The sequence below is a fragment of the Falco rusticolus genome, chromosome 14 (assembly GCF_015220075.1).
Source record: "Falco rusticolus isolate bFalRus1 chromosome 14, bFalRus1.pri, whole genome shotgun sequence".
Classification (NCBI taxonomy): Eukaryota; Metazoa; Chordata; class Aves; order Falconiformes; family Falconidae; genus Falco; species Falco rusticolus.
In genome coordinates this window covers 9,445,391-9,567,286 of record NC_051200.1, presented here as the reverse complement: position 1 = coordinate 9,567,286, position 121,896 = coordinate 9,445,391, and the positions used below count along the sequence as shown (strand labels likewise).

Below are 121,896 nucleotides of genomic sequence, written 5' to 3'. Positions count from 1 at the left end.
CTGGATCCGTGGTATCTGGTTTGTGTCTGAGAACTAGTCAGTAGGTTGCAGTGGTTTTGCTATTAATGTTAGAAGTATTAAACCAAACTTGCCAGTCAGGCCCTCGTTAGGGGAAGGCAATAACTGCTCCAGATACATACTGCTTTCAAGCTTTCTGGTTCACCTGCTAGACAGCAGCTTAGCTCAGCTCACAGAAACTGGAGAGCTCTGCTAAATACGATCAACAATTCTCAGTGTGACCAGCTGTTCTTTGGGGCGGGGGCTATCACTTAAATGAATCAGGATATCTTTCAGATAGAGGGAGTAATCCCTACCCCACAACAGCTCCCACTAAAACACCACAGGGACCACTGCCGAGGTTAGAGACGTCTTCCAGCACATATCAGAAAACCTAAAAAGAGGTCTTCATACTTGTACAGTATCAGCATGATGGGACTTCTTTTTTGGATAAAGTTTTGAGGTATCACTGCAATTTCAGTGACATTCATCTAAGTTGTGATCCTGTTTCTAAGGCAAAGCCCCAAGGGATTCTGAAGAGATTAAAACAAGAGGGGAAGACAAGTAACTTTCCAACTATGTCACATCGTGGATCAGTGTAATTGTTCCTAGCAAGTTCACCTTTCATGTGCAGGACACACCTGGAAAGCCAATTCCTTCCTCCAAAGAGGTACCTCGAGACTGGCAGTGGAAGCGCAGATGCCTACACCTGCCTTCATGGAAACACAGAGTTATCTGTTGTGCCATCAGGTTTTAAGCAGAATTCCCTATTGAAGTCAATATGCCATAAGCACAAAATTGACTCTAGGGCAAATTATAAAATTACAAACTAGACAGCTGTCCTACCACTGCCCATAAAAGGAAGCCATTTCTATAAAACTGTGATTTATTATTAATAATATAAAATATTTATAATGATACCAGATGTATGACAATTGTCACAGAGAGAGTTTCCCCTCTTTGCTTTCTCATTGGCAATAAGCCCATTTTCACAAGCTATAAACAATAACAAAAATAACTCTATGGAGATAAGGCAATAACAGGACTAAAGCTGGGCTTCCTGTGCAAGCCCACCACCACGTAGCTACGACCTCTTCTGTTAGTCCAAGACAGTGGACTGTATCAGCAGATGGGAGAGTTTCAGGGAAGAGAGGAAGAAATCTCCAAAGTTCCAACCCTTTAAAGTCAACTGCAATGGGCCGACAGATCTCACCTGGAGGTGGAACAACCTGTTCACCCCAAAACATTTTTTTAGTTGCCTGTTAATGTTGTACAACTTATCTGTTGTACAACTTCCAATTAGACTATAGATCCATAATGGTAAAAACTACACTCTGCAAAAATTAATCTTCAGAAGAACACAGGATAAAGTAACATCCCAGTGTGAATATTATTAATGCTTTTTCAGTCATTGTCCAGGTTGACCAGTATGATGCTGAAGTGGCAGCGTGTACGTGGTCTTTTGTATCTGACAAAAAAGCCACTGTTTTAGGATCTTGAGATTGCTCAATTTGGAAAGTGATAGTATCATATCCCCCTAGTTTTATTACTCATTAAACTGCTGTTTGTGATATGACCTCACCTCACCCAGCTCCCAGCCGGTGCTCATCACCTTCTGGAATCAGGCCAGACTACACACTTTACCCCTTGCAACAACATACTAAAGCACATCCCCTAGTTGCTCTGCTACCTCCATACAACTACCACACTCCTTGCAAAGCCGCTTGAAAAAATTAGATACGTTACTAGGAAAGGGAATGGTAATTGCATTGCTTTCATCTGGCTTCACATAGGTGCTAAGTTCTGCAAGGCTGGAGCTGTGTCTTAGGTCATATGTTCCTTCCTGTTCTGGCAGTCCTCTAACTTCTTGGTGAGCTAAATCAAGAGAAGGGCAGGAGGGCAGGAGGGGAAGGGGAAGGAAAAAAAAAAAAAAAAAAAAGTATTTTTTGTTGCATTATCAAGCCGAACCAGCTCCCAGGGAATCAGACACAGACCAACAGAAGGGCGAGGGCAGAGCCAGCCAGCTGTGAACAGCAGCAGGGCGATGTGACCATCCCTGCTACTGGCAGTCAGCTCAGCCACAGCACGAAACCTTCCCCCTGTGACGGTTTGCAGTGTCTAGCCCTGAGAATGGGAGATTTGAAACACTGAACATTTTCTAGGAAAAAAACCCCAAAACAAACCCTATGGCACTGCTCAAACTAGAGCCTACCTTTGTCATTGAGTGAAACAATGCAAATCTGCTAATCTTAGTGCCTTTCATGCAGTCACACCAGCAGGGAACTTTATTTACTTCATGAAAGAGGTTAAAAACCCCAGAATTACCACTACATCTCATTTCCCCTATTCATTCAATGATGAAACTCATGAAAGTCCCCACTTCTACCTCACAAGCTTGGGTTTCCATTTTAAAACAGATTGAATGACAGGGGATAACAGATGACGACGGCCTGTCACCATTCACTTCTGAAGCTGGCAGGCTGGAGTGCAGCGCTTTGCCAATGTACAAGCTCAAGAAACAGAGATGCCAGACCCTAAGGGATGACTGCACTGGGCTTTTAAAAGCAGTTATACTGTTCAACCTTCAATCAATGTCTGTTGTCTGTGAAGCTCTTTTTGCCTTGCTAGTGCTAAAGAGGGAGGTGCTGGTATCACACCAAGTGGGCCACAGTTACTAATCGCGAAACTTGCAAGTTGGCCACAGGAGCTGAGCTGCTGTGTAGCCTGAAGGCTGCCTGGAGAAGGGAGCTGAAGAAAAGGACACCACTTTTCAGCCTGATGCAGTTCCAAATGTAACTATCGTCAATAATATCCTTACAAAACTAAACACCAGCCCTCAAACTCACATCCATTGTCCTGCCCATAACATTTCCAAGGCATAATCATTTCTTAAAACCAGCCACTTTTAGACTAATGCACTTTGCTGCTCCAACACAAGAGGTCTGTGTTTGCAGCTCACAACAGGAGCCCCACTGACCTGGTTTCATATCTTTTAAGTTTTCAGTTCAAATTACACTGAGAGTTTCTTAATGCAGACATGACTTTATATTCCCTCTATACAACAGGTTTCCTGTGAACTTGTCTACACAGACAATAACCAACGTGCACTGAGAACATGTCTCAAGACTTTGTTGTATTCTTTCTTATGCTGCTTCTGAATTTAAGGGGGGGTGGACTTCTTTTAAGAACAAGGATTTTCTTTTAAGAAAAAAGGCAGCAGAAAATTAGCTCTTTGGCTCAGTTTTGAATCAAGCTTATGAGAAACCTATATTAGATAGCATAGCTACCCTTACCCTCTTATTTTAGTAACATATTTTTGGGGTGCAATGAGCTTGGTGGAATCCTGGGGGTCTGGACTGATGGCAAGCCTGTCACTCTTGATTGCCATTACCTTGACAAAGGCCTGCATCTCATCTTTATTTTATTCATTAGAACTACACCACTCATAATTGTTGTTAATATTTTACATTTTAGAAATACTAGATCTGGCTCCACCCCTACTAATTCTGGCATAAATCACAATGTAGCTTGCAAACATAAAACTGGTGAAGGAAGGAAACAGGACTTGTGCAAGAAGACTGTAGAAATGCCTTGGCCGAGGTTTCATTGTGTGTGTGGGAAGAATCAGCTTAGCTGAGACAAGAATGCTGGGAAACAGCAATTTCTCCTTCATAAAGAATTAGAGCGCAGCTCTTAGGAGTGCAGCATTCAAATAAGAATCAGCATTTTAGCTGGAGACAAATGCACTAATCATGGCCATGAACACAGCTGAACTAAATGTCTCAGCAAAACCACTCAGTAATGGCATTAGTCATGATAAAGGAAATCAGTATTTTCAGGATAGGACACACTCAAAGAATATAAACAGAATCCTTTGTGCCTGCTTCTATGGAGGAATGATTCAGACTATGTATTTGAACAACTTGCTACTAAAATAACAGCACAGTTCAAGACATCCTTTAAAGAAATGTGTCTGGAACAGAAAGAGCTGCTCCATAATTTTTTTTTTAATTGTCCAGATGACCAATTCCTCTATCACCAAGCAAGAACAGTTTAGTAGAAGAAAAAAGAATGGAATTATTAAGGAACAATAAGTGTTCTTTTTAAAGTAAATTGAAACACAAAAAAAAACCCCACTCTATTTTACCTTTAAGCATTCCTAAACTTTCCCTTTATTAAAAAGTAACTGATCTATTCCATACTCTATGAGTTGTGAGGATGTGATAAATAGGACTTTGAGACTATTTGTAAAGTAATCTACTTCTAAACACCTCTGCTTCACACACCAACCTTTTCTTCCAAGCTAGCACATGAGCTAGCGCTGTGTGAAGAAAATGCCAATGCAACAGATTATATCAAAATTCAGCAGTAAAAATTCCTAGAAATCACATTTTTTCTAAACTACATATCACATGGAAATGTGCAACTTACTATGTAAAACCAAATTATATTAAAAGGGTGATACATTTTCTTACGGTTGAAAATCTGGAAGCACTACTTCCAACATGCTTCTGATATGAAAAAGCAGACAATAGAAGCATTCCACTACTGCGGTCACATATCTCGGTGACTTATAGCTGATGGTGATTAACCATATCACAAGTATTCATTTCAAATGCCAGATACGGGGTCTGCGGTAGCCGGTACCCCGCGTGTGCCGGTCTGTCTCCGTTCCTCGATGTGTTACTGACCTCTAGTCGAGGAGCTCCGGAATTACAGGGCAGAGCCGCTCCCACATGCAGATGGCATCTGAAGAACTATTATAAAATCCTAACAAAGAAGCTAAAAGCTGAAGGGCTTTTGCCTCCTTTCAGCTGCGGTCACGACGAAGAGGCGATGCAAAGTGTAGACAAGCACTGCCTGTAAAGCAGGTGGAAGGCTTACACGCGGTCAGTGCGCGAGATTCCATGTATGCACGTCATGTTGGCACTTCCTAGTTTTTAGTTTTAGTGCCTTGTGACTCATTTAAACCTTTTAAGGAAAGTGAAGTGTTATTGATCTGCAATCAAGGATAGGAGAAACTGAGAAAATCCAGACCAGGCTGCTGTTTCAAACCAATAAATGTGAGAGAAAAAGGAGAGATGCAAGAGAAACGCGAGAGCCTTATGAAGTCTAACAAGCATAGAAATTCCATCCTGTGCTACCAAAACCTTGCCACATAAACCCAATACATTCCTGAAAAGTGAACAGCTGACCTTAAAACACTGATATTAAACACAGATATTAAGACACCAAGATATTTTTTTCTAGCTGAAAAGAAAGCTTACTAATACTCAGTTACCCACTGAGGCAGGTCTCTTCAGCCCACTGGCTCCCTTCCATGGCACTAGCACTGGGATGCGTGTGCCACCGTCTTCTGGCACTGGTTCAGCAAAGCATTTTAAACACATACTTAGCTAATACACTTAAGTGTCTCACTGAATAGGAATGTACTTAAGTGAATGGCTTAGTGCTTTGCTAGTTCAGGGCCTATCTGTATTTAATAAAGGTAAATGAAGGTTAGCACTTAATTATTTCACAACATGAATATTGAAAGAATCCTTAGACAAACCACCACTTACAAAGGCAGTGAAAAATACTGATCTCATTTGCATGGCTTTATATCAGAAAGAATATCACTGCTTTAATATAGAGCAACATAAAACAAATACAGAAGGTAATACTTGCTGGAAACACCTCGAGTTTCCTGGAAAAGAGTAATTGCAGGCAAGAGTAACAGTTACAGAAACAAATAACCCTCAAAAGAAATGAGAGTTTGCAAATTCTTCAAAAATGAAGATCCATTTAAAGCAAAACCATCGCAGCTTCCCTGTCCAGAATGCTATACCTCCAAAATAAATAGTTTTAATCTGTGCTAATCTTATTTCAACAAAGAAAAGCTAAAGCTGGTGACAAAAAAATGATTATACTATCAAGTTCAATAAGCCAATCTATTTGTTTAAAACATCCCTGACCTTGATTTTGTTTAGTAAAACAAGGTATCCAAGTTTTCCAGCAGAGCAGATAAAGGAAAAAGATGAGTATCCCCACAGCTGCATGTAATGAGGGCTCCCTAAAGTAATGGATCACATCCTTCTTGCTGTGAAATATTCAAGAGGGCTCAAGTAAAGAGAATCATTTCCTTCAGCACAAGATCAAACTCACTTTGAAAACAGGAACACGTGGGAAGTTATTAGGCTAGGCTGTAGGTTCAATCAAGGATAGATATTATACACTTCATACCTGCCAAGATTTGTCTTCTAGGAATTATATCCTAATTCTATTACCAGGGGGGAAAAAAATATCAGAAAAGGCTCCTTTTTTTAAAGCTGCAATAGCAGACACTGAGATCAAACCAAACTTTTTCCAGACGTGATTAATACTTAACCTTTTATTAGGCAATTTGTTGGGAGAAAAAGCCCTTCTTTAAATTCACTGCAGCTCTCTGGCCAGGGGAAGCGTTTCTTTGGCTCCGCAGGGGCTGGGTAGCCTGGCTTTCCAGGAAGGAGTAGCGGGAGCCCGAATGTCCTTCCAACAGCAGCGCTGGGGTGAGCCTGCAAGGCAATACAGCAGTGCTTGACGGTGGCGGGGTAAGAAGGGAAATGGAAGAAAAAGCTGCTGTTCCATTTTTCAGAGAATTACTACAAGCCTTTTCCAGTTGCGCACTTGTCCTTTATGTTAGCGTCTCCTTGACTACTTTGTGTCATCTGTAGACCACATTGGGAAAACTTTGGAAAAGCCAAAACAGCTGTGGGTTAAAAGCACCAGGTAAGAAATCAATGTCATTTTAGATCCGTGTCTGCTCACAATTCTTGCCTGAAATTAAGTAAAAATTTCAGCTCACTAGACTGGAGTCCCCCTTACCTGTAAAAGGTAAATCTTAATCTTCCCCAGCTGCCCCCTCTCTCCTTTCGTCTTGAGCCCTGGGGCACCGACACCACTCTCTTCCCACAGCACTGCCAACAGAAACGACATAAACCCAACTCCAGCCTTCAGCGCTGTGCTAACATGAATAATTATTTGTGGAGCTAGATTAGAATTGTCATTTTTAATACCATGAAAAGATGCATGAATTAGGATTTTTTCCATCACTTTCTTTTGCCAATATTTTGAAGTTTTCTTGCAAGATAAAAATGACAAAAATATTCTGCTTTAAAAACTTGAATTAACACTTGTGAAATGAGCCATTTCCTTTTGACAAAGGTGAACACTTTCATTCTGAGGTCAAAATTTTTTGGTTTGACTTTATTATTTTCACAAAGTAATTGCATTCTCATTCATTATAATACCCTTTTATATTGTGTCAAAATTACACAATATAATAGAAATTGAAATAAAATTGAAGCAAAGGTCCCTGATCTTATCAAAGCAAAACTTTTCAATAAAACTGTCACCAAGGCAATATCTCAACATAAGACAGTTTGATTTAATCAAACAAACATTTTCCTGACAAAAAAATGACGGCAGTCAGATGATATTCAGCCAGCTCTTAAAACCTCCAGAAAAGATGCATAACCAAGACTTTGTTCATACCTCTTGCAGCCCAACACAGCCCTGAAGCATGACCACACTCTGCTGTCATTTGTATCTAACTTTACCAAGCAGCTTCAGAGGGCTGTCTGAGAGGAATCCAGTCCAGATATCTGCTAAACATTTAGTGCAGGCTGGCCACGGAGCACGTTCAAACAGTTCGGAATATGTAACCTACAGGTAACTGCTCTTCAGTTACACAGAAAGGCGTAAACTGGGAATTTTCAGCACAGGTGTATAACATCCTGGAAATTAAAGGCTTTGATTCTACTGTGGCATCGGGACCAAACAAAAAGAGCAAGGGTTTTGAATACATGGATAATGCCAAATTGAGTACACTCAGGACAAAAACCACAACACAGTTCAGAGGTAGATTTTCAAAAATGTTTCAGAGAGAAATTCAAAGAAATTTTGCAGTCAACCACAATGTGTACAAAGCTTACAGATTTTATACCTAAAACACAGAAATAAATTAGAGCAGAAACAGGAAGATGTGAGTACCCCTAGATGTCTGCAGTGCCTAAAACCAGATATAAAATATTTCCCTTTCCAGTCTTTCTCTCTAGATTTCTGTTCTTTATCTTCTTGCTGGATCCTAATCTTTCAGCTCATGACTTTATATCCGATTTCACTGTTCATTACATATTACTGTTCCTTTCCTCTCTGCTGCTTCAATCTATTATCCCAGCTCCACGTCCGAGTGCACCTACAGAAATATCACAAACTTTGCCATTTCCTCTTGCTTACTCAAAGCTCCATTATAGTTGGGCCCTTCACACACTGTGTGATAAAAATGTTGTTCTACTATTCAGCATTGAGCCAAGTGTTAAACAGAGGGCAATAGGCTCTTTCTGCTGCTTCATATGGTGGATCTTGACATTGGTAGGCTATCTTCTTTCATAAGCAGAACGCCCACAGACTTTAAAAGGTCTGTATGTGTAGGCAGAGTCGTCAAGATCCACCCGTGCAGATCTGAAGATAATTTTCATTAGCTAGGAAGTCAAATACAGAGGCATACAAAGTTTTGACACCGAGTCATCTTAACTTGGCTGGCAGTTTCTGATGCGAAGAGCAAGAAGGTCTACAGCCTACAAAATTGTAAAGTGCTGGAAAACCTAGTTACCAAGAGGGTAATTTAATTCTTTATGTAGCATTTCACATTTGAATGCTAAGTATCCACTGGGGGGGGGGGGGGGGGGGGGGGGGAGGGGGGAAGGGAAAAAAAAAAACCAACCCAAAATCATTCCACCTTCAAAGAAGGGTCTCAGCTGCAACCACCACACACTTCCCAAATACAGTCAGTGATTCTCTCTATCCTAAAGGTCTGAAACATAAGCTGAGCACAGTGCCCTGCAAAACCTGCGTGTTGACCACGGCACTATGGCCATTTTGCCAATGGTGATATTGCTGCCTATCAGAGCAAGCACACACTAGCACAGGGAATCCCATCCTTCATGCTGTGGAACACTCGTTCCAGCAGGGGACTCCACTTGACCAATACAACACAGCAGCAAGTCACTAATACATAGTCAACATGCAGCAGTGATTAATTAGGTAACATCTGACCAACAGCCGGGACGCTCAGCTGCCTTTGCCTCTCACCACACAAAAACATTTGCAACTCACACAGCCAGCTATTAATTCAAAATGTACCCCATTTCCCCCAGCAAGCACAGAGCACAGGCCAAAGGGGGGATTCCAATCTGTTGCACAGCACAGTATGGAGCTACAGCATTTCCATATACTCCAGCATGCACAGCATGCCTGAAATTAGACCCAAATCTTTCCTTTGCAAACAGCATGCCGTAAACAGTCAAGTGCTACAAAGTACACCCAAATACACAGCAGTCTCAATTTTTTAAAAGATTCCCATTGTTTCTGCTTTGTACATAGCATATTTTTTACCTTGCTTTAAAAACTTTGATTTTGGGCTGTTGTACATCTACACACTAGAAACACTGTCATGAGTTATGATTGACTGATGTACAGCTGTTTAGGGACCAAAAATTTAATTCCATTGCTTAATCACTCCTGTACATTAGCTTATTAACAAAGGCCTGTTTATTGAGTCTGCTTTGTGCCAAGTGCTTACAACGGCTACTCTGGGGTCCCCAGTGTAACCTCTCCATCCATGTACCACAGGTAACAATTCCTGCTGATGCAGCATCATGCTGTTCTTCCAGCTGTTCAGGTGCCATCCTGAGAAATAGGGTCAGCACTGGCATCTCATTTATTTCCTGATGCTTGGCTTGCATCCTCTTCCCTCTAGAGAGAGCGCTGTTCACAAGAGCACTTTACTTTTATTGCTCCTGTTAAGCTCTTTTGCTCTTCGGTGGAGTTTGCTCAACCTAGCAAAGCCCACAGCTCAGGCTCTCCAGAAGCAGCAGCATTTTGGCTGGTTTGAAAAAAAATGGGCCTTCTCCCTTTGCCTCTGCTGGTTTTGCACTTTGCTCAGCCAATTCCCTAACAAAACTCACTCACATAGCACTTGCAAGAGCAAAGCTTTTTTTACTGCTATGACTCACTCGTCCTCAAAACCATTAAGCCTCATCGCAGCAGTAGCAGAAGGAAACGGCTCAGTAAGTGGACAGCAGTCCTGCTCAGCGACTTGTGCAATTATTCAAGAATGTCCTTGCCTTGAGCACGTGGATACCAGTCTTGATTCACTAGTTGTCAGAGACAATTCTGTTTCATGTCTCCCCAAAAGATTACTGGATTTTGATTAAGAAAGGTCAAGGACAGCTTTTCTCTTCCAATATAAAGAGAATGACTTGAGAGAAAAAATACTCATCACCTAGCATGAGGACTTTTATCTCCACTTGAAAAATTAAATCGCCTGAAGTGATGGGAGGCTTAGGGCGGGCTATGTACAGGAATTTTTTCGTGCAAATAAATCCCTAAATAATTTACCTACGTGCCATAATTTTAAGTACCCCTGAAAAAAGTCTGTTTTACAGTTGTTTTAGCAGAGGACAACACGCAAAGCTCAGGTAGCCAAGTCTAAGATAATAGCCATTTGCCTGATCAATTTTAGATGTACATTGTGTTACTGACCTAGCATACCAGAGATTTAGATTAATCCTTAACACTTGAATACATTCCCCAAAATAACTTTCCCCAATAGCTGATTTTCCTTTAAAGGAAAGCGTGTCAGAGATACAATTAGCTCCAGCTGCAGACTTCCAATCTCTGCCTGGCACCAGCCTCAATAAAACACACCTTCAACCAGTGTGAAATTGGTGTAGCTACGTTGAATCTGCTACATGCAACCGCAGTATTTCACACTAGCTGAAGATCTAAGTATACATGCCTAAGTGTGGTAAAAATATGTTTTCATCAGGAATAATAATGCTGCAGAACACACAGCATCTTGGGCTGACTAAAACAAATGACAAGTTCCTAAGAAATATATTCTTCTAATTGAGTTTAAGGCACTAAATAACCACTGTCTTCTAACAGAGACTCAGATTCATGGCGGGTATCTCTACATTAATTAGGAATAAGACTGTCACATGGATTTTAATGAAATAAAGTTATGTCTCTGGTTTCTCTAGGATATTAAAGTCAATTCATCCGAGGAAGACAAGTAACGGCTGGATTTTTCTTTTTGTAGGAACTGAAGCAGTTCATTGAGGAAGGTAGCAAGAGTTAGCACTGTCTGAGCAAGCTCTTAGAAGGTACAAATTCTGAGCGCCTCAATTACCAAGATGGAATTGCAGAAATCCAGAGGGGTAATAGAACACAAAAAAAAAAACAAAAAAAAAAAAAAAACAACCCACAACCAAAACTACTGCCATCACACTAAAGTGTACCTCATGAGTGTGAGCTTAAGGTACAGATAGCACTTAAACAAAATACTCAGCAAAAACATTTCTCTCTGATCCAAGCTCCCCGACGTGTTTACTTTAATGTATTTGGCCACATGGGAACTACTTAGCAGCATAGCTTGGGATAACTAATGGTCCACACCCTGTGGTGCTAAACACCACACTAAAAACAAGATGGGAGGCTTTCAGCTATCCTAGTCCAAAACCATGACTGCCAAGCCCCACTTAGTGCATCTAAGTGCAAACATCCAAGTTTGCGTCTCTGGATGTGCACTGAGCAGTTCAGCAACTACAGCAACCAGCAAGCTACAACAGCTAAAGGTTTCCATCTCTTTTCACCTGTGTGGTCTCACTGGGCCAATCCTCATGAAAAACCACAGAAGAGCATACTGGTGTTACCTTAACCCTTCAGTCTTACTTAGTGTTTCAGTGATGAAAGCAGTTTTTTCATACACATTAATTAAAACTGCAGATCCCCTCCTGAATGGTAAGAAGCATGAATCTCCAAATCAAAGCTTTTTATTTAAAATAATTAAATTTTGAATGAAACACATGAAATTTCTCTCAGCTTTAGTTAGAGGTAAGGCTGATGACAGCAGACATCTCAGTCCTTCACCACTACCGACTGTCTCCTTGGCCACTCCAGCCCCAAGTCTCCCAGGTAAAGTGGACAGGACCCATTTACTGATGACAGACATTCTCTGTACAGCCTTTCAACACAGAGAAGTTTCTTTTTTTCCATCTTTTATACCACTAGTTTCAGCACAGATAATGAATTGTAATGATTTTTAATTCTTTAGCCACTACGGAAGACCAGAAATGTTTCACATATGGGCCTGCATACCCTGTGTGGCCTTTTCAGAAGCGTTGTGAGCTTGTGTTTGAAAATACAACTGCAGAAGTTCTGACTACTTCAGCGTAATAAGGCCTGTAACAAGACAAAGGCAATAGCTAGTGTTTTGATACAAACAGGATTTTAATTTGATCCAAGTGTCCTCTGTACAACAGAAAAGTTTTTTATAAAAAAGCAAGTGTTACTTCAGTTGCAAGAGCATGCACAAAGAGGTTTCTGAACCCTAGTGCTTCAGGAAGCCAAGAATTTTTTTGAGCAAACCACCATGTGAAGTATTGTTATAGATGTTATAGTCCTGGTTTGGATCAGTCTCCACCATGTACAACTCTCCTGCATGGATATCCTCAAAGTTAGCACTGAAGTTGTTAGGATAAAACTGAACCCATACAGTATACCTGTAGTCCACTGTACGCATGGAGTAGCCCATGATTCTGATGTCTTTCAGCTTTGGCTTGTCAGAGTTCCACTGAGGAGTGTCTGCAGGCCTGGGATACTGGCTGAAAGCAACAGGTTCTTCATTAACACACCTGTAAGCGTCATCATACCCATCCTTCTCTTCCTCCACATTCTGTTCAGAGGCATTAAAATACCGGACAATGCTTGCCCCCTCAGTGCACAGCGCAACATGAAATGAAGTCTCTGGGCACACAGGAGGAACCTGCAGGCCAGCAAGTTCAGCGAGCGTTGAAAACAGAGACACAAGCTCAACCACTTTTTTGCTTTGCCCTACAGGAAACATCAAAATACAAGTTACAGAACATGATGGTTTGACAGACACTGGCAGAACATTTTAGAAACTTTTTAGATAACTTTAGTTGGTGTTCTATTGAAAGTGCTTTGTACTAGATTTGTGAAAATCAAGACAATTAAGGTGTGGCAATTAGCTCTGAAGATGCTAGTCTATGCATTTATGATGTATTTTTAACAAGAAGATTTTTGCTACCATTTTCTTTTCTAAAATGTGCAGCCTTCAAGATGATAATGCTCATTACTTTGAAAAAATCTCTTCACAATGGCAAACTATTGACACTGGGATTTGCTTTAACACAAGAGTGCCTCCATCAAAACAGTTTCCAGCACCACCATTTTAAGTATAGATACTACACAGAGAACGTTTACTAATCACTGTTGGAAAGACAGCCTCCACGACTACAAAAGGTAGTATAAGTATCCTTTTAGACATCTACACCACACAAAAATAAATCACTGTGTTAACGCAGACATCTAGCTGTTTCCACTAAAGCAAACCTAAGCAAAGTGAAAGTTTGTGTCCAAGGATTCCCTTCACCATCTTTTCCCTCATCAGTACAAGAAGCACAGCCAATGACACTGACTCAAGCTGCCTGTAGGCAAAGAGTATTATTACATCACCTTTCCTTTACATATTGCCACTGCAAACAAAAAATAAATGCTGGAAATTTACCTTGAGGTACCAAGCCTAAAATATGGCTAAAAGGGTCAAGGTAGGGGAAGACCCTCTCTCCTCGACTAATAGAGGAAGTTGTCATTCCTGGTACGTAAAACATCAGCGGCACACGGGTGGCAACATCAAAATTGCTGTATTTTGCCCATTCACCATGTTCTCCCAAGGACCATCCTAGATGACAAAGAATACAATTCAGAGCAGATACTGGGTTAGTAGTAAATTTTTTTCACTGTAAATTGACTCTGGCTGTTAAGGCCACTGGTCTGTTATAAAGGTTATATTAAAAGGCAAATAACAATCTGTATTTAATTACAAAAAGATTTTTCTCTGATGGGACAGCTATTTCAACAACCACCTAAACCTTGCAACTTGATACTTTTATTAAGGAAATAATTACACCTTTCCTTATTTCCCCTACTCTAGATTAGAATTAGGAAATCGGCATTAAAGCAGTAGCAAAGAGGAACTGGGTTGTGTGTCAGTGCCTGCAAGTCTCCAGATCAATTCCAGAAAGCACTCATTTAAATTCTGGGCAGTTGCCAGCTCTCCATTACTCCTGTTAACACTGTAACTGAACATCCCTTGGAGCTAAGGCTGCTATCTATGCCAGATTGCCATATCAGGATGTTACCCCTGAGGAGGCAATAGAGATGAAAACTCTTTAGCTCTCCTCTTCCTCTTGGAAGAGATGCCAACATGACTTCCTTCCAGGCAGATTTATTGCCAACTTCACTTTGGGGGAAGACAAAGGAGCTCCATGACAGCTACGTTAACACATGGGGTTTTTGGATCACTTTGCTAGCCATGGTGCTGGAAACACCAACTGTTTACAGACAACCACACCAAGGAAAAGCGGATTTCAGTTTACAACAGAAAGTCCAAGTCAAAGTGGCAAGTCAGAAGGAACATCTAGAGTCACTTTATTACCAGAGTATTAATTCTATTGCTCTGCAACACATAAGGGCTTGTTTATACACACACACTCACAGAAGTCAACCCAAATTAACTCAAAATGTGACCTGAAATGTAGTTAAGCCATATCTTGGTTTAAGTCAGCTAATTCATCCCCCAATTAAAGGGACCGGGGGAGGGGGCAATATTTAATGAATATTAGAATATTGAAACAAATATTAAATGCTTGAGGTATTTGTCCCATGATTTAAACTCAGTTTTTTACCACTAGGATCCAGGCTGTGCAAGACCTCAATTATGAGCCATATTGCTGTTAGTTTAGATGCTCTGCAAGGAGCAATGACAAGTGCAAGAAAACACACTTCAGCAGTTAACGACAAAGCCTGTCACCCACTATACCAGATGGCTCTCCACAAATTGTAAAGGGGGAGGAGCAGTCGCTGTCCTCTCACAGCACTGCTCCCAGCAGCTGTCGCTCCTTGGGTAGGCAGTGGGAATACAGCAAACTCAGCCCAGTGTCCTGGCAGTCTCATCACTCACTAGCAAACCCTCAACCTAATTAAAGAGAGGTGCCTGCAGGGGGACAGAACCATACAGCCACAGAAGCCTCCGTCAGTCCTTTTAATTAGAGCAGCCAGACCAGCCGGATATACAAGGTATGGCAGCTCTCCTGTACATTATATAAACACACACTTGATCAAAATGCCAGCACCGAGTCGCACAATTAAGTTATTAGCAGAGAGCTGGAGAAAAATTTAAATGCTTACCATGATCAGCAGTGAAAACTACTATTGTGCTATTGGAGAGCCCTACATCATCCAAAGCATTCAAGAGCAGGCCAACTTGCATATCCAGGTAAGAAACTGCTGCATAATAGCTCTGACGAATCTGACGCTACAAGTTAAGAAAACAGGGGAGGGGAGAAAAGTTAGCTTTTCCCCAGACTCACACACAGGAGAACCAGTGAATGGCTGTGTAAGCAAATGAACTAAAGGACTTTACTTGTAAAACTTTATCTTTTTTAAGTGGCTGTAGCCTGATTAACATCCCAGAAAAGGTAAACAGGGAGGGGGAAGTTAGAAAATTCTATCTCCCAGAAGTTTTTTCAAGCAAGATGTTGTAAACCAATCAGCCCTGCTTCTCTCAGCATCCAGCCAGTGCACCTTATTTTGGCATAAGCACTGGAAAGTAAAAGTCTTGCAAAAGAAGATATACCAAGTGATGGCTTGAAGCAGATAAACAGATTCAGATAATGAAACAAACACAACATTGGTATCTGCTACAAACATTCCCTTGTATACAAACCAGGAGCACATACTACTATCACTAGCTGATGGCTGATCTCTTCCTCCCCACACAGGCTAGCCTGACTGCAGTTACAGCGAAGGTTTGCATACAAGGGTAGAGGAGACAGTGTGCAAGGCAGGGAATTCATAGTATTTGCAAACTGTCAGTTGCTGAGTACTGGGGAACATCTAAGAGCAGCTGACTGGTCCCTTGCATTTGAACAAGTTAAGGCAGTTTGACTTCAGTGCACTGTACTGGCAGCTTACCTGGAAGTCATCTGGAAGTGGTCCATAGGGGAAACTAACATTTAATGCTTGCACATCATCCCTCTGCCTGATATCCGTCCAGGGGTTGTACGCCACAGAAGGTAGTTTCTCAGGCACCCAGGGATCTGGGGCTAATGTGATATTTTCCAAGGGGTACAACTTGAGAAATTCCTTTACAATACAAACACACATAAAGACTGCCCTCAGCTCTAAGGTCTATTGCAAACTTACTGTTGTAAAGCAGCAACCATTTCCCCTTGCATGACCCTTTAATATTCTTACAGTTTGCAAGGTTTCACTCCCCTTCTCCCAGAGGGTAAAAGCAATGCTATGCTAGTCAGTCCCAAGCAATTCCTGAAAAATACTGAGTTAGTAAGTGCCTAAAAACAGCCTCCTGTATCTCAAAGCAACACAAAAATAGGAGGTTCAACATCACTTCCTCTGAAATAAGTAGGAGTTTTGCCACCAACTCAAATAGGGAATGGAGTACAAGATCTTGTAAGGCCTCATTATGTCATAGTCCATCAAGCTGAACACTATCTCCATACAACAGCAGTCACTCTTAAAGAGGTAGAAGCCTGGCTTTTGGCTGAGCAGTCACAACTCATCCTCATTAAGCATTCTAAAACGCACCATAGGTGACTGCTAAAGTTACACCAAATCAAGGCTGGTTTTCAGCTTGCTTTCCAGAAACAATAGCAATAATGCATTTGTGGGAACACCTTTGAAAAGCAAAAGTAACACTTGTCTAAGTTCCTTTCCTTGCAGGCTCCAGTTCCCTCACCTGAGGGTACCTCAGTGGGATATGTGGTTTGTGGTAACCGACAGCCAGGAAGAATTTTTGCTTGTTGGTTTTCATAACATTCAGTAAGCGTATGGCCTCTTCAGTGCTCTGAATATCAGGCAGAGTACCACTGGGCATTTCTGTCACATCTACTGGGCACACCAAGTTAGCATAAAGTTTTCCATCTTTTCCCCTACAAGTCTTAAAAAAAAAAAAAAAAAAAAAAAAAAAGAGTTAATTATGGAAGTTGTAAAAACAAAGAAGAAATCCTCTGTTCCGTAACTTTCAAACTAATTTGTTTCTCAATCTTTCTACCGACAAAAGACTGCAGATTGGATATGAAAAGAAATTTCATAATTTATACAAACACTAGAGGTGCCAAGTACATTGATGAGTGAGCAGACAGCTTCAGAAGTTGAAGAATGCAACTTCCATGTCTATGGAAAAGCAGAATCATCTCTAAAGCTGGGCAGAAGATTAAATGTAGTCAAATGGGAAAACACACAGCTTCTATGATGAATAGTATGTCTGACCTACTGGCAAGAAGGCAGAATTTGGTTATGCTACACACATGCATTTTTACTCCTTTTGATCCCAAGAGCTCATAGAAAGCTGCCTGGAAGCTAATGACTTCATTTCTGAGCCAACGCCAGCGATGGCTGTTGTATAATCAGTGAAGAAAGATAAGTTAGACTAAACAGTTGCCAGGAAAAGGTGGCCTCAGCAGGGTATTAGGGAGAGTTGCTAAATGAACATAAAGAAAAGTATGTCATGGATACAAATACTGTTGCTGTTAAAACCAGCCTTTTTCAGCAGTAAATGCAAGAACAAGGCATCTCCAAGGCTGTCTGTAGCCTCATGGCTGGAGCTTCTAGCTTTGTAGCATATAGATACCAGCACATGATGCTATCGCAACATTGGCATAAACATAAAACACATTCTTTTGGGCCACGCTTGAGAGTAACAAACGTTCCAGAAAACTGAATCAGATAATATAGTAACAGATACTCCAGGATTCCTCCCCCTCCACCCCTTCAGCCCTGAGCTCTTTATTGAATTAAGTTCACCAAGCCTATTGACAATGTTTTGTCACTTACTAAGCAGAGCAAGATTAGCATGGAAGTTGACAACTGCACTTTTCAGATAAAGGAATTAACGATCTAGACACAAATTAAGATTACTCTTTCTTGCAAGCACTTTTATATCTCAGTAACTTAAGTTTCCAAATACTAATTTAGAAATACTGAACACATCAGCAGGATGGGCACATGGATTAGCATGACACACAACTGGAGACAGGCCTTCTGTTGAAAGACTAAAACAATATCAAAGCAGCTGCTTCCCTGCACAAGGTTGTAGTCTCACAAACCACAGAATATAGCCTGTGCTTGACACAGGGAACTTGATTACATCCTGACAATTCTGACCTGTTAAGGTCCCACAAATCACCCTTACCTTATCATTTTCATACTTTTCAGCTGAAGGATGAAAGGGTGGAATGGACCAACTGTATGGGTAGTCATCACTGTAATTGGATGAAATCCCTGAAAAGGGGAAATCATTAGAGATGCTTTAATAGTTCACTTAACCAGGAAGAGCTCAAACACAAGTTTATCTTGTTTCCAGTTGTTCGTCTGGTATGGGGGTTTGGCTTTTTTTTAGGGGGGGGTGGGGGGATGGGTTATTAAATATGCTAAATGAAGAAACATTTCAAATTATTTTTGACCATTAAGAAAAAGAAAATCAAGAAATCAAAGTCAAAAAGTTTCAGACAGACATTTTTTCCTGAAATACACTCCGGACAGGTAAGGGAGACTCAAGCCTCTTGAAGAGCCTAACTTCAGGGAATGACAACAAAAAAAACCCCACCAAAAAAGCATCATTAATCACAGTTTTCATGTACATCCTTAATTAGCTTTACTATCAACTGGAAGCCCATATATCCACACAAGTTTAGTTCTGGGATAAAGAACTACCAAAAAGAGGGTCAGTTTTGCATTATTGTTCAACTCGGTAGTGTCATTGCTTTTTAACTAGTGAACTAACTTCATATTTATTTGGTAGTATTAGCCACACGTTCTATATCTCCTATCCAGACAGCCAGCCTATTACGAAACATGACACGTGTATATGCAGAGCTAAGACAATGAGCCTGTCCAGTAATTTCATCTTCGGTGGATACCTCACTTCCAGACATATTTTTAGAATGTTAAGACATTTGTTCCCACAATCCCTAGACAAGATGTGCAAATGTTCATTAGATAAGTCATCTAATATATTCATCTCTAATACCTTAAGATTTAAAACCAAGGCTTAAAGACAACCTACAATCTTTGTACAATCTGGCTCATTATTACGATTTCAGTTGTCAACATAGGAAAGAATCAGTTGATACTTATATGTTTGTGAGAATATACACATTAAGCACATGTTATGTTAAGGAGATGACAATTCAAACCATACCAGGATGAAAAACTTTCCCCACAGATAGGGTCACGTAGCCATTTTCCTTGAAATACTGGGGCATTGTGGAATAGTTTCCTGCGTGTACTCTCCAGTAGGAGTAGAAATCATACAGTCGGGTAGTATCAGGTCTGCGTCCAGTAAGAAACGACACTCTACTGGGAGCACACACGGCTTGCTGAGGAGAGAGCCAGACAAAAAGGCCATCAGTTCAGAACAAAAAACAAAACACATACAAACTGGCTTAGGTGTAGCTGGGCAAAACATCAGAAGGCTCAGGAACTGCAGTGAAAGTGTTTCATATCACTTCAAGCTAGAATGAACAGCATCCTCGTGAAGAATACCAATTCCCTATTGCAAACTTTTAGCAAGATATAAATTTACATCTCTATAATTCTTCTTCAAATAACCAATTCATAAGCACTAAAAGCTTTCCTTATGAAGGTAGTAGCACAAAAAGATAAAGGTCAGGTTGTGTTAAAGACAGTGCTTTTGAAATCTAGCAGCTCACACAGAATTAAGCAGAAGCAGCAGACGGATTGTGCTGACAAAAGCCCAAAATCTAGTTCATCTGGACTGCCTTAAGAGTAATGACAAGAATAAACATATAGAAGGTTCAGGTTATGGTGCAAAGGCCTCACCAAATCCATTTCAGATTGGCAAGGGCCAAGAGTTATTGCTTTAAATTCCTCATAACTGGCCAGAATTAGGCTCAAACTTCTAGTTTCTCAGCAGAGAGAAAGTTGGGAACATATGCATCCTATGCAAAGTATTCAAGTAAAGAACAATTAGTGAGATTTTGACTCCTGTATGTGATGCTTGCCACACAGTCTGTCCTTTCATAAAAGTCTATAGGATAGATTACCTCAAAAGAAAGAAAAAAAAAAAAGTAAAATATGATCTATTACAAACAGTAGAAAAAAAGAATTCTTATTTAGTAAAACAGCATTTTTAAGTATCTCTTCGCTGCTAACAGTGAAAATGCTTGAGTCACCTTACACTACTCCAAGGACTACACAAACACCATAATTCAAATGTTCCGTTTTCATAGTTTTCTCACCTTAGTGAAGAAGAAGGTCCATACAGCACAGCTCAGCCTGACCATTTACTTTCTATTGGAAATACTTATGGTTAATAAATACTTGCTTTTCCCAGCGGCCTGCCCAGCACCTCCGGTGACAAAACCAGCAACTACTTTGCATGGAGAAAACCTTCACATTAAGTGATTTACCTCACCTGTGCATACGCATTGCTGAACACAACGCTTTGAGAAGCGAGTTGATCGATGTTTGGAGATTTCACAAGCTTATCCCCGTAACAGCCCAACGCAGGGCGCAGATCATCCACGACTATCAACAGGACATTCAGGCCATCTGCAAAGAAACAGAATTAGGAACGTATTAACTGCAGCTCCAGTAAGCTGAGGCTACTTTGTGCAGATTTATCAGTTTCTAACCCTTAAGTATACTTAAAAATTCAAAAAATAAAAACAACAAACCAGCAAGAACATCTAACATCTGTGTAAGGGAACGTAAATAGTGGGATTAATTCCTTCACACATGGAGCCCGCGTTCGGCCCGGCCAGGCCCCGGTGCGTTTCCCGTCCCCGCAGCACACCCCGCCCCGGGACCCCGCTCAGGAGGGGGCCGGACACCGGGAGGCGCGTTACGGTCCCACCGGCTGCCGCAGCTTCGCGAGGGGCGTTAAGGCACAGGCATGCCTCCGGCGGCGTTTGATTAAACATTCATTAAACACGGATTTTTCTCGGAGGCGGCCGGCTGGGCTGCGGCCCGCAGAGGCACGGCCCGCCGCGGCCGCCCGGAGGCACGGCCCGAGCCCCGCCACAGGCGCCCCGCCCGCGGCCCCGCCGCACCTCCGGGCCCCGCCGCCGGCTGCGGGGCGAACGCCGGGGCGCGGCGGGGAAGCCCCAACAAGCAGAGACAGAGCCAAGCGGCCGCACGGCTGCGGGCAGCCGCCGCCATCTCCCGGAGGACCGGCGGGGGCGGGCGGGGCCGGCTTCAGGCTTCCCGGCCCCGCCCGCCGGTGCGGCCCCGCCGCCGGGCCCAACCCGCCCCCGTCCCAGCGGCTTCCAGGCCGCCGCCGGCAGGGCGCCGTTCCGCCGCGCGACCACACGGTGGCGCCGTGGCCCCGCGCACCAGCTCCGGCAGCGGCGGGGCGGGGCGCTCGGGCGGGCCGCGGGGGCGGACACGGGCAGAGCAGCCCGGCGGGCACCGGCAGAGCGGCACCGGAGGGCAGCCGCGGCGGGCACCGGAGGGCAGCCGCGGCGGATCAGAGCGCGGTGCTGAAGCCGCAGCCGTTGCAGGGGCAGCGCTGCCGGGGCGGGAGCTCGCTCCGGCCCTTCCCACGCTCGTTCCTTCCCGGAGCCCGCGGGCACCGGCCGCAGCAGCTCCCCGGGGAGGGGTGTACTCCGCGGCGTTCTGGCCGTTCTTCCTTCCTCATGCAAATGGCTGTGGGGAACGGGGAAACCGAGGTTCAGCATTCAAAGACGCCGTCTCGGAGCCGTGTGTTAATCCGGTTTGCTAACGCTCCACGGCCGGTCACTCGGGGCGGAGCAGCGCCCACGGCCCCGGGACGGGACACCCACCCCAGCCGCTGTCCCCTCCCCGTGGCGGCAAACGTGACAGCGGGAACTAGTTTTATCAAAAGCCCTGGGATTTTTCATGGTTTCCATCCACAACTGTGGAAGATTTATCGCCACTGTTTCTCTGAGGAACAAAGTCACTGTTTACTCTACAGATGCTTCCCACTCTGCAACTGGTGGGTTACCAGAGACCAACCAATAAAGCTGCTCACAAGAAGCTTATAAAAGGATGAAAAGTCCATAACTATGTAGCCTTAAACGTTTAACAAGCAGGGAAAGTGGCAAGAACCATGCCAGCATTGAAAATACACATACAGCTGCCTTCTCACTCACTCACATGTGAAAACCGCTGTGACAACAGCACCTATGTGGCATGTGGGTTTGTCTTTGCTAGCAAGTGTTAGGTGCTCCTCTGACTACAAATGGCACATCAACAGTGAAATGTACCGGCAAATATCAGTGTCTTTAGCATCAGACTATCAAAAAAAAAAAAAAAACAAAACCACGAAACCCAACAACTAAAGGGAAAAGCCTCCATTTACAGAAAAAGCCATGCATCTCAAGTGGAATCTATAATTTTATTCTTTCTGTGCTTCAGGACTGTGTTGGTTGCTCTTTCTTATCAAAATTAAAATGTTGGCAGCATGAGTTCTGAGACAGGAATGCCCTAATTGATCACTGTTTTTAAGCTGAAGACTATCATATGGAAAGAAAATCGATAGCCGAGTGTGGAAAGTTCAGATAGCGAAGCCTGCCTCGTCAGGGGCAGGCAGGCAGGTGGATTAGACCTTTTGTGCTGCTAGGATTGTGCAAACTGGTATTTCTGCAACTTTGAAGTTATCTGCACTAAGAGAAATTGCCATGAAAATAGTCTTATATCTGGACTTTCCTATATGCTCCTCCTTTTTTTTGTTGGTTTTCGTTTGGGTTTGGGGTTTTGGTTTCCCCACACACACACCTAGAAATGTTAATTCAAAGGGAAAATAAAGACTTTGAAGGCTTGTCTGGGATCTCCACATGCCGTATCACTTACATCCACTGCTCTGCTTCTGGGTATCAGATGCAATTAATCCACAGCATGTCCAATGCATAAATAGCACAAAGCCCACGCATGCTTTCTCAAGATGCTGGACATATTGCACACATGCACATCAAGAGGAGAACACGTCTGATAAGCCAAGCTCTTCTTGGGTGGGCTGGATCTCCTGCACATTTGCTGTGTTGGTGGCTCATACAGTACCCCCAATACATACAAGGCACAGCACATTTAGTGCAAGTTCTCTATACATGTAGATGATAGAACAGAGATAAGCCAACCATATATATTAAACTACATGTGCAATGGAGATTATGAAGCAGAAATACAGGAAACTGTGTCTGGAGAATCTGAAGCAGTAATATAGGAACTTCACCCTAACACCACCAAGAAATTCCTAAAAATATTCCCCAAGTTAATGGCTTTTTTCACTGGAGAGTGGGCGTCAAAGCTTAAAGCACCTCAGAAACAGACGCCACCTTTTACTCATTTCCGAGGAAGCTGACAGATCTATGAAACTGAATAAAATTAAATCTTTTTGTAATGCAAGGTAACCATTTTGTTAAAATACCTATAGGAATACTTCAGAAGAGAGCAGATTTATCAGAAAAACTATAAAAACCAGCAAGTGTAAGCTAATTAAGAATATACAATTCATCAGTTAAGCATCTTCAGGTGTTTGCAAACAGTACTGAATGCCTTAGTTGCCTATAACTGGTTTGCTTTGCTAACTTTTTAAGAGAATGGGATAGAAAATAGCCTGTTTCTCTGCTCTATAATGAAGCCTACCTGAGGCTTGAACTATGCTGTTTATGCACTCACACCATAAGCTTACCAGGAGCATCAGCTAAAACAGTCTGTCACAATCCTATTGTTCAGTGGGATGTGTGGTTTAGAAGTCCAACACATTATGTATTATACAGTGTGTGCATACACATCCAAGCACTTACACTTTCTTTAAACTATTACAGTGACGTTTATTTTTATGTGGATCTTACAGTTCCTTTCTTCACAGACTGGAAATGCTGGAATCAAACCAGGAACACTGTTACTACACATACAGTTACTACAGTGTACATGACATGCAACCAGCTCATGAATATTATTCAGTGTATTTGATGATTGCATATTTTGAAATTAATTTTGTGTATAAGCAGTGTATCTCACAGATATCAGCAGCTCTCCTAGCACAGATCAGTTGCTGGAAATATATGGAACACTGCATCCCCAAGTGACTCTTCATTTGGAGAATTTTTATGGAAAAAGCAAAGGAATTCTTTTGCTATTGCACATGCATTTAATTACCATAATGCCTGCCTCTCTCAAATGCATAATACATTAAGTGGTACTTGATATGGTGTCATGGTTTAACCCCAGCCAGCAACTAAGTGCCATACAGCTGCTTGCCCACCTCTCCCCACCCCCCTCAGTGGGATGGGGAGGAGAATCAGAGAGAAGGTAAAATCCATGGGCTGAAATAAGATGAGCTTAATAATCGAAATAAAATAGTATTGTAATAATAATGATAACAACAACATTAATAATTACATAATCGTGACAAAAAAGGAGACAACAAAAAGAGAAAACCAAAACCCAGTAAAAGCAAGTGATGCAAGTGAAGCCTGAAATCTTTTCACATATCCCACAGCGCACTCCGGGATAGGGATCACATACCTCTTGTTCTGCCTCTTCCTTCTGTTCTTGTGGTGACCCTGCTTCGTCCTCCTTCACTAAACAAGCTGCCTTTCCTGTCCATTTCTTCTTGTGTGTAGGGGCGACTGACCCTGGCCTGGGTGGTCCCCTGGCTCAGCCACAGTGCTTGTCACAGGGGTTGGAGTAGCCGCACTGTCTGTCATTCTGTTCTAGATCCAAAGACCTTCTTTGCCCCTCCAGGGTGCTGAATGGTGCTGAACAGGGCTCGGTACACATGGGCCAAGCCCCGGCACATTGCAGTGATTTGTGTCTCTCTGGAATTGCCAGCATGACAGCATACTTTTCCCAAATATGTTACTAGGTTGTTTGGGTTCTGCACTTGTTCAGGGGTGAAGTTCCAAAACAGTGGAGGTACCCACTGTCCTAGGCACTGGCCCATACTATCCCACACACTCTGACACTTATAACTATCCACTCCTGGGACAGATCTCTGCATGGTATTCTTAAATAGTTACTTAATATTAAACAAGATCTGGAACACATTTAGCAACATGCTGGTTCCTAGCAATACGATCATGCTGGTTCCAACATCCCAAAGATACTCAAGATTTTCAAAATTCTCAAATGCTACTGTAATTAGCCTGGTGGGGAAGGAGATGTGAGAAGATGCCTCCTCTAAATGTTAGCTCTCCAAGGAGAAAAGGTTAAAGGTGTAATTGTTAATAATTTCTGATAGATGGCTCCCCAAGTACAGAGATGACAGCAATGTTGAGTACAAATATCTGATAAGTCTCATGACTAGGAAGTCTATAATATCATAAGCCAGTGTTACAAAGTACAACAACATGATAGCCTTAGCCCAGTTCACACAGGTGATAAACAGCACAACGGGGAGCATATACTGCAAGTGAAGTATTACATTATGCAACTTTAAGAAGCAGCATACCAATGCTGAGAGCAAATAAATCAACATCTTGACCAGCGACTATTAAACTAATATAATGAATGCTTATAACAAAGTTGTTCTAATGTGTTCTAGTCAGATCTGTTGTTATCTCAGCCCATGGTGCCCCACATTAGGCATCAAAAAGGACTGTCGTGGTTTAACCCCAGCTGACAACTAAGTACCATGCAGCCACTCACCCACATCCCCCTGCCCCACCCTGTGGGATGGGGAAGAGAATCAGAAAGAAGCTAAACTCCATGGGTTGAGATAAGAACAGCTTAATAATCAAAATAAAATACAATAATAATATAAGAATAAAAATTGTAATGAAAAAGAAAACAACAGAGAGAAAAACAAAACCCAAGGAAAACAAGTGATGCACAATACAGTTGCTCACCACTTGCTGACCCATGCCCAGCCAGTCCCCGAGAAGCACACAGTGGCTCCCAGCCAGCTCCCCCCAGTTTATATACCGAACATGACGTTTTATGGTATGGAATATCCCTTTGGCTAGTTGGGGTCAGCTGTCCTGGCTCTGCTCCCTCCCGGCTTCTTGTGCACCTCCTACCTGGCAGAGCCCGAGAGACTGAAGAGCCCTTGACTCAGGGCCAGCACTGCTTAGCATCAACTCAAACATCAGCGTGTTATCGGCATTGTTCTCATACTAAATCCAAAACACAGTTTATTTTCTTCCTAGTAGCTGGTGCAGTGCTATCTCAGCTGAAACAAGGACATATGATTTCCTTGTTTGCCTACCATGAGTATTGAGCAATCATCGTAAGTTCAGCCAACTAGAGAACAAATTTCACAAGGGGTGGGGGGGTGGGAATCTTTCTCAAACAGCACACAAGTTCTGATGCTAAAAAGCAAATGGGGGTGATGCCAGATGAATGACTGCAGAGATTAAAATCACAGCCCTAATAGTATGTCTTTGACAAACTGGTCTCACAGCTCAGATGTCCACTCCACCCAGGATGTACGGGCATTTGAGCTGCCTGTCTTTCAGCTTCTGAGCTAAACGATTGCTGTATTGCATATGATGAGTCAGGACTGTAATAGGAAAGGTTAAACCTAAACCTTGCCTGAACTGGAGACCGCTCGTACAACACTCATCAGCCATTTCGCGAGAAGTCCCAGAAGCCCTTCTGAATGTCAGCCTCTGCCACCTGCCACCACCACTGATCATCAGATCTGACAATCTGATAGTTTAGCAATATGCTGAAGCATATACTGAAGGTTTGGGTGTCTACAATAGTGCTTGCACAAGTGTTAGTAACGTAGATGAGGACACCAGCATAATAGCTGAATATCTTAAAATTGCCTATTTTCTATGACAGGCCCACATTAAGACATGGTAAAAATCCAGCACAGCAATATTTTTAGTGGGAAAAATCCTATTAATACAACTCTGTAAGAAATAGTTGTACTGTCAGACCCCTAGTATGAAGTAGCATTTTCATTCCTGAGGATGCCTTCCAAGAAAGTTTCCACATGTATACTTTCTGTTTAAGGGAGGATTTAAGCAGTTTCATTTGGAAACTGTACTCTTCAGTGTTGAAACTTGAGCCAAACCCCAAGAAACTAATAGGTAACAGTCTCTCAAGTCAGCATGTAAGAAATAGGTTATAAAGAAGTTAATGCAAGTATCAGAGAAATAGTTTTATTTTTCTTTACAAAGTATATGAACAACTTGGCTTTCTCTGCTGTTTCCCTATGCTGCAAAAGGGCTTTGATCCTCCTCTGCTGGATGGAGGACAACAACGTGCCAAGGAATAGCCTCCAAGATAGGAAACAAAACTAACACTAAGACTTGCTGGTGTTCTTTGTTTCCTCTGGCAAGCAGAATAAAGTGTCTTTTTAAGACTAAGTGAATACGGTCAGGCAATATAACATAACCCAAGTGCTGAGCTCCGCCTTGGAAGGATGTCTCAGCTCTTCACATATGCATCCTGTCCTTGCACATGTCCCCCAGTGATTTCACCAGAACTTAGCTCAAAACAGTAACTGCAAATACCACGGTAGATTCATGATTAAGTCTAAGGGATTTTTCTGCACCACTCAGTAATTCTAAGAAAGCAGGTTTTCACAAACAAATGGCTGGGCACTGTGATCTGTTCACTCAAACTGGCAGAGGTGCTGTTTTCAATGAATTAATATAACTGCACAAATATATTATTATTTATTTCTCATGCATTATAAAATGTATTTGACTAATCACTACAGGAAGCTTCTGATTAGGGATAAATAAGTTTGCCAGACTTTTTTTTTTTTTAAAAAGCACTGTTTTCCTTTTTGATGAAAATTATTTCTGTACAGACTGCTATGACAAAAATGAGAGGCCTGTTAAACATATTAACACCTGCATTACTATCTGTAGCTTTCTCTGGCAGATATGGTGAGGGAGTGAAATAGCTATAGCAAACATGGAGCTGCCTGAGCCACTGAGACATAGCATTGATAAATTAATTTTTGAAAGATTCCATAGGTCTGCTTTCAGAAGCAAAGGAAACATACTTTTAAGTCATCTGTGAACATCAGCACTCAAGTGTAAGCTAAAAACATCTCATCAGAGGCACATGCATAGACTTTTTTTAACATTCCTATAATAAATAATAGGATAGCATTGTAGCCTATCCTTGCAGCCCGATCTGCAGAGCTATGCACTAGAAAACACATTGTAGGCCTTAGATAATACATTCCTAATCCAAAAATACTCATTATAAGCTTTCATTTCATATACAGTTACTTCTCCACAGCTGAAGTGTGTCATGCAGATCTGCTCACCTGCAGCACATTCTCTTGTCACAGCACTCTCCAAACTATCAAGCTGCAATAAGGTCTTTTATCACCACATACCAGCATACTCTTCATAGTCAGCCCCTCTGCTGCCTTCTCCCAGTCTCACCTCACCCAGGGCCCACTCGCTCTTCTTCCTCCTCTGCTCTCTCTTCACTGGCTCTCAACCACTTAACTTAACCAGCCGCAGCTGCACCTTATCTTCATCGGCCAACCGTCGCCCCTGAAGCCAGCCCACAGCTGTATATTATCAATGTTAATTAACCCAGCTTCATTCCTCTACCCTCCTTCTCTCCCAAGTCCTAGTTTAGCAATCTCACACGATGAGTTTTCCCAAGCAGTATCGGAATGTATGTATGTAAATGTATGTACATATGTAAAGTATGTAGTATCAGAGCTGTTTCTAAGATACCATTTAGATTGACTTCAGAGCACTGGGCAATAGGTAAGGCAGGTGCTGTTACCCCCCCCCACAAGCAGTGAATCAAAGGCACACCTCAGTCAGGGTTTCTCCCGTTACCTGTTTGGCCTGTAAATGTGGCAAATTAGATGCTACCAGCTCCGTCTCTGATGCGCTGGCCAGAGAAGAGATGGGTGGATTAAGGAACTGGAGTTCTTCCTGACCTCCCTGCCCCTGTTGCAGGAAATGTGCCTGCAGTTCAGGCAGCACTCAAAGCCCTCACGCTGTGCCCAGCTCAGCGAGGGCAGGCGAGCACGCTGCAGCATAGCCCCGAAGAAATAACTTTCACGCACATAAGCGTTGACATAGGCAATTTCTCAAGTTACATGGAGAGTACAATAAAAAGATAAAGCCTGCAAACAGGAAAGCCTGTGTAAACAAGATGTCATGTAATACCACTGAATTCTTTAATGTGGGTAGCTGGCAAGGACTGGTCTATTATTTAAACATCTACAAACGCTGTTTTATTTGCTATTCTGGATTAATAATTGCTGTGGATTTTAGCTAGTGTCCTGCTTTCACCAGGGATAGGGTTAATTTTCTTCTCACTAGCTGGCACAATGCTAAGTTTTGGGTTTATTATGAGAATAAGGTTGATAACAGACTCATGGTTTTAGTTGTTGCTAAGTAATGATTATGATGTGTCAAGGACTTTTCAGCTTCTCAGGCCCTGCCAGCGAGAGGGCTGGAGGGGCACAACAAATTGGGAGGGGACACAGCCAGGGCAGCTGTCCTGGACTAGCCAAAGGGATATTCCATACCATAGAGCATCATGCTGAGTATATAAACTGAGGGGAGGGTGTTGGCTGGGGCTGGCCAATTGCTGCTCAGGGGCTGCTGGGCATTGGTCAGCGGGTGATGAGCAACCGTATTGTGCATCACTTGTTTTCTTTTTTTTCCTCTTGGGTTTTATTCCTCTCTCCCTCTGTCTCCTTTTCATTACTATAGTAGTAATAGTAGTAGTAGTATATTTCATTTTATGTCAATTATTACATTTTTCTTACCTCAACCCATGAGTTTTATCTTTTTCCTGATTCTCCTCCCCGTGCCACTGAGGAGGGGAGAAGTGAGAGAGTGGCTGCATGGTACTTGGCTGCTGGCTGGGGTTAAAACACAACAGGCAGTATTTTGGATGGCATCCTCAGTGTAGTTACAAAATACAGTTGTTAAACCAGAAATAATCTGACCCCCGTTTACTGTTAATAGTGAAAACTAACCAATCCTTTATTCCCCTTGCTACAACTGTCTTACAGGGGAAGTGAATAAGCTCATCAGTATTCAGGTATAGCTAACAGGGAGATCACCTTCTGTTAAGCAACTCTCCATCTCAAACACTAAAACCTTGCAATTAGTAATTTGACAAGGACACCAAAGTACACAACCACGTTGCTCTGACTAAGGTGATGTTTTCTGTAGTGTCATTCTATCTACAAAGCACGAGAGGAGTGATTCCTGCAAAGGCACAGATCCTGACTCCCATATACATGCAAAGTGAGGGATGCAAAGCAAGAGCCATGAAGGTGGAAGCACAGTGAAGGATAAGCAGGGATCTGTAATTAGGCAAAGCAAGGCAGAATTAAAAATTGCTCAAGGTATGACAAAGTGACACTTTTTGTCATGCTTGACTAAGAACAGTAGTAAGACCAAGAGACGTAGAACTAGCAGTTGTAATAGTGAATAACAAGGACTTTTGACAAGATCAAATTCTTCCTTTCTCTGCTATCTCCTTTCTTCACTGTTCACCTTAGGGAACAGATCTGTGATTCAGAACTAAAAAAACCTTTTTCTCACAGCCACTGTAGATGTTTCTTGTACTGCTCCGAGTTTACCATGTACACAGTAGGAGGCTGGTTCCATTACTGTCCCAGTAGCATCCAAATTCTAATTTGCAACACCATAGAAGCTGATCTACAGCTACCCATGAGTGACACTGTTTCTTGTGCTGAAAATGGCCTATACCCCCGAAGCATCCCATCAAAGTGCCAGATATGACCCCAGTACAGAACAAGATCCGCAGCAGACTTTCTGGTCCACCAAATGAAAAACTCTTGAGAACCACATCTGCACAACAGTCACTTTCCCAATTCAATACAGAACAGTTTGAGATACAACGCATCAAGTATTCAGAAATCGGTACTATCCTTAGTATGACTGCAGGATGGAATAGCTTGTGTCTGGTTACTAAAATAATGATTCTACCTTTCATTCTTTTGTCAGTGTAAAAGAAAACAAAAGTCAAAGATTATTCCTGCCTTACCTGCACCCTCAACCTCCTGCCATAATAGCTGTTGGTGTACTGGATGCCAAAGGCCCTATGCTGAATTTACTCAGCGTTTTTAAGCATGCCACTTCAACAAGGTAACTAGTCCTTTCTGAATGCCATCATTTTCCTTTGAGTCAATGAGACTCAAAGGTGTTTTGCAGAAGCTGTTTGATGAACAGCTCAAGCTAGTCTGCCCTTTCCAACACCTTTTTTCCCATAATTTGTCAATAGTATTCTATGATCCAAAAGGTTCAGGTGAAAACAACAAAGGGACAAATGTGTTGTAGCATGTATTTGTTTAAGTGAGATAATATCTCTGATCACTTTTTATGTAAGGGATTTCACATGTACCATTTTAAGTCATGAAACGAATCTCATGAGCCACCTTTGCTTTGAAATGGTCTAGCAGCAATAAGCTTTGCACAACAGATTTGCTGGGAAAAGGTAGCCATAGCGATAGTGGTGAGCAGCAAAATATGAAAACCCCAAATCCATCAGAAATGAGCTGGAAAACCAGGGGAGTAAAATAAAGACAAAGCCCCTGCAGGTCTTAAAAGGTGAAGCTGAACATAAATTGCAACTTTATAAGCATCAGCAACCAAAAATAAGTATTGATCTAGCTGTCAACTTTCATGAACATGATAATGTTATATGCCTTCTTTTAAAAATAAATAAATAGAAACCCCTTTACACATGTTCAGCAGAAACTCCAGCCTCAGCTGAGCAAAATTTTCTGTTGCTCTGGGCAATCACCAGGGAGGCACCCAACCAAGCTGCTAAGGAGGGGAACAGTTGTAACCTGGCTACCCCCTCTGCGGTGCTGCCTCATGGGCAATGCTCCCATCTGCCTTTGGAAACCAGCAGGCCAGGGAGCGTGGAGGCAACTGGAGGCTAAGCGCTTATGCTATTTCAATACTTTGAGCACAGAAGTGTTTGTTTCTTCACTAAGAAGATTTCGTTCCCTTGATAAAAGGATTGAATTAAGAAACAGGGAGAAATGGGAGACAAATAGATTCTGGTCCAAATTGTGGTCACTTATTTTGTCCATCTAGAACCTGATTTTCCAAACTTTTCTTGTTAGATATCCCTATAGTACAGGTTTGAATGAGCATAGCTCCTCATCACTACTACGGCAGGTGTGAGTGGACTAGGATCTCACACACAGGTACCCAGTGGGTAAGGAATACAAAGTGGGGAAAGAGGTACAAGCCAGTCAAGCCTGGTTTGTATCCCACAGACACAGGGTAAGATTCAATTGCCTTAAAGAAGAACATTCTTTCTCTTCCTGAAATTCCTTGACTCCTTCACAAGACACCTTTCACCTTCAGCAACAAAAGTATACACAAAGTGATGCTTCACTAGACAACCCCAACTTACTGCAGGAATCCTGCAGGGAAAAACCAGCATCTGATCATGCCATTGAAGATTGCTTTGCAACAGCTTGGCTGTGTGAGAATACCAATGCTTTTTTTTTTCTTGTAAGATATACACATGTTCACTACCATCCCAGTTAAAAACCAAATGCCTGATAGACTTATGTAAAACTGAAAGCCCAGGGAAGATAAATTACCTCATGCTGTCCTCTTAGACATTCTTTGTGAGCTTGGACTTGATAATCCAACAGTCTTCTTTGGACTGTTGAGCTAGAGCTTTCTGATTTTAATGTAGTATTTAATTTGGACAGCTCCTAGATGGTTCTGAAATGTGCAGTGGGTTGACCCTGGCTGGATGCCAGGTGCCCACCAAAGCTGCTCTATCACTCCCCTCCTCAACCGGGCAGGGGAGAGAACATAACAAAAGGCTCATGGGTCAAGGTAAGGACCAGGAGATCAGTCACCAATTATCATCACAGGAAAACAGACTTGACTTGGGGAAATTAATTTATTACCATTCAAATCAGAGTAGGATAATGAGATCTAAAATAAAACTTAAAAGCACCATCCCCTCACCCCTCCCTTCTTCCCAGGCTTAACTTAATTCCCAATTTCTCTCTGTCCTCCCCCTGAGTGGCACAGGGGGATGGGGAACGGGGGTTGTGGTCAGTTCATCACACATCGTGTGCTGCTCCTTCCTCCTCACACTCTTCCCCTGCTCCAGCGTGGGGTCCCTCCCACGGGAGACAGCTCTCCACGAGCTTCTCCAACGTGGGTCCTGCCCATGGGCTGCAGTTCCTCATGCTCTGCCCTGGGCTGGGGCCTGCAGGGATGTTGTTCTCACACAGTCTCACTCTCTTCTGCTTGTGCAGATTTGTTTTTTCTTTTCCCTTCTCAATATATTATCCCAGAGGCGCTACCGCTGTCGCTGATGGGTTTGGTGGTGGCCAGCGACAGGTCCCTCTGGCTGGCACTGGCTCTGTCCGACATGGGGGAAGCTTCTGGCACCTTCTCACAGAAGCTGCCCCTGTAGTCCCCTGCTACCAAAGCCTTGCCATGCAAACCAACTAAAAAATGCCATGTTGCTAGATCTCAGACCTGAAACCAAGGTAAAAAAATAAAAAGCTCATCTCATTGATCTTCTTCACTTTCATTCCCTGTCTCCCATCCAATTTTGTTAACAATTGGTTTCTTGCTTCAAGGCTGAAACATCATAGACTTAAGTGAGTTGTATGATTTTTAGATATCTTTGTGTGTCTTTTCAATTTGGCAAGATATTAGTAGGTCTTTGTCAAAGAATAAAATGCAGCAAGCAGCTGGTTGGTGTTTTATCTCTGCAAAAGCCATGTAAATTTGCCAGAATCACACTGACATTTAATCTGATCCTTTTCCTTGAATACAGTGCAGAAGGAGCGGTGTTATATCCAATTACTGATAAGATAAAGCCTGGTGTATCATTGTCCTGCATCACTGGCTAAAGTATATGTTGCACAGCGTTACAACATCAGAGTGCCAGTATTTTAACCCATATACTATACTGTTGCAAATAATTGCATGGCTGCAAGGCATGTTGAACTGAACTCGCCTCTTGTACACAAAATCCACAAACTGTTCTTCGATTTGGTGGCATTTAAGCACTTATATTGTGCTATCTGGCTTGACTTCTGAAAGAAATCCCGAGGAGTCATGGACAGAAATCTTGTTTGAAGTCAGTGGTATCTCGACACACAGATCCTTGAGATTCTTGGAACACCTGACTTGTGTCAGCACTAATGTTCTTAATCTGAATAATGCTTTAGGTAAAGTTACTAGGTGTCTTTACTTAAAGAAGGAGGAACGTAAATAGTTGGAAGCTCCGTGTTGCATGCAGAGCTCCCATCAATTTCCCTAGGCATAATATGATAGGCACAATCAGTTCCTCTAACTCACAGACTCTGTCCTTCTTGGTGAAAAGTTCCATTCCCAGTGCAATTTCCTTAGTTAAAATACAAATGTTTAGTGAAGACAAGAGCTTCTAATTTTCATTAGAGTCCACAAGTCAGTCTCTTCACATGAATTATCAGGTCAAGATAAAGCTCAAATTGCTTTCCCTTCATAACATGCAGGACTGATCAAGTAGAGGTGGAGTGGAAGTTTACAAAAATCGTAGCAAATTTAGAGAAAACACAAGCAGAATTGTACTACAATTTTTAAATTACTTAGAAACTTCATGTTAAACACCTCTATATTCTTCAATTATAAGAACAAAAATTATAGAATTAAATTACTTTGTGTTGGAGTAAGGTGATGGTATTAGTCAACCACGTAATGAATTTTATAGCAAAACCACAGGAATTTTATATCAAATATTGTACCTGTACAACCAGTCTTAGTTTACTGTATTAAAATTAAATGCAACATTTAAAGGTAAACCAAAGACATGCTGCATTTCTATTTTATAAACTACTTATGCATTTTTCCCCCAACTGTAAACTTAAACATTATCTTATTAAAAAATACTTCAGATTAAATGTTATCTCTTCTATTAATATAAGGACATTTCTGCTGCAGATACATCTTTTGGTAATGATAAACATGAAAAAAATTTATAATAGCAAAGAAATGTGATGCTTTGCTGTTTAAAAAAACCCTATTTGGTAAATTCTAAAGCCAGAATAAACTACTGCAGGGCGAAAAATCTGCGTTTTGGTTAGGTGTGTTTAGAATTTGATGGATATTACTTTTGGCAATTAAACAAGAACAAAGTGTGAGCTGAAAGAAAATATGAAAATCAGCACTATGGTGACTTGAACAGACAAAGTTCAATAGCAATTAAAACCCCAAAACTCTCCAAGGGATGTGACAGGAATATCAATGAAGAAGTCACATAGTGACAGTATTTGAAAAAGCCATTAAAAGAAGCAAAAATCAAGTCTCAATAGTTCCTGGATCTGTTTACTTTTAATTAATGAAGAAAATGTTACCTGAAATACTTGATGAATACAGCACATTGGTCAAACGACAGAAATCTAAACCTGTGTCAGGTTGATGTGTGTCCTCCAGTTAATACATAAAGACCTTACTTTGACTTCATTTGAGTCAATAAGGATACCGCCACCACTGATTTTTGTAAAAGCCATATTGGGCTCCCAGTTCAATCACAACAAAGCCCAAAGCCACTGTGGAGCTGGTTTGTTGGTGACTATGTACTGAAATCTCCATTGATGTAGAGACCTGACAAATTTTTGGTGCAGGACTTATGCCAAAAGTCAGAAACACAAGAAAAGAAAACCATGCTGCTTCAATGACAATCAAGAAGTCGCTGAAATCATCCATAATTCTAAACACTCTTGACACTGGGAGATAGATCAGCTATGGCACCCACAGCACTGATCTGGCAGGAGAGGAAGGCCTAGGAGACTTGCAGGCTGTTCTTACCATTTTAAGGTTGATAGCATCTCTAACATCTCCCTGTGCATATGACAGCAAAAATAAAATTTACTCACTTTTCTCTTTGGTTGGAGTTCTCTTAAACAGCCTTTGTCTCTTGTAGCTCAGTATCCCTCAGCTGGTGTCTTCCTGAAGTGGTCACTTCCTTCTTTTCTCAGAATTATATCTCCACTGAGAAAGTTATGGGACTTACTTAAATGGTTATGAGTTCAGCTGCTCCAAGTAGCCTGATAGCACAACAGACTTGCAAGTTAAACAACTGCAAATAAAAGTCATGTTTTGTGCTGGATATTATTCTTGGGTTTTAAGAATAGAACAGTATAATAATTTTGCCAGGACAACATGTGTGATCTGATCCACCATCAAGGCCTAACGAAATGAAGAAGGCCTTGAAGGAAAGCATCAACCCTGACAAATCACCTTTATTAGGAAATAGATGGGATTTATTTATATAGCAGTAGTCCAATGCCTTCTTTTCCAGCTTTATTTCAACAGGTCCTAAACACAGTGGAAGGGAAAGGAGTGGCAGAAAGCTCAGGCAATATATTATCATAAAAAATGGATAACTTTGAAGCTGTGGCGAGGCAGGGAAAATATTACATAAGAAAGGGGCATGGAACATGACATTTTTAAATGAGCTTCCGCTCAACAGGAAGACAAGTAATGAGTAAAACTAGCTGAACAGTTTAAGATGGAAAAGTAAAGCATACATAATTAAACCAGACACATCTTTTGCAGGTGATGTCAAAACATTGTGTTAAATCCTGCTCTGGTCAAACAGCCGCACAACAATGCATTTTCTAGCATCCCACTGGCAGGACAGCTTATGAAATTCATAGTATTTTAGTAGGATAATTTGTTTCACATTACAGTCCTAGCTGACATTAATATAAACAGCAACTTGCTGAACTCCTCCTCCTCCTCTACAAATGGTTTTCAGGCTGGAGAATACTAATTTAGGGGCACAACATCCAACAGGGAGATGCATATATAATGATTTAAAGCCTTTGTCCTTAAACTAACTTCCCAAAGAGGACACGATACAATATTCTTGCAGAAATTATTGAAATCTTGATTGAAACTGAAGATCCTAATTTCAAAACTAAGCATCTGTGTGTAATGCCAATGACAGTAACATCTGTGTAGATACTAGATCATTTCTGCTTTTGACTGTGCAAAATTACAGGCTGGTCTAAAGATTTTATATTTATTGGCCAATCTCTTCTTTGTGAATTACCGGTCAAACTTTGTTTATTCAGTGAATAAATGTTAAGGGTAAGGCCTACAGTAAAATCAACAGAAATTTACATGGGGATTTTCAAACCTGGAGATTTGTTTTTGTAAGCAATTTGATGTTTTGTCATAGACCATGAAAGATGATCTTAGAAACAGTTCATGGCTATGCTGTCAGACACACAAGTCAATTATCACCAAACTGCTGTCCTCCCTTTAAATGTTACCATTTTCCAGTCATCTAACAGTGACACTTTGAGAAGTCTGTAAAGCAAACAGGACATATGAATTATAAGGTATGTTAGGAGTCAAGGCTGACTGTCAACAGAAAAGCAAGCTTGACAAATTAGAAGGATGATTCAAGTTTTGTTTCCTTCACTTAACTCTGGCCAGTCAAGGACAGGGAACCTCCTGGTTTATGTTTTTCAAGCAGAATAAGAATACAAGTAGATGGTCTATGAAAGCAGTAATGGCAGTGACTATAAAATAGACACTCTATATGACTTTGAACTAATTTGAGGAACGAGATATATGGAATGAAAACGAAATGTCTGTTTGGCCTCCAACATAAACTATCTCAGGGGATTCAGTTCAGTCCCTAGTGTTCAAGCCTCAGCCAGCAGAAGACAGGAAGTCTTAACAGAAAGCAGATGACTTGTTCCTTCTTTCATCCCCTCCCCATATTCCTCCTCCCACTCTTAAATCACCATAAAATGTAAATGGAGAAATATTATAAATCTTTAAGTTCAGACAACACCTTGGTTTTTCTTTACTGCCCAGCTCTCCTCAACATCACCCTCACAAGTGTAGTATCTAGCCATAGCAATCAAGAAACCTGAGACCACCAAAAGGTCTAAGAAAGCTCCTAAATATCCCCATTGCCAGTTACTTGACTTCAAGCCAAAAATTTAGCCCTAGCTTTCCTGAGGTAACAGTACAAAAGTATGTCACCTGAGCTTAACCACAAATTTAATTGGAATTTAGTCATGGCTAATGACATAGTAACGGTTTCAGGTTACATGAAAGTCACAGCTTCAGCATCCAATTTAAGGGGTAAAAAATTAGGATATAACAATTACGACAAAAATCTCTCTCTTTTAATATCGTATCTCCTATGAGACAGAAAAAGGGCAAGCATATGATCCTAAATCTCAAAGGAATTGTTAGAATCAAAAGGCAGGTTGTTTAACTTATCTAGGGGTCAAAGGTGTTGCTGTTATTTTCTCATTACTGACTCTAATATAGAGCTTTTACTATAAAATATCAGCTGTTTTCTTGCAGCACTATAAACTTTTGGATCGCATTGTGAAGGAACATGTGGATTAACTGCTGAGATGAGGAAAATAAATAATTTTCATTTCTATGCTGTGAGATTTACCTGAAGGTGAACTGCTGGATGGAGGTGACATCAGAGCCTTCTGTCTGCATACCACATCATTTTGGTTTTCATTTTACGAGGCAGAACCAAAAAAAGCATGTATCCTGCACTAGCCACATCTCAAATTGCTTTGTACTGTCTCTCCTGGGTCTGAAATCCCACAGCAGTCCTGCAAACAAAAGTTAGCACACTGTATAAAACTTCCCAGATGCAAATAAAATGTCTTTAAAAAAAAAAAAACAACAAAAAAAAACAAAACCAAAAATGACCATCTGAGCAAGCTAAAAGCCACTTAAAGAAACTCCCCAGTCAGGCAGAAGGAAACAAAACTCATTTGGCTCTGAGTAGAAACACCACTTACTACGGGTTACCAGCTGCAAATGCAGGCAGCGTGAGACAGCGATTTCCCTGGGGGTGTGCACACACCTGCACACAAACACACACACCCTGGCACCCAGTACCTGTCCGCTCTGGGCTGGGCACTGGCTCCAGCCTCCCAGCACCGCTCGCCTGCACCCACAGTTGTTGTTGTCTCTATCCCTACAAATGGAACAGAGGATCACATGAAGGATGAGCAGGATGGTGAAAAGGAGGAGTGCAAGGAAGACAGCCTTTGTCATCAGGGACACCACGGGCCGTACGTCCCTGGGTGAGGGTGGGAAGCTGGGACGCAGCAGGAGGCACTCCTGTACATGTGGATGTGTGCCACACACACGCATGGTCGCACCCCAGGGAGACCTCTGGGGCTCCTGTTCAATCCCAGCCCTGCCTGCCAAGTCCTTCCTTCCACCATCTTTCCTGCACCTGCTGCGTGCCCCCTGCACAGCTTTGTTGCTTGCAGAGAGAACAAGTTATTTTACAGGCAGAAAAATGTCACCCACTGTGTTTGTCAGATCTAACAGCAGCCAGGTCTTAACTTTTCCTCCAGAGAAGAGAAGGGGGAAAAGTCTACTATCTTTTAGGGGGCTAAATTTGCTATATGTTTCTTTAGGGGAAAAAGTAGATTAAATGAGTGGAAGTTTTCTCAGCTGTGGCATCTGCATGCTGGCTCCATCAGCAAAGAGCTGTTTACTTTCTGTCTAGTTACCTCCTTGGTTTTTTAGCTTCATCTCTATCATGTTTTCTGGAACTAGCGATTTCTTTCCTAGTTCTTTGTCCCTTGCAGAAACTATTTTGCTGCCTGGGCAGTCAGCCAAACATTGTAACTGCAGAAGAAATCTTTCTTGATTTACTCCTACAGACCTTCATGCATCTTCTCAGAAATGGCATGCTGCTTTATTAGCCTTCTGAATTATTAATAGGTTTCAAGTTAAGATAATTCCTTTTTAGTATTATTATTTTTTTTTTTTATGATTGCATCTGGCTGAGGATAATGCTTACAGGTACTGTCTTGTCTAGTAGCTTCTTTATGCATTGCAATAGATATATTTTATCTTGGATAGCTACATAGAATCATAGGATCATTGAGGTTGGAAAAAACTTTTAAGATCATTGATTCCAGCTGTTAACCTGGCACTGCCAAGTCTACCACTAAACCATGTCCCTAATTATGTGTTATCTACATGTCTTTCAAATACCTCCAGGGATGGTGACCCAACCCCCTGGGCAGCCTGTTCCAGTGCTTAACCACCCTTTCAGTGTAGCCATTTTTCCTAATACCCAATGTAAACCTCCCTTGGTGCAACTTGAGGCCATTTCCTCTTGTCCTATCGCTTGTTACCTGGGAGAAGAGACCACTATGCATAGTTGTTGTCTTTTCCAAACCATCAATGCTCAACTTTTGAAAAAGCAGAATGAAAAACAAGGTTCCAGTTTCCAATTTTTTAAGCCTGGTAAATCTTTCATTCCTTAGAAGCTTTGCCACAGGTCCTATCACATGAGCACTTTTCATCTAATCGGTCTCTGGAGGCTCCCTAGCCCTCATCCTTTCCTTTCCTTCTCTTTTCTTTCATTATGTTCTCATGCTTCTCTGTCATCCTGATTTCTTACCAATCTCCTCACACACCCTCCCCACTGCCATTACTCGTGCTGGCATGTCCGTTCATGTAGCCTTTGACATACCCTTGCCTGACCAGTTGAATATATTGGGCAGAAAGCTCCTGGCGTGGAAGTCTGTCAGCTGCTTGTGCTGTTGCCAACAGAGCTAAAATTGTATCTACTGTTTTCCAGTGAATATCTCCAAATGAATCATATCTTTGAGTAGCTATGCATTAGCAAATGAATACTCGTAAGGTCTACAAGTAGCTATGGCATTTAATAAATCACATTGGGTGTAATCCTAGATTCTTAGCTTGTGTAAATTACCAGTCCCATTAGCACTAGATGAAGACTTAGACCATTTGTCAGTCCTTTTTTCATCTTTCTGCAGAAGCTAGACCTTAAGATATGATTGATTTTCTTCTTTTATTAGCATTGCACTTGCAATGTAATCTTGATTAGTGAGGAGCTATGGGGATTTTCTGTTCAGAAAGAGTCATCAGATAATCTATCCTGATGTAGAGTCATCACATAATCTGCTATATAATTTCATAACCTTTGTTACAGTCAAGCTCATTGACTTGAGTTTGATTACAGAATCACAGATTGGTTAGGGTTGGAAGGAATCCCTGGAGATCATCTAGTCCAACCCCCTGCTCTACAGCAGGTTGCAGAGAGTCATGTCCAGGTAGGTTTTAAATGTCTACAGAGATAGAGATTCCATAACCTCTCTGGGAAGCCTGTCCCAGGGCTCTGTCACCCTCCAAGTAAAGAAGTCCTTCCTCGTATCCAGATGGAACTTCTCTTGTTGCAGTTTGTGCCCACTGCCCCTTGTCCTGTTGCTTGGCACTACTGAAAACTGCCCGGCCTCATCCTCTTGACACTTGCCCTTAAGATATTTGTAGACATTGATGAGATCCTTGTTAAGAAAAAAAAGAAAAGAGTTCAGGGACAAGTTGGACTGTATGAAAATTTTATTTGTGAAAAAGTTGTGATAATTGTTAAATACATAAGGTATGAAATAAGAAGGAAAAGAAAAAAGAAAAAAAAGAAAAAAGAAAAAAGAAAAAAAGATGAATTAGAGGAATTGTAGAGCAACAAAGCTGGGTTAATTAACATTGATAATGTACAGCTGTGGGCTTGCTTCAGGGGCTGACGTGGATAAGGTGCAGCTGTGGCTGGTTTCTGCTAAGTAGTTAAATACCTCTAAGGGGAGGAAGAGAAACCTGGAAAAAGCAGAGGGAGGGGAGCAAGCATCCTGGATGGGGCAAGAAATAGGGTGGATCTGGCCTGAAGAGGATGAAGAAACAGCAAGGGCAGTAGATGAACTTTTGAAACCTTGTGGGGGACTGGTGGCTGTGCTGGGGCAAAGGTGTGGGAATTACTCATTGAAGTTAACCTGGCATGGGGTGGTAAAAGCCTTGTTGCAGCCGGCTAGTTTTTATAGTGCTGTGACAGATCGCCTCCTGGCCTTCCCTTCTCCAGGGTACCCAGGCCCAGCTCCCTCAGCCTCCCCTCACAAGGAAGATGCTCCAGCCCCCTCATTGTCTTTGCAGCCCTCCACTGGACCCTCTCCAGCAGTTCCCTGGCCCTCTTGAACTGGGGAGCCCAGAACTGGACCCAGCACTCCGGATGTGGCCTCACCAGGGCAGAGCAGAGGGGCAGGACCACCTCCCTGGATCTGCTGGCCATGCACCTCCCAATGTTCCACAGGGTCCCATGGGCCTTTGTGGCCACACAGGCACACTGCTGGCCCATGGGCAACTTGCGGACCACCAGGACTCCCAGGTCCTTCTCAGCAGAGCTGCCTCCCAGCAGGTCAACACCTGGCCTTACTGGTACATGGGGCTGTCCCTCCCCAGGTGCAGGACTTTACACTGGCCTTTGTGGAACTTCATGAGGTTCCTGTCCAGGCCTTGCTGAATGGCAGCGCAGCCTCTGGGGTATGAGCCGCTCCTCCCGGCTGTGTGCCATTGCCCACGGGCCTGTCCCCCCCCAGCCAGGCTCTGACAGCCGGAACACAAAGCAAGTCAACGCAAATTCAACTCCACTGAAGGAACTGGATGGAAACACCATTCTTCACCGTGCACTCTGACAAACTGTATGGGTTAAGGTTTTGGGGGTTTTTTTGTTTGTTTTTGTTTTTTTTCTCCAGTAACAGCTGTGGAATTGTGCTAGTCCATAAAAAAACTTTTTTAGGTGTAAGCTGAAACAGGCCATGCTGATTTCCCAAAATGAAGCCAACTTGCTTTTTATTTTTTAATATATACTTTAAAAGTTTCTTAGCGAGTGCTGGATTGTGACAACTTTCCGCAGAGCTGTTCCCTAAGCACCATACGCACACCGCGACATGCCCCCACGGCCACGGCGCCCCCGACCCCTCCCTTCTCCCGGTGGGGAACGGCCTGCCGGGCCCGGGCAGGGTCCCAGACAGGGGACGGGCGCCCCCCGCCTCCCCCCGGCCCGGCCCGGCCGCTGCCGGCGCTTCCGCCCTGCGACGCGCGCACGCGCGGCGTGTCAGCGCGCGCCCGTGGGCCCGGTGCGGCGGCCCGCTGCCCGGCGGGGGAACGGCGCCTCGCGGCCTGGCGGGCGGCGCGCATGCGCGGGGCTGCCCGGTTCCGGCGGGGGCGGAGCGGTGGCGAGGCCAGGCCCGGCTCCGGTGGCGGCGGCCGCGCTATGCGCGCCTGGTAGAGTGCGGCGGGGGCGGAGGGTCGCGCCGCGATGAACCTGCGCGGCCTGTTCCAAGATTTCAACCCCAGGTGAGGGCGCTGAACGGGCGGCCCCGGGCCGCGCCGCTTGCGCGGGGTCCGCTCGGTGGCCGTTGTTGGGCTGTGCGCGGTGGCGGAGCGGCACCTGGCCCGGCCGCGGCGGAGCGCTACGCTCGGCGGGCGGAGCGCGTCCGGAAGCGGCGGCGCGGAGCGGCCCGGGCTGAGGCCGGTGGGGAAGCAGCGCCAGGCCCGGCACAGCCGCTCGCTGCGGGGCCGCGGCGCGGTGGGTCGGCCGGGGCGGGGACCGGCCTCGGCAGCGCGGTCCCGGCGGAGGGCGCCGGTGCGTGTGGCCCGGAGCGGCGGGGCGGGCGGTCGGTCCCTGCTCCCTGCCGTGCCCGGGGCGGCTGCAAGCGCGGGCGGCCCTCACCGGGGCGGCAGGCCACGTCCCGCTCCTTTGCTCTTCCGTTTTACTATGTAACTTTCCTACGTTCCTCCAAAGTCTCCGTCAGATTTTTGAACGTTTCAACCGGATGACCCGGGGTATGAAGCTTTCTGCTAGAAAGCTGAGCAACCTCGTGCTCTAGAACCGGCGTCTGACATACGGTAACGGCTCAGGTTTTGCAGGTGCGAAGGCACCGTGCTTAAAGATACTGATGGGCCGCCTTTGTTCAGAGCGAGCTCTGGGCTCTCCTAAAATGAACAAGGCAACAGTCACTCCAACGTGGGCTTCTGCCGTCTTGCCGAGCAAGTACGGATACTGGAGCTTTTAAGGAAGCTGAGCAAATGAGTTCGATTCCACCGGCTTTGCAGTTACCAGGCTTTTTAAGACCACCAAATAAAGGCCTGCAAGTAACTTGTGCGGGGTGACATGAAGTACTGAGAGTCCTGGAAAAGTCTTGCTCTTGAAAGAAGCCTTACATGACTGCAATTACAAAAAGCTGTGTTCAATCGGTTGTTTAGACAAACAGAAGGGCAAGCAGTGCTTCAGGAAATGCATTGTTGCAGAGAGGCTGAAATAAACAGTTTCCATGTGCGTGGTTGGAAGTCATGGAAAAGTAGCAACAGAAGTTCCAGAAGCTTATAAAGTTTTGTTATTGCTAAGCGATGCTTGCAGCTGATTTGGATGGTCTCTACGTGATGAATGAGCAAGCTGAATGCTGCACTTGTGCAGATAGCTTAATCTTGAATGTTTTGATGTTTACTGGAATGCTCAGGGAGCAGTGGTATTTTACTATGTGGCATTTTACCCCTGTGTTTATGGAAGAGCCAGGGAAACTACAAATTAAACAAATATTGAATGTTGGCAAAAGTATGAATACCTTAGGAAGCTTAGGGATATCTGTTGCTACGAAGAGAGATTGTTTTGTATCATCCCATCCTGAGGTAGTTTCATCAAACATGCAAGGAGATGCTGACACAATAAACTGCACTTTCATTTTAAAGGAGCAGCTAGACACTTGTTCAGGATAGAGACAAAGCAGCTTGATATCTAAACAAGGCAGTGCTGATCCAATTAATGTTTTGCATTTGATGAGAGTGAAAGTGAGTAGTTTGTTGTGCTGTTGGAGAAAGGGTGTAGTATTCCTGACTATTGCTGCTTTACTCTGTTCCTTAGGTTATCAGTGTTTTAAAATACATGTAATTACTTCACTGAAGTGGTATTGAAGCCTAATTACGTGTTTTATAAAGCAGTCTGTGAGCCTCCAGTGAATGGGTGGGGGGCTTTTTCCATTCCTGTAATGTGGGGAGATGATAATAGAAATGTAAAATGGTTTGGGTTGGAAAGGATTTTAAAGACCATCTAGTTCCAGCCCCCTGCCATGGGCAGGGACCCCTCCCCCCAGCCCAGGTTGCCCAAAGCCCCATCCAGCCTGGCCTTGGACACTGCCAGGGATGGGGCACCCACAGCTGCTCTGGGCAACCCGTGCCAGTGTCTCACCACCCTGTCAGTGAAGAATTTCTTCCTAATAGCTCATCTAAATCTACCCTCTTTTAGTCTAAAACAATTACCCATTTCCTGTTGCTGCAGGCCCTTCTAAAATGTCTGTCCCCTTTCTTATAAGCCCTCTATAAGCATTGAGAAGCTTCTATAAGGTCTCCGCGGAGCCTTCTCTAGGTTGAACAACCCCAACTCTCTCAGCCTGTGTTCACAGGAGAGGAAATGAAGTACTATGTAATTATTGTGTCTGATTTGTGGTGGTACAGTTGCTGTGCCACTGCTCTCAAGTGTTGCAGATACATTTACTCATACTTAGGTTGACTAGATGATAAAATGTATCAACATAACTATATTAAACTTGTAAGCACCATCCTCCCTATTCCAGTTAAAAACTTCACTCCCTAATCAGTAACTTAAAAGTTTAACCTTTTTTTCCCATATAGTGTTGCTTTTTAAAATAGAATATAAAAATAATCTTAAAAAAAATCTCTGGAGTCTGCCTTATTACAGTATGCTATATTTTTTAATCTTTAGTTAAAATTAGTGTGGATAAAATTACATGAATTATGTAACTTAGGTTTTGACATTCAAAACTATCTCATTTGATTTGTATGAAAGAACACATCTAAAAACATGTACAACTGGTATATTTCTGAGCCTCTAATAATACAGCTCCTGACTGGATCCTTGTGGGAGGGAACTATTTATAGATGTCCATTCATTAAGTTTGTCATACAAGAATGCTTTTGAAGTGTTCCCTTGAAGCAATGGTTTTATAAGTGAAAGAGATGACTTATGCTATATTTATGATGAAATATTTGACTCTTCAGAACTGATTTGATTCTTTGCGAAGAAGTTTGACAGACGTTTTCTGATTAAATTTCAGCTATGACTGATTTTCTTGTTCTTTACAGAGTTTGTATTGCCTGCTTCAATTTCTGACTTTTCTTTTGTTTTGTTTAATAGTAAATTCCTTATTTATGCCTGCCTGCTGCTTTTTTCTGTGTTGCTCTCTCTACGGCTGGATGACAAAATTCAATGGAGTTACTGGGCTGTATTTGCTCCAATATGGCTGTGGAAGTTAATGGTGATTATTGGTGCCTCGGTGGGAACAGGAGTGTGGGCCCGAAACCCACAGTATCGGTAAGTTGAGGTTAATTATTTTGCAAAACGGAGGGAACATAATATGTTTCCCATACTGTATCAAATTCATAAATATTTTTTTAACAACATAAGATAGAGTATCCAGAAGGTTTGTTTTCAGTGTATTTTAAATAATTACCATAACCTACGGTGTATGCAAACAGCTTTATTCAGCTAGGGAGGTCTTACTCCTAGTTTATCGCAAGCTTCAACACTGCTGTCTGTGGGAAGCTAAAACTTCCATGGAGTGACTTTTTCCACTTTTCTGTTAGAATGCTAGGAATTCTTTGCTTCAGTATAAGCCATAGAGAAATATGTATCTTCATATGCACTAGGAATCTACTGTATATAACTAGATTATTTTCTAAGTCGGTTTCCTGAAATGTATAGATCAGCCTGAAGAATATTGATTTTATTTTATTTTTTCTCCTTGGTGCGCCTATAACCTTAGTGAACATACGTATGAATATTCATCGATTCTTGAACATGCTGTCAGCACTGAGAACTTTGTCAGGCTTTAGTTTCAGTTTTATAAGAAAAATTCAAGTAGTATAATACACTAATATAGGTAAATGTGTAACATTTGCAAAGTAAGATGTTTGTGGGAATAAATTCTGTAAATTCCTTTTTATTTTTTTCGAAGTTGGGTAAAATACTTTAAATGTGCAGCTTTATGGGCATGAAATCCTGTTACGTCATCAAGAGTGTAGTTCAATAGTGGCTATTTGGGCATAATGTGTATATTTATTAAAAACAAGTGTTAATACCTGAAACATAATGATTTTTAACAAAGTGTCTTGGGACGTTTGCAGGATAGTGTGCTCTTTTATTGACACGTAAACTGAATGCTTCCTTATCCTCTCATTAGAGCAGAAGGAGAAACCTGTGTGGAGTTCAAAGCTATGTTAATTGCAGTAGGCATCCACCTGCTACTGCTGATGTTTGAAGTTCTGGTGTGTGACAGGATTGAAAGAGGAACCCATTTCTGGCTTCTGGTCTTCATGCCATTATTCTTTGTATCTCCAGTGTCAGTTGCAGCTTGTGTGTGGGGATTCCGACATGACAGGTCCCTGGAGGTAACGCTTTGTTATGTGTAAAACTTGTGGAAATGTGAAACTCTATCAGTTCCGTTACAGTTAATCTCTCCGTAAAGCATGATATGGATGACTGCATCAATTGAATTAATTGTTTGCACTGACCTGCAAATGTGCATGAAAAATCAGGATCGGGAAGAACATAATTTTTCTAGTTTTTTCAACTACCAAATTGCAGCATGTTTTAAACCTGCCTTTTTTTCTTATTGTGTGTTAAAAGAACTCACCACAAACTCTGCGATATGGACTAATACTAGACACTAAAATGGAGGGTTCTTAAGAAAATTCTACTGATAGTAAGAACTGTTCCTAGGAGAACTGAACTTCCAGAGCCCTAGATAATTAGAGTTGAAAACTTCTTACTATCTCAGTCTGTGTGCTTAAACTTTAATTTGGGAATGCAGATGGTAGACATAAACAGGTAGGATTTTATTTTCTTCCTCTGTCTTCTTGCCGAACTCACTCCTTTTGATTTGGGAAGAACTTCACAAGGATTCTCAAGATCTTCCCACAGTTGTGGCATTTTGCAGTAACTTTAGAGTTCTTATTGAATTGTTCTTTTTAAGGATTTTTTTATATGACCTCAAACTACTCCATGACAATTAAAAATCAGATTTTTTAGATAAGGTTCAGCTTTTTCAGTTGTTTTAATTTCAAGGGAATATTTTTCTAATGTTATCATATGCTGAATTTATCTCTAGAGAGAAACATTTTTGGCAGGTGATAGTTAGGATGGCTGGTAAACTGATACTTTAAATTGTTGATTTAAAAATGTTGCCAATAGCCTTTCATTTTGCAGAGTTCTAGTCATGTTTAACCATTCCTAAAAGTCAAATTTGTGTGGAAGTACTTGCCTTCTACTGGATGATGCTTGATTACCCATTGATTTGCAGTTGACTGCACAGCTGCTAAGTACCAGCAGAAAAAAAATATGAAACCCCCTCACCCCTAAAAGGCAACAGCTGTCTCAAAGAAAATAACTTAATGCAGTTAACTGTCAACTCTTATTTTCACTATTTTGTCATCTTCATTTAATGCTGTTCTATTTACTGTTCTTTTTAGTCTGGGAAGATTTCATTATTTGTTTCATTTGCTAGAAACATAAGAGGGGCCAGTCTTTAATCCAGGATATTAATTTTTGGCATAAGTAATCAAAGTAGTTGTTAATCTATTATTTTCATAATTATTTAATCTGAATTATATTGTCTGCTTCTTCCTATTCTGAAACTGATTAGGTGATAAGTATGTACATACTGGTGTTTTGTCTGTGTATCATGGGGGCTCAGAAAAAGCTTTCTTTTGTGTGTTGTGCTATATTTATAGTCAACAAAGCACCATTTATTTAAGTCATATTTAATTCATTAAATTGTGAGACCAGCCACTCCTAATGTACATGCACTTGCCATATATAGCTCAAATGTTAACTTGGTTCTAAAAATTATTTATAGTAATAGATCCTCCAATTTTTTTATTTTTTTTCTCTTTATGTACTCCTGCAGTTTTCAGGTTGCTTGGTCTTATGCTTGAGTGTGGGGTTTGCTGGCCTATTCTTTTGAGAAAGCCAGTGGTACAAAATTATTTTAAGTGTAATTTTCCAGTGTTATTAAAGCTACCTGTACTTCAACAGTGAAGATTTCAGTGCAGTCTCTGAAGTAGGCAGTACCTGCTGCCTGTTGGATTTTTGACTCAACTCATTATACTGTGAGTTTCAAAGGCATTTTTCAAACAGATCACAGTACACACTAACAATCATATGCTAGTGAAAAGTAGCACATACTGTCTGTCTTCTGAGAAATATTACATTTCAAAGATGCCTTACATAACTATATGGGTTTTTTTTAAAACGGAAGATGTTTCTAACTTACATTCAAGCTTCACTTAGCCTTTCAGATAATAATTCTCTGATCTTTGAAATTTCTACCCATGTAGGGTTGCCCATAAACTTTAGAAACAGATTCTTGCTGGGTCTGCTGGTGTTACATTGTTTTACTTCGTTCAAGTAGACACAAACTTGATTTTTTTTTCCCCAGTATAATTTTGGGTTAGTTCTCATAGTGGCAAGAAGGACATGCATAAGTCTTCCATTAACATTTTTAATGGGAAGTATTGCTTTATTGTATTGCCTCAAAACCCAAGTGTCTTTAGTGTAATTTAAAAGATCTCTGAATTATACAGTAAATGATTGAATCTGGTGTCATCTTCCACTATTCTATGTATTTTTCCTTCCCTCCAGGTTGAGCTGGGACTTTAAATCTTTTTTTTTTTTTTCCAGTCTGTTCAGTTAGGCTTTTCTTATTCCTGTAATCATGCTAATAAGTGTTGCAGATAGTGATTCTATTTTATGTTTTGTTGGTTTTTGGTTGTTTTTTTTTTAATATCAGGAAAGCCTTTCTTCAAGAGGCAGCTGCCTCTACATTTACCCTATTGGGATCACAGCCTTCAAATTTAGGGATGCTTAGTGATAACTAATTTAAATGCAGATGATGTTCCATATTGCAGTGATAAGCATGGAGTCAGAAAAGTCCTTTGACAGATTCTTTGCTTATGTTGGAAACAGCTTTATCATGCTAAGAGTTAACTAATGTATTTTCTTTTTCTAGCTCGAAATCTTGTGTTCAGTCAATATTCTACAGTTCATATTTATTGCACTCAGACTAGATGAGATCATCAGATGGCCGTGGCTTGTATGTAACAAGTGTTTTCTTCTTACCCTTGTTTAAATGCTGAATTTCCTAAAGATATTTACTATAGTGAACAGTCAATGTATGACTGGAGTCCATCCTTTTTACAAGGGACTTTTTATAAGGGCATGCAGTGATAGGACAAGGGGCAATGGCTTTAAACTGAAAGAGGGGAGATTTGGATTAGGTATTGGGAAGAAATTCTTTACTGCGAGGGTGGTGAGGCACTGGCACAGGTTGCCCAGAGCAGCTGTGGGTGCCCCATCCCTGGCAGTGTCCAAGGCCAGGCTGGATGGGGCTTGGAGCAACCTGGGCTGGTGGCCCATGGCAGGGGAGCTGGAACTAGGTGACCTTTAAGGTCCCTTCCAACCCAAGTCGTTCTATGATAATTTTAAATTGTTTCAGCTTGATGGCATTTACAAAGCTGAGGAACCCCAGTGAGCTGATACGGGTCATAACAGTGCACACTGGTTTTCTGGTAGAGATTGTATTAAAGAGCATTGCACTTAAAATCCTTCTTCTTGTTTAGATTTAATATGTGAACTTTTTTTCTTTAAAAATCCCACACCTGAAACAAATGTTACTGATAAAAATGTATTGCTGTCAGGGGGAAAAGCAGTTCATTTCTTCTTCTTTCAGGTTGTTTGTGTTCCACTGTGGATCTTGATGTCCTTTCTGTGTCTAGTAGTGCTCTATTACATTGTATGGTCTGTTCTGTTCTTGCGCTCTATGGATGTGATTGCTGAGCAAAGGAGGACACACATAACGATGGCTGTCAGCTGGATGACAATTGTAGTTCCACTGCTCACATTTGAGGTAGGAAAAAGCATCATGAGTTTTATGTATCTTGTTCTTTTTTCAGTGAGTAATGAATGCTGCTCTGTCTGTCTTTGAACTTAAAAAAATAAGAATACTACTTTTTGTTTTGGAATAAAATATTAACAACAAATATGAAAGAAAACCAAGAATTCTCTGTTTCTTTAAAGTGGTTTGTTGTTTTGGGGTTTTTTTTGAGCAAAATATACATCTCATTGGAACTAACTACATGTTTCTGTGGAGGCTGTTTTCACAGATGTGTGAACTTAAAGATCTGAGATAAGCATATGTTTTAAGAAGCATGAAAGTGGTGTTGCAATTAAACTGACACTAATTTTTTTTACAATTTAGATCTTACTAGTGCACAGACTGGATGGGCATAATTCTTTTTCTTTTATACCCATATTTGTTCCTCTCTGGCTTTCACTCATAACTTTAATGGCAACAACATTTGGACAAAAAGGAGGAAATCACTGTAAGTATTTTAAAATTGTAGAAACAGACTGAAACTCAAATCTTACTAAAATACATTTAAGCCTTGTATTTTCAAAAAGGGATTTTTTTGTAAATTCTTTCATGAAAACATTCAGATGTCTTACTGTTGTTTTCAGGTGATTTTACTAAGTTTTCAGTGTTTATAGTGTGTCTTGCTTTCTTTTACTTATAAAAGCATAACTTTTGCTTGAACTCAACTCGAAATCTCAATGGGATTTAGTTGTAACTTTAGCCTTTTATCCTTCCTTATTTCCATGGGTTTCATTCTTGCGGGACGTGACTGGATCTTTCTACTCTGGGTTCTGGAAATAGTGTAGCACGTATTATTTTTAATTAGCATTTGTCCTAGTAGCCTGAACTAGTATTCTCTTTTCTTTTTGGCCAAATAGTGCTCTGTTACTCTGTGCTTACTTGCACCTTCAGTTGCCTGAGTGGCCAGTGTAGATTTACTAGGCTTTATCTGCACCACAGCTAGTACTGCTGACAGCAGTGTTCGTACTTTCAGCCATCTAACATTACTGAATCAGTGCAGATGAGTAGCTTTTGCCATCCACGTTGCAGTTATGTTCCTTGTTGACAAGACAATAAAATGTGTTAGGATTTTTCACACTTGAAAGGAAACAACTGTGATGTTTGTTATATAAACTCACTTCAGTTTTGGTGTGATTGTGAAGTATATTGAGAGTTTCTTTCTTTGGTCATGACTGAGCTTATCTCCATACATTTTATATTGTTACTGTATGGAAAATTGTTACTGGTTGGTTTTTTTAATTTCATGCCTTTGAAAATGTATGGCCAAATGAGTCTTTTGGAAAGCCACGTGTCATTTTATCTTCTGTAGGGTTAATAAATATTTATGTAATTTTTTTAAAAAGACTCTTCCCCTAAAGTGAGCCTCAGAACGCTTGTGTGAAAATCCACCTTTACAAAGTGCTAAGCAAAATACACCAGTTGGCCATGAAGTGTAATCTCTGCAAAAAGATGGGATTGTATGGGATATTTCCTGGCAAATGCTTAATAATTTGCTTTTGTTCAGTGTGAAAGAATTGACTTGGGCAGGCTGTTCCTTTTAACACTGACCTTTGGTATTGGCTAATCTGTGCCATCTCTGAATTATGAGTGCCACTTACTTAAATGTTCTCTTTCAAGTCTTTGCATATAGCAAAGTATATGACAAACACAGAATGTGTATTGTTTCCTAATCTAGCGCAGGTAATACCAACATGTGGTTGGTAATTCCCATGTGGCACTGATTGCTTTGAATTGACGTGCAGAGTCTTTTGTTTTCTTCCTCTGTGTACTGATGTGAACTGACACTTCTTAACATGTGAAATGAAATGTATTCTTGCTGTGGTAGTATAGCTGGTAACTTCTACGTACGGATATACACACATGTGCAGACATGTGCAGAGGCATACAAATGCATGTATATGTTCTCTGTACATCTGTATGTAAACTGAACTATGATATTATGATAGGTGTTAAGTAATGCACTGAAAAGCAGCACTAACAAGTTTTATATTCATATGCAAACAATCAAGAGAACTTAAACAAGATTATGTAGGCAGACTACAGAAATTTTCATTCTGTTCTGCAGTAATGTGAAATTAGTATTTTATCATTTTTTTTCTAGGGTGGTTTGGAATTCGCAAAGACTTTTGCCAGTTCCTGCTTGAAATTTTCCCATTCTTACGAGAGTATGGAAATATTTCTTATGATCTTCATCATGAGGATAATGAGGATACAGAAGAAACGCCACTGCCTGAACCACCAAAAATTGCACCAATGTTTCGAAAAAAGACTGGAGTGGTCATTACACAGAGTCCTGGAAAATATGTGATTCCACCTCCCAAGTTAAACATTGATATGCCAGATTAAGATGACAGTAGCGTATTAAACTTGAACTGGGAATCAGCAGACAAATATATTTCATCTCATGCCTTGTCCCAATTACTTTAAAATAGGTATTGCTGAATCAGTGGCTTGGATTATACAAATCAGAGATCTTGAAGATAATCTGAGAGCTTTTCCAGAGATACATAGTGGTCTAATATGTGAACCTTCCTAATGGGTTGGTTGCATGCTTGCCTGTATAGTATTTATATGAACATTTTAGCAGTGTAATATATTGTCCAAAAGTCTTGTTGTGTACAGTGTAAGTATTATCTAAAAGTATTTTTTTAAAAACCCTGTATGAAATGCCTATGCTATTCCAGGTGTCTTTTAGATCCTAAATATATGTTTGATTTCCATGTCTGTTTTAAATGCTTTGGGGGGGATGCCTTAGCATAGTACCCGTTCTTTTTCTGTTCAGCCACAATCATTGGCTTAACCACAGAGGCACAGGTGTGTTGCACTTCTCGGGAAAAACTGGAAAGCTTTTTGAGGGGGAAAGTAGAATGTATAGCAACTTACATGATGTTTTTGAGTTAGCTATGTAAATTTTCATGTAAGTATTTCAATTTTTGCACTGGCTTGGGAGTTAAATGTTGCTTTTGTTGCTTTTCCAGTCTCATGTTTTAATGCTTCTTGAGCAGCATGTACACTGTTCTCCCATTAGACTGGCTGTTTAATAAGCTGTTCCTTCTTGCATTGTGCATGCAGTCTATGCCAGAAACATTAGTTGTAGGTTTTACAGCTGTCAAGTTAGCTGGTATAAATATCATAGCTTGGTCTTCATTACCAACTTTGTGTTGGTGTAAATGATTAAACTTTTCAAGGTAGGAACTTACTGGTATAGCATTTTCTTGTTTGAAGAATGACTTCCATGTGCTTTTGAGACATTTAGTCTTTAAAACTTATATTCCAGCAGCCTATAAAAACAGATCGTAGAATGGTTTGGGTTGGAAGGGACCTTAAAGACCAACTAGTTCTACTCCCCTGCCATGGGCAGGGACCCCTCCCACAAGCCCAGGTTGCTCCAAGCCCCATCCAGCCTGGCCTTGAACACTGCCAGGGATGGGGCATCCACAGCTGCTCTGGGCAACCTGTGCCAGTCACTCACCGCCCCCACAGTGAAGAATTTCTTCCTCATAGCTCATCTAAATCTACCCCCTTTCAGTTTAAAGCCATTGCCCCTTGTGCTATCACTGCAGGCCCTTGTAAACAGCCCCTCCCCAGCTCTCTCATCGCCCCCTTTATGTACTGGCAGGCTGCTCTAAGGTCTCCCTGGAGCCTTCTCTTCTCCAGGCTGAACCACCCCAGCTCTCCCAGCCTGTCTTCACAGCAGAGGTGCTCCAGTGTCTGATATTCCCACATCCTTGCAGCTGCACAGTTTAGGCAGCTTAAATACCACGGGTTGTGTTTCTTTAGTGTTAGCATGGCAATGAGAGCAAAGAATATATGGATATTTCTGCATGTGTGAAGGGCAAGTGCCCGAAAAACTCCAGACAGGTGGCACTTTCATTCCTAATGCTGCAGAACTTCCTCTTTCTCCCTGTGGACCAGCTACGAGCTGAAGCCACAGCCCTGTCCTGTCCTACACTTAGAATTTTGTTGCAGTTCTATTTTTTGGCTTTTGAGTCAAAAAAACCCAAAAACAAACCTGTAAATGAAAACCAGTAAGTGCTATTTATTTTGCTAGGAAATGGACACTGCTCTGTGATGTCGTGGCAGCGCAGCATGGGTGTCGCAGTGATTTTTGAGAATTCTCCCTTGGGTTTTTCAGTTAGCCACTTCCTTTCAGCTGGCTGTCTGGCAGGACATTCTAGCTGCTAGGGTTCAGCTGAAAAACTTGAAAAAGTTTAAAAAAAATAACTTCAACACAGCTTTCCTTATTGGAGACTTCATGAGATTCTGTTCTGGCCAAGGGAGTTGATTTGTCAGGCTTGATGACTTCTCTTTGTCTAGCATGTGACAAAGGAGCAGCTAGTGGTGCTGCCTTTGGACCTCTGGTAGAAGAAAGCTCTTTACAAACTTTGACTAAGCAACCCTGGTCAGGAGTGTGTCTGAATTCATCTGAGAGGTGTAGCAAAGGCAATGCCTCTACGTGCCTCAGCTTTCCAAAGAACCTCTGGGATGTTGTTGAAAGCAGTCAGTTTGAGTCCATTTGGTGAGTGACAACGGAAAGTGTGTAGTGATTCACGAAGAATTGTTCAGAGGAAGTACTAGCAAGGAGAGGATGCCTGAGCATTTTTGAAAGTGAGAGCATGAAAAGCTTCACTCATCGTGTCCCTCTGCATGGATTCACCAGAAAGCTGTGGCATTTTCTAAAATGGCTCACACAATGACTTGCTAGCAGAAGAAACAGCTAGGGAGGTATGTTGGATCCTCTACGTGCAAACTCTCAGAATATTCTAGTGGGATGGATTTCTGTTCCAGTGAAATAAGCCTTTACTGCATATGAAATGAGGATGGTACCAAATGTTCTGATTGTCATTTGTTTCTGAGGAACAGTAGTGCTGATAAAGTATGTTAGTTATTTCAAATTACTTTGAACACATAAAATGAAAAGATGGTCTCATTGTATTGGGATTTTTCCCCCTGTATTTGCTATGTGTGGTGTTGTAACAGATGTACACTTTCTTGTGGCATTTGCTGAAGGCTGAGTAGGTACGTGTCAGCATCATATAGTTACCTATATGTTCATTCCATGCTAAAGTGGCTGAAAAGTAATGGGTTTTGGGTTTCTGAAATAGTTTGTATGCTTTTGAAAATCCTGTGCTTCTCTGCTATCAAGTGGCAAAACCACTGGTTACTACTTATCACACCATTTTATTCAGCCTGAATATCAGGTTTAGAATGCCCCAATAGTCCTTTTTGATAGCCATATTTCTCTCTTGCAATTAAGATTCTCAGTTCTTGTATCTTTGTAGTTTCTGGTCTCAAGACGGTGGCAACTCTTTTCCTTTGCATTTTTTAGTTTTGCTTCTACTACAACCCACATTTTAGAAGACATTTTCTACACCTGCTAAAAAAGTGTAAGTGAAGCTTTGGTCCAGAAAAATCAAACACCAGCAGAATTTTCACCAGACACAGAGTTGCATGCATGCTGCCAGAAAAGAAAACCAGGCGTTGAGCTTGCATGGGAAACCACTTCTGAGGAGGAGAGCAGTGCATTCACAGCAGGTCCAGAGGAGAACATGCACAGCTCTGCACCCAGGACCACACCTCCCACCTCTCCAGCTGTGCTGGTAGAAGCTGCTGCTCTGTCTGGGCCACCTGCGGGCCAAACTCTACCATACTGCCACTGCCTGGCATGCACCTGTGGTCCAAATGGCAGACCTGCAGGCAATGCTCTTGGACCCCCTACCCGGGGCATGCTAGGTGTACCTTCCACAGCTTTCTTTAGGAGACTGTTCCCTTGGACTATGCACATTCAAAGTCCTCCAATAAACTACCTGAATACAAAGCCTCTGCCAGTTGTTCCACCCTGGGTTTATATGGCCATGCCTATGCCTGTAGGCTGTGAATTCTGAAAACTCTAGAAGCGCCATAGTTAGTGACTTCTATTTGTTACTCTTCATACTTGTCTGTAATTCAATATTAGATTTTTCAAACCTTACTGATGTTTTTCATTTTAAATGAGAAGTATTATAATACTTCCTTTGATTTTGTACAAGGACCTTTCTAACAAAGGCCTTTGTAGTAAGGCATGTCACGTCATAGAGCTATATACTGCAGACTGCTCCCCCCATCATACGCACAGCTAATGTATTTATCTGTGACTGAGGAAAATCTGGTCCTTTCTGGAAGTTTTACATTTACAGCACATAATGTGCACCATGCACAGAAACCTTGTACAGCAAATCTTCGCCACTGAGCTGCCCCTAGAACTGGCCTGATCTTGGCTGACTTCTTTCTCGGTGGTCCCACAAATGTACAGGTAGGAGGGGGTTGAGAGACATGTCATAGTGATGATGGCAGCATGGTTGGTTTTTTTTTCTCTGGAGGTTCCTACAAACTCTTTCTTCCTCATGTAATCAGAGATGCATGCATCATATAATATGGTTGTATTTGCTCACATTTTAAATCAGCATGTAATACATCAACCATTTATTTAAAAAAATGGCATTTACTTTGAGTTAATTTATACAGGAAAAATCTGTTAAACCAATAATTTCCAGTAATGGTCATAAAAATTACATCTTATTCTGCCTCAAAAGAGCAGTTCTTCAAATGTATTTGTTATTTCAAACAATTAGTTTTGGAAGGGAATCCTAAACAACTCACTGGGTTTCAAGATGCTGACTTCTGAATGACAAGTTTGCATTTACGCAGGAAAAATAATAGTGAGGGGTAACACCTAGGCTTCTGAAGGGATCAGTTCTTCAGGGATGTCCACCTGCCACACACCTTTTCCCCCTCTGGCAGGAATCGGTTCCAGGAGCCATCTTGGATTTGAAACAACAGTCAAGTATTTCTGTTCTAGGTTACTGAGGACAGCTTTGTTTTCCAGCTCCAGAATCTTTTCAGGAGGTAAGTTTTCCGGATATAGTGATGTCTCTCCAATGTCAATTAATCCTGTATTATAAAATTAAAATTAGTTGGCTGTTTGATCTCTTACAGAGAAGCTTTTCAAAAGTAATTTTTGCAGAGGACATACAGAAAAGGCTGATTTGTTGCCAGAATAACACAGTATGAAGCATGCACACCTCAGATCAGTGTCATTCACTGCAGAGTATGGCCTATGTGGCTGAACTTAGGTTGGTGAAGAACAGGTGAAGCACGCACGCAGTTAATAGTAATCACAACTCAATGATACAGAGTGCTGTTAAAAGAAGCCTGCACCTAAGAAGATGGGAGTTTTGGTAGCAGCTGAGTTATATTTGGCCTTGAAACAGCTTCATGAAAAAAAACTCTCTCTGCTCTTATCAGGACACTATTCTAACATTTTGAGAACATTAAACTATCTGGGAATTCCTGCTCTCTGGAACCGTTTTATTGTCACAAAATGGAAATTCTATATTGCTTAATAATTAAAAACATTAAAGATCAAAGAAGCTTTGATACCTACTTCACAACTTGGCATACAATTTATGTCAAGGTTACAATCTGCATGTTACCTAGTACCTCACAATGTTCAGCACTATAGAACCAGAATAATTTTCCAGTATATTTGATAGAAGAAACTTGTTGCACAGGAATAGCTAAAAATATTCCAATGAGAAAGCAAGACAGATGGTGTAACAAAAGACATGTACAAGGAAAGAGCACAAAGTAAGTGCTGGATAAAAACTTTGTAAGTATACAGTACAGCAATATACATTGTATTTCAGTACAAGATAAGCAAAGGAACACCATACTAACTTTGTCTTACAGAAACAGATTTCTTCATTGCTCAAGTAACAAGAGCAATGGAGCATTTGCTAAACCAAAATAGGATTTATTTAATAGTCAAACATACAAAACACTGCAATGCCATGACTTCACTTGACTGAGTACTGTAAAAACAGTTTCAGCAAGGGTTCCTAAGCTCAAAATGCAAGAAATTTGGCACTGACAGTTATTATCATGAAACAAAATAATATGCAGTTATTATTTTATCTTATATAGTTATACTATCTTACTGCATGATGAGTTAGCTCAAATTTTATTTCTTGTACAGACTTTAGAGTTGGACTAAACATTTTAGTAGAGTGAGTTTATTTTAAAAACTGAGGCCTGACTAAAATTATTTATTCTAAAGGTCAAAAATACTTCACATTTCCAACACAATGAAAAAGAACAAATTGTATTTACAAGTTCCCTCACTGACCTCAGCTTACAGTGAGAATCGAAATAGCCCTCCAGTCACCACTTGGGCACCATTCCTTCAGAGTAAGTGTTAAAGCAATGTTATGATAAGCGTAACTGTAACGCAGGTGCATATTTAACTGTTAGCCGATTGAAAGCCTGCTTCGAAACTACAATCCAAGGTTGCTTACCTGCAATAACTCCTCTGCCAAATCTTTCCCCTTTATCCAGCAAATCTTGCACTTGTTGTGGTGTCATTCCAAATCTATTCAATAGAATTGCTCTCCACGTTTCATCCTCCCAGTCCTTAACAGCGATATGAATGGCAATGGTGCAGTTCTTGTAGCCTGCTAGCAAAGGACGCCAGCGAGTCTCTACTGTTTTGACTTTGTTTAGGACTAATCCTGCATAGGGCTGTCGGAAGGAAAGGCAACCAAATCGCATCGTTCTCCTGGCATCGGAACCCCTTTATTTCCTGCAAACAAACAGAAACCTGACATGAGTCTTCACAAACGCGTCTGTGACCACGGCAAACCCACCGACCTGCCCGAGCAGCCGCCCTGGCGACGAGCCCGCTGCGCTGCCGCCCGGCCGGGGCCCAGGCCGCCCGCACAGCCGCGGCCGCCCGGAGGCGGGATGGCGCCCCGTCACCGCCGCCTGCCCTCACCGCGGCACCGCGCTCGGGAGCCGGGGGATTAAAAGCTGGCGGCTCCGCGAGTAGCCCGGGGCCGGCCCCCCCAGGGACGCGATCCTCCACGGCCACCGTCGCCTCCACGGCGAGCGCTAGGCCGCCCCGCACGCCCGGAGGCCCCGCAGGGCCCGCGGCCGCCCCTTACCTGGCGCTGCCAACTCCGCACACGTTCCTCCGCTGGCGCGGCGCGCTGCCGTCCCCCCTCCGGTGCCGCGGGGGGAAGGTGGGTGACGGGGACCGCCGGGGCGGGGCGACGGGACGGGCGGCCCCGCTGCCGCTGCTGCTGCCGCTGCTTGTGGGCGGCGCGCGGCGGGGGGCCGGATTCCCGCGCTGCGCCCCCCCGCGCGCGGCGCCGTGAGGGGAGCGTCGGCCGCGTTGCGCGCCCGGCTGCGCGGCTGAGGGAGCGAGGCCGGCGCCCGGCCATGCGTGTTTTCCCCGTGTGCCCGCTGGTTATCCCGCGGAAAGGGCGGCTACCTCACGCTCAGCCCACCGCGGCGGAGCGGGGATGGCCGTTACGGCCTGGCGAAGGCCTCCCGGAGGAGCGCGGGGCCGCGGGTGTGTTGTGGGGGCTGCTGAGGGGAGAAGGGAGCTGGGGGTCCCCCAGCCGCGGCTGCTCGTGGGCCTTAGCGCTGGCGGTGGCCTGGCCGCCGGGGCCCACCGTGAGGGGCCTGGGAGCGCGATGGCAGCAGCAGGTGTCCAGCATGTCCTGCCCCGCTGCAGCATGGCGCTTGTGCCCGCAGTTGGAGGGGTGTCCGGAGGACCTCACGCCTCTGCAAGTAACCAAAAGCCTTTTGGCACACAAAAACTCGGTGGTTTTTTTACCTCCCTGCTTGCTTTGGCCAATAGCTCCTCTGAGAGTTTCCTGAGGCTTTTCATTCAACCCCACTAATTGAGGAGAATCTCATGTATATACTGTTGCCATTTGAAATGTCAATTTCATGTCAGTTTCTCGACTTTGTAGTACAAATATTTTGAACAGCTCAGCGATTGTTTGACAACAGAGGTTTCATCTGTGCTAGTCTCCTTGTGATCCCTGGTAGGCCACCCCTGGCAGCAGGGAGCAATATGTGAAGGCTTAGTGAACACAATAAAAATCAGAGATATGGAAAAGGATGATTTGGTAAAGGGGGGTAAAACAGATGTATGGTCTAACTATATTTATTCAGTTTTAATGAGATAACCGATACATATTTTTACATTGGTGAAGACATGTTTTAACAGAGTTCATTTCCAACACAGACAAATAAAGTGACCTTTTTAAGGCAGACCCTGGTGCTAAATAGCAAAGAGGCAGTGAAGAAGGCTATTGATGCAGCAAGTGGAACAGTTGCAATCCTGCCTCCATTTCTGCAAGTTAAACAGTTGGTCTTGCTTGAATATCAGCGAATATAGAAGATTAAAAATGCGGATGCATCTGTATCCAAATAGAAATCAGAGGAGAGTTATCTTTCCTGTAAAGCTGTATCTATCTGTTGAGGGTTACAAATATGAGAAGTATTTGAGGAGCTTTTCCATGCATGCAGCATCTTAGAGAAAGCAAGCAGGGAGGAGAGAACATTCATAAAAGGGAATGAGTTTGCAGTACAAGTAAGGAGAGACAGGCAAGAGAACAAAGGAGGAAAATGGGAAAGATGGAAAAGAAATATTAGTAATATTTACAAACAGGAAAGAGAGCAATCACCAACGTCAAGTCCTGATATTGAATACTAGTTTCGGTGACTTAGAACTTCTTCTATGCTCTATTGAACCATATTTTTCAACCATGAGATATTTCAAAATTACTTTAACAATTGCAGGAACTCAAGGGTGGAAAGAGAAATGTGATCTGCCAGAACTCCACTGAAAGAGAGATGGGCTGTTCTTTTTACTTGAGAAAGGCAGAGGAACTTCATACAGCAAAAGGTAAGATTAAAGAGGTTTGTGTTTGTTTGTTTGTTTTTGTCCAGGTCTGTGACTTTGTGAATAACAGGTGTTTATTGGTAAAACTTTGCATGTAATGTTAATATTCTGTAACTGCACCGGGCAGCACAGATGATTCTTTTCTGATAATATGCACTTCAGCTTTTATGAAAGCCATTTTTTGTGTACACTTGACATACATCTTCCGTGAATGTTGTGTATTGGAAAGTATTTTATGGCTGGTAGGCTTTAACTGTTGAGACCTGTTTTTTCTTATTACCATTTTCTGAAATTCCTACTGTTCTCATTATCCTTTTTTTCCCCTGGATATTTCCAATATCTTGTTCAAAATGTTCCAGATGGAGTCATTCCAGTCCTTTATACAACACCATAATGACAAGAGAAATTAATAGATGACGTGAATTTAAACTCATTGTAGTTTTTACAGGGTTATTTTTTAAAATGTTCTTTGGCTTTAAGCTATTTCCATCTTCCTAGATGTGCATGGTTAGTTGAAGAACCTGTTGAATCTGTTTAGAGTTGCAAGTATGTTATGAGCTTTCATGCTTTTTTTGGTATTGGCTTTTGGTATTTTTCCACTGCATAATTACAGTTTATGTGAGGGTTAGTTTTTTTGGGGAAAATACAGGCAAAATTTTTTTGTGTTGTCTTAGCTTTTTTTTTTACGCTGTATAATTTATAGCAGGTTTTGTATCATGTGTCTCATCACATAAATAAATGGATTTTTTGCTTTTCTTGATGTAAGCAAAAATCTCCAAGGTAAAATCTCAAGTCTAAAAGTTCTAATTGAAATGTAAATAGCACAAGAGTCATGTGCTACTACCAAAGGTGAATAAACATGTTGAAAATCTGTCAGAAAACTAGTTTACTTGGTTTGTAGAAACTTTGTCCCATATATTGTAACATTCACTGGAAGACTTCAAAACAGTTTATAGAAACCTAAATAAGGCCCTGAAATTCTCAATTTTTGTGTATGTGTTCAGCCTTTTGTGTGATGAGTGGTAAAGTGAATTTAGTAGATTTCCTTAAGATATAAGATAACGATTTGAGGTGTACAGCAGTGAATATTAAAAAGAAAATTCATTCTGCTCTTAGCAGATGATCAGTTTATGCTTGAAATACTAGATGCATGTAACTGTTCCTTTGTCACTGTGATTTACACTAATCCCAAATTATCGATCTTGGCACATTTACTCACATGAGGATAATCTCAACAACAGGAAATTCTACAAGTTTGGTCTATACTTCTGTAAAGTATACTTCATTTCAGTGTCTCTAAACTAGCTTTCCTCAGGGTGTCCCTAATTTTGGTTTTGATAGAATAAAGACTGCATAATTTCAATTATAGAATGTGTTACTGCTTTCTGTAGAGTTAAAACAATGCCTCATCATTTATAAGGACTCAGGCCTGATCTCACCTAGATAGGCAAGCATTTGCTGTGTTTCTTGTCAAATTCACTTAGCAGCTGATTTTACATGATTCAGTACACAGCAATAGGTGCTGGTATATCTTGGGTCAAAATCAGGTCAAGGTACTTGATCAGATACAGTTCATTTCAGAAGTGAGTAAAGATACAGTGCCGTATGTTCCAAGATATTGGAGGTCAAAACTGAAATTTCAGCTGTTAATAGCCCGTGAAATACAATACAATACAATACAGTTATTTGTATTGTGGTCACTATTTAATAGTCGACATTCACAAGAAGCTGTGATCTCTTGGCATGTGAACACCCACAGCATTTTCCTGCATTTTCAAACATCAAAGAGTGTGAAGTGTGATGCTGCAACTCTGTATTCTTTTGGCAGCAATTCCATCTTAAGGATTTCTACCAACCTTCTACATTTTCCCTCCTTTCCCTTAATTTTACTTTGTGTCTCATTCTAATATTGTAGTTTTTCAAAACCTCAGTACATGCTGGAAAACCAGCTTCATATTATTCTTATACTCAGATAAAGAACTTAATATTTTTGGATGAACTAAAGTACTTCCATTTTACCATGCTGTTCTATATTTCTTTGTATATATTATGAGTAATGATGATGGTCTTAAGTGTTTTAGTAAACATATCTGGAGTTTCTTTAGATGATTCTCTTACTACAGGCTTTGTTACAGCACTGTATTTTATGAACAATTATCTGAAAATGCAAATCGGCGGTTGCCTCTTCTTTTTTTACACACAGCCTCCACAGCATATACCTCTCATGAGTAGAGTACGTTTCTGGTTTTTAACATATCATCAATATTACTATCCTTGTCAAAAGTTTTGGCACTATAAATAATCAGTAGCCATAGTTTGTTGATTACTTATAGCAAAATTTTCCTGTGTCTGAGAAATATTTTTATGAGGTTTCTCAGTGTGGATAGCTTGGTGGTAAAAATGCAGTTATATTTCAGAGTGCTATTCAAGAATAAAATGCATACATACTAAATTTTCTCTTACGCAGGTTTCAGTATGCTTTCATAGCAGATTGTGTGTGTATGACAAATCTTATATAAGAACATATACACTGTTCATTTATTTATTTTTAAATACCCAACATGAAAGCATAAGGTGCAAGCTTTTAGCCTCTGGCATTTGTTTGCAGTCAAATGCACTGCCTTTCATAATGCTATGTTGTAGTAACTGTATAGTGGTATGTAGTAGCTAATATAATGTAAGTTTTTTTTCTAGTTTAATGAATGTGACTTCTTGTCCATATTACAGTTTCTCTCCAGAAAAACAAATCACTGCAGAACTTCGTCCTTTGTTTATCAATATTAATGGAGGTAGTGTCGTTTGAAAATGAAGTGTATTGTTGTGATGTAAGAAAGCCTTGCTTTCTTGATTCAGAACTAACTCCATAAATCAAATTTAAAAGCATTATTTTTTTGTACAGAAGAAATATACTTAATGGACAAAGAGTGCAAGGAAACTTTCTGGCACACTGCCAGAAACTAAAAATGAATCTAATGTGCTTTGACTGTACTAGGTGTTCTTTTCTGTTTGCTTTCTTCTGTTCAAGCAGCTGAGTTCAAGTCTTCTAACTTCAAACACTTGAATTAATGGCTTAAGAAAATATCTGCACGCACACCTTTGTAGAAAGTGCTTTGAGTGATACGGAAACATGTAAGCTGGACAAAGATGAATTGTGACAGAGGTTTAAGAAGGATTCATGTTCTGGGGTCAGACAAATTAGCATTGAGAACAGCCTGTAGTCACATAGTTGCAGCTGAGATGGAAACTTCAAAACTTTTCAGATCTTCCTTTTGCTATGGAAGACATTAACTTTTTTGGAGTATATACACATACATTTTTGGCAAAGGGGCATATGTTTAGTTGTGTTCCTATTGCGGATGCACCTGAAGCTGCGCACATTGCTTGTATAACTTTGCAGGGTATGCAGTGGAAGAAAGACCCAGCAGTTCACATGTACTGACACAGACCAGATGTGATGCAAAGTAGCAACAGGGTTCTTAGTAGCATGCGAATTGACCTCCTATGCTTCTGTCATAGATGAGTTTTTCAGCCATTTCTTTGCAAATTACTGGGCTTTTTGACTGAATTATATTTATGGCATAAAAAATAGGACATGCATAATACCTAGGTGAGTCTGTATGTAGTTGGAACATTATTTCACTGATATTCATGTTGCATTCCAGTGCCTGACTTTATAGCACCCTTTGCCCTCAAAAATTGCCACAAGTGTCTGATTTTCTCATTTGTCTGGGACTGGGAGGAAAACATTGTTATTTCTCTCCAGAATATTTATGCTCCGATTGAAAAGTTTTCCAAACACTGATGTTATGATTTGGAGCTGTTATGTAAGTGGAGTCCAAAGATTTCTGATAGGCAGATGTCTTGTCTTCCTGCAGCTGTGCTTATTCTTCTGTGTTATTTAAAGCAGCTAAATATGTATATAAAGTACCACTCTGTGCCTCCTTTTCTTTTTTTTTTTTTTTTTTTTTTAGTGAATGGTTCTTTTCAGTACTGAACAATTTGCTAGACACCCCTAAACCCCCTGCTCCCCCCCAACATATGCAATGTCCTACTTTGTCCCTTTTAAACATCCTCTCTTGTTGCTGACTTTTCCATGTATTTGAACTGGGTGTCAGTTGGGTGGACATGAGACAGGCCAGGTCTGCTGGTGAGTTTTATCTGTTTAGTGATTTATTTCTAAACTTGAAGGTTGCTAATATTCAGAGACCATCCTGGTCCTCCTGCTTTTCTGAAGGTTAAAAGAAGGTTGTAACTGTAGGCTGAACACCAGGCTAGCTGATTTAGAAACATCTTGTGTAGTTCTCCGTAGCAATCTTTTTTTGATTGAGATACGTGGCTTCATGCTGAGGTAATCTGCAGGGGAAGGAGAGCTTGTAGTAATGAGCTCTCCTTCCCCTGCTGATTATTATGTCCAATCCACAGGTGACTATGAATGCCGTACGTGGCTGCATAAAACATTTTTAAGGATAAGACCGATCAACACCTTTGTATGGCCGTGGGTCTACAACCAAGGCTCATGACCTCTAAAATGCCGAATTTTTTTTTAAATGAATCTGCACTCCTGCTATCAAGGGGGTAGGTATCCTTACTTCATCTGATTGATGCTGTTCATCCATCTTTATAATTATTTCAGTTTTTAACCTATTTTCAGTTGTAAGGTGTTACTGGAAGTTTTGAAAGATCATTTAGAACCATTTCTAATAAATGAAAAGTTTACACTACCTGTGGCAGCTAAAATATGAATTACTTCCTTTGTTTCCTTAGTAACATCTACCTCACATGACACTTCCAATGCTTAGGAATTCTTGAACAATTTCTGCTATGTTTGGCTAAGTACCTTTTGATTCTGCCTCATCAGGAGACACTTGAAGAAGGAGGAGAAATGAATTGTCTCACCATTTTGAATTAATCACAAACAATATTCCTGGCAAGACCTACAAGAAAAAGAAATCATGTGCAGAAGCAAATGCATTTTCAAACTGGCCCTGTATGTTATTTTGTAACTGAAACATTTTTTAGCTATTGATAAAACACTAATATAATGGAACATGCATTTTTCCTCTCTGAATCCAAACTAGCAGACTAACTAACTAGCAAACACTATCTTCACTGAGAGAAGTGCCTCTGCATCAGGGGTCAATCCAGTTTGTTTTCTTCTTGTCTTTTTTGGTTGGTTTTTTTGGTAGGAGTTCTTTTTGTTTGTTTGGCTGGGGTTTGTTTGTTTGATTTTGTTTTGTTTGGCAATATTGATGTCAATATAGGCTGTGTTAGAGAAGGCATCAATAAATCGGTGGTTATATTACTGGGAAGGATGTTATTAAAGAACTTAGGAAGGATGTTGCTTCTAGCTGCTACAGGTTGTTTTTCTATTCTTACTGTCTAAAAAGATAAAATGGAAACTTATAAAACAGATGTGTATATAGATGCCTATATAGACTTGATGTGCATGTTTATGATCAAGACGATTAGAAAAATGCGTGAAAGCCAAATCTAGAAATGGTTAGTTTGCTGGGAGATGGTTAAAACTGTTTTTAGCATTCTACATAAGATCTAAAAACAGATAGTTAACTTCTGACTTTCTCTTTCTAGTATGCACATGTGTGTATATTACTTCAGTGAGTCTTACGGGTTTCACTGCAGTAATAACCATTTTATCTATTTGTCGTTGATTTTTACACATATTTTGTCTTGTATGTATGTATTGAAATTTTAGGTCATATTTTAAAGTAGACCTCATATTTTCTCTGCATTTTCTTTTGTTTTCAGGATTTTTTCATATATATTGGACTTAAATGCTCTCTTAATTGTTGGCTATCTTGTCTTCCACTTTCCTGTTGTCCCCGTTAGTAAATACAGTGTATTTTTATCATGCATGTCTAATTAGACAAAGTGTTACCTTTTCTTAGGCATGCTTTCAAAGATAAAGCAATATACTATCAGTTATTTGTATAGTGTTAATTTAAATGTATGCTGGAGTACTTCATATTTTGTTTTAATCATGAATCGAGATGTCAGATGAACCTCATTTCTAATAGATCAGCTAGCAGAAATTAGAATAAAATATAGGCTAATTTTGTCCAAAATCTGAATGTATCTTAATTATGAAGGTAGATTTGAACTGAAGTCTTACATCCCCTTCATTGTAAGCTCTATAAAATAACCTGTATCCTATCAAAAACAGAGCTCAACATAGAGCAGAGCCCTTAAATAAGAGATTATTTTTTTTCTCTTCAAAGTTTAATATGCCTTCTTCATCTCTTATGGTTAGGTGAGCTGGACCAGATTTTCAGAGTTTTGTTCATTTCACGTTGCCATCTTCCCAACCTATGTTTCTTAGTGTCTCCCGGCTTTCCCCTAGGTGGCACCGTGACCCACAAAACAGCTCCCGTAGACTTCAAGTAACAGAACTACAGATGGGGTTGCTGAGTGATGCAAACACGTTTTCAAACACTGCTTGGTCGTCGTTTAACCACTTGTACTGTTTCTTGGAGACAACATCGTTTCCATACTACGTCAGAAATAGTAATGATTAGAACACAGACATCAAATTATTTTAGTAGTATGAACTATTATTTGAAAAATCAACATGGAACTATCTCATGTAGATAATTCCTTTGCATTAAAGGGAGGGAGGACACTGACACTTTGTGAAATGCAATAGACTGTGGTACACTTCTGCTTATTTGGGTAACAAAGAGCTACTGTTGCTTGTACAGAGGTTCATTTAAATCTAACTCTGTTTCCTACTTCCAGCTTCAGTCCCAGTCCTGCTTTGCTGCCAGTATCACCAGTTCTTCTGCACCTCATGCATTGTTTCTTTAGCTCCTAAGTACAAATACCTTTGGGGTAAATGAAAGTCCTGCTTCTCAAGCATGCTGCAATTAAGCAAAAAGAATTTAATCTGGTGGTCTGAAAACCCCCATAATTAACTTTTATGGGAGGACTACACTGTATGATCAATAGATGCCTGTTTAGTCTTCATACTCAAAGTCAAGAAAGCATACCAGTCCTTCTGTGGAACAGAGGGCAATAGAGGCTTAATGATGAGGAAAAAAGTGAAAAGCTATTCTTAGTCCCATAGTCTTCTTACACATGGAAGAAGCCTTATGTCTTCTGCAATATCTGACAGCAAAATAGGAGCAGATGCTTTAGATAAAAAGGAGTGGTGAATCTTTTGCAGTTAGTGTTTTATTGACAGTAGAGCTTAAGTGGAAAGGCAACATGCTATCTGCTGCCCAATCGTACAGGTTATTTGAGAATTTTCACATAATAAAAAGGGTGATGGGATTATTAGTATCTCTGTATGTGATGGTGTCTAATAATAAGCTAATATTATGACTAGGTTTTGCAGTCTTCTGTTTGGAGCATGATTCTGGTTTTGTACTGATTTTCAGAGTAAATAAAACCTATTTTTGTTGGAGTAAATGTGATTATCATAGTGAGATCAGTACTATATCCTAGAACACTTGTATTGGAGACTTATCACAGCCTAACTGAACATAAAAGAAGGTTCCCCATGCAGGCAGATTATTTTTGCCATATAAAAATAAGTTAGAAATTACAGTAAGCATCAAATAATGAAATAATTATGAATCGTACTACTCCTAAGTCTGTCATTGTTGGTGAAAAGTTAGTTCTTAATTTTCATGTCTGCGCAGTTGTAGCTGTCATCTGATTACTATCAGTTGCAGATTTGAAGTGCTATTAACAAAAGTCTAGAACACTATTTTCCCACATATTTTCTTCCTGGTCTTAAATTGTTAGACTGATTCTTTGTGGTTTTGTCCACGTTAGAATTTGCCAGGGTGCAGAGTTTGTGCCAAGGACCTGGCATTCCCAGGATTTATATTTCAGGGGATCAGACTAGCTCTGATTGGATCCCTTGGGTCTGTTTCACATCCTACAGTAATTTGCTTCAGAGGTTCCTGATCTGAACTAAAACATCAATAGAAATGCAACCTGTATCTACTATATCTGAGTACCAAACTGATGATGATGTCCCATAAGCAATGTGTAAATTTAAGTTTAATTCACATACATGCGTGCACACATAGCATTTTTAATAGGTCTCATTGTCTAGTTACACTTTCAAAAAAGTAACAGTCCAACTTCACAGCAGTGAAATAGTTGGATCTTTGTTGTACCTAGGCTCTCTTTGGCACAGGAGGAGAGAGAATGCTTGTTTAGTAGAAAATTCTAGTTCCTTTTCTAAGAACATATTGCTTTACTGCTCATCTAAGAGGCGTTCTCAAACAGATGACTTACATGATTGCTTAACAAAGCAAAGTCTTACTAAGTTACTTTCTTCCATTTTAATGCAGCATTGACCTTGTGAGTTGAAATTCATGTCTGGAAAGACAGGATTCTTCTGTGATTCACTTGATGCTGTGGTGCTATGGATCAGTAGTCTCTTGATCAGAACTGCTTTACTACGAGGCATCATTTCTTTCCAAATATTTATTGTGGTTCCAGTTCATGGATTTGGAGAAAGTCCTAAAAGCAGAGGATAGTCTTTTAGATTGACCAGTCTGGTACAAATGTTCTATGTTTAATATATGCTTGTATAGTGTCATTCCAAAGGACTGTCAACTTTTTTATCTAATTGCTGGTCAGATATTAATGACAGAAGTAATGGTACACAAGATTAGTAATACTTTTTTTGTAAAGAAAGAGGAAGTTGGGGCTGTGTGGCAGAAATGATACATCGGGAATGGGCTGAACAAGGGGTTCTTTTCTAACAGAGAATTCAAGTTTTGGTACTACCTTGAAGGTGTCCAGAACCCTAGTGCCTGTATTGCCCTGTGATGTCAGTTCATAGGGTGTCTATTAAAAGTATACTCAAGTGCTACAGTAGTAGTAAGTTCAGTATCTCTGCTTCCATTATTTAATTCCTTATTTTTCATTTTGTTACATTATCCTGTTATTTCTTAAATTCATGTTTCTTTTGAGTGTTAGATGTTTGGTCTTGTTCAACCAAAGTTTATTAAGTTTGATATTTTATAGGAATAATTTCATGTTTATACTCTAAATTTAAACTTTATGATTAATCTGTGCATGTTCCCTTTTCAGTGCTGTATGAATAGTATTTTTTTTGCTATCTCTTTTGTTTTATCACCATGTTTGGGGGGGTTGCTAATAGTTCTGTATTTTTACTTTTTTATGTAACCAACATTTTACAGTATAGTTCCCTTAAATATTTTTATTCCTTTTGCAAACATTAGTTAGAAGGAAGGCCAACATTTAGAACATGATTACATGAGTTTAGCCTGTGAAGATCTGAACACTTTTAATTTATATGTTTACTGCTGAGAATGCAGACAGAAGTTTGTGAAATGGGTCAGTCAGTCTAGAACTGGGAATCAGCAAGTCTGTCACTACAACCCTCAGCAGAAGGAGGTGTTACCACCTCTGGAAGGTGTCTTTTCTCTACTTTCTTGTTAGGCATCTGCATACATGAGGAATGGAACTATATAACTAAATAAGTAATAGTAATCCTTTGTGGTACTTAAACATCTGGCATACTTGAGTTTAAAGTGTGCACAGAAATTACCAGAGTTAAAATTAAATGTAGTTAAATCTGTACAGAGCCTGAAAACAGCAGTTCTAGATATAAATATTTAAACCTACTTGAAGTCTGATATATCAATTTTGTCAGCACTGAAGACAGTAGAGCCTCCAGTGTTGTTAGTGCCTGTGAAAATGAAATACAGCAAATGCAATGTAACAAAGTTGTGCAACTTAAGATTCCCACATGTAAATTGTTTCCATGTTCAGTACTTAAAATCTAAAGCCACAATGTTTTTTTGACCTCAGGAGCTATGGAATGATGTTGGTGGTAAAGAGCAGGACTGTGAAGCCCCTATAGTATTTACTTGTATATCATCTATTACATATTCTATTGCTGTTTAAAATAGTTGTATCATACATCACAAACTATGAGAAACTGTCACCTATACTGTATGTTCTACTTAAACTGAACATCCTTACTAACCTGCATGCTGTAGTCGTGTTCTGTTTGTTTTGTTAAATGCCTACTTCCATTTTAGTAAGGTAACATTTACTTTAGTTAATTTTTTTTCTCCTTGTAATTGCCAATTACCACAGACAGGTAGTAATTTCCTATGCAGCTTCAGGAACAGGAGAATAAACAAATAGCTGCTAAGTACCGGTGTGTTTTCACACAGTGGATGCTTCCCCACTCCAAACTGTAATTCTGCAACACCACAATTTTTAGGCAATCTGTAAGAATAACAGTTTGATTCATTAATATACTTCTAAATTGTACTATGTGTGATTGAAACTATATGTTTTAAGACATTGTTCTTTGCAAGGAAAACTATTAATAAGTAATTTTCAGCTTGTTAATAGTGAGCTCTTACTTTTACATTTTTTTTTCCCCTGAAAATCACTGGGAAAATTTTTTTACTTCACTGTTGTAGGGTCATATATGTTCCTTTTCCTTTAGGCTAGGGTTCTTCATCTGAGTAAGCCTTAACATCTTTATTAAAATATATCTTGCTTTCTAGCAGTTTTTCAACCTATACCATTGTTTGTCTGAAAATGATACTTAGAGTTAGAAGTGCTAACACCTCAATCCTATGTAGTGTATTCACATAAATAAGTGGTTCCACTTATTTCTGCTGGTGCATCAAGTCAAAAGAACCTGAAGCTCAAGATGAAAAGATGATCTTCCTCGTAATTATGTAGCCTATAGAGAGCTAGCCTTACAAAACGATTTTATGTATTAGCATTTTCAAAATTATCTACATAGAGGAATCACTGAAATATAGCTTTATTTTCACTAGGACCACACTTTATATGTCTAGACTTAATTATGCAAAGTGTTGTTCAGTGGTATATTACTTATAAACAGATTGATCCATAATGACATATTTATTTGGCATGCAGAGAGCCTAGTTCTTATGAATTTTGATCTAATGGGTACTGTTTGGCTCTTCTGTGTCACAGTACATGAGGTACTATTAGCTGGTATTAGAGCCAACCAGGGGAGATACCCTGCTGGACCTGCTGTTTACAAACAGGGAAGGACTGGAGGGTGATGTGGTGGTCAGAGGACGTCTTGGGCATAGTGGTCATGAAATGACAGTTTCGATTCTTGGAGAAGTAAGAAGGGGGCTCAGCAGAACCACTGCCTTGAACTTCTAGAGGGCAGACTTTAGCCTGTTTAGGAGCTTGGTCAATAGAGTCCCTTGGGAGATAGTTCTGAAGGGCCAAGGGGTCCAGGAAAGTTGACATTCCTGCAGAAGGTAGTCTTAAAGGCACAGGGGCAGGACATTCCCATGTGCTGAAAGATGATCCAGCAGGAAGAAGACCGGCCTGGCTAAGCAGAGAGCTTTGGCTGGAACTCAGGGAAAAAAGGAGAGGTTATCACCTTTGGAAGAAGGGACAGGCAACTTGGGAGGACTATAAGGATGTTGCAAGGCTATGCAAGGCAAAGACTAGAGAGGCAAAAGGCCAGCTGCAACTCAAGCTGGCCACTGCCTTAAAAGATAACAAAAAATGTTTTTACAAATACATTAGAAACAAAAGGAGGACCAAGGATAATCTTCATCTTTTATTGGATGTGGCAGGGAACATTGCCGCAAAGGCTGAGGAAAAGGCTGAGGCACTTAATGCTTTCTTTGCCTCAGTCTTTAATAGCAAGACCAGCTTCCCTCTGGGTACTCTGCCCCCTGAGCTGGAAGAGAGGAACTAGAAGCAGGATGAAGTCCCCACAGTCCAGGAGGAAACAGTTAGTGATCTATTGCTCCACTCAGAAGTTCACAAGTCTATGGGGCTGGATGAGATCCACCTGAGGGTACTGAGGGAGCTGGCGGAGGTATTTAAAAAACATGTAGACGTGGTGCTTAGGGACATGGTTTACTGGTGGCATTTGGAAGTCCTGGGTTAACAGTTGGACTTAATGATCTCCAAGATCTTTTCCAATGTAAATGATTATATGATTCTTTAAAATGAGGTACTATGTTTGTCACATTCACAAGCTGTGCAGACTTGATGAATTTGGTTATGCTTTAGAATGCTTAGGTAGCACCCTTTTCTGCAGTATCTAAAGTGTCTCTACTCAAGTTCTCATAGACTTCTGAAAGTATAACCTGTGTATAATGAAATGTCCTGGAGAAACATAGGAAACAATTGATCCTCAGGCAGGGAGACACTAACTTCCATGTGATACCCTGCTGTACTTGGCAGTTTGTGCTATTACATGGAATGAGTCTGATTTCAGTCAGCAGAACTAAACATTCAGGGTTGTACTTTAGCACAGTATGTATATCGTATGACCAGTTGCCTTTAACATATATATGCATAAAAACAATTGTAATGTGGAAAGGTATCTTGCATTACAAAAAAAAAAAAAAAAAGTGTCTGCACATATGAAAGGTAGTGATTTGTATAATCCACAAACTTTATAATTAAAAAATTGGTTTCCAGATATGTCATGGGACTGTCTCCCTAAAGCGTTCTCTCTTTTAGTTACCAAGTTCAGCTAAGTGATCCATAAAGAGTAAAACTAAAATAGCTTGAGTTTATCAACTAAATAAGCCTGGAACAAAAAGAACTATTAGTTTCTTTCCCTCCCTTCTATTTCTTTTGCATTTTATCTTCTTGCCTTGCATCTTCCATCCTTGTTGGATGATGTGACAATGAATTCTCATGAAATGTTAAAAAATGTTAAACTAAATTATTAATAATTGAAGCATCATTACAGTCCCCTTTATAGCCTGTGACCTGTCCTGCTTCTTATTGGCTTTCCTGCTCTGATTATCCATTTTTGAGGAATAGGTATTACTAACTTCCAGAGCAGGCTCAGGAGAGACAGTTGCTCATATAGAAAGAGAGGTAATGATACATTTTAAGCACATATGATTATTAAGAAATATTTCTTCTACTTTCCGTTTTCCGTTACTGCATATTGGTATAGCTGGAGGGTATTTGTTTCCCATTTCAACTGATAGCAGCTACTTTATATAATTTTCTTTGTTTCATCATTTTAATTTACTTTTTTAAAACATATTTTGCCATTACTCCTACATTTTAAGTTTTGTCCACAACCTTTCCTAACCACAAGAACTCTGAGAAGCTGTTATTTGTTTGCTTTAAGACTACTAATCCTGTCCAAAGGAGGATTTGGGGAGCAACTCATAGTTTCTCTCCATCTCATCTTTCAATGATTCTGTATGCCTTCCTCATGAATAGCAAGTCATAAATATTTGGACTTTGAGTGTGTTTAAGTATGGGGATTTAAGTAGCCATTTCAGTTGTGATACTCTACTGGGAAGAGATTTGCCTGGAAGTCTATTTGAAAATAATGCTGGCATGCTAATTCTCCTTTGAAACAGACATGCACACACCCACCATGCCACACACATGCTTTCTCACACACTATATCGCCAAGTGACGAAGAAAGCTAGTGATAACCGTTAAGGATGAAATGACTGCAAGATCAAATCATTGCATAAGTCTCGGGTCATTACATACATCTTAAATTCCTTGCAGGTTTCAGAAACTTCCAAGTGTCAGTGATGGTAGCTCTCAGAAAGGATCATCCACACTTTCTAAAAAAATTCCAAGTAATTCTGTCATTCCTGTGCGATATTCCAAAAGCTGGCATTTGACAAGTAAACTTATAGAAAAAAGAGGAAAAAAGAACAAGTTTGCTTATCCAATAAATAACTTTTTTTTTATTGCACCTGTTCAACCTTATTGTCATCTTCCTAGAGTTCCTGTGTAACTTCTGTTTATGCACTTAAGGTTCAGATGATCCATGTCACATGATCCATCAAGATGACTTGATCTTCTATTGATTCATTACAGTGCATAGATGCTGGTTTCAATGAGAAAGAATTTAATAATTATAAACCCCATAACTTTGGAAAATATTTACAAAACTGCGATGTAGCTGAGAGAGCAAAGGATATCTATTTATATATGTGCGGGTAATTTTTGTTAGAGGTGCTTAGAAATCCAAAATTACAGCAGAGCCCCTTTGTAATAGCAGTGCATATGGGGATTTTCAGAACTATGTGGGTGGCTAGAAATACATCTAGGCTCCTTGGTCTGCTCTGAATTGGTTGGATGCAAGCCAGGTAGTCACACTAGATTGCACGTCATGCTGTGCTAATGCATTTATCCAGTTGTCTGAAATGCAGAAAACCTCACACTTGTGTACTCTTGTGTTTGTAAGCATATGCCAAGCTGGGTTTTTTTCCTCAGAAAACTCCTATTAATTTTAATTGGATGTGTGACTTAGAGTTTCTAATCAGTTGTTAACATTTCAGACACACACTAAGAAGAGAGTTTCTGACCAAAATTGGCATGGCTAGATGATTTTATCTCTTGCTCTTTCATTTCTCTAAGGTCACACAGGAAATCTGTTCAAAAGTATTAAATAGGTCTAGAGATACTGAGTTCTGGTTCAGTTTTTTAACCTTACACTCATTTTTTTTGGGTGCAGATGTTCATTTTTCCTAGCTGTCTTCTTGACATTGTTGAAATGCAATTTTTAGAACTGTTTAATCTGATCTCTATTTTCCATTGTGAGATAGTTATTAGCACCCTATAAAGCATTGTCTTTGCCTCTGACTTGCTCTAAGAATGTTAGTTTGTTTTAAGAGTTTCTCTCCATTAATCCTAGCCAAAAAGTGTAATAGCTTTTCAGAACATCTAGAATAGGAACCAAGACTTATGTAGATTTCTTTGTATAGTTATAAATTCAGGGGGAAAAAAAAAAAGTAGGATTACAGAGCTTGATTAGGTGAGCAAAGTGGGCTCTGAAGCATCCTGTTCCAACAATGTTTACACTACATCTAACAATTACCTACTGCTTCATTGAAAATGTTGATGTTTATATTGTTTTAATGTGGGAATCATGATGTCTTTTGCCTTTTTTTCCCCAAAAAATACTATGCTAAGGCTAGACTGCTACAGTTAAGATGTATTATAAAGATAAGAATTCTGTTCTTTTTAGACTATCTTCTTCGATAGTATATTTAGAAATTGAGTCAGTACAATGAATTATATTGACAAATTCAGACTTGCTATACATTTTCTAAACATATCTTAGAAGACTTCAACAAAGGTTTATTGTGGTTCTTTACAGAAAGATGTTAGTAAAAATTATGGATGGCCTTCCAAGCACCATCTAACTTTACCATGAGATCTGGTACTTCTTAAAAGGAAACTTTAAAAAACTTGATTAAAAAAAAATCATTTCTTTTCTGTTTTAAGGTCCCAATATGACACTTCTAAACACAATTTCTTTCTAACTTTATTTTGCTCTTTGCCTTTTGATGTGCACCATTTCTTCACCTCTTTAATGCCATCAGTGTCTATGGCTTTATGTTGTACATATTCTGCACAGCACTAGGAGTCAGTGATGTCAATATGACTTCAGAATAAGATTTGTTCTTCAGCTTGGTGTTCCCACAGAAACCTTGTTGAAGTGACCTTTTAAAATTTTTGTCACAGACGTTAATCTTGATAAATATCTATGCTGTTCTAGGAAATCCCAACTATTTCATTCCTATCACAGCTCTTTACCTCACCGTTTTTATGTATTATTCATCAACATGAAATAAAGCAAACATGAAAAATATCATGTATGTAAAAGTAAGGGGGTTTTTAAATACATTTTGCAAATTTTAATTGAGTCAAGCATGTGATTTGAGCAACCTGAACTGAAATTGTTCTGTAAGCTGGAGGTGGAAGGCTATCCAGGATCAGTCTGTGCACTGTTTTCTGCCTATGACAGCTCTGAAGAAATCTTGAAATAATTTGACCAATTTCTAAATAAATTAAAAAAAAAATACTAAGAAATCTTAAGATTGCCTATGTATTTTGTGAATATCTGTTTTAACAAAGTTAAACTAGAAGTGATAATTTTGAGCAATTTAAATACTCCTTAATTCCTTGTGATTGCAACTTCTGTGTTAGATCCTCTGTGCAAAGTTGTCATTTTGCTTTCATGCTTTTCTGGGTAACTATTTGGTGCAACATAGCTGGCCTTGGGTAGTTAAAGGGTTGTTAATGAAAATGGAAAGAACAAGAAACGTGGTAGCCATGCTGCCAACAGAAGGTTTTTAAGCACATCTCATGTATATCTACATGTGTTTGTATCGCAGTCTGTAAAACTTTTTGTAAAATACTGTGCTCAGTACCTCTAAGCCATCTAAGCCAATTTTAGTGTGAACTGTTTAGTTGCATTTCACATCACGAATCCACTAAACTGTATAACAATGATGGATGCTGTTTTTAAACATCCTGATATACTATGCTTTCTCTGAAAGTAAGTGCAAATTAACGCCAAAAAAAAAAAAAAAGACTGAGCCCTTTTCAAATATTTTTGTCCCACTCAATCATCAGTCTCAAGTCTTATTTGTTATATGTGTATATATGAAGGAATTAGAAATACCCCAATTTGATATATTAAGCTAAACAACTTATGGACCAGCTACTGCGTTGAGATACTCCTTATGTAATTGAAGTCAAATAAAGTACAAAATAATAATTTAAAAAAGGTATGTACGGGTTTCAACTGGAAAAAATACTGCAATTCCAGGGACTCCCTGTTTCTGGATTAGGAACATCACTTTGGTCAGTGTAGAACTCAATGTATGGGTAGTTTGTTTAATGGCAAATGGTCTGTTACTGCTAAAAGTGATGATCAAATAAAGAAAAGTGGCTTACCTGTTGGCAACTTGTACTTTATCCATGACCAATTAGTTGAAAATTCTTGGTTGTCAGAGTTCCAGAAATCACTTGTGTAATGTCTATGGAGCTGTAAGTACCTCAATAAAAAACAAACAAACAAAAGCATTGTTGTTACTGGGACAGATTAGGAATAGGAAGAGAATGAAGTGTGTTCTTCTGGATGGTTCTTCACTAAATCAAAGGTGTTATATTAAAAAAAGGAGAAATGTTTGCATGGAAGGGAGCTGTGATAGTTTGATCAGTCTCAGTTGCTAAATCCTAGAGCAAAAGAGTGATTGCACCAGATTTCTGCTTGTCTCTAGACTCTTCATCATATTTGCTTTGTCACAAGTCAAATTTGAAATATAATTTACACTGCAAAGCACTAAAGGAGGGTTTAAAAACCTACCACACAGGTATGAAAGATGATGTGTAAGCAGACGCTTTGTGAGTGGCACAGAGCAGAGGCGGCAGAGGGCCAAGAGTTCATAGCCAGGAGCTGTGGTGTTTTGAGAAGAGGCATCTGTGAGAAGCAGTTGCTGCCAGCTCCCACTGAGGCTGATCTCACTCAGAGCTGGAAGCTCCTGCCTTGCACATAAGCAAGATTCTGGGGATCAACAGCATCTTGCCTGTGTGAGACTGAGAATCTCCCAGTTCCCACCAAGTTTCAGCTGTCACAGTACACTTTAATTTATAAAATAGAAATACAAACTCATGCATACCCCTCTTGAAAGATGCATGAGTTAATGGATAGGTCAATCAGGATAAATAATCAAATAGAAACATGTTACTAAAATGCTTTGAAAATTCTTATGTTAAAATAGCCAAAGAATGAAGAAATATTATAGTTAATTCACTACAAATCTTGAGGATTTTTTTAGTAAATTAAAAAAGTTGATATAACTGCATTTGTATTATGCATGATTCCCCAATAAACTGCTGGTTGTCTTTAATGATGCTCCCATTCCTGAAGGAGGATTTTTATTCTTATTTTCTAAACAAAACTTCCACGGTTACTATCATATTTGTGGTTTGACTGGTCATTGCTAAAAATTGGAATATTCTAGTGCTCTTTTATTTAGATTGCAATCCTTGTCCAAGAGCTCAAGCTATGTTTAGAGTTCTGCATTTAAGAGTTCTAAATTACAGGTTATTTGAAAAATAGCACTTCTGCTATCTGAGCAGAATATCTTTTATTGGTTTCATTTTACAGATGTGAAAATTGTGGTACAGAAAACTAGTGACTCTGTACATCACAAAACACAGTAGCAGCACTATATTGCAAGTCACTTGTATCTGGAAACTTCCTTTCATTCGGAAGACGTATCTGTAAGTAAAAAGATGTTCCTTTAAAGAGAAAGCACAGACACTTGCTATGATGACAAACATCTGATGAATATTCAAAGAAAAATCCTCATTCCTGGGATTGTTGTGGGTTCTTTTCATACAGCTGACTGGGATGCATGAGAACTATAGTTGGTTTAAAAAGGGTAGAATTTGGAGCTCAAGTTTTTGATTTTCACTGGCTTTCTTGCATTTCTTGCATTTTGTTCTGAATGTAGTAAAGCTGATCGTCAACTTTAATCCTTCTGACAACGAGTTCAAGAGTGTAGGTCTTACTCCTGTGAAGTCCTAAGTTTTGTGATCACAAATTTCCCTACTGCTGAATGATAATTTCATCTTTTATAGTTACTGCCTGGATGACAGAAATGTGTGTTTCCTCATGGCTAGTTCTGTGGCTTCTAGATTGAAGTATGATTCTGTAGTACCTAATTAATATCTTTTATGCTGCTGCGAACCATGAATCTATGTACTGAGGGTAAAAGACTCACAGGCCCATTTACAAGTATATGAACTGCATATGGAATGCAAACTGATATGCAAATGTTTATGTACCTCCATTGGAATTATGTCCTTAGGCTTAGCATGCTATTTTATGCAAAGTGAAAGAAGTAGTAAGATGCACGAGAAACTTAACATGTTTTTCTGAGTTCAATACTTGCATTTTCTTCTGTTCTAAGTCTTTTAGAATGTGTTTTCTGTATTAAGCATATTTAATTTGAAGGATTTAGGGGGAAGGAAAGTGCAATGAATGGTTTCTTTGGAGATACATGAAAAATGTTGACAGATTTGAAATAAAGCATACAAGTTTCCTACTGAGATTCATACTTACTACTGTGTGATCTGCTGTATTATCTGTAGAAAATGTCTTTGTACATCAGAGAAACAAAAAGACCTTCAGCAGATTGTTTTATTGAACTCTTAATAGATATTAAGAAACATAACGCCAGCACTTCTGCCACATTGCTGTCATTAAATAATAAATCATTGCTGTAGCTGCCTAATGGGATACGTAGCAATGCTGATGGTGGCAGTCTAGACCTGAGCTGAAGTGGATTAATTTAAAACACAGAGCAAAAATAGTAGATAGCAGTGCTCAGCAGAACAGTTTTGGTGCTAGAATCTGGTGACTAATCACAGAAAAGAAGATAATAGAAATAAGATCTAACTAAAAATTACAACGATGCCTGTCACAGTCTTCAGATATCCTCCAACACCTAATTATGAAACTGTCATCTAAACATTAATTAACATATATTCAACACTCATATTTGTGTGAGGCATCCTGTCCTAATACACAGACAGAAAGGGTGGGCACTAGCAGACAAATGGCTTTATCCCAGAAATGATGATGATCTGTACCTGCCTTTTATCCCAAAGGAGGTATGAATGCATGGGACTTTGGAAAATAAGGTCTTATGGTACTTATTCCTAACACAGTGCCTTAGTCACGTAAGTTTAGTTTTGGTTTGATTTTTTTTAAGCAGGATTTGCTTGTTAAGATGTGTTTCCAAGCAAGTAAAACTATAGGGTTCTGTGCTTCTGCCTTGTGTCTGGCCAATTTGGAAAGTCCCGTCTTTGGAACTAAGATGTAAGAGTAGCATATCTAGATGAGAGCTACCTCCTGGTCAGGCACAGTGGGTCTATCTGAACTACCTCAAGTGATGCACCCTTGCACCATCAGTGGTTTGGCCTGTTTTATCTACAACTCATTTAGCAGAGATACGTGTAGCCATCTACAAATATAATTGTGTGTAGCATTTGTAACATGAAATGCTTTGTCAAATTATTGAAGTTTATCAAATTGTTACAATTATTTACCAAATTATTAAAAACAATCTGTTCAAAGATAATAGACTGCTCTGAAAACAAGAAAAAGAGATTGTGAGGAGTCCGGCAGTAAAAAGCCAAGAAAATTGAAAGCAATTGTTCTGTCTGTGACTTTTGTTTGCTCTATGTAGGAATCTGTTGAAATGTGCAAATGTTGAATTTGTTAAACTAATTAACACATAAAAATCCAGCTGTAATAGTAATCAAAACTTGATGGTTCAACAGACTATGGGGTTTTTTTTAGTATTAACACATCCTGCACATATGGCCCCCAGTTGAAGATCTGGAGCTGCTCGTAGAGCAAGTTAATATCAGGGGATTTAGAGGCAAGTATTTATTGGTGGCAGTTGTGGAACCAACATGTGGTCTAACTCTGACTGGTGCCTCCAACGTTGTCTGTAAGGGGAAAAAAGAAAAAAGTGACTTGTACTGCTCTCATTGTCCTCCTAGTGTGTGAAAACAAGATACAGGATATTAATAGATTTGTTGGCTGAGAATTCTGTTGGAGAGGCCTTCAGTTGATGAATTGTGGCCTTGCTAGAAGCTGTAACTGCAGCAACAAGGAAATACTGTTGGTTTTCTACAAGCTACTGTAGATATTTACTTGCTCATATTTGTTTAATTGTAGTATCTTGCTGGCATTTTCTTTATGTTCTTTGTGACAATGTCAAAGAATGAAGAAGATTTTGGTTTAGTTTGGAAACATGAAAAACACCTTTTAGGTTATCTATCTCACAAATCAAAACAGACTATCTTGTAAAATATACTTTAATAAAATAATTCTAAAGCACCTCTTTCATTGTGATTTGCGTATCATGAGTTGGCGAGTTTTAGCATTTAAATTCAAAATTAGAAGTTTAGATGTTTCATTGGAAAGAGAAACAGAATTGGTTTGGTATTGTCTTAATAAATTACCTGAAGTAGCTATTGGATTACAAGTAGACAAGTGCTTCTAACTGACTAATAAGGCGCTTTTAGTAGGTCATTTATATACCAGACACAATTGGTAAGGGATTTTTTCCTTAATGTGAAAATACAGTTCTTTTGCATGATGCAACTATCTTTGATCTCTGTAAATGACTAGCAAGAAGTTTTGAATGTTGGAAGCTGACCAGTAGGATGTCTTAGGGAAGATGAATGGATGTGATGTTACCTTGCAAAACCTGCAGAGCATTAACAGGACTCCAGTTTTGGTGGGAATCTATGCAAGGCACTTGATTGTACTTAGGCTATATATTTGTAAAAATACATACAATGAAGCACTCCTCTTCAAATATAGCAGCAAAATTAGTGTTTTCACAGTGAATAAGGCAACATAGATTCAGTGGATAATATGCTGATGCTGTATTCCCTTCTCTTCCAGTTTCATTTCAAAGTGGTAAGAGTGGGTTTTTTAGTACTTTTTAAGGCACTTAAATTCTTTTAAAGCATTTTTTTCCTACTTAAGTGAAATAATTCAGAAGTTTTTGCTGTGTTTAATCAAAATAAGATTTTCAGATTCCTTATTTTGATAATGATTTAATTTGCGATATTTAAAAATAATTGTTCATGTTTTTATGAAGCTGCGTTGTCTTGTATTTCCAAGGTGAGTACTTGCAAACTTGTTTCATGAAATAGGACAACCTTATTGCAGGTAAACTGCATGCGAGCCTGAGCAAAAATACATTTAGTAGCGTGAGACAGAAACTGCTGTTGCCTTCATTTCATAGTATTATATATTCCACGTATTATTGGTGTATTTTTCTTTTATTGTGTTCCCCTCCCCTCTTTTTACTCACTTAAATTCAGGACTTTAGAATTCTCCTGCAATTTTTAAACTGAATTTCTTTGAGAAACTTATTTTGTAAGAAAGCCTACACCATTTTAATGAAGAGTATGTGGTCCATGGAAGAAATCTTTCAGTTCTAGGAATTCTATCAGTTGATAATGTTGATGTTATTTAAGCAAACCAAGTACAAAGGAATAGACAAAAATATACTTCTAAAGCTGTTTCTATTTACAATTTTTCCTAAATTTAGTTTTCAAAATTGAACTTGAGGAACACAGTCAGAATCCAAATATATTTGATTTACAGCTATTCCATATTTTCACTGATTTACTAAAACCTCGGGGGGGGGTTTTTTTCATACTAAAACTGAATCTGTAAGCATGAAGTATAAAACTGACAGAGTCAGAGACTTAGGGGATTCTGTATTTTACAGGATTCTTCCCTTCCGCCTAGCGTTTAATCAAAGCCATGGTCTTTATGTAAATTTAATCACTTTCCAACAAACTAATAATTTTATTACGTTCTTTCCATTTGACAGTCTTTAGCTGCTTAGAAAATTAAAATTTCATTACACAGCTAGGTTAGATTTGCTTTACACTATTCAGTATTTCTGGTATCTGTCTGCAGTAGGTACTGAATATGTTTACAAATAATGAGCCAAGTCTTCCTTAATTTATTCTTGCAAATAGTCTAAATGAGAAAGCTCTATGGTATTTAGTGCAATGCTAGCTAAATCAATTTTGTCCATCTATCTACATACATATCATAATCAAATTACTACAGTTACAATGCAATAAAAATATATATGTTACATATCCATAATGCTGAAAAAATAGTAGAACAAATCCCCATTTTGAGGATTATTCCTTGTCTTTATACATGTGCATGCTAATATTCAACTCTAGGTGCTGTACAGTCTAAAAAAAGCAACTTCTGCTGTTATGTTGTTATATAGGCATGGTCTTAAGTTTATACTGAAACTGTGACCTAGACTGGAACCATGTTCAATCAAAACATTAATAAAGTGCTTAACTTAAGTATCTGAATAATCTCTTCGAAGATCAGTGGAACTACTCCAGTGCTTAAGACTATATGCATGCCGTAGAATTTTGCTAGATTGTGGCAAAACTTTCTACAAGCATGTGATGAAACACACTACAGTTTTAACGTGCAATACAATTCAACAGTTGATCTGATGTTTTTATATAATGAAAATTAAACATATGGACTTTTAATCTGTGTTTTATAACAGTATTCTTGCACTAGGTGCAACTGCTGAGGTACATGTTTTCAGGAGGGTGGATGGCGTTTTGTCCATTAGGGGCTGTAAATCATTAACTTTTCATTGACCTCTAACACATGGAAGAATCAAAGAAGGTGGAAAATGGTTCTGGTTGTTAAGGATAAGAACAAAATTAAATGAAACATCACAAGTTGCAAGAAGGAAGGTTCTTATTAAACTTTGAAAAAACCCGAAACTTCACAACAGGGAACACCAGCACTTGAACAGGTTGTCCAGAGAGGTTGTGGATTCTCTGCTCTTTGAGTTAGTCAAAGCTTGCTGGACAAGCCCTGTGCAACCCAGCCTAGCCCTGTCTGGAGCAGGGTGTTCAGGCTGAATGACCTCCAAAGGTTCCTTCCTACTCAAGGTGTTCCACAATTGCAGGGCAGTTACTACTGCACTAGAAAAGGTAAAGGTGCAGAAAGGAGTGCATTTAGCATGAGGGATCAGTAGTAGCTGGAAAGAATTCTGCAATTATGTGGTTAATAAAAGGAAGACTTGGGTTTGGTATTCAACAGAGAATTAAAGCCATCAACAGTCAGCAAATAGTCTATAATTCTGATGGGTGGGTTTTTTTGCCTTAGACATCAAGTTCAGTGGCTATGCAAACACTGTTACCAACAAAGTGGTAAAATTTCAGCCACTACAAGGAAGAAAAGGCTAGAGGGGAAAAAGATATGCTAGATATTTTCTAACCAGCTGCATGTGTTAAAGATGTTATTGTAAAACTGATAATGAAGTGATTTAAATGCTTGACTCACCTGCCATATTTAGAGTGCGTACTCTGCATTGATTTTGGCACCTATGGGATCAAACTGGCTTTATACTGAATGTAAAGCCTCTTTCGCATAGATGGGCTGAAGCCTGGCCATATATCAGTCTAAAACTTAATAGCTGCAGTTTCATAACAGAATTTGGCTCAATGACACAGTAGTGCAATTCCAGCTGCTATTTTTCTCAGGGAATATTTGTTTTAGTCCCACCCATGAGCCTCTAATACTGTTAAGATGGAAGTGGAAGAATTTATGGAATAATCAGTGTATAAGTGTAGAGGACATTCGTGGTGTGCTGGGCAGCATTTGCTCTTCCAGATGCATACTTTCAGAACACCCCTCCAAAGATTACAGTTGTGTGCTTTTTGCTAAATGCTTCTTTAATTTACACAGTCACTGCACCCTTTGTTTTTGACTCCTTCACTCATAAAGCTTGAATAGGAGAGACACTGCAGAACACAACTATGATAAATACGTAATTTTCAGTCTCAGCTTCAGTCTTACTGTTTCTTTCTTACCTTTACTTTTAACATAACAAGTTTCCATTTAACACAGTTGTTTTTATGCTTTTTGGCTTGCCTCTGGCAAAATTGAAATACCACCCTTACAGCATATGATTTATGTTGTTCTTCACATTGAACTTCACGATTATGTTCTCAAAGTTCATTGCTCTTTAACCTTCAAAATGCCTACAGACTAATTTAAGAATGTGTTAAAACTGCTACATATAACATTAAAACTAGTAAAAAAAAAATCTGTACAATTCGTCCTTGACATACATTACATGCTTCATTAATTTAAATATGTAATCTGTACCTGCATTCTTAAAAATAGATTCTTCCCTCAGGTATAGAGAAATGACATTCATTTATATCAATAGGGATTGCAAAGTGTGATATACAGTCTTCACCATAGTAAGTCAATATAATGTCTTTTTTAAACTACTTCCCTGGACATGTCAAATGTTGATTTTCTTTTTATCTCAATTCCTTGTAAAAGAATAAGCCCTTTTTCATGTTCTTACTAATTGTCCTGCTTTCAAATGATGCAAGCCCCCAAACTACTAAAGAATTTTAGTTGTGTTGATCAGGCATTATCTAACTAGGTATTATATTGGCCAGATTTCTTCAAACCAGAACTCTTTGTGGGCTAGTAAGAGGCATTTTTATCAAAAATGAGACTTCTGGTTTAAATGAGAGAGGTACAACTCTTTGAAAATGCACCCTGAAAATATAATTGGAGTAGGAAATCCACTGAGTTGAAGGATTGGACTGAATGGCATTATAAAAAGGAGTAATGTTTTCTGAAAATGTTCAGTAGAAACCACTTAATATTTGTTTATTTACAGGATTGGATAACATGTCCAGGAAGAGTTAGTTGCATAGGAGGAGTGCAAAAACTCCAGTTTCATTCTTGTGATGACTCAAGTGGGTGCTGTGCCTATTTGTCTGCTCTCGCAGCAAATTTCCAAATTTTGACTGCTGGAAATAATGTGAATTTTATAAATGTTTGATATAGTATTTGAATTAGGGTTTTGAATTTTTTTTCACATCAAGCAAATGTCTTAATCTATTACTAACCTATCTAATCTATTGCTAGATATTCTACAAGGAGGCTAGCTTAATCTGTGCCTTTGGAGGGAGGATGGATATCATTATAGTGTAAAGTGGGGAAATAAATGCAGTTTGATGATTTCTTGATCTTGGTCTTGAAATATGATGGGGTCCAATGTCAGTGAAGGAGGAAGAGCATCTTTGGTCATAGGCTTGTCAAACCGGTGAAGAGGCTTTAAACTAAAGCTGCAGGGGGAGGGGAACCTCAATCCATCCCACTCCTACCAGTTTGATGCCGGTGCCAGCAAAAGGCAGCAGGAGAGCATCTGAAGAGTAGCACAAAGGAATTTCAGCCACTCCAGCCAGTAAGTCGGCTTCATTGAGGGCCCAACTTACATGACTCTATGCAAATGCATGTAGCATGGGGAATAAACAAGAGGAGTTAGAGGCGTGCACACATCTGTGGGGCTATGATCTTATTGGCATCACAGAGACATGGTGGGATGGCTCCTATGACCAGTGTTAGAATGAAAGGATGCAGCCTCCTTAGGAAGTATGTGCAGGGGAGATGAGGAGGGGGTGTTGCCATCTATGTCAATGACAAGCTGGCATGCATGGGGTTTCGGCTGGGGATGGGTGAGGAGCCAAAAGCTTATGGATCGGCATTAAAGGGAGGGCAGGGGTAGGTGACGTTATAGTGGGAGTCTGCTACAGACCACTCAACCAGGATGGCTGAGCAACTGAGGCCCTCTATAGACAGATAGGAGCAGCCTCATGTTCACAAACCCTGGTCCTCATGGAAGGCTTCAAGAACCCCAATATCTGTTGGAGGGACAACACAGCAGGTCATAGGCAATCCAGGAGATTCCTGGAATGCATTGATAACTTCCTTCTCCAAGTGACAGAGGAACAAACAAGGAGAGGTGCCATGCTGGACCTTGTTCTCACCAACAAGGAGCCACTGGAAACATGAAGCTCAAGGGCAGCCTTGGCTGCAGCGACCATGAAATCATGGAGTTCAAAATCCTTAGGGCAGCAAGGAAGGTACACAGTGAACTTGCTACCCTGGCCTTCAGGAGAGCTGACTTTGGTCTCTTCAGGGATCTGCTTGGCAGAGTACCATGGGATAAAGCCCTGGAGGGAAGAGGTCCCCAAGAAAGCTAGTTAATATTCAAGGTTCACATTCTCCAAGCTCAGGAGCGATGCACCCCAACGAAAAGGAAGTCAGACAAAAATGCCAGGAGGCCTGCATGGATGAACAAGGAGCTTGTGGACAAACTCAAACACAAAAAGGAAGCCTACAGATGGTGGAAGCAAGGACAGCTGGCTTGGGAGGAATACAGAGAAGTTGTCCAAGCAGCCAGGGACCAGGTTAGGAAAGCTAAAGCCCTGATAGAATTAAATCTGGCCAGGGATGTCAAGGGCAATAAAAAAATCTTCTAGAAGTATGTTGGTGATAAAAGAAGACTAGGAAAGACATGGACCTTCTCTAGAAGGAAACAGGAGACCTGGTTACCTGGGATATGGGGAAAGCTGAGGTACTCAATGACTTTTTTGCCTCAGTCTTCACTAGCAAGTTCTCCAGCCACACCGCCCAATGCAAACCAAGAAGGCAAAGGCAGGGACAGGGAGAACGAAGAACTGCCTGCTGTAGGAAAGATCAGGTTCAAGACCATTTAAGGAACCTGAAGGTGCACAAGTCCATGGGACCTGATGAGATACATCCATGGGTCCTGAGGGAACTGTCAGACAAAGTGGCTAAAGCCACTATCCATCATATTTGAGAAGTCCAGATGTGGCAGTCCAGTGAAGTTCCCACTGATTGGAAAAGGGGAAACATCACACCCATTTTTAAAAAGAGAAACATGGAAGACCCAGGGAGCCACAAGCTAGTCAGGCTCACCTCTGTGCCCAGCAAGATGGTGGAACAGATCCTGCTGGAAACTGTGCTAAGGTACATAGAAAATAAGGAGGTGATTTGTGACTAGGGGCAAATCATGCCTGACATTTGGTGGCCTTCTACGATGGGGTAACAGCACTGGTGGATAAGGAAAGAGCAACTGATGTACTCTACCTGGACTTGTGCAAAGCATTTGATACTTTCCTGCACAACATACTTGTCTTTAAACTGGAGAGATGTGGATTTGACAGATGAACCTCTCGGTGGATAAGGAATTGACCGGATGGTCGCACTCCAAGAGTTGTGGTCAGCGGCTCAATGTCCAAATGGAGACCAGTGATGAGTGTCTTTCCTTGGGGGTCAGTACTGGGACAAGTGCTGTTTAACATCTTTGTCAGTGACATGGGCAGTAGGATTGAGCACACCCTCAGTAAGTTTACTTATGAGACAGAGCTGTGTGGTGTGGTTGACACACTGGAGGGAAGGGATGCCATCCGGAGGGACCTTGACAGGCTTGAGAGGTGGGTCCGTGCAAACCTCATGAAGTTCAACAAGGCCAAGTGCAAGGTCCAGCACCTGGATCAGAGCAATCCCAAGCAGAAATACAGGCTGGGCAGAGAATGCATTGAGAACAGCCCTGGGGAGAAGGACTTGGGGGTGTTGGTGGATGAGAAGCTCAACAAGACCTGGCAATGTGCACTCACAGCCCAGAAAGCCAACCACATTCTGGGCTGCATCAGAAGAAGCGTGACCAGCAGGTCAAGGGAGGTGATTCTCCCCCTCTACTCTGCTCTCATGAGACCTCACCTGCAGTGCTGTGTTCAGCTCTGGGGGCCCCAACATCAGAAGGACATGGACATGTTGGAGCTAGTCCAGAGGAGGCCATGAAGATGGTCAGAGGGCTGGAGACCCTCTCCTGTGAAGACAGGCTGAGAGGGTTGGGGTTGTTCAGCCTGGAGAAGAGAAGGCTCCAGGGAGACCTTAGAGCAGTCTGCCAGTACATAAAGGTGGGGGCGACAAGAGAGCTGGGGAGGGACTTTTTACAAGGGCCTGCAGTGATAGGACAAGGGGCAATGGCTTTAAACTGAAAGTGAGTAGATTTTGATGAAATATTAGGAAGAAATTCTTCACTGTGAGGGTGGTGAGTGACTGGCACAAGTTGCCCAGAGCAGCTGTGGATGCCCCATCCCTGACAGTGTTCAACCAGGCTGGATGGGGCTTGGAGCAACCTGGGCTAGTGGGAGGGGTCCCTGCCCATGGCAGGGGAGTGGGAACTAGTTGGTCTTTAAGGTCCCTTCCAACCCAAACCATTCTATGTTTGTCATGAGATGGGAACAACTGGTTCTCATTCAGATCTAGCTCTCTGCACCACACTGTAGGCAATGGAATATCTGTGGTTCAGAGTACTATGGTTTTGATGTAGCAGGAGAATCAAATGAATTAGATGTGGCTGGATTTCACTGCAGCTTATTTCTGTCTTTCCCATACTGATGTTCAGATAATAGGATAATGCAAGTAGAAGCTTTCAGTATACCACACAAGAGCTATATTTAGCTTGGATATGTTGGTAGCTGTTGGCATACTGAGTAGAGTTTTCCATATATTTCCTGTAATAAGGTGAATGAGGCAAACACAGTTACTTTGAAGTTGAATGCAGTATACATGATGCATATAGCCTGTGTTTTTCTACATTACTGGGGCAACCTTTTAAAGATAATGTATGCAGTGGGATTTGGAGAAAGAATGGAGGACATAATGTAAAAGTAACCTTCTTTCAAGTGTGCATATTGACATAATCTGTATTATTTACGGTATCTGAAACCAATGGGTAAATTTACATCCTCTGTAGAACAAAAATGTTATAAAAACTAGATCGTGTCTTCTGGATTAATTCTAGGTTTCAGCCACTGTGTGTCTGGAGTAATTGAACGTATATCATTTACCTCCAAAATATTAAAGGACAGGTTGTTATTTCTGGCTTAACTTCAATTAATAATTTACTCAGGTTTTACATTACCTAGTTAATCTTACATACTTGTGTAGTTACTCTTTGAATGGTAAGGAATTCTTGAGACTTATTTCCAGAAACAATTTTTAGCTGAAGTACTCTTTTAGCTATTTATTATCAGTAAATAATTTTGTCCCAAATCACAGATAAAGAAAAAAGGGAGTATGCAATAATTCCTCTTCTAAGTTGTTGTTGCCTTTCAGCAGAACTAGTGAAAAATCTCCTCCTACCTCCTTGTTCAGTGAGGCATTTACTTTTTCTTTGCTGTGACTGCATAATGAGTGCCTGTTGAGACACTGTGTGTAATGCATACTTGTATGCATCAAAACCATGGGAACTCAGACTTTAATCATAGGTCTCTGTTTACACGGAAAAAAAGAAGTTACGTGGGTGTTCCACTTACATTGTGGAATTTTCCTTGGGAGTTGTTATGCATTTCATATCATATTTAAAAATAAGATGTTTTTGTAAACTTGGTTTGAATGCATGTTGGTATGTAACTCAAAATGAACCTCAAAAAACACCTGAAAATTAAACATATGATATATAAATACAAAATTATAGTCCATTATTCAGGAAAGGATTAATTTTCTGGTTTTTAAAAAGCACTTGTTCTTGATTATTTGCCTTTTGGCTTTAATCCCAAAACAGAAACAAGAAGCTTGAATCTGCTTGATGCATAGTAACTCTTCATGGGTGGTATACAGGTGTTCTGTCCAAATTCTGTCCAGTTGCACAGGTGCAGATGACTTCCAGATTCTGTGGTTCTATTCAACTATGAATTGAAAACAGAACATTTCAAAATCCCATTCAGCTATGAAACCTTACTCTTGCTATAAGCATATGCTAAAGCTATTAGGAGTGTTAGGGCTTTCCCCAGTCTAGTTAGGTGCCAGTAGCCTAAAGAAGTAGCTCTCCATTACTGTATTGCTTAATGCCTAATAGCGAGGATGTTATCTTGGAGCTGTAGTTTCTCAAAAGTGAGGAAGGATATTTGAAAGCCAGGAGTTTACATAAAAGTTCGACTTTCCTTATTGATATCAATGAAACTAATGATGGTATGTAACGTATTACAGTTGCCTCTTGGTACATCTTCAATGATGTGTTCTGAACCCTGCATCAGAAGACAATATAATCCTTTTTTTCTTTCTAGAGTTTTTTACCTTAGATGTCAACAATATCTTATACAAATGCGGTTGACAAAATTAATTTAATTTAAAGTTATAAGATTTAGTTCAATGCCTATGGCTTGCTGTTACAAATATCAGTAAAGATACACTGAACATCCATGTCAGCCATGGATGTTAGCTTTCTAGATCCTACTGATTTCTTTAGTTAACAGGACTTAAATTTAAATCAGCAAACAGAATCCACAAATAGTTGGAGTTTCCGTTCTTAGCTACATTTCATGCTTTCAAAAGCATGGATGCTGCATCGTTTCAAAAATCTTGTGCCTTTGTGAATAATTCCTGTTCAAAGAACGTACAATGTACTCACTCTGGACAGCTACCCTAGTGAATGCTGTCTGTAAAGCTGAACATCTTATAATGTCTGCGGGAAAATAACTCCTAGAATCAGCAAGCCTCAGTAACAAGACTTAATTTATTTTAGCTTTTGTAAAAGCTTTTGATTACACAGCAGCTGCCAAGATCTAAACTCCCCCACCCACTTCAAGGCAGTTTTCTAGTTACACATTTGGCAATGTTTGTAATTTTTCATCCAGTCCCCTAGGCATAATAAAAATCACATATAAGGTTTGCAACCTTTTTTCAGGGTAAGAGGGGGGAAACAGTGCTATTTAATTGAGAGATACCTCTCATAGGACAGCCTCAAAGTACTGTGTATACAGATTCAAAAATTCCCTTTTCTTTGCATACTGTGACAAGCAACTATTTTGATCTTAATAGTGCCATCTATGTGGCAGCCGACAACCATATAAATAGAGCATGTAGAGCAGGTAAAAGGAATGTTAATGTTTTCTGAAAGAGGAGAGCTGTAGATCTAACAGATGCAGGGCAGTTTTACCTTTGAATTGTGCTTTGGCTAGAATGCAATCCAAATCTTACCCCACTTCAGGGGCTGTAACTGCAGGTTATGAACACATTAATAATGCCTCGTCATTACCTAAGTTTCTGGTTTTTCTTGAGTGAAGGGTGAGGCAGATCCATAATACTTTACTCATCATGTTAGGTATTTATTTTATTTCCAGGCGATATTTTGCTCTTTAATTTTTGTGATCAAATGATTTCCTGTGTCGGAAAATTAAAAATACAAAATAAAGATATAAATAATAATAACTAAAAGCATTTTGAATTTACATACATGCTGTGTCATGGAGTGGCTACAGCATGGGAAAGAAGTGCTGCTGTATGCCAGTTTAAATACTATTAAGCAACTGGACTTTTCTAGGATTCTTTTTTCTGAAGTAATATAGAAGTATATATTAAAAATATCACAAAATAGAAATAAGTTAACTTGAAAAGAAATGACAGATTGTTTCACTCAAATCAAGCTTAATAATCAAAGCCATTTTGATGACCGCATTTAATTCTTTTGAAATACAGTAGGCTGCAAAGGGGTAACTCCAGCTCAAAGCATTCAAAAGAAGAATTGATTTGGTGCATACTGCTCTATAGTGTTACTGTTCACACACTCGTACTGGGACTAACTCAGTTAAAAAACCAATGGATGTGGGTATAATCAACACTTTTTTTTCAAGGCACTTTATTTTTGATCTATTTTTCTCATTAATATCACTTCATTATTTTACTATTTTATAATCCATCTCAATTTTCACAGAAAGATAGTTATATACTATAATAAGGGAGAAAAGGTATTCTTTATTGATAATGCTTAGTTTCTAGTTAGACTGTATAGTAGGAAATTGAAACAACTATGAGAAAATTTTATTCAGACTGAATTCTTCCTATATTTTTTCTATCAGATTTATAGAGGCTTATATATTGCATGCCTAAAAGTTTCAAAAATTAATATTGATATAGTTATGGCAGTCAAATACTATGACTCAGTTAACATACACTACATTATGGTATTATTTGAAATATTAGTTTTACAACAAGAAGGTTACTATGGGACCCCAAGTGAAAGCATTTCTAGCAGATAACAATTCCAAATGTTTATTTAGCAAATGAATGCCAAGCTCTCAGCCAGTCCCTTTTAGAGCAGTCAGGTTTCATTAGCGTGTCTGATATCTTGCAGGTTCTTGCGTAACTACAGTTAGAACCAAAGTACAAATGCCATTATTGTGGAGACTGGAAAACAGGCATTGGTTTATTGTGGGGGTTGTGGTGGGGGGGAATCCTCTTGGCTATATTTGCAGGATAAAAACATGTATGTTCAGAGATCCACTGCCTGGAGCAGTGCAGCAGTAGAAATTTAAGCTCATAGCACTGCAATATGGTTGAAAAAACCCCCAAACAGTAACAGCTCTTGAACATTTTAAAGATGCATTTAGCTCTGCTCTGCTTTAGGGATTAAGAAGATGTCATTATAATTTGTGCTTAGCTCTGTGTTTACTGTGAAAAAGCCTGGTTTGTAATTTATGTACTGTGATTTTGCAGGAGGCACTCAATAGTTTTGCAATGTACAAATGCGTTTTGATTACTTTTTAAGGAAAAAACTTCGAATTAATGTGACATAATTTTTTTTTTAAGCTAACGTAAATTAATGACCTCTTGAGATGATTCTTTGAAAATTTTAAGCCATTTTAATACAAGGACCTTTTCTTACTTACTACAATGGATGAATGAATCCATTGTCAAAACTGCTTTCAGTATAATATAACATCCATTTAATGTCTTTGTCATCAAATTAAGATCAAATGCAAAAGGCTAATGAATACATTCAGTACTGAAGTGTATTTTCCAAGGATGACATTTTCATTTGAATGGAAAAAATTAGAGTGCACACTAACACCGTGCCTCACTCTATTTCTAAAATTTCCTTTAATAAGGAAATAACTTGTGGAATTCGGCAGATTTTCCCTTAACTGTGAGATAAAGACCATACATAAACAATAATATTCTGTTGTACTTAGTACCAAATTAGCTGACTTCTATTGCCACTGAATAGAAATGTGTAGTCTGGCTGCTTGCAGAGTTCATGCTTTAAATTCCAGAAATAACAATATTGAAGTAGACTACTTCAAAGGTGGTTATTCATCATCAGAAAACTTTTTGACTGTTTGCTGACTGTTGATCTTCACACTCTTCTACACTTACAGTTTTTCTGAAATCACAAAAGAAGCACATGCTTTGTAATGAAGTTATTTTATGCTTAAAGGGCAGGTGTGGTGACTAAGTCATCATTTCATAATTGAGAATTAGAGTTATCCTTGGGAAATACGTGTTACTTTGAATGTGGAAGATAGATGGTCTTCTGGCATATAATGAGGAAGTATTATAGTCATATTTCACATCTTTGCTTATTGATCTGTGTGTACCATACAGTGCTTCTTAGATAGATAATAACTTACAAAGAATGATGCATCTAGTATTTGTACTACTGTTGTCTAATAATACCAATTACCACTAAATTCTCAGGAGTGACTGAAAGATAAATTTTAAGCTGGTGTGGTTTAACCTCAGCTGGCAGCTAAGTCCCACACAGCCACAGTCTCACTCCCGACTGGTGGTATGGGGGAGAGAATTGGAAGAGTAAAAGTGAGAAACTCATGAGTTGAGATAAAGACAGTTTAACAGGTAAAACAAAAGCCATTTGCACGTGCCCCCCCCAGCCCACTGGCTGGCAGAGTGGGGTGAGGAGCAGGAAAGGCCTTGGCTCTGTGCAAGCCCTGCTCAGCAGTGACAGAAACATCCCTGTGTTAGCAATGCTGTTTCCAGCACAAATCGAAACCATAGCTCCATTCCAGCTACTGTGAAGAAAATTAACCCTATCACAGCCAAAATCAGCACATAAATGCTGTTGGTTTTGCAGCAGTGGAAACTGAGATGCACAGACAAAAAAATATTTTGGTGCAAGTGGTAGAGCCAGTGTGCATGCCTTCAGACCACATACTTTCTTACAGTAGTAAACTGTTATCATCTTCCACACTTTCAACAACAGCTATTTAAGTTATTATTTTATATATGATGTCCCTTAACAGCCCATTTTCATTTTACTTGTGTTCATCTACCTCCAATAGTAATTACAGTGGCACAGAATCAGTTCCTTAATTGTCTTCCTCATTTTTATCACTTGGAAAGCTGTATTTCAATGAAGTTTCTTGACTTCGCAGTAAATGTAGGGTAATAAGGGAGGAAGGTCACAAAAAGCTATTGAATATTGTAAAGCAGATGTAGCATGGTTGCTAGAATCTGAGGACTATGTTGAAGATATTGCATTAAGATTTGTGATGGAGTAAAACCAAAAATGAAGTGTGTGATCATCGGTGGAGGGAAGCGGTGACAGACACCTGCATGCGCTGCTTTGCATGGGTGATTGCAGAATCCCACAGGGCTTTCCTCTGCTGCTTGGTAACAGAGGATTTATGTGATTATTGTCTGTCGGAAATGGCATACATGGGAGTAACGTTATGATTTTGTGAGTAGATGGCAATACCTGGAGTCTTCATATTTCTTTCATTCCAGTCAGTTTGTAGGTGATGTAGGCGTTGTACTAACCATAGTGTAGTAGTTAATTCCCATGGATACTGAGCACGTGCTATTCCCCTTGCACCGCCTTAGTGCTGCCAACTGCCTATGGCGCTGCTCTTCCTTTGAAAGGGTAGGGAAAATTGTTTTGGAGTGGCACTCTTCTTTTTTTTTTGGTGAGAAATCGTATAGAGTTCTACTGAACCTGTTCTCAAAACTTGCAGTATGCATAACAAAAAAAACACCTCTGCCACCCCTCCCTTTCTGTATGCATAGGTTAGTAATAAGAGAAATAAAGGGGTCATATAATAAATAAATAACTAAAACAGTCAACTGTTGTTCATATCTATGTCTTCATGTTAGCCAGCCTGACTAACAGATTAACAGTTCTCTGAATTATAATGAGATTTGGAAGAGAGCTAATTGACTGAACTTCAACCCAGAGAAGCCTGAAGAAATACTCATTGTGTGGAAAAAGCAACCAAAAGAAATAGCTGAATAACAATTTTCCTCTGAAAAAAAGTTGAGAGGGTGCCAGTTTGTTACTCAATTGCATTTAGTTATGTAAGATTATACTCATACAGCAACAGGGGTCCAACGATGGCATTTGTTCCCTCTCTTCTCTCTAACTTCTAGTGAAATGAACCTGGTGAGCTATTGGACTAAGTATTCTGAGTATTTTGAACCTGATACCTGAAAGATTTAATTTCCCTAGGCAGCAATAATTTGTATGAGAGAGAGGATACTTGAGCGTGATACATCTAAAGATTCCCTGGCTCTGGAACTGGAGACTGGATTTGTTCTTTTTAAGGGCATGCATTGATTTTTATCCTGGCTGTTCAAAGACAGGATTTGGGGTTGAAAGCTGTGAAATAGCACCATTTCTGGTGGGTTCTATTAGAGTTACTTGTTCTTTTGTTATTTATGAACAGGCCTTGGCATCCAATGACCTGCATGATAAGGATTCTTTCCAATAAAGAGTTTTATGTATTGTTGCATTTTAATAGTTATTCATGATGGTTAAGCAGACTATAAATCTAGCATTTGAATAGATGTTCTAAATGCATTTAAATATATTTTTAAACGAAAGAAAATTTCCCAACAGTCTTATAGCATTTTTAATATGAAGTAACATGCATCAAAAAAGTTGATAGAAGAAATTTCACATTGATCTGAATTTTTTAACCAACTGGGAGTTGCATATCTTCTTAATGGGACTTGTCAGTACTGATGTTTTGTGTGTATTTTTGCTTTTCTTTCTGCCTATATATTTATTGATTTTGTGCATGTGTATGGATGTCCATTTCAAGGAATACAAGGGAGTCAAATGCAAGCAGGACTTGCTAGGAAAGCAACTGTAGTTGTCACTGATAATGATTCTTCCAGTTGATTAGAAAAGGTAAATTTCCAAACTGTCTGTTTGCCTGACATTGAAGGTAGAAATACTACAGAACAGGAAGTGGAATGCACATAGGCCTGCGCTTCTGGTGATGTTACCAGGAACAACCTGGTGAAGATCTGCTTCCAATTAAAATGTCAATATGAAGTGTGCATAATGGCCTTCAATAAATATTCTTTGTTCACAGCGGTTTGTTGGAACAAAAGTTTGGGAACCAGTGCTGTATCAAATTGAAAGTATGTTGAGATTTTAGATACATTAATTATAATGACCACAATTGCCAGCTTTGCCAGGTACTGCATTTAAGATTCCTAGTTTTACAAAACTTGCAAGGGATCCTGAAGGATTTTTTCCAATAAAATATAGGTCCTTAGTTTAATAGCCCCATATCGAGTTCTGAAGGAGCGATAATATACGTGAAAGAAAGTAGGTTTCTTCTTAATACATGGCTAGGAGAGCAAAGTACTAGTTTTTAATGAAATCTCTTATAATAATCTTACGGATGTTGTATACATTTGTTTAAGTGGCAAAACACATTCTTAAATTAAGAGATTTTAGCTTTACATTGCATGTAGCTATTCACAAAACTCTCAGGAGAAGATGTTTAATGGACATCTTTGCTTCTTATAGTATCGATATTTTTGTTCTTCTACATATAAGATATAAGCAATGGATAAAGTGAAAAGTTAATACAAAATAGATACTGATTAATATTTTAATTATAAAGGTATACCATCCTTTTGAAACAGCTGGAGTAGAATAATAGGTTCCCTTTTCCATTTACTTTTAGGCTATGTTTTAATGGCAGTCTTCATGCTGAACTTAGATCTGTACTGAATGAAAATATAATAATTTGTTCTGTCTTAACAGTACTTTCCTCATGCTGTCTTTCCTTTAGCCTCTTTAGATCATGGTGGTTTTCTACTTACTTTCTGGGAATTTTTAACAGAAAGACCAGATGTTTCTAAATTAGATTTAATTCATCATGTTTTAAAACCCAAGAGTTGGGTATTTCTACAGAAGGTCCTTGATTGTCAAAAGCTTATAGTAAATATTAGGAGAGATAGCAGTTAATCTTTCTATTTTAAGACTTATTTGTCTATCACATTCTTTATTTCTTTGTAATACTTTTCTCCTTGGTTAGTCTTAAGATAAAGAATAAACAGACACTGTCACCACATTTTATTCATCCTTAACTTTTTTTTTTCCCCCCTCAGTTACCCTGTGGTGAACAGCCACTTTTAATTCTGCTTGCTTTTAAAACCTCAGTTCTAAGGACTTGAGTTTATATAGATTTCTGTTATTAACATGAGTTTTATTTTTCCATCTATAAATTAACCTGCATAGAAAGGCTTGTGCATCTGCACCTCTATGATACTCAATGTGAAGAATGTGAAATAAGAAAATTGTACATTTGTTTTGCTGTGCACTTGAGCATGGATTCCTTATTCAGAGACTATATCTCTCTTTTTTTGAAGCATATAATAAATCTGACTCTGCACTTCATTTGGTCTTTGAAAACAAAGTGGTATCCTTTAGACGTGAGTAGGTTTCATAATACAGGATGTGGAGTAGCTTGTATAGATGCTGTTCTTAAGCTCTTGTTTCAGTTATTTTAATGTGTCCAAAGCTTCTGTGTCCCTTTCCTCATCTGTCGATGCCTTGTATTCTCCTGGGTATTATGAGAAATCAATCTACTTTGTTTCCAACACAGCCATATGCAAGCAAGAAATTGAAAGGTTTCTAAAAGAAAATATTCATGTTGGAGGTCTCTCAAATGGTATATTCTGTTAATATCAGTGTACCTAGTTATCCCAACCTTGCCCTGAGATGCAACTGGAGAGAGAAAAATGAAATTAAGAAAACAATTAAAATTACAATTTATTGTAAGAAGAAAAGGACAAAATAATTTTATTTAAATATATGCATTTATACATATGCATACATAAAACATTTAAGCAGAAAATGTCTAGCTGGTTTAAGTTGTTTATTACAAGTTTCTTCTGGAACAATATTTTCTCATAATCTTTTTCTGCTAAAGACAGCTAAGATGCGGCTATATTTTCCTATATCCATTAAAACTTACCTTGGATATCTTTTTAATTACTCCTTAGTGATTTTTTTTAAGTTTATTGTTTTGAGTAATACAATCATAACCTGTAAAGATTCAGATGAGGTATCTGTGTGGTTCACAATTCTGTGAAGTATGAATTCTGTAAGAGAAATTCAGCTTTTGTTTGTCTGTCCTTCATTAAGTATTTATATATGAGCTTATTATGAACATATATTTGTCTCAGAACATCGTCCTCTTCTGTTACTGTCCAGCTCTCACAGGCAAGTCACTGAAGACCAGTTTTAGTTTCTGATATTTCTTAGGTAAAAAGTCAGAAAGGAAATGACAAAACAAAATGTTGTCATGCCTTTTTTAATAAAAAGCACAAAATTTTTACAAAGTCAATCTTTAAAAGCTCTTTGCAACTTACAATTAATTTATAAAAACTCCTCCTGCATTGTCACTGTTCTCTAAAGCTTGCCAGGCAGTGAGCATACCTGGGACGGTGCCCTTGTTAGCCTCCCTCAGTGTACAGCAGCCTGTACCTCTGCCTGTGTTCCCTCCTGGCCATTCCCCTGCTCCACCCAGCACTCAGACACCTGAAGGAGTGAAAGGACGTAACTCTCTGCTTAAGATATGTGCAACCTCTATTTCTTTTGGTGTATGTAAAATTAGACCTAAACATACAGAACAGTTCCATTTTTGCTTTGCTTCCAGGTTGTATTGATAGAAGGTTCTTTTTTCTTTCCTGCAAGTGACTAATATATGAAAAATATCCATGCTGCCATGACTCAGACAAGCATAAGTTGACCATTGGCAGACAAAGTAGCAAACCTACCTCTCTACCAAGGGAATCTGACAGGGAGCAGTTGCCCTTGTGTCTTCCCCCAAAACTGCTCCTCTTCTTAGCTAAGCACTAATTAAGCAGGGCTCTTCATTTTTTGTTCCTCCTTTGAAGTCTGTTGTTCGCCTCTGGGAGAGGCTGATTAGGTACCCAGAAGCGCATTAGCTCCTTCCAAAGTCATATAATGGGGTGTACAAACCCTGCATTATGCCACTGCAAAATTGTCCCATTGGGAGCAAAAGGACAAAAAGGTTATGGAAAATAGATTAATAACCTCCTATCCCTTTCCAGCATTACATACATACAGTCATCTGAACACAGTCTGTCAGACATCTACGTAATCACCCCAGCACAAGTAGAGCGGAACCTTTTTTGTAGTCCCTGATTATTAGAGCTGCTGATCACAGGAGAAATCCCACTGAAGTAATTCAGAGAAGACTGTGGAGGAGTGAAACTTCTCATAAGCAAAGTTTTCATGAATTTTAAGGCTGTTTAAAGTGCCATAAGTGACTTTTCATTATATCTGAGTTAATGGTATGGCCTTCTTTATGCTTCTCTCCACTGCTTTATCTTCCCCCTTCAGCTTTGCTGATAATGCCAGAGTAGAGTTAGTGAGAAATTTAGAGGTGAAGAAGCGTAGAGTGATTTTAAGCGGACACCACTGTAATGTATCCAAGTTACTTCTTTTCTATATTTTTATATATATTTGTATGTGTATACATATACACATATATAAATAACATACTGGATTATCCCTTCTTCATATATTCCTTAGTGATTAAAATGCAGGGTGAAAGAGCTGCCTGTTCAGGGAGGCTTGTGCTGCTGAACAAAAATGGATTACCATCCTGTCTGATGATTATTACACTGTCTTTAGAATTCTGCTAAGAACTGAGGAAATTAAACTAAAATATAGGAACTCTTGTTTTGTTAAGAGTATCTTGCACACCATGGGACACTATTGAAAAAAGTTCTAGAAGTATGATCTTTCCAGCATTTGTACTCTATTTTTTCCCCTCTTATAAAATGCTTTTTTTCAGCTAACATTCACAGATGATTTATTTACATATACATGTCAGTCCTTCTCCCAAGATCTTTGTTTAATTAATGAGACTTCAAAACAGAACTTTGTAGTCTTCCTAGATAAGCAATGTAAAACTACTCTAAAACTATTTCATTCCATCTAGTCACTCCCTTCAATGTTATATCAACTGTGAAATTTAGATACTAGAAATGAGTCATGAGAACCCGAAGTTGGTAAGGAGTGAATACACTTAGTGCCTTATTTTGCATTTTATTCATAGGCATCTGAGCTTTGATAGTTTCTGCAAATCTTTTGGCTTTGTTTATGCATTGTAGTATTAACCTGTGTCAAGTCCACTTAAATTAGCCTAGTCTAAGTCAAAACAGACATACTGAAGAAATAGTGCTTGAGGTGTGAAGACTTACTGTAAAGCATGGCTGTGCTGGCATCTGACAATATCTGCTTACTCCTCTGCAAGGCCATCCAGCTCAAATAAAAATGTAGGAGTTTGGCATGTGTATGGGCCGCTGACTGACTCAAGCGGTTGAACTAAAATTCAATTCTGCTGTAAAGAGACTTAATAACTGAAAATGCCTGACTGGTTCATATAACTTAAAGCTGGTATATAATAGATACTTTCAGTTCAGCATCAGCTGCAAACTATTCATCTACATTGGATGATGGTACAGTCAAGTTTGTTGATGTATAGTGTCAGAACCTTAATGTTATTCTGATTGGTTTTTTCCTACAAAGAAAATTCAGAGAACAGGTTTTCAGTTGATAGTGCATGCATAGTCTGAACTGATCTTTAGTCTGGCAGTCTCAGGGTAAATCATCACAGCAAGAAAATAAAGAGAATCGTATATAAAGTACTTTGACTGAGTTACCTTTTATAAAGTAAGATGTTCAGTCTATACAATAAAGAGATAAACAGCACAGCCAAATGTGAGCTGGAGAATATATTAAATGTAGAGGGATAGAATTGCTTATATAATATCATTATCATGACACCAGGAAGAAGAAGGTGATCTGGAGATCTTTGTGGGGAGAAAGCATGTAGAAAAAAAGGGAAGACAGTCAAGGTAACATGGACAGTACTCTGGAGAAAGCATACAGTATCAGCAGTGGGGTTGCCATAATGCAAAATATAACAAGAGGGGAAACAACAGATAATAGATGCTGAGAAACTGCCTTTGTTCTTACTGTGTAGATATGATGTGTTTTCTGTTGTAGGAGGATTACAAGATCTGTACAGACATTTATTAAAATAGCATCTTTTTTATATGAAGGGAAAAAAATTATTTTTCCTCTTTTAATTGGTCAAATGATTAATTTTAAAGCCACAGAATATTGTATAGTATTTATATGCATAAAATACAAAAGGCTAAAAATCAAAAGGGAAATAGACTCATCATTAGAGAAACTTGTTGGGAGAAAATTTGTGGAAGTACTCTGCTGAGAAAAAAAAGTTCAAGTAAAAAATTATGACTGAGGTTTTTTTCTGAGAAGGGATGTGTGTCACTGTAGTTACTTGGAGCCATCAGTAGTAGAGGATATACACACAAGCAGTAAAATAATGTAAAGTTTCTGAATTGTGCTACACAAACCACTGACAGTACAATAGGATCTTCAAAGCAATATGCTGTACAAAGATAGTTTTGCAGAGTGTAGTCAGAAGTGTTGCTGCTACTGCTGCTGTCATTGCTCTTGAGAATAGTATGGTCAAGCACGAAGAATGCTGGCAGTAGGTTATTTTTTCTTATCCAAGGTTGCCACCATTTTCTATTGCCTGGCTGTGGGCCCCTCTTCTGACTCTTTCATGCTGCTAAGCGTTTGATGAATCTACTAGGCTGTATGGAACTAGAGGAGAGATACTGGTTTCAGGGTAAGCTGTTGAGCTAGGAGTATATGCATTGCAGAGGGCTTACTGTGTTGGAAGAAATAGTCCTGGGTAGTAGAAAACCTGTGTCCTTTGAATGCGGTGGTCTCTGTCTATACAGATAAGTGCAGTCCTCATACATCCTGGAATGTCATGAGGGTGCCATGGTATTGATTGATTAGATAAGTATCAAAGCACTTTGACACGCAGAGAATCCACCCTGTCTGATTTTCCAGAACAGCTGGCCTAAACCTGTGACAAGAAGAACAAAGCGTGTTCACATCTCTGCCTTATTCCAGAGCATGGCTTAGTGGCAATAGAGGAAGCTAAGTCTGGAAAACTATAGTTCCAAGGAGCTCCATGAAAACAATTCGATCACTGATTGTTTTTCCAGCCAAGGACTGCTAACCAGGCTTAATTAAAAGGCATGATGGTTTTTCTCATGCTACCAAGGTGAAGCTAGTTCATGAGGAAAACATTTTTTTTGCTTATGTATCTGCACATAGAGGTTATTGTTGTTATTGCCAATTAAAACAAAATAGCTTTTCTTATCTACTGGATTTAAACTAAGCAATAAAATGTTTTTCCACACATTAAGTCACAGAATAAGTTCATTGAAACAAGGGCTTTGTCTTTATTTGTGTAGGTATTGCTAGGGTTGTGAAGAACATACTGTTTTGGTAATTTTCATGGCTGGTGGACAATGGGACTCTGAGCAAGCTGAATCAGTTACCATAAAGCCAGTTAGCAAGTCAGGAGGGAGCAGCAAATAGGTACCCAGAACCATGTACTCCTTGTACCCCTCTAAACTATGATTTCCTTTCAATGTGAGCAGCAATTTGCATTTTTCTGTCTCTCTACTTAACACTTCAGTAGGATGTGACACGGTTTTAAAGAACTGGGAAGACCAGATATTGTAATTGAAAGAGGAGTGGGTAATATTTACAAAACCAGGTTATTCAACCCCTGGATGAAGATCGTCCAGTCAGATGAGCCTAATTTATGCAGAAAGGAAAGTATGCTATTTGTTGAAAGGTCTACCAAGCTTGATGGATGGATTAAAGGAAAAGGAAGAATTTCATTAAAACTACCTTTCAAAGTCAGCAAAAGGGATACATCTCTACAGATATTTCCACTGAACTGGAAGCAATCTATAATGCCTGGATCTGAATTCTGTTTTCTCCTGTGTGTACAAAGATGGTGATTTTTTCCCCCTTGTTTTAATGCTAACCACTGTCAAACACTATTATTTCCTCTCATACAAAAAATAAACTTATACATTTATGCCCTTACTGTCATTACTGTGTACACTAGTCCTGAGCATTCTGAAAACAAGTTTATCATCAGCCTTGTTTTTCTTGCATTACTTCAGTAGGATTGTGTCCTTCCTTCTAACACAAATAATTACTAGTCAGGCCTTTTTGTTAGGGACTGGTAGGTGTTTTACCGTCATCTTTCTCTAAGATGAACAAAGATATCTGAAATTCTTTTGTGACTGCTGCCTTTCTCCCACTACTGTTTTTATGCTGTTCCTCTGTTGTGCCCTGTTTTTGCAATCTGCATTCCATCCCCTCTTTCTCAGCTATACAGGATCACAGAAGTAAAAGCTAGCAATAATGGATTATTTGGGGAATATGTAGTACAGAGAAGGAAATGCAGATCTGGAGGAATGCAAATGGAGGCCCTGTTGCTAGTCTCACAGGTTTTTTTTCTGTATTTCTACCGTCACGCTTTTTGTAGCTTCAGGGTATCACTATAATGCAACTGTGTAGTAACAACACCTTCAGTTGCTTAGTTTTCTTTTCTTTAACAACACCTATCAGGTTGTTAAATAGCACCATTTTTTATCATGTTACATATGTGTGATTTGGGAAGGGAAAGGTATGTAAAGGCTAAACATGCTGATATAAGGTAGATAGGAAGAGAAGTTGGGACAGTTTTTCTGTTGCAGAGTTGAGTTGAAAAGAATTTGGGAACATGTCCTTAACATTATAAGAAGTGACAGCTAAAAAAAGGGACCTAAATCTCTGACAGTATGATACAAAACTGAACAGTATGATAAAACTGTCAAAAGCAATAATGGGAAAAATTCATATGAATATTTTAAAATATATGGTGAGGTAAATTTTTTGGGGATATATTAAATTGTAAGCATAAAAACCACTGAAAGGCAACTTCTCTCAGTAGACTTTGTGGTTTCTTCCATGCTTTAAGTAGACTGTATTTCTTTACATAGTTGAAGACTGTAATTTCTTCAAAAATCTTACTGTGGCCTAGTCTTTGTCTTGTATTCCTTTGTTTCGGTGTGTTCCTTAAGCTGCTGCTCTTTATTCTTTGTGATGTTCTCCAGTCTGAACTGTCAATTTATGTTTCTTCAACTGTCTTTTCACTGATTTCCTCAATACATATCCTATGGTAGTCTTTGGCTATATGTTTGTACAATCAATGGTAACTATATCACTCTGCTTACCTTGTAAAGTAGCTTACCTTATGTGGATGGGGTTTCCAGCTGGAAAGAACTTGTCAGTGCCTCAGGCTGCTGTTCCTGTTTCTTGCCTTTACAGCTATACTTGTAAACAAGAACTATGTCTACGTTTAGTTTTAAATTTTGCCAGAGGGCTTGTGTATTCCAATTGCAAGAATCTGTAGTTGGAACAGACCTCTAAATATATTACATAAATGCAAAGCTATAATATATGATTCTGTGATTAATTATGTTATGTTTGTTCTTTTTCCACAGACAGGTAATTCTAGTACACTAAATAAATTTTTATTTTTGTTTTTTTTTTTTTTTATTATTTTTATGTTTCAGGCTATCTCCTTCGTTATTTTTTTTACTTCTGTGCAAGTTGTAGTATTTACTACACTCCTGTCCAAGTGACTGTGATCATAACTGTTCAAAGTGAGCAACACGGACTCCTGTTCATATCTCTTTTCTGTGAGTCGGACAACTGTGTTATTGCATCCCTGAAGCACAGGCCTCAAAACCATATTTGGGGTCTAGTTTTGCAAGAGGGATCTAATAGAAATGCATTATCATGGTGCTTTAGGCTTTGCCAAAGTGTGTGTATTCATACACATCCTGCTGCTTAGAACATGATTCAGAACCAGCTGCACTTCCAAACAGATTCATACTGTAATATAAAAGGAGACAACCAAATTATAACTGAGTCAGCAAATGCTTTTGCATTAGTGATATGAATAGACTCCAAGCCAGCAGTAATCATAAAAATAACTGATTATTTGCACATGAGTGGAACATGTGAAATTCTGTATGGAGGAAAAAGTAGCAAGGAGATCTTTTGAATGTATCTCTCTAAAGGATAAAAAGGAGAAGGTCTATTTCTCTATCACTTGATTTTGTACTTTCATTCAGTCTTTTCAAAAATTGTTCTCTCATTTCTTAGAACTTTTGTAAAAATGGATTTCAGTATGTGAGAACAGTTGAAGTACTTTATAGAACTGCTCTTAAATTTTTGGTGGTTTATTCATGGGGGTATTTTTGTGTATGAAAAATTCTGTGTAATATGAACTATACCAGCTGTGACCAAACTCTGCTGTAGTGACTTGAAACATTTCCATTATATTTATGGTTTGTTTCTGGAGCCATTGAGTTAGCTCCAGATTCAGTATTAAGTCTTTCCAGTAGTTCGCTCCCTGGCTAGCCTCAGATATTATTTACAGGAGAGGCAACTTTTCTAAATCTTAGGAGATTTGAAGGATAAGCACAAGATTTGGAGATGAACACAATGTAATTCTGTATTGAGGTTTGGGGTTTTATTTCAAAAGCAGCAACAAACGTTTGAGGGAATCACAGAACCACAGGATGGCTGAGGTGGGTGTGCACCTCTGGAGAACAGCCGGTCCAAATCTGCTCAGAGCAAGGGCAGCTACAGGAGGATGCCCAGGGCTGTATCTAGCTGGGTTTTGAATATCTCCAAGATTGGACACTACACAGCCTCTCTGGGCAACCTGTTCCTCTGTTCAATCACCTTTTTCTTAGGTTTAAACTATGTTGTAACTGTGTTGAATGGAATTGATGCAATGGTAAAACTATGGAGCCTTTCACTTTTAAGTCTCTTGCATACAACTTGGTTTTTGTTAACATCTAAATGGCAATCTTAAACTACACTTAATGTTCAAATGACGATTTATGCCTATGATGTGGCTATTTTCTGCATAAGTGCTGGCCATTGCATCTCTTTCTGGCAACTTTCTATTACAGTAATTTTTCTCACGACAATGCATATTTTGAGTTCTTAATATACTATAATGATTAATAAATCTTTGGCATCCTTACAAGGAATTTTAATATTAGCATTTTCATACTTGTAATGAAAACAATTTTCATGCAGACAAGCTAATGATATGCTTAGTATGGTAGAGTAGGTCACCAGCAGATGAGAATGCAATTCGAGTCTTGATTATCTCTTTCTTACCTCCAACTTGCCGACAAGCAAAATCAAAACAGAAGTTGCCAATGAATTTGCACAAAGTTCTGTCTTTCTGAGAATAAATTTCAAAGAAATGTAATACACTGGGCAAAATAATAGAAAATCAAGGCATACTTTTTCTTGGCAAAAATAATTCAAAAATAAGTTACAAGCTCTGAAAATACAGTATTCTGTTATTTATGTGTATAGATGACACTGCACTGCTGGTATACCAAAATTTTGTTTGGGTTGAAGTACTTATTTTGTACTAAAATATTCAGCCATGGTTTTGAAAATAGGTTGCAATTGCTGCTACCATGTAAGTTGCCAGTCCAGATTTATATTTATAACTTACATTATTTCATTTTTTTCTTTCTTTTTTTTTTTTTTTTTTCTACATGGCTATGATACATAGTGAGCCAGGTGAGCAAAATAATTATGTAAGGGCAGCTTGTACTGCCACCACTTACTGCTGTTTATTTAGAGTTCTTGCAGTTAAAGCCAAAGTCATTAGATGGTGCCATGCTGTAACCAGAATTTTCTCTTCATATGCTTAAAACTAGCTGTATGTTATATCTGGCATGATCTTAAATGACTAAACCTATTCTTCTAGTGCATTGACTTGTATTGGTCAGCTTTAGTCATTATGCGCAAAACCCAGACAATAAATTAAATCTGTAGAATTTTTTTATTTGTTCCAATGAAAAGACTGCACCATCCTGAAAATTCAACAAAAGAGACAGCAATGGCAGAACAGATTTACTGCCCCTTTTTCACTTGAAAGCAGTGTGCAATCTAAATGATTTACTTGTTTGCTAGCCCTGCATGGTGCTGTCTCCTGGGTTATCATTCACCTAAATGGCCAATGTAGTACAATGAAAATGATAGTGCGGTTACAAATTCACAGCAATTTACTGGTTAGAATCTGAAACTGGTAAATTATTTAATTTCCATTTTTTCAGTTACTGTTCAAGGTTGAAAACTTAGACATGGAATGTTAAAAAATAGAAAAGAATTTAGCAGCTTTGGAATACCAGGTTGTAAAACTGTGGTGATAAAATGGTGGGCTTTATTGTGTATGTAGATGTAACATACTTAGTTTTTTCTACAGCATTTGACTTACTGCTGTGTGACATTCTGATAAAAAATCAACACTCTACAATATCAGCAAAGCCCATCTTAAATAGATTAAGTACTAGTTAACTGACAGATATCGAAGTAGTTGTTAATGGGGGATCATCATTTAAATGGGAGTGGTTTTACTATGTGTGGGAATGGTAGGAGGCCTGACTCCCTGCATTTTCACATGTGAATGATAGATATAAAATCACTGCTTGTATCTAAGGGTGATGTAAAATCTGTCAGGGTGGCAGATCATGACCTGGTCAGGGCACCCATGAAGAGGAGCTTGAGTTACTCTGTGACTTCAGCCCACACAAACAAATCGACCTGTTCATTTTAGTTAGTACAGACAAATGCAGAGTTGTCAAGCTGGATAGTTAGGAACAAGCAGTGCAGTTTATGTAAAAATGGGGCTGTATTCTGAGAAGTGAAAATGAAAAATAATCCATAGGTGAATTTTAATAATGATGTTAAGACAATTTAAGTCCTTATTTCTGAAGAGAGATTCTTGCCTGCCATTTCTATTGGCATGTGGCCATGTGGTCACCCAAATGAGGGCTAAGTATTGTCTTTGGCAGGTCAGTTTTAAGCTGGATCAGTTCTCTTATTTGCCTGAATGTGTGGCCTCATAAGCTCTTGTGCTTGGCATAGTTGGGAGCTGGGGAATAATTGGATTGCATTTTTCAGTGGAATTCATAATTGATTATGAAAGCAAACCCTGTCACCACATAATTCAGCAGGAGCTCCCACTAAGAAGCCTTGAATAGTAACACTGCAGAGTAATGCAAAAAAGCTAGGGAAAAGATTTTATATCTATATCTCTCTCTATATATAAATATATATAGCAACATTGAGAGCACTGTGATGGCAGTTCTTGTGTCTGTAACTTCACAAGATTTTTGTCACAAGAGTGATTCAGTGATTGGAGAAAACCTTTTGAGGACAGTGGTTTCAACCTCAATAATTTACCACCTGAAGAATGTGGAAGAAGGACTTTATCACAATGTGTGTGACAGCCCAACCAATAACAAAGTTCATCACCATGTGGTACACTACCTGAATCATGACAACATTTAGCAGTATGCTGATGGCATATCCACCAGGGCATAAACAATGAAAACCCAGCTGCAGCAGGATGTATTCTTAGCACTTGGACATTGTACAGCTGAACTCTAAGATAATGAAGAGTTTATCAGACCAGTATCAATATTTTTATTTTCCTGTTTGGCTATCATACTTTTTAAAAACAATATTCCCCAGATAAATGAGCATAAATAGCTCTTAAAAAGAGAGAAGCAAAGGAAAAGGAAGGAAGGAATAAGTCAAGTTTTGGAATTAGTATATTAATTCATAACCTTCTACCTCTTTAGACCTTGCTTCAGAAACAGTTTAGGACAGGTGAAATGAGGTGGTTCACTCAATCTGATTCCAAGAACACATTTGTCCAAATGAGAAAGCCAAGCCAGTGTCTGGCCCAGTTTTCCATAAGTGACAGGTTCCGAATGCTCAGGAGAGGTTAAGTAGCGGAACAGTGGGGATACTGGAGGTCAGGACTAAGCTGCATCAGTAGAACTGCGAGCAGGAATTTTCTCTGAGTTATGGATGCGTCTCTAAAGGTGGCAGGTTGGGCTATTTCTTTGTCTCAGCCAAAGCTGCCAAAAAGTGCTGAGAGTTGCAACAGCCTTTTTAAAATTTTTTACTTTTATTCTGTTATGTAACCACAAAATAGGGGTGACAAACTGAATCGCACTTATGAAAATACTTTCTAACACGAGAAATTCACACTTTTGTTTTATGGCTAGGCAGGGTGCATTACAGGCAATGAATTATTGGGGTGCATAAGGTGTGAGCATCGACTTAAATATTTGTTCTTTTAAGCTTTAAACCTTAACGTACTTGATTAAATAGAAGTCTTTATAAATTTGAAGGGCCTATTTCCATATGTGGTTCAACAGATCTAATTGCATTTAATTATTAAGTTGATCCTAATGTTACCCTTCTACAGCTCTAACAGATTACATTCTCCATGTATTCAAAAGAGGAGGATTATACCACAAAGTTCTTGTCCCCCCTACAGTTTGCAAGATCTTAGGAATGCGGAATGAGGAAGTACATTGAATACTCATATTACATGATTATTCTAACAAACATTTGTTTGTGATATGGTTGTCTTCACTGCTTAGATTCTGCTTGCTTGAGACAATAGTTAAGCATCTGCTAGTCACTACAACATCCTACAAAATAAAGCCTAAATTTTACCTCAACTGACACCAATCAGTGAAGCGGATGCTGCAGAAACACTGAAGAGAATTTTAACATTGTTTTAATTGCATGTTGGAAGTCAAATAGTGTTTTTCTCAGTGTGGCAGTGAGTTAAAGGCAAGAGAAGGAGAAGCATTTTTTTGTCAGTTATTATTCATTAAAATGCTCAAGTGTTTTATATATTACAAACTATGCTAGTTTGTTTGACATTATTTAAGGTGATTCGACAATGCACTTTAATGCTGATAGATTGTTATGACCAGCTGGTAAGCATACCAGCTTTTCAGTCTGAAGCAGAAGTGCTTAGTATAAACATTTACTTTTTTGAATTTGAAACTTTGTTAAAAATATTACAGTCCCTGCAGACCTTTTTAAAGATAGGACTATAAAATAGTAGTTGTATTTTAGAACCCAGTAACCAAAGTTTTAAAGCTGGCTGTAATGCTTGTTAGGAAGGAGACAGAATTTTAAGGTGAGTTTTGTATCAGAGCAAATAATTTTTGGGAATGTGATGCCCATGTGAGAAGTGAACTCTGATAATATTTATGAACTCTTGAAGCTGCACCTGATGACACCACCAAACATAAACTGGAGATGTATCAGATGCAGAAACTGTTGCAATTAGAAGAAACAGAGAAATATGTCACTGAAGTAAGAGCAGCAAGTTCTCTGTATTCCACTCCAGCCACTTCCTCTTCTCAGTGATCACTCAAACTGAAAGCAGTAACTGCTAATGAAGAATCCACATGGTTTTCAAATGAATAATGGTTACATCATCAAGAACCTCACATTTATTCTGTTAATTCAGATGCTGCATTTTTCCGGATATTGTGTCAATATGTAAATTTTATTACCAGAAAAGAAAAGAAACCAGAAAGGAAAGACAGAAAAGCAGTGTGTCTTAATAACTACAAAAGAGCTAGATAGTGTTGTGTTATGTCACTACATCTGCTTAGTCTTTCAGGTGAAAAGATCACATTTGTTGTTCTCAGTGCTTACAGCTTCTATGTCAGGTGTAGTAGTGTAAGTGAAGTTGGCTTTACTGCTGCCATTGAGTACATACTTGTTAAAGTTATGAATAGAAATGACTGGGGATTACATTTACTTTTATGGATTATAAATCAAAAAGATAGGAAAGCATTATATTCCAGTGCGTCCCCATAGACTTGGGAAAGTGAATTTAGGAAAAAAAAATAATTTACCATGAAGTTCTAATGACAGTCACATTTTTGTCATTGGCAAAATCCTGCTTTATTTTATTAATAGATTATGGTAGGGGGAAGCTAGACAATTATCCTGGTAAATAAGGTTGATTATTTAATTATTGCAATATAATTAATTATTGTAATATAATTTAAGGGCAAACTTCAGCTTCATCTGCTGTTTCTCCTGATGCGAAGAATCAAGGAAGTATATATAGGCATGCTGGAGAGAGTGGGGATAGTAGCAGAAAATAAAGATCCAGTGTCCAGATTGGTAGCCAGAAGGTGTCTTCTCCAACCCTTTGTTTACTAGTCATGAAGTTTACTCTTTTAGATTGTAAAAATTCTTTGAATAAAATCTTTGCTGATTGCATTTCTGTTTTCTTTTTCTTTTCTTTTTTTCTTTTTCCTGCTGACTCAGTCCATCAGTTTCCATTTAGGTAGGCAGAAAATTCAAGCAAACATTCCAAGAACAGCACAGAGATACATGCCTCTTCTGAAATACTGTGAAATTAAAGTAATCCATTATATATTTGAAGTGAGGACCTACTAATGAATGAGTAAATTGTACCATTATAGACATTCTAGAAGGAGATAGTTAAATTGTATTAGAACTGGAGTACACGTAGGTAAAAAAAATTGTAGCAAAGAGCAAATAAATATGACCAGGCAGAATGTGATGGAACAAAATTACTTATACTCCACAGTAGGACAGATGTTTGGATTTAGTGAAATAATATTTACAGATAGGAACTTACCTCTGTATATACGTGCAAACCCTTTTACCAGAAGTTAATTTATTTTCTTTTCCCCAAGGATTTTACTGGCATATTCCCAGCACAGACTGAAGCCTGTGGGTCAAAGCCCAAGAGTCACAATTCCCTAATGCAGACTAGAATTTATTTCACATGAGCAATGCATGTTGGGAAATCCCTGAAGCCAGAGAAGACATGGCACATATTGCATAAACTTTCTTCCACTTATCTTGTCTATTACAAGATGTACACAGGAGAAGACTCATGCTCTTACCAGGACACATGTCAATCTGAGAAGAGTGCATCATCCAATTCATTTCCATTTATAGTTCGGTTGTCTTGTTGAGTGCTTACTTACAGTGCTCATTTATAAAAACAGATTTGGATTATTTTACCACCAGAATATATTGTACCAGGAAAGTAAACAGAAGCATTTGCCAGGAGCTGCTTAAAATGGTACAACCTAATGGAAACTTCTCTCAGTTTTCCCCAAGGGTAATAAAGTTGTGAAGAATGAGCTTTTTCTTGGTAGTGTCTCAATACAGAAGAAATTTGGACAAAGATGATCAGTGTAAACATCAGTATTTCAGAATCATGAAAATACATGTGATATATACTTGAAAAATGTAGGTGGCTTTTAACCATTTTATGCATGCTGAAGACAAAAAAATAATATAAAAATCTTGGATATTTATATGGTACAGCTGATTATTCACAATGGGTTGGGCACTTATAAACTGCAGCATCTGTCCTATTGTTGTTACTCTTGAGTAACAGAGGTACAGATAGCTGTTACCCTGTGTCTTTAATTCACTAATGTTTATTGTTCAGTAATGGAAAAAGTTAGCATGTTGCCTGACTAAAGGACTTTCTGCATGTGTTTGTGTGGAACCCATTCTCCAGGTGGAGATAAGGAACACCCCTAGAAGAGAATCACTGCCAATGCAAAGCAGTATACAAAGACATAGTACTCCAATTGACAGTGACCCTTGCCAGCAGGATTTCAATCTGAACAGAAGACTCCTTTGAAAGATATTTCTCTTCTACAGAGTACTGCAAATGCCCTATACATAAAATCCCATGAGCCCTGGTTTTATTTTGGACAGCAGTAAGAAAGAGGGGATTTGGGGGTGGTAGGGTGGTGGTGGTGGTTTGGTTTTTTTTTCTTTTTTCTTTTCTTTTTTTTTTTTTTTTTTCTTCAGAAAGTGTAGATCACTCATCTAGAAGGCAGATGGTCATAGTGGTCATACTCCCCACTTTGCAACTGGCACTTGGTTTTGGCATGCTAATGATTTCTTGTTCCCAAAAATAGCTTTACGGACAGGGTCAATTGTATTTTTGGATTGTACAGCGTGTAGAGCAATTAATTAGTTGCACAAGGCAGTTGGTTTATAATGCGGTACACCCCTTCTTCATAATTGGCACTTTTTTGATATCCCATTTATAATGGAGGGGTCTATCTTCACAAACAGTTCCTTGTATTAGCATGCAAATACACTGGCTCCCCCCAGATAGTTTTACACACAGAGTCAATTATATTTTTCCACTGCAGGATGTGTGGACTAATTAGCTATAGAGAAATGGGGCGTTTGGTCTTCAGATTTCAAGATCTTGCCACACTAAGTGATTCTGAGACACTTTCAAGGGCAGACTGGTAAGTAAAACTATAGAAAGAGATTGGCTAGTTCATCTCTCAGACTTTGATTTGAATGCAAAATGAGACATTTTATAGTTATGTTGTTTCATTATCCTTCACTGTCTAGATCCTTCTGAAGTGGATAGGGTCAGATGCCAAACAGTACTCTGCAGGTCTGGGTGAAAACTATGCAGGTGGGAAACATCCTAGAACCAATGCGGTTAATAGTGTGCTTTAGATTCAGGTAGTAGATCAGATTTTAACGTGCATGCTATTAGTAGCTGCTCATTGATTTGTTAATTGTTTGATATCAACAACCACATTTGTTGACACAGTTAAAAGTTTTCATTTTGGACATAAAAATATGTGAACTACTATCTCAGGAAAGCAGATAAATGAGGGAGGAAAAGTTTTCATACATGGTATTTAAGACAAGTTTTGTCCTTAAAGTATTCCAAATTAAGCTGTAGCTCTTCTAAAAAATGTGATGCTAAATGTAGAGATGAATTTAGTCTGGCATTTTATGTAATTATTTTTCTTGCATGTAACAAGTCTACAACTGAAGAAACAGATAAAATAGTGAATTTGCTATGTTATCTATAGTCTTTATGACAGAATGGTCACCTATGAAACATTGGTGAGAGGGACAGCATAGTTTACTAGAAATACTTCTCATTCTGAGTATGCTGAAAAATCGCGTTGTACTGGATATACACTAGCAAGTGGTTCCTGAAATACCGGGTGCTAGGGGGTTTGGTTTTGGGTTTTAGTTAATATGTTTTTAAAGTGAGGAATGCTCCATTCATCCATTTATTTGTTTATTTATTCATTTTCCTTAATAACATCTCATATGTTACTGAGGGAGCAGAGAGGAGATAAGAAATAACAATGCCAGCAGGGAATGAATGAAAATTATAGATTTGAAGCCACCCTAACAGAAAGGTTCCTGCTCTAGCCTATATTATAGGTTTGGAGACTAAGTGATTGTATGTTCTTTTCACACCAAGGAAGAAAATCACACTTGTTCTTGATATCTAATAATGATACCACACAGTATGCACAATCTGAAATCATGCAGAGAAAAAAGATAGGTTTCCTGCTGACCAAGGGGACTGATATGATTTGTACACATTTCTGAAACATCTTGAGGAATGGATTCAAATGCTGGAATCAGTTTAGAATACAACAGAATCTACAGAGTGAATGTATCAGTAGCCTCAGCCCATACTGTCACTGGGACATGGTTTATGCTGGTTTTGCTGGAAGTATGGCTACTTGTAAACTACAGCCCCAAGTGTTCAAGGATTTTCATGTTTTTAATAAAAGGAAAGTGACATAACAGCTGGCGAATAGGAGACACATTTTAATAGAAATGTTTTTAAGAAAAACTTTGGTAGTTTAGCTATTTTATCTTGATAATGCATGTGTACTATATGCTATACATTTATACAATATATACGTACTATACATGTATAGGTATTGTATGAATTACTGCTCTAGGTGAGAGAGAAAGGAGAGACAATAGGGAGAGATGTGACTCTGCCATGGGTATGATGTATCCACAGTAGTCCAAATAGATGTGCTTTAATCACAATTTATTTAATATTAATTTAATATTAGTTAATAACTTTAACTAAACAAATGTTTGCTCTTTCACTTGTCATAATCTTAAACTGATCACAAGCAATGGCATCTACATCCTGGGAAAATATTGGGACTGTTACTACTTAATCAGCATTTAAATAAGACAGTCTAGTCATCATTACATTTATTTACATATTGGAGAGCAACTGTGGATCAGAAACTGGATTCAGATTGACTAAGGATGCTAATTTTGGTGGAATTCAGTTAACTCAGGTTTTTGGTTGAAAATGTATCTCTGCTTATGAATTACGTTACATCCTTTAAAATACTACTGGTAGGACCGGACTAACAGCACGACAAATTAACAATCTGATTAACATATCTAATGCCCTAGCTCCAAATTTACTTGACATTTGGAGGAGACAAAATCTCTAATTTATTAAAGGAATAGGTGCATGCTACTTTTCACCTCAAATTCTGGTGGCTTACCTGCTGATGTCTTTTCCATGTGACATTAAAAGCGTTATGAACATATCATATGCAAGATTAGTTAGAAAAGCACCGGTCTCATGTAGGTGGTAGGTGTCTTGATGGCAGATGGTTATGTCTTTGTATCAATGATACAAATGAACATCCTGTTTATTTTCAATGATGTGATTCAAAAAAAGCATGTTCTCAGGGAAAATATAAACTTGAAGGATAGTTAGCTTGTGGTACTGGGAAATCCATTTTTATTGCATCTTTATTTTGTATAAAGATCTTGTAATAAGTTACTTCTGAATAAAATCCATGAGGTATCTAAATGAATAGAATTCTGGAGCCAAGTGTAAGATATTTTGTCATACAAGTCACAGCAGAAAGGCAATGAATACGCACATATCTCTCTGCTCTTCATAGTAATTATATATATATATATATAAAAAAATGTATGAATCTATAGATGTAGCTGTATCAATGCTTGATGCAAAGCAGCTGTCTCTCAAGGGCTAGTCCCACAGAAGGGCAATAGACTCCTGAGGCCTAGTCTATTACAAATTAAGACCAACTCTGGAGCTTTGTTGTTTACTGAGGTTTATGATGCTATTTTATTCTCTGGTGCTCAACATACTCATTAATTCTCTCTGTGCAATGTTTCCTCCTGTTGTGAAAAGCACTGTGCTCTTTATGTAGCCTAGCACCTGCCCCTTTCTCCAGAAATTAGCATCCATGTTGCCCATTTTCAGAAAGCTCTCAGATTAACTCACTTCTCTTTCTTTGGGAAGAATGTGTCCGTCCCCCCGTCCGCCGCACCCCCACCCCCACTCTATTATGTATACTGCTTTTGCTACTTTATGCTCTTAAGCCATTGTATTAGACATGATGATCATCCTGGATATGAATGATTGGTCTCAGCTTTAAAGATCTGTCCTCCAAAAGCAGCACTGTGAATCGTAAAATACTGTAACAGTGTGCGATACAAATATTAAGGCATAGTAAAGAAACAATGATGTTTATTCCAGAGTCCATCAGCTGTGGATCAGAATGAACTTGTTTGTGACTCACTGACTAGGATATGTGAGGATATGTGTTCATATATGTTCAAATAAGCAGATACTGCATTGTTTCAACTACAACAGAGAGCTCCAGACATTTTTTTCCTGCTTGCCTTTATCACGTGCCTGCGCATAGTATAAAAGTTATTGCACTTGCTTATAAAAATGTCATTAAAATTGAGTTAATAAAAGCCAAATATAAATGTAGGGCCAAAGCATGCTCTTTGTTTGCATCACTATAATTTGCAGCAGGATTTTGCTCATCATTTTATATTCAACTAAATGAAAAACTTATGGCAGGCTGCACTTAAAGCAAAATCAATACAAACAAACCCAAGGATATTAGCAATGGCTCAGCTGAAGGATCACAAAGACAGATCTCTAGTATAATTACATAGCACAACACTACAGCCAGATTGTCCTGAAGTATGTATCTACCTCTCAGGCTCCAAATACAATTAATTATTTGAGAAATAACTTCCACAGGAACTGCTTTCCTTTTTACTCAGGAAAAAAAATTGAAAACAGTTGGGTGTAAACTTCAGAGAAAGGTCATAGGTTAATAGAGTTCGTAAATAGAACAGCAAGGGAATCTAAACTTTAATTACTATAATGTAAATTACCTTAGAGAGCCCAAATTAGTGATCACTTAGCCTAGCCATTCCACCTTCCCAGTAGGTTCTGCTCACTTTGGGGGCTTAACCCAAATTCCCTAAATTCCATCCAGACTGCTGTGACTGAACAATTTGAGTAGTGGCAGCTTCTTCTCTAGGAATTTTAGAATGTCTTTTTCATTCCAAATCCCCTTCTGATTGTTTAGTGCAACTATTTATACAGATGGATTGCTGAAGTATCACTACTTACTAACTTTTGTCTTAATTAGCATGTATAAAGAAAATGACAAAATCAACTCTATTAACTCCTGGGGAGAAATGCTGACATACAGATAAGAATATCAGGACTGGGGAGGTGGAGGGGGGCGGTGGATATTACGGCACTGCAGTTCACATTCCTAAGCAGCAATTGCTCTGTGGATTCTGTTTGCTTTTAATGACAGGCTTGAATACATTAAAATTTACTATACAAATAACTGTTTAACAAGTTCTATTTCAACAAACAACTTTAGTACATTCCAAATTTTCAGTTCAATGATAAAGTGGAAGTTGAAACACCCATTTTGAATGATTACTTTGAATAGCAACATAAAAATTTTTGTGTTTCCACCATTGTGGCTGTGAATAGTCTGGCTGAATGCTGAATAGATGCAATGTGACAAGAGCTGGAATAAAGGAAGAAGCTTTCTTTTACGTTTGTATTTATTGGGGTTTTCTCATAATTTTAATAAGTGCCTGAGTTTCAAATATAGTAAACACTTTTTCCCCAGTAAGTCTTAAATTATGCATGCAAATGAAAATAAAAAATAAAATTTTTTTAAAAAAAAGTTTGACAAGATCCGTGAGGCTCTCATTCCAGGATTTGGCATTACAGGGCAGGAATGGTGCCTTTCTATTTTTTTAACATTTTAAGTGGAGATTAATCTTTAGTAAAAGGTAACTGTGATGTGATTTATGAATTATGGGTACTTATGTTGAGGGGCAAATAGTAATATTCGTGTCTGAAATCAAGATGACTTCAAAGTTTGGGGGGCCTGATTCCTAGTTTGATTTGTCCTATGAGTCATGTAAAAGGGTACTGCTAAGAAACATTCCAACACTGGCTTTTCTTGGAAGACCAAAAGAAATAATGAACTTATTTGAGAGTAAGTGTAAGACTTTAACTTTGCAAAATGTACCGATTGATGAAAAACCATGATTAATTGCCAGTTAAATCTAAAAGCATCCCAACTACAGTGTTAGAAAGCAGAGAAGATTTTTAAAAGGGAAACATTTTAAATTAAAGAAAGAAAGAAGTTTAAGTCTATTTATGAAAGTAATAGTCTTGTCTTCAAAATAGTACAGTAGCACTTTGAAGATTTGGATTTGGTTCTTGACTTTTTCTGTGAGACTTCCTATAAGACACTCTGTCAGTGATTATGTTCTACATTTTAAAAAAAATAATTAAAAAATATATACAGATGACAAAATCTCCAGGACAAAGGACTTAGAATATGTTTTACAGGGCCCAGCACAGTATGGTTTCAATTGAAATTGGATATTTTAAGTCTTAATGAAAATTTATTTCATGATAATTGAAATAGGAGTAGTACAATTAGTAAAAAAAAAAACCACCCAAAACCCACCAAAACCAAAACCAAAGAAAAAATAGACCCTTAATAAGGAAAATTGTAAATAAGGAGGTTATCTTTTGATTCTAGCCTCAGTGGTGTAGAACGCTGATTCTTAATTAGGTTAGTTCTGTTAATAAAACGTCTACAACAACATCTTCTATAAGACTCCCAAGATAAAAATTGTCCTCTCCCAAGCGGCAGCGTAAGATTTTATTTCTTGACCAAAGAGAACATCCTTCCAGGAGAGGGAGCTGCTAGGCCTCGTGACTCAAGGCTTGCCTGCTCCAATTTTATCTTGCTTCGGGGACATGAATTGCAGTATGTTCTAAACTTACATATGCACAGCAAACCTGCAGCTAGTAGACTGGGTAGCTAGTTTAGGTATGTGTCCATTACATTGTAGCCTCTCCGTAGAAAAGATACCACAATGTGTCCTAAATGGAGGTTGTGAATCAGCCAGGCGAGTCTGTGTTTGTTTTAAGTTCAAGGCAATAAGAGGAAAAGAGATTCTAGGACTGCCTGGGAAGGATCCCTGATACTCCTACGTGTATTGCTTCCCTGGGACATACCAATATGAGGCCACTGGGCATAAAGAGGAATTAAGAGAGTCAGTGAGAAGTCAAACAGGAGATGCCAGGGCTAATGGAGATCTCCAGAATGCTACCAATAATTTCTTTAATGGATTTATTTTCTTTTCTGTAATAAAAGAACATTTATAAAAGTAACAGAAACAGTAGCTGATTTGTTTTAAGCAAGAAGGAATGAGCTCTGAGTTATGCAATGCATTTGCTGTATATTAATGTACTTCCAGAGTGTGATCTGTCATAGCCAAGAAATAGTGTCTTTGCATGGACCCGGAAAAAATATACAATATTCAGTTTGGCTGCGCTTACCTGGTCTGCTTCCAACCAGGAAAACAGAACATGAATTGTTCAGGTAGTTTCACTTAATAGAGCCCTAAAATGTTAGCTCCTTTTTTCTTATTGTGGCCATGCTGGTGCTGCTTTCTGTTAAATGGGATGTTAATTATCAGTTTCTAAGGTAAAATGTGAGCATTTTACCTGATTCTTTGAAACTCTCCTATGGAATAATATTCTTCCTCAGGAGGCACATGCTGTTGGTCCTACTGAATCTGATATACAGGGTTGTCATTCTTGTGCTTAGTTAGCATTGATCTTTTCAGCATTGTTAATGGGGACTGTATCTCTACTCACATTCCTGCCTCTCTCTATAACTGAATCTGTGAAATCCATATCTGGTACAAATATAAGGGTAATATTTAGTGTTCTATTTTTCATAATCAAAATCAAGAAGAGCTTGTTACTGTGCTTTGCATGGACAAGCTCTGTTACTCTGCGATGCTCACTCTCAGATCAAATGTAAAGATATGTTTGCTGCTGACCTCATTTAAAAGCCCTCTAGAGGAAAAGTCTGAAAAAGTTGATACAGTTTGGCATGGTTATTCATTATGCATGGGAAGTGCATTGCTTTATTTTCATTAATTTTACATAGAAATGAGATACAGCACAACATGCTTTTCTCATTTTGGGGAGCTTCATG

The 121,896-nt window shown here is 39.4% G+C and overlaps 3 protein-coding genes and 1 long non-coding RNA gene across 8 annotated transcripts; 2 read left to right on the top strand and 2 right to left on the bottom strand.

Moving 5' to 3' along the window:
• Window positions 1-6,352: 6,352 nt before the first annotated feature.
• IDS (iduronate 2-sulfatase) lies at window positions 6,353-21,344 on the bottom strand. 5 transcript variants are annotated; one of them, XM_037408298.1, is made up of 10 exons: window positions 21,198-21,344; window positions 20,561-20,697; window positions 19,325-19,502; window positions 18,317-18,405; window positions 16,862-17,062; window positions 16,078-16,248; window positions 15,292-15,418; window positions 13,610-13,783; window positions 12,582-12,912; window positions 6,353-6,530 (listed from the first exon to the last, which is right to left on the bottom strand). In XM_037408298.1, the coding sequence occupies exons 1-10, from the start codon at window positions 21,304-21,306 to the stop codon at window positions 6,371-6,373; spliced, it is 1,677 nt and encodes a 558-aa protein (XP_037264195.1). In that variant the 5' UTR covers window positions 21,307-21,344; the 3' UTR covers window positions 6,353-6,370. The 5 variants fall into 5 exon arrangements, with proteins under 5 accessions (XP_037264195.1, XP_037264197.1, XP_037264194.1 ...); XM_037408300.1 differs by lacking the exon at window positions 6,353-6,530 and adding an exon at window positions 6,541-12,261 and having other exon boundaries at window positions 21,198-21,343; XM_037408297.1 differs by lacking the exon at window positions 6,353-6,530 and having other exon boundaries at window positions 12,286-12,912; window positions 21,198-21,342.
• Window positions 21,345-43,051: 21,707 nt separating this feature from the next.
• TMEM185A (transmembrane protein 185A) lies at window positions 43,052-54,073 on the top strand. Its single transcript, XM_037408284.1, has 7 exons — window positions 43,052-43,229; window positions 46,084-46,260; window positions 47,129-47,336; window positions 49,955-50,038; window positions 50,675-50,851; window positions 51,203-51,326; window positions 52,980-54,073. Exons 1-7 carry the CDS (start codon window positions 43,192-43,194, stop codon window positions 53,222-53,224), a joined length of 1,053 nt encoding a protein of 350 aa, XP_037264181.1. The 5' UTR covers window positions 43,052-43,191; the 3' UTR covers window positions 53,225-54,073.
• A 261-nt stretch (window positions 54,074-54,334) lies between these two features.
• LOC119157429 lies at window positions 54,335-57,438 on the top strand. Its single transcript, XR_005107533.1, has 2 exons — window positions 54,335-55,603; window positions 56,208-57,438. It is a non-coding gene; the product is annotated as an uncharacterized LOC119157429 (long non-coding RNA).
• LOC119157427 (protein EOLA1-like) lies at window positions 57,405-60,015 on the bottom strand. Its single transcript, XM_037408354.1, has 3 exons — window positions 59,857-60,015; window positions 59,212-59,495; window positions 57,405-57,808 (listed from the first exon to the last, which is right to left on the bottom strand). Exons 2-3 carry the CDS (start codon window positions 59,462-59,464, stop codon window positions 57,591-57,593), a joined length of 471 nt encoding a protein of 156 aa, XP_037264251.1. The 5' UTR covers window positions 59,465-59,495; window positions 59,857-60,015; the 3' UTR covers window positions 57,405-57,590.
• Window positions 60,016-121,896: the final 61,881 nt, after the last annotated feature.

What these genes read in the sequence shown, in the direction of transcription:
- IDS (XM_037408297.1), bottom strand. Translation starts at nt 21,306, where the DNA reads ATGGCGGCGGCTGCCCGCAGCCGTGCGGCCGCTTGGCTCTGTCTCTGC. An exon ending in GGGGAAAGTTTTTCATCCTG is followed by an intron (nt 18,406 to 19,324) that starts GTATGGTTTGAA and finishes TCCCCTTTTCAG; the next exon opens with GGATTTCATCCAATTACAGT. An exon ending in AAAAGTATGAAAATGATAAG is followed by an intron (nt 17,063 to 18,316) that starts GTAAGGGTGATT and finishes TTTTTTTTTAAG; the next exon opens with ACTTGTAGGGGAAAAGATGG.
- TMEM185A (XM_037408284.1), top strand. Translation starts at nt 43,192, where the DNA reads ATGAACCTGCGCGGCCTGTTCCAAGATTTCAACCCCAG. An exon ending in TTCCAAGATTTCAACCCCAG is followed by an intron (nt 43,230 to 46,083) that starts GTGAGGGCGCTG and finishes TTTGTTTAATAG; the next exon opens with TAAATTCCTTATTTATGCCT. An exon ending in TCATCAGATGGCCGTGGCTT is followed by an intron (nt 50,039 to 50,674) that starts GTATGTAACAAG and finishes TTCTTCTTTCAG; the next exon opens with GTTGTTTGTGTTCCACTGTG.
- LOC119157427 (XM_037408354.1), bottom strand. Translation starts at nt 59,464, where the DNA reads ATGCGATTTGGTTGCCTTTCCTTCCGACAGCCCTATGCAGGATTAGTC. An exon ending in TGGCAGAGGAGTTATTGCAG is followed by an intron (nt 57,809 to 59,211) that starts GTAAGCAACCTT and finishes TTTATAATACAG; the next exon opens with GATTAATTGACATTGGAGAG.